Source organism: Ictidomys tridecemlineatus, chromosome 3 (assembly GCF_052094955.1).
Source record: "Ictidomys tridecemlineatus isolate mIctTri1 chromosome 3, mIctTri1.hap1, whole genome shotgun sequence".
In the NCBI taxonomy this organism is placed as follows: domain Eukaryota; kingdom Metazoa; phylum Chordata; class Mammalia; order Rodentia; family Sciuridae; genus Ictidomys; species Ictidomys tridecemlineatus.
This window is the reverse complement of record NC_135479.1, coordinates 122182086-122326264: the sequence shown is the minus strand read 5'-3', so window position 1 is coordinate 122326264 and position 144179 is coordinate 122182086. Positions and strand designations below refer to the sequence as shown.

The window sequence follows — 144179 nt, the reverse complement described above, 5'->3', positions numbered from 1 at the left end:
TCAGCTCTTACATGAATCTCAAATGTTCTGATTAGTTACCATGTTGTGACCCAGAAGATTATTATGGAATACCAAAATATTTAAAATTTTCTTGCTGATTGTAGTGAGATGAATTTAACATTCATGTTTGTTTTAGGTTAGCCAAAGCTTTATGCCCAATGTCACAGGGCACAAACATGTTTTTCTTTCAAATTCTATTCTTAAATGTCTGGTGATTGCCTGTGGAGTAAGTGACTGTGAGATGGTGCATATTCCCACTCCTGATGGATTTTTGAAGCAAAACTCTTTCTCAAAGATCTTCAAATCAGCACTGAAATGTAAAAACTAAATTGGATGTTATTCTGGTTACATCCTACCAAGTAAGTTGACAAGTTATGATTGTCAAATCTTTATTACTGGCAGTACTGAAAGAACCTAATTTAATTTTTCAGGTACCCTGATATAGTTCAGGAAAAGTCTAAGAAACACTATAACAATGGGATCCGGAGAATATTAATCTTAAAATACCTGAGTGTTACGTCATTCCCCAAGTGCTACTGGGTATTTAAACAAAATCTTGTCTTCACAAAACTTACTATGCAGTTTGTGAAATTATAAAATATGTGTAAGTATGTGTGTATGTGTGTGTATGTATGTATGTTTGTGTGTGTGTCAGAGAGAGACAGAGGAGAGAGAGAGAGAGAGAGAGAGAGAGAGAGAGAGAGAGAGAGAGAGAGAATAAGATCAATTGTGAATAGCTAATATTGTCTGGAATACTCTATACTTTAATAACAAAGAAGCAAAAGCCTACCTAGTTTCTGGAGGCAAAAAAAGTGAATTTCTTAAGGGGTATGTATTTTGTGCTAAGTCCTACAAGATGTAATGGGAAAAGATTGTTCAAAGAATATAATTTAAAATATAATTTTGTACATGAACTAGTACAAATGAACACATTTTGTCAATTTAAAATGACTGAATTTATTATCTGGGGGAATAATCATGAAAAGGAAATATCAAAAAAGAGAGAACTACTCCAGGGTGAGTCAGTTTGCCCTTCTCATGTTTCAATCCAGGTTCAAGTCATGTCTGACCAGCGATGTGTTGGGAAATTTGCAGCAACCAACTCTGGAGAAACAAGCCCCAATTTGTGGTGTTACCATTCCCTTGATATAAACACAACCACAGAACTCACATCAAGCTACTAGCTGACACAGAATTGAGGAGAGAAGTGCAGGGGCACATACACAGGTAGAATTGCCACCTTGTGAATTCCCACCTGTCAAGTACAATGGAAGTAAATAGTATCAAGAACAAAAAGTGAAATATAAAAATCATTAGGAAGTTTTGAGTTTTGACTCTTCCTTACCTGTTTTTTTATGTGATTTACTTAATTGTACAGTGAGGTAATTGAATTGCAATCACGATCATGTTTAACAATCAGCTCACAAAATTTAACAGTTGGCTTTCTGGGGCCTGTGTAAGCCAGCTCCAACATAACACTGCTTTAGGCCACGTAAAGGATTAGGCTTTATCCTAAATACAGTGTGGAAAGCCATTAGAAGGCTTTAAAGAAGGGAGAGAATGTATTATATTTTCATTTTCCAAAGCTCATTTGTGCAGCTGTGAGGAGAATGGGTTGGAAGGGGATGAGAGAGGAAATGCAAAGCCAATTAGAAGATTATTGGGTCTGCTCTCCAGAGGCACTCCGATGTCTGATGGAATATAGGCTTCAAAGGATGGAAAACATATTCCTCTTACTTCAATGAAAGCATAGTTATACATTAACAAGAAAACCATGAGAAAAACACAAAACAAAGCAAAACCAAAAGGAAATTTTAAAAAAATACACCCATGGAAACTAAATGATCATCCAGAGAATTGATATTCTACCTACCTAACCACTAACTTTTAGCCACACACAGGCTTAATTTCTCAGATCAGTTTCCAGAAAAAAAACAAGCCTAATCCTTAAAACAAACAAACAAAACACAAACAAAAAAACTTAATTTTTATTTACTGCTAGATGCATGTTTACTTCCTGCTTCTGAACCTCTAGTCCTGAAGGGACATTTTTTCTCTTGGATACTTAGGTTCTTATGTCTTCCTGGACCTCAGCAGCACATTGCACAGGTCTTAACTCTTCTTCTTGTCTTTCACAAGGCCAATTCTTTCATGTCATGACGTTTTAATGGTGCTGTACAGTTGACACAACACTTTCATCTACTTTACCTCATTTACTCTTAACACTAACAGGTTATGGTGGGACAATCTGGTATGATCTCTAGTATTGGTAGAAGTGTCAAAGTTCAGAATCCCAAATAGTATAACATTTCGATCATAAAATTCATCATACCAAATTTTTTCCAACAAAAGGGTAAAATGAGGGCTACAGACAAAATCATTAAAATATGCCCTGTCGGGGCTGGGGATGTGGCTCAAACGGTATCGCGCTAGCCTGGCATGCATGCGGCCCGGGTTCGATCCTCAGCACCACATACTAACAAAGATGTTGTATCCGCTGAGAACTAAAAAAAATAAATATTAAAAATTCTCTCTCTCTCTCTCTCACTCTCTCTCCTCTCTCACTCTCTCTAAAAAAAAAAAAAAAAAAAAAATATGCCCTGTCATTAACATTTAGCTTACAGTGAATGTCTTCACACTGAAACATAGGGACTTCCCCAGGGCTATGTGGTATTTGGAAAGTTTCAGAAAAGACTTTCTGTAAGATAAAATTTCAAATACTGTATTCCAAAATTGATTTCCCCAAGCATTTATTTCTCAAACAGATCTTCTTTCCAACTCCTTCTTTCATGATTATTCTTTATAAAAGAAGAGCATACTTTTTACCTACTACTGATGTCATCATGACACGTTTTCCTGGGGTTGAAATATCTCTTAGTATCTAAAATTAGGGCAATTACAAATATTGTGATAGGTGTTGGGAAAGTGAATGGTCTAAATTACTGGGCAATAAATCCTTGTGCAAGTCCTGTACTTTCCAATTGCTGAATTTCAGCAGAATTGAAGGAGCTCCTGATTAAGTTGTTGGCTGATATATTATTAAAATAACTTCCATATGATAAATCACCAGAATATATAGATTGGAAAGTGTTCCAAGAGTCTTGGAGTCTTGTGTCATTGATATAATAAAACTACTTTCATTTCCATTTATATCTGTATGTAGACAACACTTTTTAGCACTCTCATCTATAAAAACAAAAATAGAGAGAGGATCAAAGCTGAATCTTGGCTCATCTAGCACCAAGTCACATTCATCCACGGAAATAAGCTTGATGTATCTTATTAAGTGATACATTTGCAGTCATTTTTTCCCTTTATGTTAATAATAATTTATCAAAATTTATAATATGGTTATGTGGTTGCTATTGCATCCTATCATAAATTATAATGACAATTCAACTCAAAAAGTTTTCTAAACAGAACTTATGGTTACAGGAAATTTACAAAAAAAATTAAATTACAGAGAACATGATAGGGTGATCAATAATGGTAGGCTTTAAAACATAGAATATAAATACATGTTATTAAGATAAAAATTCTGTGGGGTAAGTGGAATGGAAATATGAGTTTAAGGAGGCAAAATTGATGTAAGTTTCTCTTAAAAAGAGCTTGTTCATGTATTTTTGTAATGGATAATAGTGGTTATCAAGTCACTATGATAAATGGAGCCTTTGGAACCAATTTAAGAATGATGTAATAATTTTATTTAAAATTGCCAATATTCATAGCATGCTAGGAATTGCATCATTTGAAAGTATTTAAAATTATGACAGATGATTTTTAGATGCCATACTTAAAATGTGTGAGGGAGCACATACTTTTTCAAAGTTCTTTTAGTGCATCCATGGTAAAAAAAAATATTGAAGACTTCTGCTTTTTGCTATAAAACATTAGATTGGACATATTCATGATATTTTTGTTGTTGTTTTCTTCTCAATCTCCTTGACATAAGCAACTTTGTTTTTCTCCACACTTCTTTTTTAATTGCTCCAGGAGGGTTATTGTACATACGGGTCAAGCAGAAAGCAACAAACCATGTGGCTACTTGCCTGCTGAGTAGTTAACAAGGCTCATGCCCTTGCTAACTGGCTCATTTCTGTCCAACAGGCCCCTAGGACATGAACCTCAATTTCATGCCTGAGTAAAATTACAAATCACCACATGTCATGGTCCTTCATGGTCACTTGCACAGGGTTGACACCATGAACGTTAAATTTGTAAATAGTATGGATCTACTGAAATTACCCATTTACAGATGAAGAAACTGATATTCCAAGGGACTAGGTGATTTGTTTAAATTTACAGTGCTTATAGAAGGCAGATCCAGGTCTTAAATCTATAACACTCAATTTATATCATATAAAAAGTATGTCTGTATATACATATTTTGTATATATACAAATTGGCATATACAGATACATGTGTGTGTGTATATATATCTATATATATGTGTGTGTGTGTGTGTGTGTGTGTGTGTGTATCTTATAAGTAGTTATTGGTGTGATTGTGGGTGTGCATAACATAAGCCCAATTTCATATTACACTATTGGGACTACTGTGCTTCAACATGTTCTCACGTCAGAGACTATATTGCAGGCCTCATGAACAGAAGAGGGTCCCCTGGAATTGGGCTTTTTGTACTGCAGGAAGAGAAAGATGGGGAACTGGAGAGCAACATGCTTTGTGACCTCCATTAATCCATGAAGTTTTTCTAATGAAGAAGAGGCTGTGTAGGCAGAGACTAAGGAGCTGTTTTTCATGAGGGACTTTATCAGGGCACAGAGAAGTTCATTAGGACTTCCACATTTGGGCCAGGGGAGAAGAAGGTCACTCTCCCCACCACAACACAGAACCCATCACTACTTTGGCTCTTTCAACCATGGCTGCTGGGGGAACATCAGAGAGGGCATCTTGGCCTATACAACTGTTATTCTAATGATGCACAGGACCTAGTAAGGTTATTCTCAGAGGAGTTCATAAGTGGAAGAGTAACAATGGGGAGCTAAGAGAAAAACAGAAGAACACAGCACATAAACACATTAAGTGCTGGACTGGCTCAAGACAATGGGAAAAACTCCACAATGCTTCCAAAAGTTTTTCGGGGGCCTAACATTTTATTCCAGGAGGTAGTTAGTGACCAAACAGAAACAAAAACAAAACACTGGATTATTAGAGGTGTTTCGTTCCCATTTGTATCCACAGGCTAGTAAGGCCTAGATATTTTCTGGTTAAATATGCACGTGTGCCTGTGCCTCCAAACATAAATTCTCATAGACACATACGTTGTAATGAATGTATATTATATGCAAAAATGAACTGTAATAAATCAGTGAATGCCTCTCACTTTCTTCTTTTGGCCTTATCTTCATCACCAGATGTTCCTTCACTAAACAAATATTTATTGAATATTGACCAGACTGTGAATAACATGATGAAGGAAACAGAAACACATCAAATGCTTGCTACGATCGAGCTGATATTTCAATGGGAAAGAGGGACAAAAGAACAGGTTGAAAAGTGGTAAGATCTCTAAATAATGATGATATGAAAGGTGGGCACATAAGAAAGGTCTGTGTGGGAAGCTATCTCAGAAGGGACCTGAACCCATCACTTGAAGATCTAATGCAGTATTCCCTCACTCTGACTGTAAATTAGCATTAACCCGGAGGCTTTTAAAAACTGACATCTAGGCCCTGTTAAAAATCATTTAGATTGAAATGTCTAGTGATGGGGCTTACACATTTGTGCTTTTAATAATTCCCAGGTGATTCTAACATTCAGACATACTAGCAGACTTTTTACTTTGATAAAGAATGGGGCAAGCAAAGAAAATAGTAACCTTATACTTCTGTGTCCAAATACCTATGTTAGGCGTATATATATACCAGGCACACCACAGAAGGAAAGGGAAAAATGGAGGCAAGGTTAGAAAGAGAAGATCATGTGGCTCTGTGAGATCATGGTCACGGGTTTACATTTTAAGTACAGTGGGAAGCCATTATGTTATGCCTGTTAAGTCATGTGATAAAAGCAGGAAAGCAGAATAGACACGGAAAAGATTCTCACTCCTCCAATCTTCTCAATGTAAAAAAACCAAAGATATACTCTCTGTGTTTTTAATAACAAAGTCATACAAATGAGTAGGTTGTTCCCATCAATTAAATCAGAGAGAAATGAAATATTAATCTACTGGTGAAGATGAGTCAAAAATCACTCTGAAAAAAAAAAAAACAAGTGGAATGATACTGTACCACTGAGTGCTGTCACACACACATACACAGAATTTTTAAAAAGGCATAGTACAGGCTGGGCTCGGATGGGGGAGGGGAACCATGGGAAGAATAGATGAACTCTAGATAGGGCAGAGGGGTGGGAGGGGAAGGGAGGGGGCAGGGATTAGAAATGATGGTGGAATAATAAGATGGACATTATTATCCAAAGTACATGTATAAAGACACAAATTGGTGTGAATATACTTTGTATACAACCAGAGATGTGAAAGATTGTGCTCTATATGTATAATAAGAATTATAATGCATTCCGCTGTCATATATAAATAATTTTTTTAAAGGCATTGTACATGCATGCACACACACAGATTTAAAAGAAGTATGTGTGCATATGTCTATGAGCCTTTTAAAAATTTCATTTCTTTGCTAAAATGTAAAGAAATGCCACCTCAGCTAATAACTGCTTAAAATCATTATTACTTGACGTATATTTTTTAAAATACCTGATTTTTCCATCTCAGTGCATATCCTTTTCCTGGTGTGGTATTCTGATTAGTCCTGTCTGTTGGACAGAAAAAAATGTAAAGAATTATTTATTCTCAAGATGAAATATTTACACAATTGAGGCTAACATTTTTGAAAATACAGAAACTGAAATTTATGTCTTTTTGGAACACTTAAGAAAAAATAGCATGCTAATCTACCACATATATAAATGCACAGATAAAGTTAGCCATAATTTCTTATTTTATTTTATCGTAGTGATTGCAAATGTTACGAAGAAGGATTTTGTTTCCTCTGGTATAAAAATAAAAGTCCAGTCATCCCATTGAGCTCCATGCAGCCTATGGGAAGATCCAATAGAATTCCCACTACTATTTGAGTGCATGGTTATATTTTTCTTTGGAAAGGGAAAAATATTTAGCCTCTCCCCATAACAAGTGATTCTGAGATTTTTGTGATATATGAAGCTGTTGGGAAGCATATTCCTTTGGTCATATTTTATGCAACTGATGTTCAGTGACCACCAACTAAGGCATTGAAACCCTGTCTTGCAAGTGATGCTCATGGCATTATTGTTTCACTTTATTGTTTCAGCTTCTTCATAGGCAAAATTAATCCATGACATAGAATCTGATATTTGTAGTAAGATAAAATCTGAGTTTGAGTCTTGGTTCTGCTACTTGCCAGTTAACTGACAATGGATGGATGTGCTACTGACACTTCTGACCCTGTAGGTTCCCTCCACGGCACAGTATGATTAATAGCACTTGCCCTAATGGATTTTTTTGTGGTGATTAAAGGGGAAAAGCCACTTTGTTTTAAACCTCACATCTAGTATATATCATATTTTTTTATTAATTTAGCACAGTATGCTGTCATTTGACATATATTTGTAAAAACACTATGGAAAGTATAAGTGTTGATCACTTAAAATCTCAACAATGACTTCCTCTTTCAAAGCTATGTTAATGAGTTTATCTAAGGAGAATAAATTAGATTTATTTATCTTTTCAATCTTTTCTCTCCTATGTAAAATTATAAAAATAGATTTTGATTGAGGTTTCAGAGAATCTTTGGTGCCACAGTAGCTCATGAAGAGCCTTTTATTTTTTTAAAATAAATTTGTAATTAGATTTATTCTCCTTAGACAAACTCATTAACACAGGCTGGAAAGATCTCTACCATCAAGTCTTAATGTATTCTACCACAACAAAATTTCCTACTACACATTCCACCATTTATTCTGATACATGTAAATAGAGCTATTCTACTACTTACATTTTTGGCCCAAATACACCTGTCTTACTTTTTTGTTGTTGTTGTTGCTATAACAAAATACCTGAGACAGGGAGGTTATAAAGAAGAGAGGTTTATTTAATGCATGGTCTGGAGACTGGAGAGTCCAGACCGTGATGCCAGCATCAGCATCTTCTTCTCTGCATCTTCTGAGGGCCTTTTGGGGGGCTTTACCTAGCATATCAGAGGGCATCATATTCTGAGACAGGGCAAGCTAGCCACAGAGAGCCACTCCTGTAATAACCTATTAATCTATTTATGTAAGCAGAGTCCTACTGACCCAATCATATCCTAAAGACCATCTCGCAACCTGCAGAAGTGAGAAACCAACTTTCCAACAAAGGCACTTTTGAGGGACACATTCAAACCAGAGTAATGCCAATGATATTTGTGTCCGTGTCTTTGATTATATTGTTTCTTCACACCTAGATTTCTTCCACAGATTATTCAAATCTATGAAAATTCAACTCATCTTTCAAAATCTAAAGCAAATGACTACTCAATGAAGTCATCTTTAATTTCTGAAATGAGAATTAATAGCTGTTTTCTATTCCTCCATTATAGAATGCAATGAGGCCACATAACTACAGCTATTTGTATAACATGGCTTTGAGCATCTCCCTGCGAATTTCCTGGGGAAATAAATTTGTCATGGGTCATCTTTGTATCAATACTTTTTATTGGGTTGAATTCATATAAAAAGTCTTAAATTGTCAGTGTTATTAAATAGATTTACATTTAAACCAGGTTTCACATTCATTGCTAATTCTCTCCTCACTCTATGTTTGCTTAATTAACTCAAGATCAGTAATAATCTATCCACTCCTTTAGCACATTTTTTTCTATTTGGTAATCCAGGTCAAACATTTGGTCTGAAGCCCAGCCGTGGGCAACTTCACTACATACTCCCAACACAGGGATTTACTTATTTTCTTTTGCCTGCGTTCCTGCTCAACTCCCAAGTGTCAGTGGCTCTGTTTTGTTTTGTTTTTTAATTTTTATTGTTGGTTGTTCAAAACATTACATAGTTCTTGATATATCATATTTCACACTTTGATTCAAGTGGGCTCTGTTTTTTCTCACACCCTAAGTTTCTATTTTTCTATCTTTACATTCCATAGAAATGTCTGAGGGTGTAAATTCCAGGCCTCCCACCCTGGACAATATGTGTGAACCCATCTTCAAATCAACTGTGTTAAAAATCATGTTGTCTCTATTAAGGTTCACAAGTTTTTGGAGGAAGGGAAGTTTTATCATAAGGTTGACCCCTTCCTATGCTCCACCTTTGCTAAGGAATCAATGTTAGAAAAAGGAAGATATGTTTTTGATTAAGACTATTTCACCTTTCTTCCTGGCCAAGAAACATCAACAGGGAACATCTAGCTAATGTAGGATGAAAAACACAATCATCAAATTTAAGGAGTTGGATTTACCCATGGAGCTCAGTGGTGTGTTGCCTGAATCAACTTCAGTAACTGGCAATTCCATTTGTGCCCTTTTCAGAAACACCTCTTCAAGATATTTACAGCTCAGATATGCAGGTTGGTTCTGGCATTATATGCTCTATATATTCTTTTCAATCTTTTCTCTCCCATGTAAAAGTATAAAAATAGATTTTTATTGAGGTTTCAGGGCATCTTTGGTGCCACAGTAGCTCAAGAAGAGCCTTTTATTTTTTAAAATAAAATTGTAAATGTCCTAGGACTGTCATGTACAGGGGACTAAGCTCTTATGCTATTTAAAAATTTTATGTGATCATAAATCTGTTCCATAGTCAAGTTACAGTTTTATAATACATTGTAACCTTTTCCTTTCTCACTTCCTCCATTTTTTCCAAGACATACATGTGCATTTATTGGCTTAATTTTGTTTATAAAAAACATGGCATTGTTAGTTTGGAAAAAGACCATTCTATCATTTTGTTCTTTAATGACATTTGCATGAACTAAAAAGAATAACATTTTCTTAATGACCAGTCCTCAGAATTTGAACTGGAATTCAAGAATGCAATTAATAATTGCAGTACTTCCATGTAGTCCTTTCTGGGGAGGTGCCCAGTACTCGTGGTTATCTTACAATGCACACAAGAGGCTATCAACTGATCAGTATTTTTCTCCAGGTTTACCTTTAGTTTAAAATGAACTTTCTCATTCAGTTTCTGCATATTGTTCACTCTTTCAAGCCTAGTGAGTGAGTTTGATCTGACCTGGTGGAAAAAATATTTTTAAGCTAAGAATGCAAAAACAGTTATAGGATAGCTTTTGTGCCACAGAACTATACCATGAGAACGCTTTTCATCTACTTTAGACCATCTTGTTTTTTCAAAGATTTTGGGGTGCTTCAAGTCATTGTTGCCATGAATCTGTTTAGCTTGTCTGGTAGGAAGTGGCCAGGAATAACATACCTTTTTTCTAACTGAGGATGCACATAGGCTGGAGTGGGATGATTTGCTCAAGGACATGCAATATATTTTAAAATAATATGTATGTGTGTGCATCTGTGCTGGAAGATAGGAGAGATTAAGTTTCTTGAACAGTAAGCCTCAGTTGCTTAATTACTATAAAGAGAGATTTTATCATACATATAAATGTACTCTTTGGGCCTGTAATGGTCAATTATCTTTTTTCAATTTAAGTTTCCAAAAAAATCTATTGTTTGATTTTTGTTGCACATTAGCTAAGCCAATGGGAGTAGATATTCCATCCCTGTGAACCAGCTGGGAAAAGAACAAAGAAGGCCGAGAGCCAAACACAGGGTTCCTCCACCGGGAATCTCCCTCAGAGGAGAGCTGCAAGGACTTAGAGGATGTTCATGGTGCTGATGACAGAGAACAAAGAACAACCTTGAAGGTGGTGAAGAGGCTGTATGCTCAATAGTGCATCCTGACTGGGCTTGTCAGGATGGGGAGGGGGGGGTGCCTGTGTTTTGCTTCTCCACTCAGTAGTCCCAGCGAAGACCTGAGTGTGCATTTTTATTCCTCTCAAATATTTGGATCTTTTCAATACATTCTTGTTCTACTTAAATTCAAATTGGTTTCTGTAATTTAAAACTCAGAATCCAGTCTGGAACGTTTTACAGAACAGTATTGGCATCTGGGCCTCAGTAATTACACATATAGAGGAGTTTTCAGGGGCCTAAAGGAAAGGCCTCCAAATAGAAATTAAAGCAACTCAGAAGAAGTTCAGAAGTACTTTTTCATTTTATATATATATATATATCCAAAAGTAAACAAAATTACAAGAAGCCACACTTGGGGCATGTGATATGAGAGAAACCCTGGGCTTCGATCCAAAGAACTTTCCACGACCCACTTAGTTAGCCTGGTGACTTCAGGTGAAGTGCATTCTATCTCTAGAAAATTGTCCCTTCATCAGCTCAAGATGGATAATACTAGCTACAAAGACTATTTTACAAAGTGGTTAAAAGGATAGAAAATAAACATAAGGTTAGCACATGAAAGAATGATTAAAGTAGCCTAATGAGGGCTGGGGATATAGCTCAGTAGTAGAGTGCTTGCCTCGAATGCACAAGGCCCAGGCTTCAATTCCCAGCACCACAAAAAAAAAAAACCAAAAAACTAACAAACAAACAAAAAAACTCATGATTATTTTTAGGTTGATATTGTATAAGAGATAACTAGCAGGCACCTGATCTCATTCCAGTGTTATCATGACTTTCCAGGGTAATTTATAAATGCCATATTCTTGACCAGCTCCCAGAGTGGTCTACCTATATTTTTGAAATAGAGGTAGAAGCTTAGCCTGGTGGGAAAAAGCTAGTCTTTACTGTCAGATGGGCTTGAGTTTGAGTCTTAGATTTACAGTTTATTACTTGTGTAGTTGGTAACAAGGAACTCAAACTCTCTAAGAATAAACATATGAAACAGTATTAAACTATTAATATCAATTTCAGGAATGATAGGATAACAATATGTATATTTTAATATAGTTCATCAATGTATGTTTAAGTAATAATGGATAAGTGAGTTTATGTGAGCTAGTTTTGTCATTTGTTAGCTATTTGACACACAAAACTCATGCCCCTTCTTAATTCAGTTTTCTCATGTGTAAAATGGGATTCATTGGAGCAACTATCTCTTAGATTTGTTTAGAAGATTAAATTACTTAATATTGTAAAAACATTTAGAACATTGCCTGGAACATCGGATTCTGTCAATAACGATTAGCTATTAAGAATATTTTAGGACAAGCATCCTACACAGTATCTGTTATTTATTAGACACTCAATAAGTGATTATGTTCATTACTAGATTTCACTTTTTCAAGTCAATTGATCACAATATCCAATCAATTTATTTCATGAAACCAAGAGGATAAAGTAGAATACGTATACTCCTCATTTATCTTGCCTTCTATCTACTTAAGAAGACAAGGACTTTTAAATTCTTACCCTGCCTAGCATTTACTTGCCTCCACCAAGATTAACCTTAAAATTCAGTGAATGTCACAGGAACCAGATATTTCTAGCTGCTTGACCATCAGCACTGAAATCGTTCCCTCTGTCCCATACTTGCTTCCACACATATCAGCTTTGTGGTCTTAAGTGAATAAAAATAAAAATATTTTATCTTGTTCCATCCATGTGTGGAAACTTGTCTCTAGAGTTTCTACTCCTGCCTGTTTCAGAATTCTCAAGAATTCCTGTGCTAGGAATCAATTGTAGATTTACCCTCAAGATAACCTGCTAGACCACCGTAACTAGCCCCTACTTTTAAGCCATTCATCGAGACAGCACAGCAGACTTTTTTTGCAAAAAAAAAAGTTCAAAGACTATTTGACTGGGTTAATAAAAAGAACAGATGGAAGTTGTCCAAGATGTCAAGCTAACCAAGCTTCTAAAACATCTCTAGAGATGAGATATAGAAAAATGTAGAAGAAATTGCTTCAGAGACTGTTTGTGTTTTGAAGCTACGCTATGGTTAAGAAGCTACAATCAAAATAATTAACAACTATGTCTGGAATATTAACCAATCATAAGTAGACAGAGCAATAAAATGGACACTGATGACTAACAAGGTGTTTAGATGAACCAGCTAAATAATACACTTATTAATGCACTTGTTTTAAGAGGCATCTCCTTCAAGGGACACAGATTATGTTTTAGAGGCAAAAAAAATGGTTACCAAATTACCTTGGAAAAGAGATAATTCTGAATAATTGCAGAGGTTCTATTTGCTTAGTGGAGTCTGCAAACTTTGAGCCATAGCTAAATCACAGCAATATAAAAGAGACTTATTCCTTGGGCATATACAAGAAATAAACTATAGTTTTTCACTAGTGAGAATTTTATACCCACGTTTTTGTTTCAAGTACAGACATAACAAAAATATGGTTAAAAACAGAGCTAAAATGCAAACAAGTGAACAATGAAAAACAATATAGTATGTTTATATGCATAATAGATGTCAAACTGGATGTCAGATTCTGGATTTTCCTGGAAATATACAAGATCATAATTTTCCTGAATATTTAGATGAAAATGGTGTGCATTCCATTCTATATTTATTGGAACACCACATGGGAAGGAAGTTTTCACCTCTCTTTCCCATCTGCAGAGACTCCATTGGGAAGAGACTAGAATCTTGGGTTCTGGTCTTCTTTCTCTACTCAGTCTGCTGTGTCACTTGGGACTTACCTGTGTGGCTGATTTCTTCACTCTGCTCAAAGCTCTCCTAAAAGTGAAACATCAGTTGAAAGCAACTGTTCTATTTTGTGTAATTTTCTTCATTATGGTATTTGAAAAACAGTGTCTTATTTCAATTTTTCCACGTTTATTTTCTATTTATGTTTCTTTTTTTCAATTATCTGATTTTTGCTTAGTTTTCTATAGATATATTTTGCTTTTATAGTATTATGTTCTTTACAATTTTAACATGTTACTAATATTTTGTCAATATGAGTACACAATTTGATTGTTTTTTTGTAGTATTTAGGATTGAATCCAATCCACTGAACTACATTCCCAACACCCACTCCCCCTTTTTTTGAGACAGGATATTGCTAAGTTGATGATTTTAATTTTAATTTTAATGACTTATAAAATGCTTATTTTTTTCAGGAGTTATATTTTTCAATCTTTTAATTTGAGTTATTCCTTTGTTTTGAAAATCTTGCCCTTCTAAAGTCTAGACAAAACATTAAGCAAAGAGACATAAAATGTAATAAACAGAACATAAAAATCATGTAAAGAACTTTTCTCAAAGATAGCCAATGAATTTTATATATATATGTAATATTTTAAAATGAAATTCAAATTGCACCTAACATAATTTTATGTTCTTGGTTTATTTAATGTAGTATCACAATCATTTTCTTTCAGCATATTCTCAGCAAGCTTGAAAATATGGTTTATTTTTATAGAATATATTATTTTTTAGCTACACTTCCCAATGTCTTGGTATAATTACAGATTCTTTTAAATATGACTATTGCTGTTATCTTATATTTAGCTGCTGCACAGTCCTGTCACTATCAGAATCTGTCAATAATCAATACTTTTAATTGAAGCATTAGCTATTGCAATTCATTACATGGTGAGTGTGGGCATTCCTTTGTTAAAAACGTATTGGAGAGCCAATTTGGGGAGGATAAAAATCTCATACTTACATTTTAAAAGGAAGAAAAAATGCATTCTGATTCTATAAAACAAGAAAACACTTAAATATTGCACAATGTATTAATGTTCCAAGAATTTCTGCATAATATAAATCATATATAATACAAATAGTGAAATTATTTAATAGTGAATATTGAACAGGAAGCATTCCTGTGTAGTACACGGTATCAGTTTCACATTTTCTCTTCTATAATGTAGCAAATATAACTGGGCTGCAAATATGGTAAAATAATAAAAATGCAAATCAATCCAAATTAGCTTAGCACAATAAAATAAACCATTAGGCAATTAAAAAATAATTACCATTGAAGAGTTTCCTGAGTGAAGTGTGGTGGTAATAGAAAGGAGATAGAAGAGGCAGTCAGTCACTGTGGCTCTCCATGGGTTAGCAAGGGGTTACCAGTGAGGTAGAAAAGGAGTGAGTGTCCAAATACAAGGGACAGATGGAGTTGGTCTCTTTTTAGAAGTAGAAAATCAGAAATTGTATGTTAAAAATCCATCCCTTTGAAGCTACAGGTGAGACCATGGGGAAGAAAAGGTCTCAAAATAGGGAACTTCTGCTTCTGGTCCTAATGGAACAAGGAAGACCAGATTTACTCTCCCACCTTTAAAATATGGAAAACTAATACAATGTATAAAACAGCAGGAATCAGACTTTAGAAAATAGCAGGCACAAAACTCTGATTCCTGAGAGAGTAGAACAAATGATGTGACTCCTAGAATTGCACAGACTTTTTGACTGCCACCAGTAATTAAGGCCACTGTGGAGAACAGGAGAAAATAAAAAGCCTTGCCAACAAACCCGAGACGGAGAATAGTGTGAGGAGCCCAAGCTGCTGAAGTTCATCCTGTTATAAATTTCAAGAGTATTTAATCTGTACTCTTAAAGACTGATACATGAATTAATGAGATTGATTCATTTTCAGCTATTTCAATATTCAAAAGTGAGACTACTGTAAAGAGAAGCATAACACAATTAACTCAATTTTTAAACGCAGGTAGTTTTTATGGCAGAAATAATCAGAACTTCCAATACAGTTCTATTCTTTATCAGATATTTTCCATGAATTATAGCATCTAAATTTGAAGCTCCAAAGTTTTTTTTTGAACAGTTTAGTCAAATTATATAATTCACAAACCGTAAAATTAACTCATTTAAGGTGCATATTCTGGTGTTTTACAGTATATTCACAAAATTGTGTAATCAACAATACAATCTTATTTTCATCATCTCTAAAATTAATCTTGTACCCATTGACAGTCATTACTAATTCCTGCTCTGCTTACTTTTCATTTCCATAGATTTGTCTACTTTGGACATGTCATATGAATGGAATCACGCCATACATGACATTTTATGTCGGAATTCTACCAAGTTTTTAAGGTTCATCTATTTGTAACTTCTGTTAGTACTTCCTTCTTTTTATTGCTGAATATTATATAGATATTTATTATATTTCTCCATCAAATGGTATTAAATCATGTCATATTTATTGATCAATTCCTTAGTTCATGAAGTTACATTGTTTTTATGAATGTATGTTGTTCATGTGGTAAAAATAGGCATTGTTTTAAAGATATGTGTGTAAGATGTTAACCTTATAGAAGTTATTTTCTCAACTATTTTTATATGGTAAGCTAGGTAAGTTAACTCCAACTGAAAGAGTAGCATTATAGTTAATAATCAATTGATAAGGTTTGCGAGGTGGTACCAGGGATTGAACTCAGGGGCATTCCACCACTAAGTCACTCTCACAGCCCTATTCTGTATTTTATTTAGAAACAGGGTCTTACTGAGTTGTTTAGCACTTCGCTCTTGCTGAGACTGGCTTTGAACTTGCTATCTTCCTGCCTCAGCCTCCTGAGCCACTGGGATTACAGGCCTTTGATAAGTCTTTATAAAGTGTATTTGTTGTTTCTAGATATTAAGAAAGTGAACCACTCTACTGAGTGGGGAACAAATGTCTCTACAAGTCAGGCAATTTCTGTATTTCATTTCCAACCAAATTGAAAAAGGATTTAACTTAATTTTCAACATATAGATCTATATTAAATATAGTTCTGATATGGACCACTTCACATTTATCGACATATAATTCAGAGTAAGTTCAAGCAAGTAACTAATATTGCATAATAAAATTCTTTTCCATCCTTACTTATTTGTCTACTTAACACGGACAAATTTTTCAGTAGCATTTATTAAAAAAAGAAGAAACATATGATTAGAATTTATTCTGAAAGTGGCCTCATTCATTGATTAATAAGTAATAATCATGCATAATAAGATATGTATATATTTCATCTAAATGTGCATTTCTAATAACTATATTTTATATTTTTATTAATAATCACATTTGATGTTTTTTGGATTTTTTGGTCATTGTATACTAATAACTCTGATAAATTAATTTAGAAGTAAAAGCAATTCTAATATTTAAAGCTTATGTTTGTGGCAAATTAAAACATTTCAGAATCAAAATTTACAATTATTTTGTTTGTTGTTGCAGAGATTATGAAAGAGAAACTGATAAAAACTTTAAAAAATAAAATATTATAAAAACCTTACATGTGAAAAATAAAATGGACATATAAGCTTGAGGAGAAGGAAGAATGATGCAAAATTTCTGCCTCAGAAAGCAGAGCAGCTTCTGTTTTTAAATGGATAATGGTCTAAGGATTTGGATTTGATTTATTCTATTCTATTTGAATATGTAGGTATGATTTTAAGAGTGATGCAACAATTTTATTTTAAAATGTCATTTCCAAATCACTGGAAATTATATTTCCTTCAACTTACTACTAGTGATAAAACATTTTTAAATTCATTAAAAATGAGTTAGTGGGTAGTTTCCATCATTCTTTCAGAGATTATTTGAGCAAAAAGTTTTAATGATGATGTTGTGTATAGCATATACTTACTGTGTTTAGTCTATATTTTTTCCAATAATATCCTCCATAATTAAAGTATATTCACACAACTTTTTTCATGTAATGTGGTAATAAAAAATTAGGCACTTTTTTCTAAATTATTTAAAATTCTGTAAATTTAGGCATTACAAATCAATTTAACTTCCTCAATTTGAAAATTAATTTTTCTGATTATAAAAGAAATATATAACCATTGAAGAAAATGTTTAAATATTCAAAAGAAAGAAATAATAAAAATAATTCTTCATTCCTACCTAAAGTTCCTTCATTCCTCCCATGCTCCCTAACCCCAACCATCGCTATTATGAGTCCGCATCCTCATAATAAAGAAAACATTTGGCCTTTGTTTTTTTGGGATTGGCTTACTTCACTTAGCATTATATTCTCCAACTTCATCTATTTACCTGCAAATGCCATGATTTTGTTCTCTTTTAAGTCTGAATAATACTCCACTGTAGATATATATACCACATTTTCTTTTTTTTTTCTTTTTTTTAAAGAGAGAGTGAGAGGAGAGAGAGAGAATTTCCAACATTTATTTAATTTTTTTTTTAGTTCTCAGTGGACACAACATCTTTGTTGGTATGTGGTGCTGAGGATCGAACCCGGGCCGTACGCATGCCAGGCAAGCGCGCTACCGCTTGAGCCACATCCCCAGCCCACATTTTCTTTATCTATTCAGCTACTGAAGAGCAGCTGTGTTGGTTCAACAATTTAGCTATTGTGAATTGTGCTGCTGTAAACATTGATATGACTTCGTCCCTGTTATATGTTGTTTTTAAGTCCTTTGGGTATAAACTGAGGAATGGGATAGCTGAGTCAAATGGTATTTCCATTCCAAATTTTCCAAGGAATCTCCATACTGATTTCCAGGTTGGCTGCACCAATTTGCAGTCCCACCAGCAATGTATGAGTGTGCCTTTTCCTCCACATCCTTCTCAACAATTATTGTTGTTTGTGTTCTTAATAGCTGCCATTCTGAATGGAGTGAAATGAAATCTTAGAGTAGTTTTGATTTGCATTTTTCTAATTGCTAGAGATATTGAACATTACCCTAACTACATGTATGAAGACACAAATGGTATGAAAATACTTTGTGTACAATTAGTGACTTGAAAAAGTGTGCTTTATATGTGTAATATGAAATGAATTACATTCTGTCATCGTGTATAACAAATTAGAATAAATAAATAAATAAATAATTTAATTTTAAAAATCCTTGACCTTATGATGAACACATAGACATTTAAATGCATGTTTGTGTGTGGGTGGTTGGATATTTACAACCATATTTTTAATAGGATATAACCTATCTTAAATATGACTGTTTGTCATATTTATTGTCTCATTTTGTCCTTAACACCATATCAGGAGCTTTTTAAAATCGTTAAAGGACTGGGGTTGCAGCTCAATGGTAGAGCACTTGCCTTGCATGTGTGAGGCACTACATTCAATCTTCACCACCATGTAAAAATAAACAAATAAAAATATTGTGTCCATCCACAACTAAAAAAATATATTTTAAAAATGTATATCATTAAATATTCTACAAATTGTAACACCTTTAAATTTATGTTCAGATTTAAGTTTATTATAAGAAAATTCAAATTATAAGAATTCTCTGAACAGGTTGCTTCTATCTGCAGTGAAAATAGAATAACACTGCCATCAAAATGCCTAAAGAAGAATGTTTAAATTTAAAATGATATAATATCTGAATACTAATCCATTTATGGTTATCTCCAAGTTTTACAAAAGCCATATTTAAACATTACTTATTTTTATAGTTCAGAATGAAATTATCCTTTGGCTTCACTGCAAACAAGTGATCTAAAATGTTTTTTTATTAACCTCCTCTAAGTTTTTCAATAAAGTCATTGTGTTGTGTTGATCATTTTTTCTCTTGCCTTGACCATAAAGATCAAATTGCCTTACAATAAAATGCTTAAGTGTGACCTTTATCAAAAAAAAGTTGATTTTTCTGAACAGTTTCTCCATAATAATATTTAGACACACAGTTGCAAAGAAAAATATCTAGTCCAGGTAAATAAGTTTTAATTAGTGTAATAGTGACTTTTCCTATTTGTTCTATATGAATATTATAGAATTCTATCTGTAACTTAATCACAAAAATTTGATAAGGAGCATTGAGATTTGGATCTCTTGTCATTAAAATTGCCTGCAAAATTGAATATGTGTCATCTTATCACCACAGTCCTCCTCCATCCTCTGTTCTCACACACTGGCCTGTCTGCCTTCTCTGCCTTCCTCCATCCCTTCCTTCCTTTCTTCTTTCCTTCCTTAATTCCTTCCTACTTTCTTTCCTTCTTCCCTCCCCTTCCTTCCTTCTTCTTTCTAATAATTATTAATTTTAGCTAAAGAAAGGTTTTTTAAATTCATATGTTTATAATTGGGTTTTGCTTAATTTTATCTAGACTACTAGATAAAATATAATATAATAATGAGGAATACTTATAATTTTTGACTTCAAATCTTTTCTATTTCTTCAATTTTCTGTTATTATTTTTATCTTTTTCTTCTTTTCATTACTTCAGGACTTCATGATTTCCACATAACTGATTTTTTTTCTATTATTGTACCTATAATTTTATGCAGAATTTTATTCTTCTGCTGAAATTTTGGTTCTAATGACCCTTAGCCTTCCTCTTTCTCTTTTTCTCTTTTTTAATTTTTTAATCTCTATTTATTTGCTTTGCACTTCTTACTGTTTTTTCTCAATCTGATCTTTCTCCATTCACTTAACCATGTCTTTGTTCATCATGTTATGAATATCCAGGTTTTCTTCATGTTTTTCAGCTGAGCAACCTCAGAGATCTGTTTTTCTCTGAATCATCAGGATAATGTTTTTTCCCCCATAATGTTTGCATTATTTTTTGCAAACCTCATTGGTGCTACATCTTTTCTCTCATCTTCAAAACAGAGAAAAAACTTGCAAAAATGATGTTTACCAGCAGACATATAGTATGGATCTTCATGAGCTCCATTTATTAAACACTTGACCCTAGGAAGTATTTAGCATGGTACAGGGGAGGGGACAAATGCATTGTGTCTACCCTGCTTTTCTCTGCTCTCCCCAACTTCATTGCTGGCTTCCTAAATGCTCTGAAATTAGAAAATAAATTTAAAAACTAAACACAATACAAAGAATGGCCAGCAGAAAACAGATCTCAGTGTTTATTATATATTTATTTATATATATATATCATATAATATTTTGTTGGCATTTGGATAGAGGATCCTATCACCAATTCTGTCACTCTTTCACATTGTATCACACACACACACACACACACACACAGATAATTATTCAATATATTAATATCCAAAAAGCAACTTCTGCTCTATATGAATATTATAGAATGGAAATAATGTCAACGAGTTATAAGGTTGATTTAGAAGGCCATTTAAGTGATATTATCTTTGCAGATAAACAATGTTTTAATGAATTTAGGTGTCATAATTCTTAATCTAAGAACTCACATTTCCAAATATTTTGCCATTTAAGTTATTTCCAGCATTTCTTCTGTTTAGATCACCATTCATGCTAGTCTTATAATAAAGCTCTTCATAACATAATTGTGGATCCTGTTTGATTTTCTGGAGAAACTCTCACTAGAGTAAAAGGACAAGTGTTCACAGGGAACCTGTTCCTGTGGCCCCATTGCTTCCAAAAGGACTCTCTTGGGTCTCAGAGACACGGGCAGGAAATGAGCTGTCCTGTCTTATTTCAAAGTTACTACACTCAACAACACAATTTCAAACAGCTTGTCTTCTCTTTCCCCATGAAAATCTATGAACCTATCATTGCTGTCTAGCACTTTTAGGAGAACTATTGCTAGGACAAACAAACAAATGTGTTCACCAATTCTAGTAAAATCCTTTCTTACTATTGGTTTCCTATAATTTAGACAAATTTCACAGAATTTTCTATGAGGCAGTGAAAATGGCTATCTTGGTGAAAATAGCATAATGCACAATAGGCTTTAAACAGAGAATACCATTTAGGAAAAAAAAAATGTTATTTGTGCTTTGAGTCTAGGAAAATTAAAAGCAAACACACATCTTATTGTCCAAAGGGGAAAGGTCTGCCATCCTGTTCCCTCAGTAACCTCATCAATACCATTCTGCTGATTCCTGGTACCACATCTTCCCGAGGTATGCTTATTTCCTTTATCTGGTGGTCAGTAAATCCACAGTAAGTTGTTAATTGGTATGTCCTTGATCCAAAAATAATATTGCAACAAAACACATTAAAGCCATTTGCTTCTCAGCACCACCTTCCAGCTCTCCCCACGCATCTCCTGGTGCTTGGAATTTAGGACTTTATAACTATTGCAGTAATGTATTTCAGTTGGGAAATCCAAATGAATCCATCCATACTACTTTTTGGATTATATTGTTAAGGAAATCATCTTTCTCTGTTCTCACTCTGTCTGAACAGCTTCAAAAATTAAGTGGAATCTTCCTTGAAAGAAACAAAGAAATTCTCTAACACAGGCAAAAATAAAAATTGATTCATTTTATATATGAAACCCTGAATTTCCTTCATTTACATTGCTTGTAATGTAGGAAGGCAAATTAAAAAATCTAACTCTGTCGAATCGAACTTCTTTTTTTTTCAGTGTGTATCTTCTAGGTAACTGTCACAGCCTCCTAAGTGACCCATACATCATTTCAAACACCAGAGTTAAACAACATAAGCTAAATAAAGATTCATGTACTATGTTCTTAAATAAAAATTCAGGTGACAGTAGCGTGTTTGGTTTCTGTCTCTGGACAAGACACCTAAATTGAGATGTTCCCTTGCTCAACGCCCACATTTGATTCTTTTTATGGATCCTGGCATGATGTAAAGATCTGGGCCTTTGCTTTCTTGGGGAAAAGACAATATGCCTTTGTCATGTCAACAACTGCTGTTTGGGCAATTTCAAATATAGGAGGTAATTTTGTTCCAAGCACAGTATTTGGTCCAGGTTGTCTGGAACGGAAAGTAACAAATTCCTTAATATGAAGAGTGGACCCCCAATCCAACTCAGTGCTTATGTAAATTCAAGCAGCTGGTAGGGCAGAGATCTTCCAGGTACATGGTTTTTTTCCTAAATTTGTCCTCTAATTCTGAACCTAATGGAAAATTACTTTATGTTGGACGTAAATGAGTGACCACCTGAGATATTTTTTTTTTCTTTAACGAACACTTTCAATTCAGGTTATGAAGAAAGGTTATAACGAAAAAATACTTTGATATAGTAAGAGAATTTCTCATTTGTAAATGGTGTCTGTGGAGTCTAATGTGGTAATAACATAACTAACAAGGGTGTTGTGTTTTAAGTTTTCGCTCTGAGTTCAAATGTCTTCAGAGCTAGTACATCATGCACAATAAATAAATAAGTAAACAAAAGAGATTCTTTTGATCATTAACTTGCCTTTTTCTTAAGGATCCCTATAGCTGTCACTGTATTCTACTGCTTAAAATCCTTTACAAGTTCTCAATTTCTATGAAAAACTCGAAACTACTTAACACCACATGTGTAGGCCTTCATAATTTGTCATTTTCCAAGCAACACAGTTTCTTTTTTTATAATTTTTATTTCTTCTACTTAGTTGTACATGACAGCAGAATGCATTTCAATTCACTGTACACAAATGGAGTGCAATATTTCAATACTCTGGTTGTACATGATGTAGAGAGGCACCTTTTGTGTAATCATACATGTATCTGGGGTAATGATGTCCATCTCATTCCACTATCTTTCCTATCCTCATAATCCCTCCACACCATCCCCTTTGCCCAATCCAAAGTTCCTCCATTCTTCCCATGTCCTCCCCACATAATATACCAGCATACACTAATCAGAGAAAACATTCAGGGTTCAGTTTTTTGGAATTGACTTACTTCATTTAGTATAATATTCTCCAACTCAATCTGTTTACCTGCAAATGCCATAATTTTATTCTCTTTTAATGCTGAGTAATATTCCATTGTGTACATATACCACAGTTTCTTTATCTATTCATGTATTGATGGGCATCTAGATTGGTTCCACGGTTTAGCTATTGTGAATTCATCTATTATAAACATTAATGTGGCTATGTCACGGTAGTATGCTGATTTTAAGTCCTTTTTATATAGACTGAGGAGTGGACAGCTAGGTCAAATGGTGGTTCCATTTCAAGTTTTCTAAGGAATCTCTATAGTGTTTTCCAAAGTGGCTGCACTGATTTGCAGTCCCACTAGCAATGTATGACTGTACCTTTTCCCCTACATCCTCTCCAACACTTATTAATGCTTGTATTCTTGATAATTGCCATTCTAACTAGGGTAGGATGAAGTCTTAGGTAGTTTTGATTTGCATTTCTCTAATTACTAAAGATGTTGAACACTTTTTCATATGTTTGTATATCTTCTTCTGAGAAGTGTCTCTTCAGTTCCATAGCCCACTTAGTGAATGGGTGTTTTGGTTTTTGTGGTATTTAGTTTTTAGAGTTCTTTATATATCCTGTAGATTAATGCTCTATCTGATGTATGTGTGGTAAAAATTTGCTCCCATACTTTAGGCTCTCTCTTCACCTCAACGATTGTCTCTTTTGCTAAGAAGAAGCTTTTTAGTTTTTATCCATCCTGTTCATTGATTCTTAATTTTATTTTTGCACTTCGTGACTCTTATTAAGGAAGTCGGGGGCTAATCTGACATGATGAAGATTTGGGTCTATTTTTTCTTCTATTAGGTGCAGGGTCTCTGGTCTAATTTCTAGGTCCTTGATCCACTTTGATTTGAATTTTGTGCCTGGTGAGAGATAAAGGTTAATTTCATTTTGTTAAATATGTATTTCCAATTTTCCCAGCACATTTGTTGAAGAGGCTATCCTTTCTCCAATGTATGTTTTTGACACCTTTCTCTAGTATGAGAAAACTGTATTTATGTGGGTTAGTCTCTGTGTCTTCTATTCTGTACCATTGGTCTAATGTCTATTTTGGTGCCAATACTGTGCTGTTTTTGTTATTATTGCTCTGTAGTTTAGTTTAATGTGCGGTATTGTGATGCTTCCTGTTTCACTCTTCTTGCTAAAGATTGCTTTGGCTATCCTGAGTCTTTTATTTTTACAAATAAATTTCTTGATCCCTTTTTTCAAGTTCTATGAAGAATGACATTAAGTTTTAATAGGAATTGCATTAAATCTGTATAACAGTTTTGGTAGTATAGTCATTTTGACAATGTTAACTCTACCTATCCAAGATTGTAAAAGCTATTTATGCTAAGCTCAAGACCAATATCATCCTAAATGGAGAAAAATTGAAAGCATTCCCTCTAAAAATTGGAACAAGACAGCAATATCCTCTTTCACCACTTCTATTAAACATAGTCCTTGAAATTCTAGCCAGAGAAGTCAGAGGGACAAAAGAAATTAAAGGAATATGCATAGGAAAAGCAGAACTCAAAATATCTCTATTTGCCAATGACATGATTCTATATTTAGAAGATCCAAAAATTCCCACCAGAAAACTTCTAGAACTAATAAATGAATTCAGCAAAGTAGCAGGATATAAAATCAATACCCATAAATCAATTGCATTTCTAAACATAAGTGAAAAAGAAATTAGGAAAACTACTCCATTCAAAATAGCCTCAAAAAATATAAAATACTTGGGAATCAATCTAACAAAAGAGATGAAAGTCCTCTACAGCAAAAACTACAGAATACCAAAGAAGGAAATTGAAGAAGACAGCTTCTTATTTACCACTTCCTCACATAGCAAAATGGAAAGATGACTTCCAGAACCTCTGGGCTTCCTGTCCATCTCTGCCCTCCTCTTTGCTCAATACTCACATGTAGAGAGTCAAGCTACAGAAGCTCACAAAGCTTACAAGCAGTATGTAAACTATCAATAATGTAACATACCTCACTCACTTGGCTATGAAAAATTACACTGAGACCAAGTCTGCTCAACTAGCCACTGTCACTCCCAGTATCCAGGACTGGTTATGAGCCATTCATTACTATTACTTCACATTACTGTTACTTCACTGTTGATGGGGTGAAAATTATATTTACATATATATATATATATATATATATATATATATATATATATATACACACACACACACACACACACACACACACACACACTTTCACACACACATATATACACACATTTACACACACGCACACATAATATACAGGTTTAATTGAAGAAATGAAGGGTAAAGCAAATAGCAAATATCACTAGTTGCTCCCTCAAATTTTATGATCTTCTTGATAATTAACAGCATCCCATTCTATTTAGGATAACCACAGATTTATCCTTCAATCTTTTCTCATTTTTTTTTTCCTGATTAGAATGCAGACATGACCCCAAGGCACAGCAGCCAATTTGCAACCATCAGGAGACCAGCATGAGGTGGAAGCTGAGAGGAAGGAGGTAAAAGCCTGATTCCCAGAGGCCATCCCTGCACTGTCACCAACTGGGTTTATCCACACTGGTATCTGTGATTGTGGAGATGAATTAAATCTGTTTGAGAATTCCAGTCATTGCAGGTGAATACATTGCTCACTGATATAAATAGCTAAACAGGAATTTAGATATTCAAATTCTATACAACCGTCAACAACCTTCCTTTATCACTTGTGACCTACCATAACAAAAAAGGACAAAAGTTGGGGTATCTATTGTACTGCCCTCACACCCAGGGAGGCATAGGGAAAAGGTCAGTGGACCAATAGCAAATTTTCTCTATTTTTTTCCCTCTGTTTTTACACTTTATGCCCCTCTACCTCTCAAATATCAGCATGCAACATCAAAAGAACTTCAAATGGGTAAGTTTTTTTTTATCTACTGTTCCAGACCATCAGAATAATCCAAACTAATCAAAGCAAGACTCCATAAACTGAGTGAATGACCAATATGGATATTCTTGAGTTTTCTACAGACCACTGCTCTTTCTTTGTCTGTTACCCTACCCCTTATTCTCCAACTTCCTCCTTACATAGCTTCTTGTCTGCCCAGGGTCACTCATTGTCAATACTGTGTCCCTGCCTCAGCTCTAGTCCTTCACTTAATCCCAACTGAGACTTTTCCTACTTCTTTTGACTCCTACCAGCTCCAGGAAACAACCTCCTGAACACCCTTATCAGTTCCCTACCTCATTTCTCTTCCTTTTGTAAAAAGAACCTGGCCCCTCTTTTGACATAGGGGCCCTTTGATCACTTCACCTCTCTTGATCTTGTTGTCAGAAAAGGAGATCAATCAGATTGAGGGACAAAAACAATTTCTAATCTTGCTTTCAACACAACTGACATTTAATGGTCAAAATAACCTGTATTTACAATAGAGTAATTAATCTTCAGCTTGAAACGCTTGGAATCTAGGTCATAACAGTTGTCCTCTAGCTTATGGAAGAAAAAAAAATGATTCCTTATATTTTTTAGATGATTCTGCCTTCATTTTAAGATGAAAAGCTATTTCAGGAACTGATTTGGTGACAAAAGTGATCTTTTGCCAATTTCAAAGATAAATGGTGTCAAGGAGTTAAAATGATTTCATACATTTTTATTCAAAGCTATTAACTCTGACTCAAGCCCTTCAATAGTGATGGCTCCAGTGATTGCATTAACCCATCTAGAAGCAAATGGACAGTATTTAAAATATTTCTGAAGTACTAGCAGCTATACAAAATGAGAGAGTGTAGTAATTTATGATTCTTTATAATCTGCAGATTGCTTCAAATATCTAGCCACTGACATAGGCACACATTAGGTTGCCTCCAGTTCTCTGATGGAGCTACTGCTTCCCAAATGTACAAATGATGATAGACATCTCTGGACAAGCAGGGAGCCTTGGTGCACGCTCATGTGCATTTTTGAGAAGTACTTCCTCCAAGAAAAATCTAATAATATGACTCTGCTCTCTAGTCAAAGATGACAACTTAAAGATGGTCGGTTGTCTACACCAGGTACTTTAGAGTCCTTTCCTGGGAATGTGAATTTATAACTTAGAGATTTTAAGTTGCATGCAATTGCATAATAGATAATCCTTAATAGGAAAAGTGAAAATTCTAAAGTTGTTATAGCCAAGGTGCATAATATAGGTTGAAGACCAAAAGGATCAGCTGAGAGAGAGAGAAATCAAGGCTATCAGACACCCATAACAATGATATATGCAAAATGGAGAAAAGTGACTTTTCAGTCTTCCCACAGTGAACCAAATTTTTTGTCCATCCCCTCAGCCCTGCTAATTTCCAGCTCTTACAGTACTTGAAACGTCTCAATACCGCTCTAATAAATTAATACTTTTCTCCAAATTTAGTTCCACTAGGTTTCTTTTCTTTGTCTTTTTTTTTTGCAATAATAAATTTGTGTTTTCTGAAACAAATATTCTTTCAGCAAAGTTCACAGAAAGAATGTTACAATAAGACAACTATTTTTTTTCATTCGCACATTGAAGAATCTGTTTTCTACAAACCATTGTGTTATTTTTCTCTTCAGTAATTCACAGTTGTATCACATAGAATTCCTGCAATCCAGGAATCTATGGGCAGAAAAATTCATGCATCAGAGGGCACAGAGGAAAGGCACTGCTGATGGCCAGGCAAGATAGTGAGTCAAGATGCTTTAGAAAGAGATTAGATGCTGACATTCCAACAGAGGGAAACACAGAAGCAACAGTGCAGTTTGACTAAAATGAAGGTTTGCAAGTAGATATAGTGATTACGACTGGAAAGATAGATTTGGGTCAGATTAATAGAGCCCATGAAAGCCCCTGAAATAAGTTTGGGCTTTATCATGTTAGTCAGAAGAAATGAATAAGGAACTTTTAGCCAGACAATAATATCAGGAGTTCCTCGGGAAATTGAATCAGCTGGAGGACTCCAGAGAGCAAGCTGATTCAGTGGTCCACTCATGGTAACGAGGGCTGGCGAAGAAACAATCTTCCTCAGCCACATCTTGAAGGGTTCAATGTTATTATGAAAGAGCAAAGTTTCCTTCCAAGTGAGGCAGCTAAGGTGCTCCAAAGAAGGAGAGTTTGCTCTCAGTGATGATCCTACCTGGGATCTGGGGACCTAGAAGACAAGAGCATGGATGTGTAAGACTGGACTGGAGAGGGAATAAATGAAAACCTGGAGGATGCAACAGAGGAAGGATTTTCATCTAAAAGAGAAATTGTAAACGATAGAGTTAAGGAAGTAGAGGCAGGAGTTAGACTGAAGACACGGGGTGCAAATCAATATAATTGACATTGGTTGGTGGCCTGTAAGGGTTCCAGGTATCTTTCCAAATGGAAACACATTTGAATATTACCTGCATTTTATGGATCTAGAAAGGTTGAGAAACTTGCTTTAAATAAGTACACTTTAAGAGATACAACAGATGCAACAGATTCCTGGTGTTTTAATTCTTTCCAATGGATTACAATACCTTTAATCATGTTTAGTGACGATAAAGGGAAATAAACATACAGTCAGACTGTTTTAATAGGAATGTTGGTTTCCCTGAATATTCAGTCCCCTTAAACCGGCTTCCTCAAGAGTGCTAAACCCAGATCAAAGTAATTTCCAGTCAGGCCACTGGCTGTCAATAAATAATTCATTACATGAAATTACTAAGTAAATGCCAGAGGTAAGAAATTATATATTTTGATGTTGTGACAAAATCAATAAAATGCAGCTATCAGATTTCTTTCCTTAGTTATATAGCTTGTTAATTTTGTGACTATTCATTTGAGTAACTATATCAGAAATATAAGAGTAAAAGGCTAGTGGCCATTTATTCATGTTTTATAAATGCCAATGCTGGGAGAGTGTGACATCTACATGAATATAAAGCAAATTTATTGTAATTAATGTTATTACCATGAATAGGAAATAAATTCATAACATCCAATATGTAAATACTAAGCAAAGCATGCAATTTGTCTCTTTTTGAAATTAATCTCACATTCACATTAATATGATTTATGTTATTGTAATACATCCTATGCCTCTGGAATCAGAGAGGGAATGATTCACTCTCTATGTGACCTTACTAACAAATAATGTGCTAATAGCACCATAAATATCAACTAAAACTAATTGATATTTTTGATATTCTTAAGATTAGCTTCCTGAATCTGAAGTTTGAATAGTAACAGAATGAGTGAGTATCAGCACAAGTGCTGTGTCATATTAAAATGTCAAAATGGATGACACCTATGGTCATAGATAGAGGAATAGAGCTAGCTCTCCTCTGAATGTTAGATGCAGAAAGGACCTTAGAGGTCATTCAGTTCAATCACTCCTTTAAGCAGATGAGGGAGGGGGAAGGCCAGAGGTGCTGGGGACTTCAGGGTTCAATGCACAGTTACACAGTACAGAGCTGTTCAGGCCATCATTCTTTTTGCTACATCATGCTGCCTGAAGAATCATTTTTCATCATCTTAAAATGTTACCTTATTATTGCATGAGCAAGTGAAAAATTAATGGCTGTGTATTCTTTCGCTTTTTAAATGAGAAGAAAGCACTTCCATTTACCACAGCAAAATAGTATTTACCATAAAGTGAGCTCAGAGGAAAGTGTTATTTCCCACACATTTTACAGCAAATCAACTTTCTAGATTATGGTCACATTGATGTGTTTTTTTTTTTAAAATGAGCTGCATTTGTACAAAAATGAACTATTAGACTTATGATTATGAATTTTCATGATATAAAAGAGAAAATAATGATAGAATTGGTGTTGTAACAAATTTGGGAATTAAACTAACACCTTTTTTCCCATTCAGGTGTAATTCACATAAAAAAGACCATTCTCTGGGCTCTGACACCAATGTAGCCGACACCTAGATGGATAAACAGGACATTTTTAACCCCAGAAAATTCCTAGTGCTCCTTCCCAGTAAATAAGTGTGCCATCTTTCCTAAAGGCAACCATGAATATGCTGTTATTTTTAATTTTTAATTGTTTTAGTTTTGAAATGTTTTGATAGACACCCTAACTATTTTTAATTCATCAAGTGTTTCATATTCTATTTATAAGGGTTCTTCATCTTTTAAAGTAGTAAACCAAGAACAGAGAGTACTGTACTTGCTGCTCATATTTTGACATGAGTAGTTTCTGTGTGTTTGAGTTATAGGAGTTTTGTAGGTTTGGGATATAAGTCATTTGTCAGATACAAGCATTACAAGCATTTTCTGTCAGTTTCTTGCTTATCTATTTCTTTGCTGAACAGGGTCTTTTGAATAGCATGAGTTGTTTAATTTTGATGATGTAACAATTTTCTTATGGTTATTGCTTTCTATATCCTAAAAAATACTTGTGTATCTCAAGGGATATGAAGATATTATTTATTGTTTTCTTCTGAAAACTATGTCATTTTAGTGCCCAAATGCATTTCTAGCTAAATTTTATATATGGGGTGAGATATAAGAAAAGGTTGTTTCTCCTCGATTTTATTGTTGTCTTAGCATGATGTGTTGAAAGATGCTCCTGTTCTCTCTTGGACTGAATTGGAGTCTAAGCTGAAACTTACTTAATGATGAAAGTATGGGTTTATTTCTGAATTCTCTATTCTCCATTGATCAGTCTAATTTATATTTCAATAGCATACTACTTTGAATATAGTAGCTCTATGATGTCTTCAAATCACTTAGAAGTACCCAAATTTTGTTGTTGTTGTTGCTGTTTGCTTTTGCAAGACTAAAAACAATTTAGTCCTTTTGTTCACACATAAATTATAGAGTTGGTTTATTGACTTCCATTTTAAAAAACAGATAGGATTTTGATTGGGATTGCATTGTTACTATGGTTCAATTCAAGTAGATTTGACATATTTACAATTCTAAATTTTCCGAAGCATAATATGCATGCTATATTTTTCCATTTATTTATGTGTTCTTTAATTACTCTTAACTGTGTTTTATAGTTTTCAGTGTAAACACTTTTTACTTGAGTATTCCAAGTTTTCTGAACATGAATGTAAATAGTATCTATTTTTAATTTTTGATTTTTAGTTTTTTCGGTGCCATGCTATGGAAATAAACTCATCTTGTATTTTATAATTTTGTTAAACCTAATAATTAGTTGTCATAGCTGCTTTGTGGATTGCTTAAGGATTTTCTCTAGATACTGTTTACTGCCATTTTTCTATAATTAAAACAGCTTCGCTTCTTTGTTTAACCTGTATGATTTTCATTTATTTTTCTAGCCTTGTTGCACAGCCCACACCTCCAATTATGAAGCAGGGTAGTGGGGGCAGAAGCAGGCATCCTGGCATTATTCGCTGTCATAGAGGACAAGTGTTCAATCATTCACCACTGGTATGATGCTCCTGCTAGTTTTCTTGAGATTCTCTTTATCATTGGGAAGATGTCCTTTTCTTTTTCAAGTTTAGAAAGAGTTTTGATTCAAAATGAGTTTGGGATTTTTCTGAGATTGTTTTATGTATTTTTTGAGGTGTTTAGATAATTTTTCTTTGAATTATTCTGTTAAAGCTCTGAATTACATTAACTTTGGAAAGTTGAATTACATCAACAAAAGAAACTCCACTGGTGTCTGCGCTGTTATTATTTTTTATAAAGGTTTTTGTTTATGAAGAAATAAAATCAGCCAGGCATTGTGGCGCACACCTATATTCCCAGCAGCTCCAGAGGCTGAACAGGAGGATCACGAGTTCAAAGCCAGCCTCAGCAAAAGCAAGGCATTAAGCAATTCAGTGAGACCCTGTCTCTAAATAAAATAAAAAATAGGGCTGAGTATGTGGCTCCGTGGTTGAGTGCCCCTTAGTTCAATCCCCGGTGCCCCAACATATCACCCCCAAAAGAAATAAAATTTCTGGCTTTTTTTTTTTTATCATAATGCCTTTTTCCATTAAGGTGTTTAGACATCAGGGTCATGCTGACTTTATTAAATGAGCTGTTAGTATTCCCTTCTATTTTGTGAATGAGTTAAAAAATTATGGATATTATTTCTTATTGAAATTGTTAGTAGAATCTATGTGAATCCATCTGACCCCGGGATTTTGTTTTTAAGAATTTTTTAAATTCTTAAAATTACTTTTAAGAATTAAAAGTATAAGACTATATAATTAGCTTTTTAATTACTAATTATATAGTTGGTAGTAGATATTAGATGATTCAAATTTTCTACCTTTATTCAGTTCAGTATTGGAATTTGTTCATTTCATCAAATTGTTGAACTTATTGACCCAAATTATTCTTAATATTTCTTTTTATCCTTTTAATACCTACAATAACTATTCTTGCTTCTTCTACTTTATTCTTGGTATTGGTAATTTGTGCCTTCTTTTTTTCCTGGTCAATAATAGTAAATAGTAAAGGAACTTATCAATTTTAACAATCTTTTCAAAGAATCACATTTGGTTTCTTCCATTTTCTCTGTTTATCTGTTTTTTATTTCATTATTTTCTGCCCCACTATTATTTTCATTGTTCTACCTTTTTTTTTTTTTCTGGGAATTGAACCCAAGGGAAATTTATCACTGATCTACATCCCCAGCCCTTTTTTAAATTTTATTTTTTTTATTTTGAGACAGGCTCTTACTAACTTTGCTCCAGGCTTCTCTAAGTTGTGGAGATTGGCCTTGAACTTATGATCCTCCTGCCTCAGAACCCCTGAGGTCCTGAGATTACAGTCATGTTCCACCAAACCTGCCTATTTTAATTTAGTTTGATTTTTGATTCTCTTCTTTCAGTTTCATATTTTGGAAATTTAACTATTAATTTTAAAACACACCTGCTTTCTAATATAAACATGTATAAATTTCCCTCTGAGCAGTATTTAACTACATCCCACAAACTATAATCTTTTGTCATTTCATTTACCTTAAATTATTTTGTAATTTTCTTAGGGATTTCTTTTTAAGTGCATGGATGGCTTAGGCATGGGTAAATTAATTTCTAAGTATTTGAGGCTTTTCTTTGTATTTTTTGTTGGTTTCTACGTCAATACTACAGTGGCTCATAAATATGTTCAATATGACGGAAATCTTTGAAAACAAGGCTTTTTAAATGACCCAGGACAAGTCTTGCTTTTGCAAATGTTTGGTGTACATTTGAAAGAATTAGTATGTTGCAGACTTTTAGATGTAGCATTGTATAAATATTTAATGAAATCAGTCAAATTGTCTGATACTTTTTCAAATTGTATTCTTTCTGATATTTTCCCAATTGTGTCCCTCTTACTTAGAAAGAAGTTTTGAAATTTTCTGCCATAACTATAGGTTCATGAGTTTCTCCTTTGATTTCTGCTAATATTTGCTCCAATTATTTTGAAACTCTACTATTAGGCATATACATATATGTTATTGTTGGGACTTCTTGATGATCTGTTCTTTTTATTATTATAAAATATACTTCTTTATCTCTGGTAACACTACTTTTTTTTTCTACTTTCTCTGAAATATTAATGTAATTACTCTACCTTTCTTATAATTAGTATCTGAATGAAATTATTTTTTTCTCTCTACTTTCATTTATTTTTATTTTTTAAGAATGAGAGACTTATTTATATTGGCAAATAATAACATTTATTTATGGGATACAATATAATATTTGACATATGTATAATTTATGGAATGATTTAATCAAGATAATTAATATATATCCCTTATCTTACATATTTATCATTTTTTATGGTGATAAGATTTAAAATCTATTTCTCAACAGTTTGCAAATATCTAACACATGTCTACAGTAACCATGTTGTACAAGAGACCACAAGAATTTATTCTACCTCTCTAATTAAGACCTATATCCTTTGGGATTTGGAGATTATTATGCTAAATGAAATAAGCCAATCACAAAAAAAAATCCAAAGGTGGGATGTTTTCTCTGATATATGGAAGCTAATCCAAAATAAGTGGGGGGGGAGAATGAAAGTTCAGTGGATTAGATAAGGGGGCATGAAAGGAAGGGAATAGGAAAAGGAAAGACAGTGAAATGAATGGGACATAACTTTCCTATGTACTTAGATGAATATTGAACAGTGTATCTCCTCATTATGTACATCCACAGGAAATTAATTTTTTAGAAAATAACTACAGGTAAATGGCAGATAGTTCAATAGACAGAAGAGAGCAAGGGGTGAGAGAAGAAAGGGGAGGAGATGTACTGGGGTCAGAATTGAACATGATACATTCCTAGCTTACAGATTATGTCAAAATGGATTCTAACTAAAAAGAACCAAGGGGGATGGGGAAGACTCTGTCCTTTGACGAATGCCTCCTAATTACATGGCTCTTTTAAAAAATCTGTATTTATATTTAATGTGTTACTCTTATAGACAGAAAAATTCATGCTTCGCTTCTTTATTCTTTGGATAATCTGTCTTATATATGGGTATTTAGCTTACTTATATTTTTGGAAAGTAGTGTTAACTTATTGGCTTTTCATTTATACTTCTTTTCTTTAATTCTTATGAGTGTTCTAAGAGTTTCAATACATATCATTTACGTAGAGTAAATATTGTACTAAGTCTTGAGAAATGTATAAACTTGCAAATTATAGACCCATTTACTTCTTCCGATTCCACTACACTATAGTTGCCATATGCTTTATATCCGAATCTATTATATACAACATAATGGTATAATTTTTGCTTTAAAAAGTCCTGAGCATTTTTAAAAATGAAAATGAAAGGATAGAGTCTTTTTGTATCTACCCAGATTTTTATCATTTTTAGCAATATCAATTCTTTTCTGAAGATCTGAGTGTTCATTTAGTATTATTTTACTTCATCATGAAAACACTTCCTTAGCATTTCTCATAGTACAGATGTCCTGATGATAAATTCTTTCTTTTCCCTATGCAAATATATAGTTTTTCCATTTCATTCTTGAGAAGCATTTTGTTTAATATACAATTTGAGGTTGAAAGTTTTCTTTTTGTGTCCTCCGCTCCTTCCCCCCGCACCCCCGCTCCACCCTTCAACACTTTAAGGATGTTTCCCTATTCCCTCTGGTCTTCATTTTTTTTCAATTATTACAGAAAATTTTTTTTAATTATGACATTTTAGGCTGTGAATACAGCTCAGAGACAGAGCACTTGCCTAGCATGCACACAGCTCTGGGTTCAATCTACTGCAATAAAAAAAGTGTATTATAAATAAATAAATATGTGTATGTATTTAAAATGTGTATTGTTTAGTTCTACAACCTATATTTGGCTGTTTTTCACATTTTTTCTCTCTATATTAAGATGTGTTATCTCTTCTTAAACTCTGACCAAGTATTTATTTATATCTCTGGTGTTAATTAATATAATAGTGGGTTGAAATTGGGTAAGCTGAATCACCTCTGGGTTGGCCTCCTATGAGTGCTATTTTATCTTGCTAATGAATATATTTCCTGCAACTTTGTAAATTGAATAATGTGTATCTTGGGCATTTGAATATTATATTGTGGACACTTTGGTTTCTGGAAATTTCTATTTGGTCTGAAATTGCAAACTCTCTTTCTTGGTAGCAGCTCAACTCTTAGACAATTTTTTTTTTCTTAACATGATGCAGTGGAAAACATTTCTAATCCCAGCTACTCAGGAGGCTGAGGCAAGAGAATCACCAGCTAGAGACCAACCTTAGCAATTTAGCAAGACTTTGTCTCAAAATAAAATTCAAAAAAAGGCTGTAAATGTAGCTCAGTGGTAGAGCACCCCTGGCTTCAATCTCCAGTATGGAAGTTGTTTTTTCCTTAGATGAAATCTGTTTTACCCACACATGCTCTCAGAGATTAATTTTATTTGGGCAGAATTTACACAAAAGAAGTCAGAGATCCCACTCTCTCTGTTTGTATCAGGACACACTATAATTTTTCCAAATTCTGGTCTGATTAGAGAGGTTGTGAATTTTTCAGTTAAAAAGCCAGTCATCTCACACAGTGCTACGTTTCATCTGCCTCAGAATAAAAGGTCTAAAACCAGTAACATGATATGTGCTGTTGCCTTTTTTTTCCAAATGTCTATGTCTTTTCAGATTCTGGTTCCTTAAAAAAAAAAAAAAAAAAAAATCATTGTATTAGTCAGCTTTTCATCACTATGACAACATACCTGAGAAAATCAATTTAAAATGAGAAAAGATTTAGTTTGGCCCACAATTTCCATTAGGTTTTGCTTGGCCCAGTTGCTTTGGGTTCATGGTGGGGAACTCCTGGTGGAGCAAAGCTGCTCATCTCATGGCAGCCAGGAAGCAAAGAGAGAGAGGAGAGGATCAGGGTCCCAACACATGCTTCAAGGAGAAGCGCTAATGACTACTTCCTTCTACAGCCCCACCTCCTGACATTTTTACCACTCCCATTGGCCACATCAGATAGGCAGCAACCTGCAGCATGAGTTCTAGGGGAACACTGAAGATCTAAACCATAACATTAGCTCTTTATTGCTGTCAATCACTGTTTAAAATTTCACATAGAACTTCTAGTTGCAATCCATGAAAGGGTAAGAACTACTCACTGATTTCAGAAGAGCCACTAATCTATTTACATTTAAATGCAATTGTTGATCTGATTAGTCTAAGCCTACAATTTTCCTGTTTGTTTTCTATTTGTACATCTGTTCTTTGCTATGTCCTTCTTTTATAGCTTTTATTTTTCTGCATTAACAGTATTTTTCAATATTCCATTTTATTCCTACACTAATTTTATTCCTTAATTAGTGTATTACTTGTGCCTTTTTATTTGTTTTGACTATTGTGTGTGTTTTCTCTATTATTTATAACACACATCTATTATATTGCATCTTCATATAATATTCATATAATAATACCTATATAAATTCCATCTGCATGTAATACCCCTTCAAATGTAACAAATAAACTCTACAACAACCCTACCCTACTTTTATTTGTGCTTTTTTTGCACAGGCTTTCTTTTGTGTATATTTAAAGCTGCAATGCATAGCTATTTTTTAAGATGTTAGTTCTCTTTTTAAAAAAATAAAAATAGTTTTAAAATCTATATAATTTTTACTCACATGTACACCATTTCCAACACTTCTTGGTGCAGATCCTAATTGCCATCTTCTGTACTTTTACTTCCACTGGACACATTTTTTTAACACTTCTTTTTAACATTCACATTCTATCCACAGAACCTTTCAGCTTTTATTTATCTGCAAATGAATTGACTTTGCCTTTGGAGCTAGGGAATACTTTTACTGGATATAGCATTCCAGGTTGACAAGCTCTCTTTTTATTCAGCACTTTAACTATGTTATTCCATGATCTATCTTGGTCTCTGGCGTCCGGCCCGCAGGGGCAGCTGAACTTAAGGTCGCTCTTGTGAATTTCCAGGGACTCCAAATAAAACACAGACACACATTTTACCTTTAAACAAGCTTCAGGACGGCTCCTCCACTCTAGGCCTCAAGCTCCTCAAATGGGAGAGCGAGGAATAATCAAGAGAGGCTGGAGAGAGAGAGAGAGAAAGAGAGGAGACAGACAGGAGGGGGGTGGTCTTTTATTGGGAGGACCCTAATTCTTAGAGAATTCCATCCAAAAAAAAGGTAAGAAGGGGTGGAGTTACTAGGGCCATGTGAGTGTAATTCAACCCAAGGGCTGTAGGGAGAGCCTACATCTGAAGATGCATCCTCAAACTTCCAGAACTCTGGCAGTGTCCAAGTCACTAGGAGATGTAGTGACAGTCAAAGCCTCTCTGCTCCAGGATAGAAGAGGCAGATCATTCAGAGTGGCTCCCCACAGGTCTCCAATGGTTTCACATAAAAGTCAACCCCTCCCTTGAATTATCGTCCCCTTATAAGTAATGTATCTTTTTCTTTCTTCTTGCTATTTTTTAGTTCCTCTTATATATTAGAATTTCAGAAATTTGATTGCATTGCATGCTTTATTTTGAATTAACTCAAATTGGTTTTTGTTTAGTTTTTTTTTTCTTTTTTTATTGATTTTATTTTACACGAAAATGGAATGCATTACAATTCTTATTACACATTTGGAGCACAATTTTTCATATCTTTGTATATAAAGCATGTTCACTCCAATTCATGTCTTTATACATGTACGTCTTTTTTTGCATTATAATTCTTATTACACATGTATACCACAATTTTTCATATCTCTGTTTGAATATAAAGTAGGTTGACACCCCATTCATGTCTTCATACATGTACTTTGGAAAATGATGTCCATCACATTCCACCATCCTTACTAATCTCCTGCCTCTACTCTTTCCCTCCCTCCCCTTTTCCTTACCTAGAATTCACCTATTCCTCCCATATTCCCCCTCCATACCCCACTATGCATCAGCCTCCTTATATCAGAGAAAACATTTGGCATTTTTTTGGGGGGGATTGGCTAATTTCACTTAGCATTATCTTCTCCAACACCATCCATTTACCTGCAAATGCCATGATTTTATTCTCTTTTATTGCTGAGTAAAATTCCATTGTGTGTGTGTATGTGTATATATATATATATATATATATATATATATATATATATATATATTACATTTTTTTTATCCATTCATCCACTGAAGGGCATCTAGGTTGGCTCCACAGTTTAGCTATTGTGAATTGTACTGCTACAAACATTGATATGGCTGTGTCCCTATAGTATGCTCTTTTTAAGTCCTTTGGGTATAGTTCCTTAAATTCACTTTTTAACATTTTTCATCAAATTTGAAAAAATATGTGTATAAAAGCGAAATCAATGGCCAAAATTCAAAATATAGAATGCCTATAAAACTGACTTATAATTTTAGCAGAAAAGAAGATTAATGATTGCCTCCAGTTTCTAACTGAGGTGGTTCTGTCTGAAGAGTATACCAAGGTTTAACTGACCATGCATTTGTTAGTGTGGAAGAAAAAATATAACTAGATATAACTAGCCAGACCTACCTCAAAAATCCACGTCCTGCTTAAGTTCATGTTTATTGTTTGGGATAAATGAACACAAAAGAGTGTGCTTCCCATAAATACCAACCTTTAGAATACAATAGCCATGCTCCTAATAAGGTGTCTTCAACAAGACCTAAGCTCTGAACAATCACATTAGCAATTTCTCCCTCAAGTGCTGAGAAAAATAATTAGAAGTGGTGGGCAGAGAGATGGAGCAGAAAAAGTAGAAGTTTCCATGCTAAGTAACATAGGCTGGGAGTAACTGAGTCATAAAGAGACTGCCACCAACAGAACTCACAGGGTCATACTGCATTGAACAAGAGAAAGGTGAGGGGCAGAGTACAAGGAAGTGTGAGAGGGCTTGGGTAGAGATCTAGTCTTGTTGGGGAATCAACCTGATTCCAAAATTTCCTTAACAATTGGAGAGAACAATGGTCCTACTTTTTTACAAAATAGAAAATGTATTATGAAGGCTATTCTAAACTGAAAGGATGGCAGGGGGGGGAAAGTTTGATTAAATTTGTTCAGGCATATGTTCACTTTCTTAAAAAGAATAGGTGGCAATGACCTGAACTGAGCTGATAAAATCCTCAAATTAACCAATAAAACCAGGGGGAAAATTCCATATTGGAGAAAAGGAAATTTGTTTATCTCTGGGCATAATTATTTTAGAAACAAGCAAAGCAACCTTATAGAAGAATCCAAAAAGTTGTTGGCTATTTGTATTCAGAATGGATTGAGATAATGGCCTGAAATACAGTGTTAGTTGAGACTCTGTGAGCCAGTGAATGATTAAGTGAATACTCAATGAAATAATAGGTCAAAGTTTGCTTTAGAGTTAGGTAAACTGAACTTATTGATGGACATTCACTTAACATTTCTATACGATTCGTCTTCTAATTCAAAACAGTAATGGTGAAAAGAGAAATTATACAAAATTGCAGCCAAAAATATATATCAATTTGTCTATAAAGTTTCCTTCCCTTTGGCAGCATAAGGTAAGAAATCTACTTCTCTGATGGCAAGCAATATCACAGTTCAATTTTTAAGATTTTATCCTGAGGACTGATTGATGTATGGCTACATTTTCTATACTGTGGTAGTGAACATTTTGCCACTGTGACCAAAATACCTGACATAAATCACTTGGAGGAGGAAAGGTTTATTTTGGCTCAAGGTTTCAGAAGTTCAGTCCTTGTTTAGGGCCTAAGATGAGCCCGAACATCATAGTGGAAGGGCATGGTGGAGGAAAGCTGCTTAACTCTTGGTAACTGGGAAAGAGGGGGTGGGGAATGGTCTGGGACAAGATACACCCATCCAGAGCAGACCCCCATTGACCTACTTCCTCTAGATATGTGCCATGTTCTAATAATCCACCCAAACGATTATTCCACCAAATGGGTTAATCCACTGAAGAGATCAGAACCCTCATGATCCAACTATTTCCTAAAAGCCCCATCTCTGGATATCGCTGCTTTTGGAACCAAGTCTTTTAATACATGAGCCTCACGGGAATATTCCAGATTCAAATTGTAACACATACTGTGTTTGCATTTTAGGAACCTGCAAATACTAAGAGACCAAGGTTTTAGAGATGTATGTGCACTGATACACTATTCAACCATATGGAGAAGAAATTCTGGACAACATGGAAAACAAATTGTATTATCTTTCTGGCTTTGTGATTTGGGGAAAATTATCACTCTGGGTCTTAATTACTCTCATGTAATCTGAAGATTTTAGATTTGCAGAATGTGAATGTCTCTTTCAGCTTAACACCATCTTCTATGCAAAATTAAGAATCTGGAAGCATTTTTTACAGTAATGCATCCACGTGATTCAGTTCGCCAGGTATTTGTTGTCTGCAATGTGTAATTTTGGAATGATAATAGCAAGCAAGGAGACCATCTTTTCTTAAGAATCCCACAGTCTAATGATGAAGACATGTCAATAAATACAAAGCAATAGGATAATTAGGTGTTTAGTGGGCAGTATTGAGGCAGAGAAAAAGGACAAACCTAAATACACCCAGAGTATCTAAATGGTTTCTTAGAAGAAGGGATGCAAGACATAAGTCCAAAATGACAATGCACCAGTAGAAATGTGGGAGGAGTAAAATCATAGCACATCAAAGGCATTTAAGAATATTGTATTCAGACAACCACAAACACATCTAAAAGACAATGATCAGTCCATGTGTGGTGTCATGGAGACACATAATACCAAGGAGTAATGTAAATGTGGAATGATGAAGGGTCGTGGCACTAAGGAATTTAGACTTCATTGAAGGCAACAGTAGTCTCTGAATTTTTTGGATTTGAAACCAGTAAGTAATATTCTTGAAAATACCATTAATTTTCTTTTTTAAACTTTTTAAGCAAAAAGTTTTTTAAAAACTTTTGTTACATATGTTTATAAATAACACTTTGTAGTAGTCGGGGTTCTGCAGAGAAGAGGAACCAATGGGATGGATTTATTTCACAGAGAGAAAGATGGGAAAGATTTTAAGGAATTAGCTCACATGACTGTGGGGCTAGCAGTCTAAAGTTTATAGGGCAAGTTGACAGGCTGAAGACTCAGGACAAGTTGATGTTGCAGCTCAAATCAGAGGGCAGTTTTCTGGAAGAATACCCACTCTTTATGGGAGGTCAGCCTTTTTTCTCAAGGAATTTAACTGAACGGATGAGGTCCAACCATGTTATTGAGGGCAATCTACTTGACCCAAAATCTACTAATTTGTATGTTAATCTATCTCATCTTAAAAGTACCTTCAGAGTATCCAGCTGAATGTGACCAAATGTCTGGGTACTATAGCCTAGGTCAAGTTGACACACAAAATTAACTATCACACATATGTGCTACTTTACTATTATATCACATATATTACAAAGTGTAAGCATTATTAGCATACACCAAAATATTTTTAGAAATAATAAAATTATTTTTTGGAAAGATGGCAATGAACTTTAAGTTCTAATACTTGCTTCTAGAGCTTCCAGTGATTTTTTTTTTTTTGTGGTACATGACACAAAATGTGTACAATCCAAAAAAGACTCTACAATATAAAACAGAGAAAAGATAAAAGGAGTGGTAGAATTAAATAAGTACAATTATTCTCTGTCTTGTCTTGTAGCAGAGTTGTTTTCTTTAAAAAAAAAAAAAGGAGAAGTGAAGATAGAGGCAGGAACATCAGTCAGCAGAAACCAATAAAGAACAAAGAAGTCTGTTTGAAAATTTTAATTACTGGCATATCCAATAGCCATCAAGTCCAACAGAATATAGAGCAGGCGTAGGTAGGCCTACACCTCATTTGTGCTCCTTTTGTATCTTTTCCACTATGAAAAACTGACTCTTTTCTTGATGAGGAAAATAAAAAAAGACTCAGCTAACCTAAGACAGTACCTTCATCCCATCTCTAATATTCAATGTGTACTTGAAATGGGAGAAAATTATTCCTTAAATCCACTCTTGGGGAAAATGAGCCTCCTAGAACTTTCAGTAGCACAGTTCCAGATCCTTCTAGACTTTCACATAAAATTCCTTTTAAATGATGCCTTCTTGAAGTTGTGCAATGCAAATGTCTCTGAATTGGCCCCCCTGGGTCTTGGAAGGACAGGAAAGATCACTGAAGTGTATCTGTGTTTTATCTCTATGAGTCTGTGCTTATATAAAAACCCACTCATCCACAGGATAAAGAACCAACTATAGGTCCATACCTGCAAGAATATAATATATGAAGAAGGGGGTAGTTATGGGCTGCTTAGATGTATATAATGAGCCTCAGTCTTTTCCATTTCTCTTGCTTTATGCAGAAAGCCACTTCCCTCTCCGAGTAACTGCATTTAGTGACTTCTTAATGCAATGCTCAAGCAATGAAGAGGAGCCACACAGGGCCAGAAAGACAAGGCAAGCCCAGCTGACTCCACTTCTTTCTTTTGGTAACACATTTGTTAAAGAAGCAACATTCAAATTATATAATATTAGCAAAACTGGCTACAGTGCAGTCAGAGCTTATCACCTTGAAGGCATCCTGCTGAATGCTTTGTATATACTATCTTAACTCTTATGTAGAATTAAAATCATCTTACTACAGTAATACGTGCATACCATGTTGATAGAAGCACAATTCTCAATAACCAAACTAGATGTCCAATAACGGGTGAATAGGTAAAGAAAATGTAGCATATCGTCAAAATAGAGCTTCATTCAGACAAAGAAAAATGAAATTATATCATTTGCAGGAAAATCGATGGAACTAAAGACCATCAAATTAAGTGGAAATAAGTCAAACTCAGGTTAAAGATTGTTTTTTTTTTTTTCATATGCAGAAACTAGAGAGGAAAAAGGAAAAAAAAAGTTGGGAGTGGACTTCCTAAAACTCAAAGAAAGATCAAGAGAAGAAAGGAACCAAGGAGTGAGAGGTAGAGGAGTAGAGAATGGTGGGGAGTGATATTGGACAAATTATATTGTGTGCATGTATGAATATATAACAGCAAATCCCATCAATATGAATAACTATAATGCACCAGTAAAAATATATGAGTGGGAGGGAAAGAGAGCCTAAAAAAAGAAAGAAAAAACTACTTATTTAAGAATCATCATACCCTTTTTTATAGACTAAGACACAGATGCATACAAGAATTTAGTAATTTTCTCTAGATCACAGCCTGTGAGAGAAAGAGCTGGAATTAACACTGAGGTTTAGAGAAACCCCAAGCACCACAATCTTAATTACTATATAGTTATCACCCATTTAAGAAGCAAATTGAAAAAGAAAACAAAAGTGCTGTACTTGCCACCCGGCGTGGAGAGAGCTCATGGAGGAAGAGATGGAGTAGTTTGGTCATTTAGAAGGATATTTCTTTGTATAAAAACCTCATGGAGTAAATTGCTTAAAAGCCCAGGTTTGGGAGTCATGCAGATTTCAGTTCAAAGATTTCTTTGAAATTTATTTCTTGACATGTGAAGTTGGGATAAAAAGCAGCATCATATACTTCTTATCATAATTAAATTAGGTAGTTTATATATAGTGTCAGCGCAATATGTTGTACTAATTCTTTTATATTTCTCCACTTTGTCTGATTGTGAGAAAAGAATGTCCTTCAGAATATAGCAGAGGACTACAGTCAGTGGATATTGTGACACCTCAAAGAGATTATTCTAAGAAGTTCTATATATACATTAAAAACCTATTTAAAGGTGCTTCTTTTGTGGTTTTCAACAATATATGCATTGGCAGTGAATAGCTGACGAGTCTCTTTAAGGCTGAATAAATTCTAAATCAGATTTCTCCCTAACCAAACTAATAGAAAAAAATTCAGAAAAATCACAAACACTAGCAAATGGGACTTGAAAAATCACAAAGTATTTCAACAGGCTCTCAGCAGGCTCTTGAGACCTCTGAGAAACATTAAATGTACCTCCAAAAGGAATCACAGTAGTCTGATTGCTTGAGATTGCTGTTCATGTAAATGTGGAATGACAGGATGAGTGACAAGGATCTCTCATTTCTAGTCTGCTGCTCTGACCCCAGAAATGCCCAGTTGGGAAACTAGTATATCTGTTGGGCTGTCTGGAAGAACCAGCTGAGTGACATCAACATCCTGGGCATAGAGGGAAAGATTGTCTCCCTTCCTCTCTTTCTACCCAGTGTCTGTTAGTGAGATACAGAGGACTGACTGCAGAACCCATTCCCCTGGAGTAGGAGGGACACTGAGTTCCATAATATATTACCCAACCCAAATAGACAAAAAGCAATTGAACAAAAATACATAAAATCATAATAGCCACCACAGCATCTTTATTCCAGGACTATTCTGATGGAATACAGACCAGCCCATTAGATGTTTACTGAGCAAACTTCTACTTGTGTTACTTAACAAAATCTTTAACTACAAGAATTTGATGGTAGTCCAATGTATGATTTTCTATTTAGTAGTGAATTGTCTTTTCTTAACGACCCTGAAATTAATGTGCTTTTTACCATTTGTAAATCTGTATCTGTTTGTTTGTTTGTTTATTTGTTTGTTTAAATACAATGAAGCAATCCAGGAAGGTGTTACAAGATTTCTAGTGTGGATAAAAGTGAACTGCTCTCTAGAAAGCAAGGCTTAAAATTTCAGGAAGCTATGTTTACCATCCATCCAAAATTGGTTAGAATGGGGAGCATAATCTTCTCTCACTAACATGTTTTCCTTAATGAAGTCTGAGGAACTCACCATAAAGATGCAAGGTAGAAAAAGCAAAGAAAAGAGAACTTTTGCACTTTTCGCTTGACTATAATTATTAAATTGCAAAATTATAGAATGCAATGTTTAGTGTCATCTTTTATTGGAACATGTCAGCTCCCCCAAGGAAGATGCATCACTACAAGTAATCATTTGAGACAAATCTTTCTATAACATCTGAAGGTCCTCCTCTGTGAGGTTGTCTTCAGGGCTCCAAGACGGCAATCTCCCACTGCTAACTTCATCCAGCCGAGCAAACAGAACAAATTAAAGAAGTGCTCCTCCAAATTGTGTTTGACCTGTAATTCATTTTCTGTCATTGCAATTCTAAAATGAAAAAGGGCTTGAGAGAAAAATTCCACCTCAAATTTTGTATTAAATGTTCATTGCTGAGCTAACCTTAGCTAGCTATTCGTTGGGAACCACAATGCAGTCCTAAAATCATTTAGTGTTCTTAATTTAGCAGTTGTACAGTGATGGAACTTCCAGATTGCTTATTTATAGATCTCTGAAGACTGAAAGCATGCAGATGTCATGGCTTTGCTTCCTCAGTTTGCAATATAATGCTCTTATTTCCATGAGGGACAATATTCCACAGCAAAATTATTGATAGTCAAATGAACAGCCAGTGTTTGGGCTTTGTGTATCGGCCTCTGTATGTTCACCCCCAAGAACCAAACATAAATTTGTTACAGACTTGCAAAGGCAGATGTGGTTAAATTCTCCCACTAAACGAAAATGAGTTTGAACATTTAGTGAGCCATAATTGTTCTTAGTCCTGTTAATGCACTTCCAAAATAATGTGGTCTTGAATTGTTGTAAATACCTCTACCCTTGGTTTCAATACAGCAGCTAACAGTAAAAGTGGAGCCAAAGAATCCATTTCATTGGTCCACTGCATCCTGAATTCATTTCAGGACATTATTTTTATTATTAGAAAATGAGTGAGCCATTTTACCTTGTTAGGACAATCAACAATTACAAAAAGTTCAAATGCCATGGGGATTTCTGTGAATTGAGTTTTGCTCAAGGAAGTCGTGGTGGCGAGGAATGAAAGAGAAGATAAAACAAATTGGCCTTCCTCACTTAAATTCTCTACTGAGTAAATACTACCACATTACCAGCTCTGAATAATTAACTTTCATCCACTGTGCCAAAAATGAGGCACAGTATTTGAAATGCATCTTTCCAATAAATACCCCTTAAGAGAAACTACCACAGAAATCATGACAGCTGTCATTGCACTAAACTTTTACTTACTCAAATCATTTTCTGAAAACCATCATTAGATCCAAATTAAAATAAAGCTGAGGTTTTCTAAATAAAACTGTCAAAGAAGATAAAAGTTTTTACATTGACAGTAAAGCAAATGATTTTTTCCACTCTGTTGAGGTTGCATAATAGTGCAGTATATCTGAATGACTTATGGTCCATTAATGACAGATTAACAGCTGGAGGAGGGGAGGTCTTTCCAAGAATAGTTTTCAAATGAATGAAACTTCAGGCCCAGAGGCAATGGGAAATGCAAAGTGAGGGGAGCCAGTGGAAGAAGTGGGTGGAGGAGACTTATAAGATCAGACTTTCATAATTCATTAAAATCACTGAGAATGATAGACTACAATCTGAAATGAATTTTCCATATTCACAGGGGAAAGAGGTCATAGTAAATACTAAATCCTTGAAGATGACTGCAGGAGACAGACAGCCTTGAGAATGTAATTGTGCAGCATTCCTGAACGAAGCAGCTTTGCTAAGGCAGAATTTGATGAGGGATTCCACGTACATGATTTTTCTCATCAATTTACTTTTGATGCAATAAAATGTCAAACACTTTATACTATTAGATGCAATAGGGGTTTTGATACTAACAAAGTATTTTACATATAAAATTGACTTGTTTAGAAAGACGAGTCTGACACTCCTGATTGAGAAATATATTTTTGATTTCCTTCAGGGACTGGAGATATAGCTTAGTGGTAGAGGGCTTGCCTGGCTTGAGTTTGTCCCTGACATCTCAAAAAACAGCAAAGAATCATATAAAATAAGTTCTACAAAAGAGGACTAATACCAACTCCATTTTCTTTTCTAAATTTACTAAATGCATAGCCAAATTTTAATATTTTTCCACAAAAAACAATTCACGCTTTTCTAGATATTACAAAATATTGGTATACTATATGAAGAAGAAAGTTAAAATTCCTTTGCAGTAACATTTAAATATTAGTATATTTTCATCAATCATATACTACATTTATTCTTAATTTTTCTAAATAAAAGTGGCATTACGTTGACTGTGCATAACATTTTGTCCCGAACGTCATGAACACAGGAGCCACTTAGACTTCTTTTGAAGTCAGTAATTTATTTTGAGGTATATCCAGGAGTCTTAACAATCTGTTATGGTTATTATACCAAGACACATTTATCTTTGTCTCTTGCCAACACTGGATTTGTGTGTTCAGTACCATTAAGAATATCATCAATTATAGTTATAGTAACATATATTTAGTGCATAGGAATATGATTCCAGTTAAATTCATTATTTGTATAACCAAAGTTCAATATTTTATCCCAAAACTTTTTATCACTAAAGTAGCATAGAAATCTTGTAGATCTCAGAATCAAAAGACCTGGGAACTATTCTTCATCTGATTTTCTGATGCCTTTGGGACCTCAGTTTATATCATTTTATTCTGAAATAAAGAACAGTCTGATATGGTGAGATGTAGCACCACCATCAACAACTAATACTCATACTTAAAAAGCATTAGGCCACTTTGCAAGGAAAAATTTTCATGGATTGGACTAATTACAATGAATTGGTAGCAGAAATACCACAAAAATGATTAAAATTGTTTCCACATAATATAATCATTTTCTTTAAACACAGTTGATTTTATAATAAAATCTTCTGTACTTATATTTCTCTAATTCAGAAAAAATGACAAAAATCATGTAAGTCTCTTATAAGAAAAAAAGTTGGAAACAATTTCTTATGAGGTTATAAACTTTATAAAATATTGCTTAAATATGCATCCTCAGATATAAATCTGTCTCATTTAAATCAATTCCTTAGGAAATAAAGAAGTCCTTCTTTATCTTTTTAATCTTTGTGCATTAAACTTAAATACCTAGTAGAATTTATTGTTATAATAAATATTATTAGAATCTTTAATTCTACAGCCCTAATAAGACAATGTTTTGTTTTGTTGCCTTGCACTTTCTTGCCTATTTAAAAAGCAAAATTTATACAGAGTTGTGTTTCTATGGAAACAAGTCTCTGGATTCCATTTTTTTTTTAAGTTTTATACTATACTATGTGGTACATATTTTACCCTGTTTTAACCTAATCTTCAAAATAGTAATTTTAGTGGATACATTGCATGAAACAGAAGCATGATAATTAACAACTGTTCTCCTGTTTTGTGCTGCTTAAATTGTTTAAAGTGTTTTAATTTGTCTATATTTTATTGATTTATTTTAATCCTGTCTTGGATATTTAGCTTTCATTTTTCTTGGTTCATTAATGTATGACTCTAATAAGCTATGTGTTTTTTAATAATTTCCTTTGATATATGAGGAGCCACTTTTTCCAAAGTCTTCATTTTTTTATGTTTAAAAAAACTACTTGAAAGCCAGGTGTAGTGGCTCACACCTATAATCCCAGCAGCTTCGGAGGCTGAGGCAGGAGGATCCCGAGTTCAAAGCTAGCCTCAGCAAAAGTAAGGCGCTAAGCAACACAGTGAGACCCTGTCTCTAAGTATACAATACAAAATGGGCTGAACATGTGGCTTAGTGGTGGAGAGCCCCTGAGTTCAACCTCCAGTACCCCTAAATAATACTTTAGTTATAGTTCTTCTCTTGAGTAGCACGCTAATCAATCACACCATTGGAGCTCCTATATTTCTTCTTGGTGGTTGACTTTATGTATCAACTTGACTAGGCCACAGGATTCCCCAATATTTGGGTAACTATTTCTGGACATATTTAGGAGGGTGGTTCCAGAAAAGATTAGCATTTGAATTCCTGGACCAAACAAAGCAAATGGTCCTCCTCAATGGGGGTCCATCTCACTCAATTCATGAGGGCCTGCACAGAAGGAAAGGGTGGGCCCAGATTGACTATCTGCTCATGTTCAAGTACATTGGTGTTGGTGTTCCTCTACCTTTGGACTGTGAATTACATGGCATCAGGTTGAGGCTCAGATTTAGGAAACAGACTCAGGATCCAGCATGTGGAAGAAGACAGAAGATGCAAGACATGGTTGGGATGTAGACATGCTTTATTCAGAAGTGGCAATAGGACCTAGCCAGCCCCCACCTCTATCTTCAGCTCCCAGTCAGTATCATTTTGTTCCCAAGACTTTTCCATAGGCCTTTTTCATACCCAGACCAGACAAAGAAGGCACATTGCCAAGTTTACATCAGTGGGTGCATACTCACAAGCAAATGTTCATGACCTTGAGTACATATTGTGAATCAGAGTGTTTATGACCTTGACTACACACCAAAAATGTAGCCGGCTGGAAGCCTCGGTGAGGGAGCCTAACTACAGTCATTTGGGGCCTGCCTACATGTGGACATGGGTTTCAGGCCTTTGGACTTGGACAGAAAATTATGTTACCAGCTTTCCCAAATCTCTATCTTGCAAGTGGAAGTCTGTGGGACCTCAAAATCATGTAAAAATTTCCCTTATAATGAGTTTAATCCTAGACATTAATATATATGTACATATATATTTATGTAATATGGGTCATATACAATACATCTGATATTAATTCTGTTTCTCTAGAGAACTCCAACTAATACAACCTATTTTGTTTTTTTCCAGTAATTTTTTTTGCCTTTCCACAAATTATGCTTCTGTGTTTTATCTTCCATATTTTTTCAGCTTGCTTTTTATTGTGTTCCACTGTGTTTCTTGAGATTCTGTACCATATTTCTAACAACTATTGAATCCAACAGTGATCTCAGATGTTCAGTTTTCATAGTTGTTTTGATCTGGTTAAACGTTGATCACTTAGGTTAGACTAGGCTATGCTGAAGTGGAAAACACCAAAATCTCAATTGATTTAAATAACCAAATGTATTTCTTGCCCACTTTTACGTGCCCATCTTGGTTTGGCAATGAGGCCCTGCTCAGTGTAGCTTCACAGACTCAGAATGATGAATCTGCAAGGATTGCAAAAGTTAGTCCTTTGCTAGAGTAAAATGTGAGCTTTTCAAGTTCTGTCACTGTCAGTTAAATTCTCTAGCCCCAAAGTCGCCCATCACTGCTGAGCAGAATTCATCAGCCCAATCTAGCTCTACCAGCTACATTCATTTTATTACTTAAAATTACAGCCCTACCACATACATAGGAGGGTGAACAACTGAAAATACCTGACAAACAGAGCTAGTGGCTGCTGCATCTGTAGACAAAAATAGCTTCTACCTTTCCATGTTCTCCATTTTACCATAAAACAGTATTTTAGGGCATGGAGTTGCCTATAGTCACCTTCATTCTTTCGGGTTTCATTTTGTGTTGAAAGTCGTTTTCACATGTCTGTTTGTTTTTCTTTGGATCGCTTTGTACTTTCCACGTGATAAATTTGCTAATCTTTCAAAAGCAGACCAGATGGAGAATGACTTTAAAGCAGAGTCCTAGCAGCCTGGACTATATTCTGACTGGGTGAGCCTCTTTGATCTTAGGGCTGGAAATCAGGCTTTAAAAAAAAAAATATTTTTGAGGCTATTTTCTTCATATCCCAATACTTTATTCAATAGTTCAGTGTCGGAATTGGTCTTGATGAAGAGTTATGGTGTAGAAGAGAGTTTTCTTCAATTCAAGGACTTCATTTTATAGTCTCATGTTTTTTGTTTTTTTGTTGTTTTTTTTTTTTTCTGTATCTGGAGTTAAGAAGCACACCACATTCATTTCAATCTTAACCAGTGTGAGGGCAAAGATATTGACACACAGAAGTATTAACTCAGGGACTTGAGGACTTGGGAGTTGGAAGCCGATTTCATTAATAGTCTCAGATGATAGCAGAGAGAATTACTTGAATTCTATACCAAAAACTATTACACATTGTACCCATCACTGAGGCAGTCTATAGGAATTCCTTTTCGTATCTACACAATGTCTATGAAAAGTCACCATATTACTTCCAGGAATGACTTATTTGGGCAATTCAAAGCACTTTATTTTATTGTATTTATTTATTTTTTGCCTTCTTAAAAAAATTAGGTCTACTAGGATAATAAGTTTTCTCATTCCCATTAATTATATGATATTTAAGAATAAAATAAATAGTTTGAATTTTACCTGACTTAAAGAAGTTTGTCTAAAATGCCAATTGAAGGAAAAAAAACATAAAATATACATCTATTGTTAACATGGAATCAGTAGTCCCTTTATTGGATGGCTTAAAAACTATTCAGTCTTCTGTACATTTAAAATTTTTTTAAAAAAAATCTATGTTATTTAACTGATACATAAAAACCATTAAATTTCTACATATTAATAGAGCACAATGTGATGTTTTGATACAGGTATACATTGTATAATGCCTACATCAAGTTATGTATATCTTATCAAACATCATTTCTTTATGGCAAATGCTTTCAAAATATTTCCTTCTAGTGTGAAATGTACAGTTCATTATTGTCATCTGTGGTCAACCTACTGTGTAGTAGCACACCAGAACTTCTTGCTCCTATCTCACTGTATCTTAGAAGCCATATCAACCTTTTCCTATCTTTCTCTCCTTCCTATACTCTCCAGCCTCAGGTCACCTCCATTCTACTCTCAACTTCTATGAGATCAACTTTTTAAGATTCTACATATGAATGAGACAACATAGTACCTGTCTTTGGTGTGTGCCTTATTTCATTTAACCTATTTATCTCCAGTTCTATCCAAATTATCACCCATAACAGAATATCATGTTTTATAGCTGAATAGTCCTCCATTGTGTATATGGAGCATACTTTCTTTATCCATTTATCAGTTGATGAACACAAACTTCTTCTATTTTTTAGCTATTATTGAATAGTGCAGCAAAGAACACAGGAGTGCAGATGTCTTTTCAACATACTGATTTCATTTCTATGGAATATACACCAAGATGTGGAATTACTCATATATATCTGACAAGGGCTTGATAGCCAGAATGTATAAAGGACTCCAAAAACTTCAGAGGAAACAAAGAAAAAAATTTAAAATAGGCAAGAGATCTAAATAGACTTGTCTCAAAAGAAGATCTACAAATGGCCAATCCTACTACTCATCAGAGAAATGCAAATCAAAACAACAATGAGATATCATCCCACCCCAGGAAGAATGACTATTATCAAAAAGACTGAAAATAACAAGTGTTGGAAAGGTTGCAGAGAAAAGGGAACCCTTGTATATTTTTGGTGGGAAAGCAAATAAATTACTATAGTCACTATGGAAAACCGTATGCTGACTTCTCCATTTATTCAAATATATAACTGAAATCTTAATTATTTTCCTTTAAATATCTTGAATGTTAATCATACTTTATTAAAACAAAGTATCTAGAATATAGTGTTAAAAATTTGAATCCTGAGCTGTATGAATATGAATTCGTATCTTGATTCTATTATTCTGTGTGACCTTGAGTAAGTAACTTGAATAGTTCTCAATATTTAATTTTTCTCATTTGGAAGAAATAGACCATAATAATGCCTAACTCACAGGATGATCATAGGATATATCAATAGGCAATCAGTAGTTTCTCAAGTCATGATTGGGTTTGGCTTTAAAATACCCAGTTTTGAGAAAAGAGAGGAAAGGTATGCACATACATGACAAGATTTAAGAACACAGAACACATCCTAGATTGATTGACACTTTAGGACTGTGGCATATAGTTGTGCATAAAGACATCATACCAAAGGAGCGAATAGAGCCAAAGCCCATATTCTCCTTGCACAGAACATGCTCCCTGACATAGATTCAATTGCCTTTGGAAGCAGGTGACCCTAAGTAAGTCAGAATCATAAGAAACTTGAAAAATGCTTCTGTGGGCATAACCCTAACCAGGAAAAAGAATTCCTGAGGGCTTTCTCCATTATATATAGTGGAACATCCCTTTTGCTTAATTAGAGAGTCTCTTTAGTCATTTTCATTTGTTGATATTCAAAACTCAAAGCAAAAATACCCATACATTTCAACCATTTTTCCTTCCCTCCCAATCTTTCTTCTGACCCACTTGACAATAGTTTGCAGGATATATGGGACCTCTGACTCTTTACTTTTCTGTAAATAATGAAGCATTTGCTTTTCTTGTCAGAACTGCCTCAAAGATTGAAAAGAGTTTTCCATAGTTTGATCTTGATGGTTTGGCTGAGACTCATTGCAAGACCAATTGCCTTGAATCACAGCCTTTCACACCAAGTTCATCTGGAAGGAGGAGTAGAAGAAAGGCAGGAAGGGCCACAAGGAGAAGTGTGCACAGTGTGCCTTGGGGTGTTGGAATCTGCCCCTAGGAAGCTTCCCAGGTTATCTAATGTTCATATGCATCCTTTTATCACTTCTTCCACCTGCTGTCCTATGAGACTACAGGGCTCTCAGGAGCAGATTCCCTTGGAGTTTTTACATGCTCTATAATATGCAGAACAAGCAAAGTGCTAATAGAGAAGCTTTGTAGCTACAGGAAGAAGGGACAACATCTGTTCTGCATTGCCTCTTTCAATCTTCTTTCTGGTTTCCAGTTCCTGCATTTCCTTTTAACTGGGGAGATGGGAAGAGGACAAAAGTTTGTGTCAGGTAATAAAGTATTCTAATAAGAATCCATTTCATTGATCCATAAAATAAAAGCAAGATTATATTCTCTATCTTCTTTATATAATTATTACAATTTATTAAATTTTAATATGTTCCAGGTGCTTTACATACATTATCTTTAATCCTTATGAAAACACGGTAAGGTACCTATTTTTTATCTCTGTTCCATAGATAAGAAAACTTTGGCGAGAAAAGTTAATTAACTTATTCAAATATACAGAGCTAATAAGTTGCAGGGTTAGTATAAATCCCAGCTATATCTGACTATATAGCTCTCTTTCCCTCCTTCCTTCCCTTCCTCTCTCCCTCTCTTCCTTCCTTTCCTTTCTTTCTCTTAAAACATTTTTAAATAGCATAGTGTAAACATGCATATATTTTCATTATATATAATTAATACAATACAAAGTATATACAGAAAATGTAATCCCTCTTACATAACTTCACTCACCTAAATATATCTATCTAGTCCAAATAATTCCTCTAGTGGGGGCAAAGTTCTAGAACTTTATCAATGCTTTTTCAAACACACACATACACACTCCCCACTGTATTTATAAAAACATACATAGCTGGCAGTGCATCATTCTAGAAGTTGTTCTTTTAGTGTAATAATACATTTTAGAATTATCTTCCAATGAAAGTACTTTGAGACTTACTCTTTTATAATGGTCGTTTAATACTTAAAGTTAAATTTGTCTGCCATTTCATTCTATATTTTCTTTTTGCCAAGATTCTTGAAATATATACAATTTTCTGAATATCTTGATTTGCATAAGTAAACAGAGGCTAAAAGGAGAATTTAGAGGATGACATTTTTCCTCAAAGAACTCTGACTTTTTTTCAGCTGAGTTTATCCTTATTTAATGGATAAATATCAGATTATTGCAAAAAAAAATCCTTCTATTTGCTGCATTAATATGATTACTTGGGGATCAGGTTTTCCTTTTGGTTGAATATGATGATTTTTTTTTTCTCAGGTTCCTGCTCTTCTTGGCTGATAATTGGACGTTTTAAGCAACCCTCAGTCTACCTCTATAACATTACACTGAGGTTCATCTTATTATACAATAAATACTGCAGTCTATCTCACAGCTGAGGAAACCAAAAAGCAGAGAGAATAAATGACAGCCAAAGACATCACACTATGTAGTGTTAGAACTGGTCATAAATCCCATTTAGTTGCTGACTTCTGGCTCACTACTTTTTCTAAAATACAGCATGTTATTAGCAGGAAGTCTTAGGGCTGTGTGTTGGCTTACTGGTAAATCTGTTCTTTTTCTCTCTTCACGTTTCCTGTCCTATTTGTGGGTACACTTGTTTAACCGAAAGAGTTTGACATACTTATGTGTCCTTGGCAGAGGACTCTGGAAAAGACCACTTAATCTTGTATTTTATCTGGAATTATTTCTGGAAGAATCTAGTACTGGACATGCTCAACAAATACAATGTTAGAATATTAGGGATGCTAGAGAAAATAAAACCCAGCCCCTTATTTTATGAATTCATTTAACAAATCTGTATTTTGTGTTCACTTAGTAGATGCCCATAAATGCTAAAATAAGTGAAAGTACATTTTAATATAAACTGGGAAATAAAAACTAATACACTTGAAAATTTTCATGTGCTAACTCAACAGCAACACCAGGGGATGGCTCATATCTCCTGGTTCAAAATCCAGTGCTAACCTCCCAAGCAACTTACAAGTGCTATGTACAGCCAATAAAATACAGACTGGTTCAGTATATGTTAAAATGTATTCATCATTTATTTTTATGGTTCATGGGAAAACATAGTAATAGTCATGCAATATATAGAGTACTTATACCTTTTAAAGCTAAAGACTTTAGTTTGCTTTCACATTTGCAATCACACATAAATAGCAATGTTTTGAGGTGATGAGCTAGCTCTAGTGGCCTCCATTGATTCTTAAGGTCACCTCAAGTATTCCTGAAACTAGCATTTGTATTCAAATTTAGTAAATCATACTGTCAACATCTTGTGACGATTCCTGTTGAATCCTATTGAATACTTTGTACAAGCAAATTCTAACTGGGCTGTTCAAGAATAGTATATTGAAAAGGATAGAATATTTTTAGTGCATTATCAGATACTTCAATCTCAGGTTCAGGAGCAGCATTTACTACTCATGCAGCTTTATTAGAATAGAGAAGAGTCGGTGTTATGGAAGGGGCATTGGATTTGTTATCAGATACCCTGAGTTTCAATGAACTATTATTCTTTGCCTTCTCAGAGTCTTGGCTAATGTTATCTTAAAGGTGGAGTAATAATATCCATTTTCTTTGAGTTGTTTCAAGATTTAATTGAACTAACACACAGTCACTGTGCCCATACAAGGCGTATAATAAAACCTAACTTCCTTTCTGGTTTGCTTAATGTTTGCTATGTTCATACCATTGTTTCTCAATAATGTGAAAACTGGCTCTGACTGTGGTAACAGAGCCTCACCCAGCTCACACATGCTCTTTTCCTGAAGACCAGGTTTCTCCATTAGTATATAAGCCTGGTGAATCAAAATCCTTCCTAAAATCTTCTAAGTGACTTTGCAATCCCTGTGTGCATTAGTCTGGATCACTTGAGTGTATCTTGCACACTTAATTAAACCTGTTATTTCTGGAAACAAAAACAAAACATTTGAGAAAGAACGGCTGAGAGGAAGCACTGCTTTTTCAGTATGCAACACGTGAATAATTTTAGCAATCTCTTAAAGCCGTGCTTTATTTTAATTGGTTTGTGAATCCATTCATTTTCAGGCTGTGCTTTTATTTTCTTCATGTACCATTGCTTTGTGCCACTTCTCTTTGAGGATATCTGTTAGCCTTAAAAAAGGAACTGGATGGGAATTAACTTGCTTCTGACTATATCCATTTATCCACTTGAAGATCACCATGGCAAACTATGAAAAATGTGCTAGTTTTGAAAAATGACAAAGCTCCCAGGATCGAAAAGGTGCTTATCCTCTCACAGGAATCTATTTGTTCTGTTATTCTCCCTTCCTTGGCAGCTGGGGCTGGATTCTTCAAAGGGAGATGCAGATTCTATTTTTCTTTATCTACCCTGAAAATTATGTCTTGCTTCTGCAATGGAAAGGTTTTGGATCCAAAGTCCTCTCCTATTTGCACTGCAAATAAAAAACACAACCCCATTGTAAATTGCTTTAACACCTTTTCAACAATCTAAACCTTTCGAGGAAAGATATGCTGGCTATTATGTGTACATTACCGGTGCTGCACACAGGTGTGTTTGTCAGGAGGTTTTTGTGTTCACTGTCCTCTTCTTTAATCCTTCTCTAGGCAACCTCATCAAGATGGGGAAGTGGAATCTGTCTAATCTGTCCAGACATTGAGTATACAAACATATTTCACTTTTAATTTAAATTGTACCGAACATTTGTCTTCGTAATAGAAAGGTAATCTGTCTTTTTGGTCCATCCTCTTGTGTTACTTCCAAACCATCCAGGATGATGCTTTTATTTCACTTTGGACAAGTGCATGTCAAATACTGCTGCTCTTGAAGCCCCTGGCTTGCTAAACACCACCAGAACCAGGCCAGTTTTCCATCCTATGATGACATAAGTCCCGTGAAAACCCTCCTACTTGCTTTGAGATAAGGAAGAGTGAGGATTGGGGAGGGTAATGCTAAAACATTCACATTAGACAATCAGTTTCATCACAAAAATAGCCTCTTTTTATTTGAGCAGTCTCTTGTACCTAGACTGTAGGTCAATGATGGGGCAATGGTCATAATATTGGGTGTTGACCACCTCTTGGCAAGTCCTGTATAGATGACCGAGCATGTTTCATTAGAATGTGGGGCTTTTATCATCCCTCCCTACCAACATTTGGATCTCAAATGAGACTTAAAAATGCCTGTTTAACATTTTTTTACTCATGTATAACTTTGATAAAATAAAAACTAAACTGCAAGAGCTCTGTAGAGTATAAAATGAAGAATGATTGTAGACATTGGTAGAAATTTCCATTGTGGCACAACTATGAGACTGACTCTAAAGTATTTTTCCCTTTTGCTTTGATTAAAAGTGCAATTTCACATGAAAAAAAAAATAGTGTGCTATTTCATCTCCAGTTTCCAGGGAGGCTCTGTGGAGCCTGTCGTTAACCAGTGTGGTCAGGGAGGCAGCAGCTTCACTGATTAGTTCCTCCTGCTGTGCACTAGAGACAAAACCTCAATCACAGGACATTCCAGAGAGCTGGAGTGTCCATACTCCAGCTGTGCTACCTAGAGAACTGTCAAGTGTCTGTAAATATTTTGCAGTTCCTTAGGAAAAAGTGTTAGCCTTCTGAAATAGTGCAGAGGGAGAGAGTTCTTGCATCTGGCCCTGGCTCTGGGCAGATTTGGTTTGCTTTCTGTGACTCTGATTAATCTTATATCTATGTTGCCATCTTATCTCTTTATGTGATTTGTGCTAAAGAGTATTATTCTTCTGACACATCTTCTTCCTCCCAGAGTGTGCATAAAATCACTAATTGTCCTTGATTGATTCATGCATGACCTGAGAAGATAGGTGACTGCATTGGACAAACAACCCTGAGTTTGCAGTAGGGACCGGGGGAGGTAATACCATCTACATCATAGTTTTCAGAGTTGTTCATCTTAATTTTACATTCCCTCTCTCCCCCATTCCCATTGCTAAAATTAAATAAGAAACTTAGTCATTGTTACATTAACTCCAAGTGTTTTTCTGATCATCTTGCCATTTTAACATGCTTTGTCCCATTTTCTTTCCCCAGATGGTGGATTTGCGTCTTATGAGAGGAGTAACTAGGCGACTTTAGAGCCTGAAAATGTGCATCCACCACACAAAGCTATCCGTAAATACATTGTTTGTTTTGAACAAACCTCCTGTTCTTGTTCTATTTGATTAACAAGAATAATCAAACATCTAAATAAAAATCATTGTCTGTTACCACTGGAGAGTGTCCAACCTACTCATAGACAGCTTGGAAGGCTGGCAAAAGGCAAGATGCATTGTGCTGGGGGACATCCAGGCTGGCATGGAGGGACCTGTGTGCCATCTGCCCTCACCCCTTCTGCTAGGATCTCTGTCCAATCATTTCAATCTCATTACAGTGAGATTCTTGTCAAGCCAAGAGAGGAGATTTAGCTGCAGCTCCCAATTTTACAAGCTAAAGGAAGCCTGGCAGTGAGAAGGCCAGCTTCTTCAATCACCTTGAATGACCTCCAAACTTGGAACCTCCCCATACCAAATATGTATTCCATAAAGGGTTGAGCACCCTTTCTGTGAGTTTCACTTTTCTACACCATGAGACTTGGGTGGAGAATAACCTTTCCAGTGAGAACTGTATATAATGGTGTATGTTCCCCGGGCACGATGCTGAAAGTGCTGGAAGATATTATGTGCTAATTGTTTGTTGCTTTAGAGCAAAGTCAGCCCACTGAGAAGCTGTCCCATTTTATATTTGTAGAGCTACATTTACCAGGAAGCAAAGTTCAGGAAGAAAAACAATCTGAAAGCTTTTCTTCACAAAATAAGAAACATTACTGACACCCTATTTAATGACAACATTCAACTGTTTCTTTTCCATCTTTATTTCCCCTCTAAGGTTCAGCTTATTGGCTCATTATGTGCCTGGAACATGAAGGATGACAAGGAGATGGAATTCTGGCTCAGCAGTTTCAGAGCCCAGCCCCCCCTGGCTCAGCCTGCTCCCCTCCTCCCTCTGGCTCTCCTCTCCTCCCCCAGCTCTCCCGCCTCCTGCTGCAGATCTCTTTCTGCTGCCTGGCAACCGCACCACAGGCAATGTCACACAGGATTGCTTATTGCAGCTTCAGAGAAATAAACAGGAGGGGGAAAATTCTTGCTGTTACATTAGAACTGTTTTGTACAAATGTACCAAAGCCACATAATTCCAGGAGTGATACCGTAGCAGAATTTTGCACCTTGGTGCCTAGGTCTTCCCTCATCCAGATGGAGAGGGGGTGGGGGGAATGGAAAAGGGAATTTGTGGATGGCTTCTGGCCAGCCATGTATTAAATATAACCATTCTGCTGGCATAGACCTCAAAAATAACTATTTCTGAGCTTTAAAGATTTTAGCAAAAAAAAAATGTTATTGCTGAATGTCATTTGAAAAGTGCAATGTGTGTGTGTGCAAAGCAAGGTTCTATTGCTGAGCATTGGACTCTTATAATTAGCATGTAGCTGGTTTTATCAGGACATAAGAACATCTCATCTAAAATCTATAAGGAGGTCAGGACCTCTCTTTTCTTCAATATCATTTATTTGCTAATATGAGAGTCTTTTGTTCTTTCAGACATTGACTCAATCTCTTGCTTCCAGCACCTGACAATGATGGAACACATTCTTTGTGTCCCCTGCTGGATCCATGACAAGCAGGAAAGAAGGGGTAGCCCTCCTAAGGATCACATTATCCCAGGAAAGACCGACCATTAAATAAATCCTTAAAACAAATTCTTCCAAAGAATAAAATGGAAAAAGCCTTGTTCTGTTTCCACTCAGGGTTTTCCACCTCTTATAAAACAGGAAGGTTTTATATCAGGATTTCCTTTTGGGTCCCATCTGTTTAGTCAGGTGATGATGGAAGGAAGCAGACTTCTTCCCAACTCCTTTTCCTGAGTAAGATATCCAGAGAGCATAAACACTGTTTGAAGTGTGTCTCCCCAGACATTTGCACTCACCTTTAACCTGATTATAAAAGCCTTTCATGGTTCCAGGACCCAACCCTGTGGGCCTCAGTAATCAACGTGAGTAAGATCAGCCCTGTTTCCTAGGCCAAGCTAACTATAAAACCCGAAGACTCCATTTTCTGCCCTCTTGCCTTCATACAGTCTTGAAGACATGGGTGACCCCAGGGCAAATCACAGTACTTGACAAAATGTAGGGGATCTTATACAGAGCCAGATGGGACATGTGCTCTGATCATATAAGACAGGGATGATATGAAACTTTCTAAAGGAGCTTGTTAGTGACAACAAGTCACGTCCAAGGTATGAGTGAGGGAAATGAGTACAGAGCAATTTGATATAATATTGGAATCAGTGACTGTCACCTTCTAATTACGATCAAGAACTAAGCAAGATTATCAGGTAACCAGGATTCCCACCTAGAGTTGTGAAGTAGGCTCAGTTTCCAGAGAGAAAACAAATCGGATGGAAAAGGACAAAGCAATCAGATGTCCAGGTAGAGAGAATGACCAAATACTGATGGACTAGAGACGGGGGGCCTCCGCCTTCTGCCCATTTCACCAACCAGGCTAGAATATTGACCTTGAGTAGAGTCTCAGCACCTCTGATGGATGAGACCCCTCCTCACTCCTAGAATTCAGTGGTTCAGGGACTCACAGGACCTCTCCTGCAGGGCAGGATTTCTGTACTCCCAGCTTGTGGCACAGGGTATAGCTGGCAGATGGTGGGGAACGGAAGCCAGGCTGGATGGCTGGCACTGAGCTCAGGAAGCCTGTCCAAGGCACTGACCTTGATCAGACAGGCCTAGGTTTGAATCCCAGTTCTGAAATTATATATGATCTCATTGGAAAAAATCATTCAAATTCTCAGAACTTCAGTTTCCTCATCTGTAAGCGTTCAATGAACATCACTGGAATCACTATTACACTTCAAAGGGCCAAAAACAGATATGCAGGAAATCTGCCATAATATGAAAGTAAAATTAAGAAGCAATTAAAGTGTTCCATCTGAATTTATGGCGTTGGAAAATCTATGGTAAGTGATATTAATGACATTAAAATAATATACCTTCAAGAATTAAAATCCTAAAATACATGTCAAATTCAAAAGATTCTCTTTCTCTATCTCTCCCTACCTGCCAGTCTATCACATGACAGCATCTGCACAGGCTGCAGGTATCAATGACCAAGTCTGTTCAATTCTCACACTATGTGATGTGGGAATTGATTTAGGTGGGGAGGGCTTGTTGGCTATAACAGAAGTTGCCCTACATGGTATTGAGAGGCACCGCAAAACTGAATTTTCCCTGTGTTACCAATGAGGCCAGTTTAACCTGTCCCTAAACGTCAAATGAGGCTGCACCAGGTAGTTTCTGAGAAATTTCAATTTCCTTTAGGAAAATCTCTGGTCACATTCTATGCTTCCCTTTCCCCCCTCATTTTCTTCCTGGGCTGCTGGCCTATTTGACTGTGTCTCTGCTTACCTGCCTGTGTTTTCCATTTGGAATTGACAGTAGAATATGTCAAGAAGGTTTCACTTCTGATTTAAATTCATCTCCTGCCTTCCCAGTGGTTGACAGATATCTCTCATGACTGAACTATGGTCCCTGGAACTCAGCATCATGCACCTAAGTGACAAATTCTAGTTCTCTGCTGGAAGTAAATCAGTTGGACATGTGTCTATTTTCCCCAACATTATGAAAAGAATTACAGAACCCATGGCCTAGTATTTCTCCAAGCAGTTAAAGGAGCAGCTGTGTCAAGGCCACCTGGGGGCTTATTAACAAATCAGGATTTAGAATCTAATCCCAGATTTACCAGCCAACTCCCCTAGGTAGTTGTTATAAACACTAAAATCTGAAGCTTGCTGCCTTTTCAGGTGAATACATGACAATATAAATTCAATTTTTTTTCCACCAAAGTTTTCTTTTTTTTTTTTATTCATCCAATCTATTCATACATTCAGGAAGGGTTTCTCTGTTCCAGTATAGATTTATTCTTTTTAAAGTTAGCAGACCATTGGGATAAAAACAAACAAATGAAAAATGATTCACAAAGGGCAAGAAAACAGGTTGCATAATGCTTAAGCTATCCTGTTTGTCCAGGACTCCAGCTGACCACCCAGGTGTTATTCTAGGTGCTGGCGACACAGGACCTGTGTCTGAACAAGACAAAGTCACTGTCCCTGCTGAGCTTCCATTCTAGTGTAGGAGGCAGGAACGGAAACCATAGCAATACCTGTTTCTAGATGGAAAGAAATGTCACGAAAAAATAAAAAAAATAAAGCATCTTGGAGTTTGAGATCAACTGGGGATGGGAGAGGGAGGCTGCTTGAAAGGCGGGGGGCAGGCAAGAAAAATGCTCTGAGATGATATTTAAGTAGAACTATGGGTGATGTGAAAGAGGTGATCATTCTGGGGAGAGACTAGGGAGTGATAAGGCAGGAGGCTGGAAAAACATAGGTGCATTGGAGGAGAACAAAGCAAACTAGCTGTAGCAGTGTGACAGCAGGGCCAGGGCAGGAAAGACAGGGACATATGCAGGGCTTCCTGGACTATGGTGAGCAGGTTGCTTTTTACTGGACTTGTAATGGGAAGCTTTTATAAAGCTTTGAATAAAGAAGCTGCATCATCATCATCATCATATATCATTTTAATCACTCTTGTATAGAGCAGAGATCCCAGAAGGGAAAGATTGAAGACTAGAGATCAGCTTGTAGGCTATTTCAATAGCCATCGGGAAGAGACGATGGAAACTTGGGTGACAGACAGTCATCTCCATGAAGACAGAAGATGATAACATGGGGCTATACTCTGGAAGAAGAGCTGGTAGGACTTGTATTTGGAAAAATGAAGGAAACAATAATCAAGGATGTCTTGTACGATTTTAGCTTGGCCAAGTGATTGGTGGTGCATTTTACTAAAATGGGAAATCTAGAGAAAAGCACTTTGGGACACAATATTGAGTCCTCTGGTGGTGATAAGTTTGCAAAACATGATTATAAGAGTCATGATGTGGGCATAATAATCTGGAGCTTAGAGCTCCAAACTGAAAATACAAACTTGAGAAGCATCAGTGTCTAAATGTAATGTCATAGAAATGAAGATCTCACAGGCAGTGAGTAAGTATCTAAGGAAAAGAGAAGATCTAGAATTAAGCCCTAAATTACCCTAACATTTAGAGCGGAGAGGAGGAGGAGCCTGTGAAGGAGGCCAAAAGCCAATGAGATAGAAGTAAAATAAGTATGACTACGCCTGGGGATATGGCTCAGTTGGTAGAGTGTTTGCCTTGCATCTACAAAGCCCTGGGTTCAATCCCTAGCACATAAAATATAAAAAAATAAGTCAGTGTGGCAATCCTGAAACCAAGTGGAAGTTTTGGGCCTAGGACACCATATCATGATGTGCACTAACACAGATGGCTGTTTGGTAGCATGAAATAAGCTGAGGAGCCAAGAGCAATAACTACTAGGATGTTAATAGCTCTCATTTATTTTATATTTTAATAAATAAAAGACATGAGAAGACGTATAAGTAGACTCTTCCAAAGAACCTCCAAAACGGAGAAAAACAACTATTGAACACACTCTAACCATGAAATTAAATGCAATTTTTTTTCCTGAGGGACACAGAGACATGTTCAAAAGCTGGTGGATCTTTTTAAAATTTCCTCTGGCAGTAAATCAACATCAAACAGCCTATTGAAAAGGGCAAAGTAAAATATGCTGATTAGACCTGCTATAACTTTTTGGCATTTGGGAGAAGAAAGGTTAAGGTTTAATAAGTGGTGAGTGAGGACTAATATTCTTAGGTTTCCAGTAGATTACACAGCTGTTTAAGTCACATGGGGAAGAGGAGGGAGGAAAGCTTAAGATATATTTCAAATTTTGGTGAATTATGTTTTTTATGTATTCACTAGCTCAGAGGCTTTACAGAAATAATGACATTCTGACTAGACAGGAAAGGAAATTGCTGCCCCTGGTTAGTGTTTACTGAGTACCCAGAATGAGAGGCATTTGGAGCATTTACAAATTGGGTGACTAGAAAGTCATGGGACAGATTCCACATTTCATTACTTTGTGGTCAAACCTGGTATGATTTCTGCTGCAGAAGGCTGGTTTATAAGCATCTAGAAACACAGGTCTCATTCCCAGCGTTGGGACATGCATACAATTAAGTCCTTCTCTCTCATTCTCACTATTTTTTTTTAATATTTTTTTATTTTTAGTTGTAGATGGACATAATATCTTTATTTATTTCTTTTTATGTGTTGCTGAGGATTGAACCCAGGGCTTCACAAGGGCAAGGCAGGCACTCTACCACTGAGCTACAGCCCCAGCCCCTCATTCTCACTATTGATCACTTTCATGATTAATTTTGACTTTCTGTTGACATTTAATTTAGTTCAGTCATGGCTTTAAAAAAAATTCCACTAAAGAGACCAACTGCTGGCCATCTTTTAGGGGTGATTTGTATTTGAAATCAGTTAACTCAAAATTTCAGAAAGGATTTTCTCTGTAAGAATATGGACATATCTATTTTTAGCTAACAAACCACTAATTTACAGAATCCATAATTTTTTAAAAAAAGAAACTCAATTCATGAGATATTATATCATAAAAATAAGAAATAATCTGTACTGGCAGATTGAAAGAACAGACCCAACTAAATGCTAAAGCTATGATGAGACTCATATTTAGTTAAGTTAATAGCTTCCCTTTCCTGATTTATCTTCTGTATAATCAGGGTAACTAACAATGATATGACTGTGCTGGATTAATCTACATCCTCTGCAGTATAAGAAGTAGAAGAAATAAGCAATTATCTTCACTAATGGAAGGGAATAAAAGTATATGCAATCCACTATGGTGGCAAACTCCCGAATCATTCCCAGTTGGCTTTGGGATGTGTTTTGTACTTAAGTTTACTATGGGTGTGTCTAATTTTCTGGGAATTTATTTCAAAGAGAAAAATGAACCGACACAGTGAAAACTTGGCTCCCTTTGAGCTGGGAAATGCTCCAGTTTTCCTATCCTAATCCTGTCCATTCAGGAAACAGACATGACCTTGCTCAAAGTTTTCTGTGAGTGGGGAGGGGGGTGGGGAAGAAAAAAATCTGTGTACTAATTCTTTATTTAGTAAAGAATTAGTATTTCAAAGGGCTACTTCACAAAGATTCCAGTTCCCTTAAGGCCAGAGCAATAATTAAGCTGAATGTTGCAAAATACTTCAGCTGAGAAGGTTGAGCTGACAAACACTGACATGTCTGTTGGGTGGATCTAAGAAAGAATTGCAAGAGAGTAAGTGAACTCCCTTTGAGTATCCAGCTTTGTCTCGCAAAGCATTGTAGTGCACGTGACAAACCCTCAAGTTCAAGTTTATGTACAGGTTATTTCTTGTGATAACTGAAAACTTTAGCAAAATGCTTACTTCTCTTAATCTATAAAATGATCCCCCATGGGCTTGTTTTGAAGATTAAGTGAGCTAATACTCAGTGCTTAGCTTCACACAAGATGCCTAGGAAATGATGAGAATCACATTAACTGTTAATAGAGTCTCTGGACTGAACTTCAAAATACCTCATAAAGAAAGTTTGTATTGTTTTTTTTTAAATATGTTCAGCTATGATTGTGCTTAGTGAAATGCAATGTTACTTAAAAACATCACTAAATTTATGTATTCTACAAAGAAATGTTAGACTACAGTGTGCTAGTGTTCTTATTCACTCATATATTTATTCATTTCATTTTGGATTATCTCAATCAAGTGATCCTAAATAAAAAAAAAACCTACCATAATATGAAAGCATATGCAATTTATGACACTACAAGTTGCCTTGAATCAAAGCTACTTGTAATGTAAGAACCATGACTGGGTCTCCGGTGGGGGTGGGTCAAGAGGAAACTAGAAAATTCAATTTGAAGAAAAATGAGTGCACTTGAATATGTTTCAGATAAGAGAAAGTATTAAGCAATTATTGTTACTTTTATGTGTGTGTAGTACTGATTGAACCTAGGGTTTCTCTGCCACTTAGCTTCTTACCCCAATTTTTTTTTTTTTTTTTTTTTTTTTGTATTTTGAAACAGGTCTGGCCAATTTGCCCAAACTGACCTTGAACGTAGTATCCTCCTGCTTCAGCCTTCAAATAGCTGGGATTATAGATGTGCACCACTATGCCTAACTCTTATTATTACTTTTTAAAGTTGTATTAAAGTAGTCCAGTTATGTCAGATAACATCCTTATTCTTGTGGTGTGTCTGCACTTTTCTTTCAAATAGTTCATAAAAAAAAAAAGATGTGGAAAAATATTAAGAAGTTTTTCTACATACGAAGATTTTTCTTGGTAAAATTATGGGGGAAGACAAAAGCATGGGTCTCATGCATGTTTAAGAAATTTGTATGAACACAGAATACTCTATCCCAAGTAAACTCAGTTGAGAGGAAAGTGGAAGCCTAATAATAACCCATTGAAGTAACAGACGATACCAGAGCCTGGTTACTTTCTGTCTTAGAACATGGCAACACTCACCTACCTAATCTGCTCTTTTACCTGGTTAATGCTTCAGAAATGGAACCTCAGTCATAGGGAGACAGACCAATAAAAGCCTGAAAATGGATGAATGCAAATCCATTCACCCCTAACGGAGAAAGAAGTAAGTGTCCCCTGTGACGGGAAGGCAATAGTGTCCTCTTCTGCTAATATGAAGGCCAGAAGACTTGTCTTCACTGTAGAGAAAAAGAGACAGCAGGCATTGAGTTCTAAAGGTAAGCAAATTTCCCAGAGAAGTCTCTTCAAATATTCCAACCCTGTCAACATGAAACTTAATGAAATATATTCATTCTATGCGCTCAGGCAGCTGAATACCTAACTATAATCGTTAGTAAATGTCACAGGGCAAGAAATAAGTTCGTATAGCTGAAATATAAATGGTTATTTTAATTACAATTGGTGATATTTTTTTTTCTGTACCATGTTTAAGAAACTTCAAAATGGTATTGGTTGATGTTGACAGCATTTTATAAGTATAATTACAGAAGATCACTGATTCCCTGTATCTCAGCCAGAATGAACCATACTAGAATCATGGACAAATGCAGTCTTTGAGGTAGGACTGCAAGGAAGCCACTGTGCACTTTATGTTATCTCTTAAACTTTAAGTCTAGAGATCAGTATTTTTCAGCTACCCAGACAGCTTTACAACATCGCATATGCTTTCTTATTTTACCTTTTCAGAAGTGGCCCTGGTGGCCAGGCCATTTCCCCATTTTCTGTCTCACTTCTATGGCCTTTAGGGTAGTTTGGAAAGAGACACTTGGAATTAGGCTACTGGACAAAGTCATTACTGTGAGGAAATTTAAGTTCCCAAATCTTTCACGGTACAGATATAATCTTATATTGCATACCATAAGGTAACAGAAAAAAACAATATGTTGTGCTTCACCATGTACAAAGAAAGGGATGTACATCTCCATGCTGAGTCACGCACGGTCTGTAGCTTTTTGCTCACTGAAAGAGCAATAAAGTTCTCACCAATAACCTGGTTACTTGTTCAACCAAAACACACCTTCCCTTTTCTGAAGACTCCAGGTAATTGAGGCCCTAAGGAATCTTAGGCAGAGAGACCTTAATGTATCTTCAGTCAATCTCTCCATATCCACAAGTTTCCCTGCTACCAATCAAAAAATGTTTTTTTTTTTAAATATGTTAGTGCCCAACATGTAAAGTACACACTTATTTTCTTGTCATTATTTTCTAAATGATACAGTATAATAATTGTTTGCAATATATTTACATTATATTATGTATTATAAATAATCAAGAGATGAATTAAATTATACAGGAGGGTTGTGCAGGTTCTAAGCAAATACTATTTTATTTTGTATGAGAGACTTGAGCATCTGCAGATTTTGATCGCCGCAAGGGATCCTGGAACAAATCCCCCACAGATAATGAAGAATGACTCTATATGTGTAGATATATTTTTTCTTTCTCATATTTCCAGAATTTCAAAATGCACATATATTTTGTCTCTGTGTGGTAATGAGAAAGAAATGCCTTATCTGCTTTCTGTAGTCAGCCTTGGTCCATCCTGCCACAACACTCAGGCCAATAACCTCCTGTTGTGGAGGTACGGAGGTACGTCTCCTGGGTTTGTGTTATAGTGAATATGAATGCACCATAAAATAATCACATATCCAGAATCTCGCTTATTTGCTTGCTCTTGTCTTCTGACAAAATAGAAGATAATTCTTTGACTCCATTCTTAATTAGTGAAATTTTATAAGTGTTTTTCTTCCAGGAGGACTTTCATTTTATATCATGCAAATTTGTGTCCCAAACAATCCACATAATAATATGAAAGCACCCTCTTTTTTTTTTGGTGGTCTCAATTTTTCTATTTCAGGATATTTTACACTAAAGAAATAAATAAAAAGCCAGCTTCTAAACATGATTCATGAAAAGTGTGCCTAGGGAGGATATTATCAAAACTAAATACATCATATACCATTTCCCATTCTACTGAACAACGCATGAAAGGCTTCCATTTTAATCACCCACTATAGAATACCTATTATACAAAAATATGGGGGCAATGGCATGCTTTCTGCAAAGAGCTCTGAGCTGAATGCAGATATTTTGGCTAGCAGCACAATTCTGCATAATACAGCATTCTGCAATGTGTCAGCAGTTCAAAGCAATACTCTATTCTTTGGATCACTTATCCATTATTACTTCAGACAATGAGTATCTGATACAAAATAAAAGTGATGGATGCCGAGTGCACTGGTGAGGGTGTTCTGAGTAAGAACAAACGGGAAAGACATCGTGGTTCATCGCCTGATGAAATTACTTTTGGGTATTTAAATACATCTTACATTATGTTATGCATGAGCTGTTGAATGTGAACTCTGGAAATCAGCCTTGAAAAATTAACTGCTTCCACTCCACAAAACGTATTATTTAAATTTCCTAAAGTGTAAATTGGAAGTAATTGTTAAATAAAGTTTCTTATATTCATACTTGGAGCATTTACATTTTAGACTCATTATTTTGAAATCCATCTGGCAATCATTGTTATCATTTCTCCCAGCTCCCACCCCACCCCCGCTCTGTCTCAAAATGAAAGAAAAAGTGTACCTTTAAAATCAGTAATAAATATTCCTATTTGAATTTGAAATAGTGAAGGTACGATTAAAAAAAACATGGCTCATCATTTTTTGGAAAAGCAACCTTTTTTGAATTTTATTTATTAATTTTATACACCTATGCTCTTCTCAGCACGTGGTTACACAGACCTGTATCTCACAGTTAGAATCATGCAGCTGATTGAGTTGGCATAGCATTCCTGTCCCCCCCATCCATGCCCCTATCATAGCAAGTTTGTAAATTGTCTCCCAAAATGAACTTTGATGATTTCACTTCTCTACTCAAAATGTCTCCATGTCAATCTCCCACAGTTCCTACAGGATGAAGACTCCTTCATTTAGAGTCAAGGTCAGTCATTAGGAAGCTCTGGGTGAGGACATCCTCTGAGGAAAAAAAAAAAACTTGCATTTATCTCAACTTAATGTAGAATTAATTCTTCATCAGGCCATTATTCTGGCGTAGTTTTGAATTCATTATAAATAGCAAAACAAAAGTAGAAGTTTAGGGAAACATTTGTGGTATAGAAGTTGAATTTTGGAGACTATTCGGTAGTTTACCTACAGGTTAAGCAAATGACCTGTTCCTGTATTCTTAGAGTAATGGGAATAGCAGTAGAATTCCTCTAAAATATGCCCTGACCTATTAAAGGCAGAGTAGACCGCCTTCAAACTATACTCAGTTGTTAGGACTGACTCTTTCACAAATATATCAATCAATTGCCTTTGAAATTCACTTTAAGGTAGGATATCACCTGTAAAATTTACAGGCATACACATAATTCAATAAACCTGCTATGTTTGGGGTACAATCACTTGAAACTTACTAAAAAAAATTCTTAAAGCTTATATTTTTTCAAAACTAAATAGGCAAAATGCATCTTCCATTCATTCAATGACTAGCATAAGGGAAGAAATCTACTAAATTTTTCAACAAAAATATTAATAACAATGATCATAATGACCCACTTCTGAAATGACTAATTAGAACACTAAGAGGTAACTTAAATTTGGGGATTAATCTGACAAGGGAATCAATATGTGATGAATGTATTTCTACTTGCCAGTTCAAAATAAGTTTCCTCAAACAGATTGAAATTCTCAAGTGTTAGCTTTGCTAAGTATATTCATCTCAAGAGATAAATTATAATTAAAATATTATTAACTGTCCAATTTGCCAAGTTAGCTATTTATAATGAAATATTTTGTCTCTATTAAGGAAAGGCTAGAAAAGTTTTGATACATTCACATTTCAAGGTTTTAAATGTGTTGCAGATGAATCTCATAAACTTTAAGACCCTAAGTTTCATACTTCTGGATTATGGAAAATGAAGTCTTGGGTAGAAAAGCAGACAACATTTTTTAGTCTGAGTCTATTACCAAGGGGATCTTGGAGGAAAGAGCCAGAAACCCCCAGGGTTGGGACCATGTAGAGCAAGACAAAAGAAGAAGGAATTCTCCAGGCTATGATTTTCTCAGAGGAAAGATTTGGGGCTCAAATGTTGGGTACACAGTCATCTTCCCCTGACATTTAAAACCCTTAGTAAAATTTTAAAGTTTGGTGTGATTACATTAGTGGAAGATTGTGGGAATGACATGTGCACATTCAGTTGAGAAGAATGACCTAGCATAATATTGTTGTTTTTTTAAAATTTTATTCTTATTTGTTATATATGACAGCAGAATGCATTACAATTTATATTACACATATAGAGCACAATTTTTCATATCTCTGGTTGTATACAAAGAATATTCACACCATTTGTGTCTTCATACATGTACTTAGGGTAATGATGTCCTTCTCATTCTACCATCTTTTTTACTCCCTTGGCTCTTCCCTTCCCCGCCCTCCCCTTTGCCCTATCTAGAGTTTGTCTCATCTTCCCATGCTCCCCCTTCCAACCCCACTATGAATCAGCCTCCTTATATCAGAGAAAACATTTGACATTTGGTTTTTTGGGATTATACCCAAAGAACTTAAAAACAGCATACTACAGGGACACAGCCACCTCAATGTTTATAGCAGCACAATTCACAATAGCTAAACTGTGAAACTAACCTAAATGACCTTCAGTAGATGAATGGATAAAGAAAATGTCGTATATATACACAATGGAATATTACTCAGCAATAAAAAAATAAAATCATAGCATTTGTAGGTATATGGATGGAGTTGGAGAATATAATGCTGAGTGAAGTAAGTGTAACTTTCTTCATTGTCCATCTCTTCTGTTCCACCAGGGGCTATTTGTATTAGGAGCTACATGTTTTGTGTCTGCATCTGTGGTCCCTTCCATTGTGCCAAGCAGCTCAACAAATATTAGTTGGATTGAACTAAATCTATTAGTTGATAGGTAAGAGTACCACCCTTTAGTCTGTTTTCATTTTCTGTTTTGCTGAATGGAAGGTTCCTACTAACAGCCATCAAGGAACGCCCTTAGGTAGCAAATTTGAATGGTGTCAGCTAAAATATGCAGTGAATACATCTTTCCCAGCTCCAATTTCCTGCCAGCTTTTCAAAACACACAGGCTGTCTTTCTCATTCAGGAGGAGAAGTTGGGGGAGGTGGAGGAACAGACTCCACCCTGTCTGAGCTGTTCACCTTGTTGGATATCTGAGAACCCCTGGGTAGCTTGAGAGATGCCACAAGAGAGAGTGTCGATTCTGTCTAGTGTTGTAAAAGAAAAAAGAAAAAAAAAGTGTTTTTTTCTGAGCCCTCTTGCCAAGTGTAAGGTCTAACATTTGGCGCCAGCTAACCTGCAAAAAGATAATAGAATGTGTTTGGGGACTTGTAGGCCCAGAGATGAGGATAATTTGTAGACCCAATTTCTAATAGTACAGGGGGAAACACTTTCATCTGAATCACTGATGTGATCAAATAAATATGAGTGAGTACCCGCCAATGGCTAAAGCAATTTATCTCTCCAAATGTATTCGAAATGTTAATTTTGTCAGGGTGCAAGCTGCTAAAATGCAGCTAGTAGATCATTAAATTTCAATAGGGAATAGACTTCATATTTAACATAAACAGTCAAGGCATTTTGGCTGCCTGCATCTTGTGCCACATTTAGAAAGCCTTCTGTGTAACCATGGGAACGGTTTTGCTTAAGCACTGCTGCTTGTGTAAATCCGATTCATTCTGAATTAGCTGAGAAAAAGGGGGAGGTTTGCATGATTTGTTTCTGTCCATTGCTTCCCAAGTTGCCTCTTAAAAGATGTGAAAAAAAAATTTAAATCATGGGTTTGTTTTCCTCTCTTTGTTGGGGGTTGAGGTATAGATAAGATTGAGAGGCAGAATCCCCATCTCCTGACAATATCAGCATAATGAAGAATACAAAATAATGAATCGGTCTTCAAGAGTTTAGACCCTTGGCTGCTTAGTTGGGCATTTTTGCCATTTAAAGATATTTGCTATTCTTATCATTTTCTGTTCCAAGGAAAGCTCCCTTACACAAATGACTTTGGAACAAACTCTTCTTGCACATAATTTTACACGTGGCATTAAGTCCCATTAGAAATATACTAATGTTAAGAAAGTCTTCTTTTTAGTCCCAGGGTATGAGCTATCAGCTACACATGTCATATAGTGAACTTGATTAATCATATCGTCAACTTTCCAGTACCGAGTTTAAAGCAGCTAATTTTTTTTCCACATGGAGACTAACCATGGAGCAGGTTTGAATGGGCTGCACACACAGGAGAAGTGTTTGGGATGTCCAGAGGGAGGTGGGAAGATACTGGATTTCTTGAGAAGTAAGAGCAAGCTTCCCTCTGTGCCTTTCTCTTCTCTGGACATGTCTTTTAATGTCATTAAACCATTGACATTCTTTTTATCTTCAAGGTTCAGCTTAAATTTCATTGGGTTGAACATACTTTCACTAGCTCCTACCTCCCCAATATAATTACTAATATTTTTATTAACCCCCTGTGCATTATAGATGTGTCTATGAAAGTCATATACTATTCTTCTTTGCATTACAAGGGACTTATTTTGATTTATTTATTTATTTATTTATTTATTTATTTATTTATTTATTTGTGTGTGTGTGTGTGTGTGTGTGTGTGTGTGTGTGTGTGTGTGTAGTGCTGGAGATTGAACCCAAGGCCTCATTCATGCTAGGCAAGCATTCTACCACTGAACTATATCTCTGGCTCTATGAAGGACTCTTTATCCATCTCTCATACCAGAAGGAAAGCTACCTGTAGACAGAGATTTTTCTTCTTCTTCTTCTTCTTTTCCAAATTGCCCAGAGCCTAGGACATTGCACCTGGTAAGCCATACATGTTGTTGACCAGTAAATGCAAGGAAAAACAGGGAATGCAGGAAAATGCAGGGAAAACCAGGAAAATGCAGGGAAATGCCAAGGGCAAGCATAAGCTGTTTCATAATTATATCTACTTGGGATAAGACATGGTGCTATGGAAGAGCATTACAGAGACTTGGAGGGAAACAATAGGAAAGGAAAAGGAAAGATAAAGTTATCAATTGTATAAAATAGACCCGGCATTGTGCTATGGATTCTAAGGGAACATCTGTGACAGCCTAAAAGCTAGTTCCCTAGAACATATTCATATCTTGATTCCTGGATTCTATAAGTGTTCCTTATTTGAAAAAGGCGTATTTGCAAACATGACTTCACATTAAAAGAGTGACTTCACAGACAGAAGAAAAATAATGTAAATATAGAGACAGACGTTAGAGTGAGGTACCCACAAGCCAGGAAAAACCAGTAGTCACAGAGGCTAAAAAAGTCAGGAAATGATTCTGTCCTAGAGTATCTAGAGGGTGAGTAGTCTTGGTGACATTTTGATTATAGCCTAGGGATACCCACTTTGGACCTTTGGTCTGTAGAACTGTGACAGAAGAAATTTGGGGATTTTAAGCCACCAACTTTGTAGTAGTTTGTTACAGTGGTCATAGGAAACGAATACAAAACCTATAGTATCTGCATTTATTAAGGAAAAGAAAATTGGAATTGAGGAGAGGTTGGTAACAGCTGAGTTCACATAGATGATTACTGGCAGAGATGAGAATCAGACCCAAGTCTGAACAACATTGGAGCTGTTTATTTTTTCTCATCCAGCATGTGTGGGGCAAATTTCACTCCAAGCCAAATTCTGTTTGATTGACTCCAAGTTGGCTCTGTTCTGAGGGCTGAGATTCTATAGCTGGATTGTTCCCTGCAGCAAAATCAAAAGAGATTTCAATTAGTTGACTGACTAACTTAGGTAGACCTGTAAGCCTCTTTTAACATTACATCCCAAAGTAGCAAACTGTGTAAATGACCTTTTAGAAAAATTTAACTGCAGATATCAGACCAGTGCCCTTGACAGTTCTGTTTTGCCTAGACCTTTGTTTTTTCCTAATAAATGTCAAGTGAGAAACGGAAGGGATTTTTTTTTTGTTGTTGTTGTTATTTTGTTTTGTTTTCCCAGCATCTTTGAAAGTTGACTTGTCCACCTCTTAAGCAATCATTAACAACTCAAGACCAAACTGTGTGCCGGGGGCCTGCTCTGCATGCTTGAAATACATTCTTTTATGAAAAAGCTGAAAATTCCTTCACTGATTGGATTTACATTTTAGTAGAGAACAGGAAAGACAAAACAAAATAAGTATTCAAACAAAGAGCAAGATAAGTATGTCAAATATTTAGATTTTGAAAAAGGGTTAAGGAGAAAAATCAACCCAAAGGAGATGAGAGAGGACAGGCATCCGGGTGGACAGCAGATACAGGAAAGGCCAAGGAAGGCCTCCTGAGAAAGAGCTGACTAGGTTCCTGAGGGATGGCGGAGCAAGCCATGGCTATGGAGTGGGGGAAGGTGGTCTACGTAGACAGACGAGAGAATCTAAAGATGCTAAAGAGAGAAAAGGGAAGCAGAAAGCCATGAGATCAGAGAGGAAAATGGCGGCAAAATGTAAAGGACCTTGTAAGACCTTGGAAAGAACTCTGGATTTTTTTTTTTTCCCTGCGTAAAATCATTCAGAGGTTTTGAGCAGAGGATATCTGTTTTGCCTTGCAAAAAGCTCACTCAGTGGACTCTTCAAAGAATAGACTTAAACAACATAAGCACTCAAGCAAGGAGGCTACAGTATTTGGAAGATCATAATTGTACGTGGTTATAGAGAAAAAGGCAAACTCTCCGATTTCTCTATATCTTGAAGTTGTTTCCACCACTGAGTCTCTTGGAGACACTTATTATTCCATGTATTCTATTTTACTTTTGCCCTTTTTGATTTTCATAATGAAACTCAAAACACAAATGACCTACACAGTCAAATGTCTAGCTGCAATACTGTCTATTTCTATCTGAAGAGATACAAAATAGAGAAAATTAATTTTTTTTGAAAGCTGGCCTTTTCTTAATGCCCCAAATTTCATATCGCCAAAACCAAGAACAGCTTTGACTTTGCTTTCTTTAATATTCTTGGAATCTTTTTTTAAAAAAATATATAAGATAAAGCGTTCACTCCACCTTCCTGCTCCACCAAATGGATCTGTAGCTTAGAGTTTCCCTTACGTACAAGTATAGATAAAGGGAGAGTTTATTTAAACATTATATTAAATATTACCATTGTTTTAGCACATAGTGTGAATTTTCCACACATGCTATGTGAGACAAACAACAAAAAAGTGGAAAAACCAAGAGTCTTGGAGTGAGGGGGACAGGAAAAAGAGGGACCAGAAGTAAAATCATCCATAGGGCACTTGTTCTCAGACAGCAAAGGGCATCAAACTTTGCTAGTGCTCAGGTTCCTCATAAAATGATGAAGTATTTAACCCACACAAACCCTCCTGTATAATTTAAATCATCTCTAGATTTCTTATATTGCCTAATACAATTTAAATACTACATAATAGCCCTTTATAATGTATTGTTAAAATAATTAAAATTTTTAAAATCAGGACTTGTTTAGTACAGATGTGATTTTTTTAAAAAAATTTAGTTGTAGATGGTCACAATATCTCTATTTTATTTATTTATATTTATGTGGTGCTGAGGATCAAACCCAGTTCCTCATGCATGCAAGGCAAGCGCTCGACCACTGAGCTACAACCCCAGCCCAAGACACAATTTGAAAAAAAAAAAAAAATTTTCTTTCCATAGTTGAATTTGCAAGTGGTTTGACTATACTCAAGATTTCCAAGCTGTGCTTTAAGTTACTCAGCTATAACTTAATAGTAACCTAAGTGTGTCATATAGTCCATAAACTTTATCACCTCAGCTTAGTGGCTCCTTTCTTGGTTGTGAAGTAGCATCCAGTTTTTCGGCCAACCTCTTCCATGCAACTATGTTCATAATCTATCCAGTGTTAGTGATAGAAATATCTCAGAGGGTTTGAAACTTTAATTTGGAGACATGTGAAAATCAGGATGAGAACTTAAAAATATTGTGGGAATCCTTGATCATGCCAAGAAGTTTTCATATTAGCATTTCAAGCAGCCAAATAGCCCATTTTCTTATTCTCAATCAGGAAAAACACCACAAGACCATTCTTAGGATGGTCTCTCTCACTTAAGAGGAGAGCATGACAATTTATCTCATGGATGAACAGGACACATGAGGGATTCTTCAAACTCAGCAGAGCTGCTCTCTTCTAACCCAAGTCAGTCTGATTTTATATTTGATTTGAGAATGAACTTCTGGCTCTTTTATCTTTCATCTGTGTCAGATTTCACAACGTCAGAAATGCTTTTGTAAATAAAGATTCCAAAATGTCCTTACAGTAAAACAAGGATTTTTTTTTTTTGCTTTTTGATTTCTACTGAGAGTAGAAAAATTTTTGAAATTTATTGTTGTTTAGATCTTTAAGTCCTACTTTTCTTCCCGTGTACAAAACAAAATATTTACCATGTTGGAAATTTTGATTGACATTTTCTTTCATTTTTCTCTTACAGCATTGCTAGCATAGTTTCCTTCTATGTTGCCTTCATTTTTCACAATATACTTGCTGTGCTTGTTCTAAGCCAGGAAACAAACTGAAAAGAACAAATGTAAAAAAAAAAATAGGAGTTGATTTTAGTAAACATTTCCAAACTATGTTAGCAGCTAATAGCAATAATACTGGAATTTCTGAGTGGGTTTGTGTATATTTTAGATGCTGTGAAAAGGATTGAGTTTGCCATGAACACAAAGGTGGTCAAAATGTCAATGCTGAGGGCTACAGCTTGTGACACACACTGCAAATTTGGAAAATAATTTGATGTTTTTTGACTCTTAAGTTGTGTTTTCATGAACATGAAGGTTTTGATATGAATAAAACATCAAATCCATTATACCTTAAGAAGAGGGATGTGGGAAGAAAGTCTTTAATTGCCATACTAGTTGAAATACAGTGAGAAAAAGAGCAGAATGCTCAATACTTTGCTCAGCATCTGGCACACTATAAATAATGTGATCCTCACCAGGATTAATGGCGTAATCTCTAGGGACGCTGTGTTTAAACCCTGTCTTCTGACTTACTAGGTCTGTGACTTTAAGCAAATCATTTAACCAGTGATATTTCAGTTTCTTTATCTGTGAAATGAAAATAGTAATACCTACCTTAAGGAGTTATTAAGGTAATGAAATGAGTAATAAGTTATTGAGCCAATTAAGCAGGTAAAGATATATAAAGAGCTGAGGGTGGAATAATAATAATAATAGACACAGAATTAGCACTCTTCAAGCATAAAGTAGTGCTTTTCTTAGGCATAGGGAAATAGAACTCAATATACATGTTTGCTGTTGAAAAACCAGCCTCTACCTCAGAGCAAAGCCTGTCCAAGGAAGGGACATCACCTTTGTCCTTGGAAAACGCACAGAGCACTCCTAGGCACATTCCCACCCTGCTGAGTTGTTTATCTACAAATAACATGAGAGATCTGCTGCACAAGGTGTCCCTGACTCAGTCAGGCTAGCAACCCCCTAGCAACCCCCTAGCAACCACCAATCAGACAGGGAAATACCAGGGATGCCAGATAAACCTCCCAGTAGTTTATGGTGGTTGATAACATGTTGGGAAACCATGTAGTTCAGCACGTACACCCCTCATGGCTTAAACCAATCAGTTCAAATGAATACCCCTTTTGTACTGACTAATCACCCTTACCCAACTTGTTTCCGCCAGTGAATGTGCTAATCATGTTTTAGAGTTGTTATTTGATTTTCCTTCGGTGTGTGATGATTTGCTAAGAGATGCTATGATGTATGTGAAGTCCCTGCCTTCTCCAAAGTATAAAACTGCTGCAAACCCTGGGCTCGGGGCCTCTCAGCGTCACCAGTTGCTGTGTGTGTGCGCGGAGGACCAAGTTAGCTCACAATAAATACCTCTTTGCTGCTTACATCGATCTTGGGTCTCTGGTGGTCTTTGGGGGTCCCGAATTCGAGCATAACACTGTTAAGAGTTATGAGCCTACAAAATTACAAAAGTAACTCAATGTAAGAATGATAGGGTTTTTCAATAAAGGGTACTGAGATAATTGGACATTCATTTGCAAAAAACTCACATTTTAGATAAAATAAATTATAGACTAATTTTTTAAGAAAAAAATTAGAGAAAAATTCCAGCCTCTAGGGCTAGACTTGAACCATAAAAGGAAAAATTGATAATTTGAATCTCAACAAAATTTATAACCATTTAAACTCCAAAAAAAAAACCCTTAAGAGGATGAAAAGAGAAGCTACCTACTGAGAGGTAATATTTTCAAATTAAATACCTGACATAGGGTTAGTAACTATATAACTCAAAATTCAACAGTAAAAACATAATAATAACCTAATATAAAAGAGGGCAAAGGCATAAATAAACATTTAGCAGAAGAGGATAAACATGACATTCACATAGCTGAGAGTATGCTCAACTTCATTAACATTAGAGACAGGCAAAATAAAATCTCAATGAAATAGCAATATGCACCAATAAGAATGACAAAAATGAAAATACTGACAGCAGCAAATGCTGGTTTATACAGATGCGAAGAGACAGCATCACTCCAACATGGTTGGTTGGAATATGAAAGGATACAGCCATCCTGGAAAACAGTTTGGTAGTTTCCTTCAAACTAAATGTGCAGCTACCATATTACTCAAACCTTTAGTTCTTATCCCACGGAACTAAAAACTTGTTTTTGCATGAAAACCGTACATGGGCCGTTATAATTGTTTTTGTCATAGTAGCTAAGAACTGGAAACAACGTGATGTCGTTTAAGGAGTGAAGGTTTATCAAACTGCAGTCCATCTATCCTACAGAATCCCACTCAGCAACCCAAAGTGAATAAACAATTGATATACATATTGTTTTAGTCAGCTGTTTTGCTGCTGCGGCTAAAAGACCTGACCAGAACAATTATAGAAGAGAAAGAGTTTATTTGGGGCTCATGGTTCCAGAGATCTCTGTCCATGGACAGCAGGCTCAATTCCTCAGGACTTAAGATGAGGCAGAACATCATGGCAGAAGAGTGTGGTGGAGGGAAGCACTTTACATGATGATCAGGAAACAGATTCCACTCACAGGATACTAAATATATACCCCAAGGGCATGTCCCCAGTGACCCAGATCCTCCAGCCACAATCTATTTCCCTTCAGCCACAACTCAGTTAATCCCATCAAGGTATTAATTCACAGATTAGGTTAAGACTCTCCTATCCTAATTATTTCATCTCTAAACCTTCTTACATTGTCTTTATACACAAGCTTTTGGCGGACACCTCACATCCAAACCATAACACATGTCGAGTTGTAAATATCCCGGGAATATGCTGAGGGGAAAATGTTATATCTCAAAAGGTCATGCACTGTATGATTCTGTTTACATAACATTTTGAAGTCAGAACATTTTAGAAACCTAGAAGAAATCTGTTGTTACCAGGGGTCAGGCACAGGGAAGGAAGAGGAAGCTTAGTATGGTTCTGGAGGGCAACAGATGCTTTTGTGATGATGAAACGGATTGGTATCTTCCCTGTATCAGAATAAAGATTCTGGTTGTGAAATTGTACCATAATTTTGCAAGATCGTACCACAGAGGGACGCTGGGTAAAGGGTGGCACCACACTGCATTATTTCTGACAGTTGAATGAAAGTACCAGGATCTCAAAATCAAAAGTTTAATTTTAAAAAGAGCTATGAGTCTAAACGGTTCTTACCAAAAAAAAAAGTCTTTTTCAATTCTACCTCATCAGAACTGCCACTAAATCCATTCCAGAAGGAAATACAGCCTATTTTTCAAGACACTGAGCGAAATTTCCCCCCAATCATCTGGCATTCTTTCCTTAAAAGCCTTCCTTACCCACATCTAAATCATTTGTGCTCTCTCAGCTTATTTCTCTGAGTCTAATGGGAAAAAAAAAAGTCACCATCATCAGAATTTTATTCCTCATAAAGGAATTATGTTTTAAAAGAGAAATAATTTAATTTTTACTTTTCAACTGACAATTCACAAACTGAATGTTTGATACCTAACTTGTTCAACTGGTAGGTAGGTAGTATCTCATAGTCTCTGGTTTTCTGGGTCTTAGGGAAAAGAGACCAATCAAAAACTCTGGATAGTCCCTTTTGGTGATGACTCTTTTAATGAAGGGGGATGGACCATGTTTAATTTGTCAATATTTCTACTTCATTACTAGGATTTGGGTGGTGGGGAACATTTTGATTCTAATTATATGGATGGGATTTTCCCATTGAAGAAAATATTCACTGTTAATGCAAACATATGCCTCAACTTTCTGGTTTTTTTTTTTTTCCAAAATCTTTTTCTCCAAGTCTTGGTGAGTCAATTACCATTTTAAAAGGGAAATGACTGTTCCTGGAGCCTTGTTGAATCCTAAGACATCATCAATATTAGGAGAAATATGGTTTCCTGACATGGTGTCATAAGGGTGTATGAAACTCATGGTTCAAGTGGTTGGGAATTTATCTTTAGTGTCTGTGCCTAGTGAGTCACCTCTTGCTCCCTTCTCAGAAGAGGCTAGTACAGCCAGTCCCGAGAAGGCAGACATTAATCTCCTGTCACTCCTCTGGGCCTTAATAAAATTTGCTTAACGGATTCTTGAAGCCATAAGCCATTCTCTCAAACACAATCAACTTTTATCCTAGAAGAAAACCAATTTGGATACTTTTTTTTTTGATAGGAAAAAAAATGCCTGCAAACATGCCATTTATATGCACAAGATTTTCCTCTCTCTATCAAAGTTATTTACCTTCTACTTTCTTAAAAACAAAAAACAAATAAGCACCACAGAAATTTGCTGCCCTGCTTTCTCAGTTTTATTGATGACAGTTGGTTACGGTTCGGTTCAGGAATGGCCTGAGGTGCAGCCTCTCAATGGAAAACAGCATCACAATGAGAAGCTGAGATCTAGCTTGAAAGAATTTTGTGGTTGCAAGGTCCCTGTTTTTTAAAGTAGGAGATAGTTTATTTTTCCCTTAGGCTAAGAGCTAAAAATGGAATTGGGGTCTGATTTACAACAATATAGAAGGCTTCTTAGGAGATGCTTCTTTTAATGGCTATAACTAAGGAGCAGCCTTTTCTTCAGGCCATCAGCTGATCTTAAATTAGAATGACCTTCCATTGGTTGCTTCTAATTTCTACTAACTGAATGCAAGAAATAACAAAGTGTTTTTGGCCTTCAATATTAGCAGGATGCTGGTTGGGGACGTATCTCGAAAGCAAAATGAAGCAATAAAAGACTGGTAAAGTGCTCTGGAAACTGTCAAGAGGTATGCACTCAAAAATTACCTTTGTGATAAGTCAATCAAAATAAATGCTGAATATGGGTTGGAACAAAATTCTGCATGTTTTCACTAAAAGAAAATGAAACCTTTGAAAACAGAGACTTGCTATTACATTTATCTTTGTAATTTCCTTTTCCTGAAAACCACCTCAGTCTTCTGATCCCTATCCAATATGGTGGTATCCAATATACAAATGATGCTCACTGAAGGGTTGCTTGGATTGATTCTGGCAAATGAGAAGGATGACGTATTGACCCACTATTAGCAGCACAATTTGGGCTCTGTGGTACCTCTCTGTCCTATTGTGATACCTTTGAAAAGAAACAGGCAGTACTGTCACCCTGGAAACCATGAAACAAATAACTCACCTGCATATACCACTGCCCAAGGCTCAAGTGACTTGGCTTTTGTTCTTTCATTTCCTAGGAATTTAAAACAGCAAATAAAAATATTTAAATACTTGAAATAGAAGCTGCATGTTCTAAATGAGATTGAATTCAATTCCACAATCTCTTCTCAGCCTATCACTGGATTTTGATAAGGCCATGAATAAGATACAGAATTTTTCCTCTGAAAAATCTGCAGAGGCCAAGCACAGTGGCACATCCCTATAATCCCAGAGGTTCAAAAGGCTGAGGCAAAAGGATTGTGCGTTCAAAGCCAGCCTCAGCAAAAGTGCTAAGCAACTCAGTGAAACCCTATCCCTAAATAAAATACAAAATAGGGCTGGGGATGTGGCTCATTGGTCGAGTGACCCTGTGTTCATTCCCTGCCACAGTCCGGCTGCAGCAAAATAAATAACGGGGGGGGGGGGTGGGGGGGGGGGACACGAACAACTTGTGTACCTTGATACAGCAGGAGTAGGAGCTGTTTATTGTAGGACAACAGAGGTATTTATACATTCCACACAGCTTATCTTAATTAACATAAACTAGATACAGCAGTCAACCAATAAGGAATCTCCACACTTAATGGCTCGCTGGCTACTTCACAAACCACTCCCTCTGGCAAAATGCCAGGCGCCATCCTGACTTGTTTACAGACTCTAACAATTCCCAGGTACTCCTGACACACACACACACACACACACACAATCGCAGATAGGCATAGCAAAGGAAGTAAGTATAAACTGTAGTAGAGATGTCAGGAGAGGAGTACTTAATACTGACTTTGTAAGCAGTATAGTTCATGTAAAAGTTTACTTAGGGAAGATGGTAATTGAATTGAGCCTGGAAAGGCAGGTCAAATGATGAGAGGCAAAGACCACAATCATTTACCCTTGAAGAAATTCATTCACCCAGCCTCTTCCCTTTCATGTGGGAACAGAAGCCACTCTACAAGATGGGTCTTAGCTTCACTGAATCCTAGAAGTGGCATGCAACATTTATACAAGATGTTAAAGTACAATCCAGAGAGAACCCAGCAACAGATTTTCCAACTCTTGCATCATTACATTTTGAAGAAAAAGAAGTATACTATGATCAAAAACATGGGGTTAGCATCAGGCAAGATATGAGTTCAAATCACAAATCAGTTACTTGATCAAGTTAGTTGACCTTTATGAAGTTTCTTTTACATTAATTTTTTAAAAAAAGTTTTAATATGAGGATTATAATGGTATTTAACTCATTAGAATTTTGTTAGGATTAAATGGCATCATGCATGAATAGGGCTTAAGGTAAGTAAGTAATGCCTTTCTCTCAGAAAGCACCTAATAAACCTAAGCTATTGTCATTACAAGGAATTTCACCCTTGACTATTGTATTTCTCATCCATGCATCCTCCATTGTGCAAGCAAACACAAATGATCCACACTAAGGTAAATATTTACTTTTAAAACATAGGCTTGATTTAAGAATGCTAATAAAAGAAAAAGGTGATTGAAATGTATCTAACTCCTTCATGAGTGGAATCAATGCTGCAAGCTAAACTGTGTGTACAGTGGTTCCCTCAGTCACTGAGAAAGCCCAGTGTGACTATTTCTTCTTGTTCCCAGCACTGGGTTGCAGCTTGGGCTGATTCATTGGGCTCCAGCTTAGCACAGGCCATCTGGAATTGCTGAGGAAATCATCAGGCCTGGGCGGGTCACTGTTTAGACTTGAACAATCTGTGTGAGCTTGGACTCCACACCAGAAATGTGGCTTATTATGCTGCTGGGCTATTAGCTATCAACTTTCATTTCAAAATATAAATTCTGCTCTCTTGGCTGCCCCACTGATCTGGTTATAATGTGCTGTGTGTAATGGAAAAGTACAAAGGGAAAAGATGGAAATGTAGACTTGCAAACACTACAACAATAGCAGATGACGACGCTGATTTCTGCATACAAATGAATTCCTTTGCCAAGTACTAATGTTCCAATTTAACCCATTGCTCCAATTTTAAATATCATGTTTAATTAGGTATGTAATGCTCCTTTTATTATTTATTTCACTTTTCTCCCCTTTGTCCAGAAACTTATTCTCATTGCGTTTTTTTTTCTCATCTTTCTATTTGCTTCTCCAATTTATTTTCCCTGTTCTTTAATTTATATTTTCCCATTTTAGTTATGTGTATGGGGTGGGGAGAAAACAAAAAGCATTTGGAAGGATTTTATGTTAAAATTTCAGATTAGCATTGAGAAGAAATCATTACGCCAACCCATTTCATGGCACACACACCTATAAACCATTCCCCCAAACAAAGGAACAAACAATAATTACAGTGTCATGCTTATGGCACCCAGGGTAGAAAGATACAATGGCCTCCTATCTTGATAGGACAGTCCTCATTGACTACCCCTATGCTTCCCAGTCTCTTTGTATGAAATCATGCTGGGAATTTGCATTGTTCCTTACTTGAAATGGGTGGTATCTACCATTTTTCCAATAGTCAGGGCTTTCTGAGGACTAATGTGATAATGTGTTAACCATTTATTGCTGAAAACTAGCAATTTAATTAGGTGAATAATATTAGATTTAAAGAAAGATATGCAACATTTCTATATTGCATTAATTCCATGGATTTAATAGCATTTGCATATTCTAATAGAGCTCTGTGGCCTTACAATGCAGCTTATTTTGTAACTGCTTTTTCATTTTCAATTTCTTAGTAAGCCATGGACCTTCTATAGCTTGCATTGTTTATATGGGTCTTAGCTTAGCTTCTCTTTTCTCTCTCAAAAGTATTTAATCCCTCTCACCTGTAGGTTCCATCCTATAGTTTGAACCACGAGTCATCCTGGCATGTCTCTGTCTTAACACATCCCTATAACATGCTGATTCCTGGTTACATCTGTATTTTCCAAAGCCATTTAAACTTTTCTTTTAAGTAAACATTCCTATTTCCCAGAGCTCCCTTTACCATCACATGCCAGAACCATCCTCTCTCTCTACATTCAAAAAATTCTGACTCTGATTTTAGAAGAATGTAAAGAATTGTTAGAAAATTCATAGTTTTCTAAAGCTACTCAATTTTGGGGATGGAGGATACCGGGGAGTATACTCAGGAGCACTCAACCACATCCCCAGCCCTATTTTGTATTTTGTTTAAGGACAGGGTCTCACTGAGTTGTTCAGTGCCTCACTGATGCTGAGTCTGGCTTTGAACTCCTGATTCTCCTGCCTCAGCCTCTGAGCTGCTGCGATCACAGGCGTGAACCACGCTCGCTGCCTGGCTCCGAAGCTACTTTTTATATACAGTTAGGGAAGTATCCTCCATTTATCTATGAATCTCTATTTCAGTATTCCATTTCTTTTTGAATACTACCCACTTATTTTACTTCTATTTTTAAAGTACCTGGTAGACCACTCCAACTCTAAGAACCTTCTGAACAAACTTGATCTTATTAAAAAGTTAACTTTAAATTATTTTGTACATTTAGGAATACATCTTGCCTAAATGTTTAAAAACTTTCTCTTTTGCACTGTCCTAGTAGAAGTTCATATCTGTGACTGGTGTGCCACTGGAGACCTTCCATCCTCACACTTTGAATGAAGCCATTCAGGAAAGCTCTAGGCCTGTTAGTCCTCTCTGATAACCAGTTTGCCAGAGAATCCATGAGGGCCTGAAACAACTCACTGTTATTAATTTTATTGCCAATGTCACTGGAACCCTAAGGAGTTGCTTCAAAGATGTAAATCATAATTTCTTAAAAATTCAGTTAGTTCTTTATGGAACTATCTGTGGGCAAGGAAAAACATGTGCCTTGGAAAATAAAAAGATAAAACACTGTCTCACTAGTCAGAGAGTAAAGAGTACTCTCTTAAATCTGGTCCAAAATTTTTTACAAGTTTTACACTTAAGGAAACATCAAGCTCATCACTTCCCCAGGACTTGGTGTTTTTTACCAATCACATTACTAAGATTGGGGAAAACAGCTGCAGTTCTTTAGATGTACTACTAGTAATCTCTCTTTTTTTTAAGGTATTTATTTATTTATTTATTTATTTATTTATTTTTAGTTGTAGATGATCACACAGTATCTTTGTTTTTATGTGGTGCTGAGGATCTAACCCAGTGCCTCACACATGCAGGGCAAATGCTTTACCCCTAAGCCCCAGTCCTGTTATGCTAGAATTCGGGACCCCCGAAGACCACCAGAGACCCAAGATCGATGTAAGCAGCAAAGAATTGTTTATTGCGAGTTAGCTTGGTCCTCCGCGCACACACACAGCAACTAGTGACGCTGAGAGGCCCCGAGCCCAGGGTTTGCAGCAGTTTTATACATTTTTTGGAGAAGGCAGGGACTTCGCATACATCATAGCATCCCTTAGCAAATTATCACACACCGCGGGAAAATCAAATAACAACTCTAAAACATAATTACACATTCACTGGCGGGAACAAGTTGGGTAGGGATGATTGGTCAGTACAAAAGGGGTATTCATTTGAACTGATTGGTTTAAGCCATGAGGGGTGTATGTGCTGAACTACATGGTTTCCCAACATGTTATCAACTACCATAAACTACTGGGAGGGTTATCTGGCATCCCTGGTGTTTCCCTGTCTCATGCTGATTGGTGGCTGCTAGGGGGCTGCTATGGGTCCCCACCTAGCCTGACTGAGTCAGGGATACCTTGTGCAGCAGATCTCTCCTGTTATTTGTAGATAAACAACTCAGCAGGGTGGGAATGTGCTTAGGAGTGCTCTGTGGGTTTTTCCAAGGACAAAGGCCATGTCCTTTCCTTAGACAGGCTTTGCTCTGAGATAGAGGCTCGTTTTTCAGTCCCAACCCCAAGTAGTTGTCTCCCTTTTTATAATTATATCTTTATAGAAGAAGTAATCAAGACAGATCATAAAATCAGAAAAAAAAATATTTTTACCTGCTTTTAATGAACAATTAATGAAGAGCAACCCTTTCTCGGGTTCCTAGTTTCCTTCTAGATCTTTTCTTACAGGATCCATCTATTTCTTCCTGAGCCCCAGCTTTTTTGACTCTGCCCTACACCACTTCTGGTGTTATCATACTGTCATCATTTGCTACCACATGACCTATAAAATATCTTCCAGAAATGCTTCCATAGAATCTTATGAATCAAATGAGACTGATGTGGAGAAGGGACCTTGGTGGTACCTTCAATTTCTTCTTACCGGTAGGTAGAAAAGTAGGTAGATACAGATCCTCAAAAGTTATTCTTATTTTCACAACTTCTATTGATCAAGTGATGCTTAAGAGGATCCTATTATCTCAGGGGCATCTCTCATAGCTCAAGTCAAATCTCCACTATCTTCCCCCAGCTGGTAATGTCAACATGGTTCAATGTTCAATATCACCACTGGCCAAGCCCTCTCACTGGATGGATCTCCACTGCATGAAAAAGGCTCTTGTGTAAGTATCAAAACTAACCTTTGCATGTCAGATGTGCCACACCTATATTATTATTGCACGATTTCCATCTTCAAGAAACAGCCATTCTTAACTATATTGAATCTTTCTAAAGGAGGCTTTATGTTTGGGGATGATTATTCAGGACCTGTTTCTCAAGCAAAATGGAAAGACTATCTTCTAGCTTTAAATTTGTAGATTGTACTTGTCGTAAGGTGTTTTCTACTTTGTTCATCAACTTCTGAAAGTCTTCTCATGTGTTTTACCTGATACTTCAATTCTGGTGGGGGGGTGGGGAGCAAAATTTTATGGCTGTTAATTAACTCTACAAGATAGTATATGCTTCTAAGTAAGACTTAATTTAAAAGTTTCCTCAAAACATCATGATACATCTGATTTTTGTACTCCCCACCCCGCCTCACACTTACAACAGGAGTTTTAAATACAGTTTTATAATGAATATTGGTGGTCTTTGCAGTACTTTTTGCTTAAAAAGGAAATAAATGATGAAAATTTCTCTCCTTCATTAATAAGGAATGCAATATTTTTTTTTGGCTACCTCAATGAGGCACGCATTTTTTTTTCCCCCTGAGAGCAGAGTTACAACATCAAACAGAGAAAATCAGAGAAACATCAGAGACCAGGAAGCATTCCAAAAATGCTGGCTTTGTGCTTGTTGCCTGGACTTGCTGCATACCTAGTGTATACCTCCATAGTGACCAGAAACTCCCATAGTAATTAAAGGAATAAGAAAGAGAGAAAAACTTTTTTAATGTTATAGAATAATAACATTTTTTATAAACTACAGTGCATGAACTACTTACATTAAAAACAACAACAACAACAACAAAAAAACACCTCAGATTCTTTGACATCATTTCAGATCTAATGAATCTGAGTCTCTGCAAGGAGTCTTCTGGAATCTTTATTTTGGCAAGCTTCCGCAGTTAAGTTATAAGCATAGCAAAGTTTACAATGGGTGTGGTTACTGTGTGACACTATGCTTCCTGAAGAAGGCTGGGCTTGACACTTGTTAATAATGTTAATAGGTAATAATAGGCAATAACATTTTCAAGTAGTGTCAATTATGGGTTATTAAAAGATCATTGGAAGCAGAGAAATAAAAATGATTATGCAAACTTCACTGTGCATACAAATCAGCTAAGGATCTTATTAAAATGAAAATTTTGATTTAGTTCTTTTGTGTGATATGAGATTCTGCTCTTCTTTTTATTTTCTCTTTTTAATTTCATGTTTTTGATTGAGACCTAATAGTTGTACATATGTATGAGGTGCAATGTATTGAAGTAGTTTATTTGATTCATATATTGGTTTGCAAGCAACTTGAAGTAGTTAACATCCATCCCCTTAAATTTTTATCATTTCTTTTTCGTGAGTACATTGAAATTCCTGTCTTTTACCTATTTTGAAATATATGATGCATTATTGCTAATTTTATTCCCAATGATGTGCCATGGAACACCAGAACTTATTCTCCCAATGAAACAACAACATTATACCCATTGACTGACCTCTTAACCTCCATATCCCCCATTTCTGGAAACCACCATTCTACTCTCAGTTTCCATAAGACCAACCAACTTTTTTAGATGAATGAGATTATGGGCTACTTATCTTTCTGTGCTTGACTTATGTTACTTAACAAATATCTTTCAGGTCCATCCATGAGATTACAAAGGACAGGTTTCATACTTTCTATGGCTAAATAGTATTTCATTGTGTTTTATATATATATATATATATATATATATATATATATATATATATATATATATATCACATTTCCTTTATCCATTCGTGTGTTGATGGACAATTAAGTGGTCCCATATCCTAACAGTTGTGAATAGAGCTGCAATAAACATAAAAGTGCAGGTGTCTTTTTGACATGTTAATTCTTTTCCTTTGCAAGTAGAACCAGCAGTAGGGTTGCTGGATAGTATGGTAGTACTCTTTTTAGTTTTCTGAGAAACCTCCATACTGTTCTCCATAATGGCTATGCTAATGAGACTCTGTGCTTCTAATAAGCTCCCAGAGGATGCTGGAGCGGCTGGTCTGTGAATCAAAGTTTGAGTAGCAAGAATTAAGAAGGCTTACAAAACAAACTCCTAAGAATCTCTGGTGAATAGTTACTTCAAACATACATTTTACTGTGAAGAATCCAAATTTTCTAGCAGAAACTCAAAAAAGTTAATGCTCAATTTTAGACCCAAGAAATATAAATATCTTTGGAACTGTTCCTTTAATCTGTGGAGTGTGTATTCTGTTTAACTTCCTACCTGAAGTGATCCAGGTTCAGTGAACTATAAATATAAGCTGTTTTCCCTTCCAGAGAGAAAATGAACCTGGTTGAAGAATGCGGTTATTAAGTTGCATTCATTTATGGAGATGAAAATAGGAGACAGTGTTCGAATTAATAGAGGAAGAATGCAATTCCAAGAAGATAGAGGTAACTGGCATCCAGAAATGATGGCTTGACCAATATAACTTAAAATAACTGCCAGGGAATTAAACTTCAATAAGAACTACTGTGATAAGAATTACATAGGGGTTTAAAATTTAATCCTCAAATAGCAGTATGAACAAAGTATACTTTCTGACATTGTATTTCTTATGAATAAGGCCCAGAGATGATTTCCAAGATCACTGATATTGGCAAAACCAGGACACCCATATTTCTGATTTCCAGATCTCTTTCTATTAAATCAGTATGACTCTCCTATTATGGAGCTGGGGTCTTCTGAGAAACTGAGGCAGTGAGACCTCCCTCTTCAAACCCCAATTCTTGCGACCAAGTCAGAAGGATTTCAGATATGTCGCTCTCAGAGAGGAGAGGAACACGTGCCTGTCCGGCACTCCAGTTTTATTGGGGGTCTCAGAGAAGTTTCCAGAGAGCCACACTTAGGTTCACCTCTTAACTTTTGACTGACAGCAGGGTGACATCAGACTTTCAAGTCCCCACTGTCATGGCAACTTTGGTCACCGTGGCCCATGGTAACCAGTTCTAATTGGATTTTTAAATTATTATTATTATTATTAGTTGTAGATGGACACAATGCCTTTATTTATTTTTATTTGGTGCTGAGGATTAAACCTAGTGCCTCACATATGCTAGGCAAGTGCTCTACCACTGAGCTACAACCCCAGCCCCTCTAATTGGATTTTTAACTTTACATTCTTACAGACTTTATGGTTAGGAGAAACTACCCTTATCTCTCAGAGTTTCAGTATCTGGTCACAAAAATCTCCTGGATTCCTCCCGTTGACATTACCTTGGGCCTATATTTCTCCTGCAGTGAACAGGTAGTTTGCAGAGGAATGTGACATATCCTATCCACTGAGGCTAGGCAGGGCTGCAGGTAAATTGTTTCTTGAGGGGTCAGCACAGTGGGCCCAATTTATAGGATTATTCTCTTAATATGGTGTTCCCACCATCCTCATCTGTCTATTCCTTAAAACCATGCAAAACTCGAAAAAAAGGAAGAAGAAAGAATCTCATTATAATTGGTCCAGACTTTCTTTTCATGGAGTGAGCATTCTCTATGGGGATTGTTATAAAAGTCTCCAAGGGTAAGACTAGTCTTTTATTGGAAGTGGGGTTGTGAAAAAAAAAAAAAAAGATCTTATGTATTACAGAGGTCAGTGAACCATGGTTCATAAACAGATACATAGCATATTCATGCTATTAAAATTTCACAGAGCAGGAGGGAGGTGACTAGGGAAGGAAAAAAAATAACTAAAAAGTTTTCTGGGGGAGGTGAGTGGGCAAGAAGGGGAACAAGGTAATGAAAGGAAGATTGGAACATCACAGAGGGTGAAGTCAATCTCAGAGCAAACACTGATTTCTTTCAGCATCTGCACAGACAATAGTGATAGCCACAGATTCTAGCATATGGAAGTTATCCATCACCAACCAAGGAAACAGCAACTCACAGGGTGGTAGATGACTCCATATTGAGGCAAGTGTGTTAACCATTCATATGGCTGACAGGGCTAATGGGCAATTCTGCTGCCTTGAACACACTACTTATTCAGAGAAGAAAAATATAGGATGGAGGGAAGGGAGAGAAGGGAGGAAGAGAGGGAGGGAGAAAATCAATAGCATCCTTTCATTTACCCAGTATAACCTGCATGTTGTCTGCAGTTCTCATTTAGAGTTCATCTGAATCAAGTATGTACCCAAACACCATGAATCACCCTCAGTACTGTACACAAAAACAAAAGAGATTAACTAATTGGTAGTAAATGATCCCACATGGTAGAATGCACATCACATGCAGCTTTTTAAAGTTTAGCTAAATATGAGCTGGTGTGGTTGACCGTGACAGGAGGAGAGTGGAAAAGCCCTTGGATGGCTGAGGTGCTTTCTGGCAAAGAATCCTTCTGAAGAAGGAGGGACCACACCATATGCCCACAGTCCATCCCATAGTGCCCCCATGCTAGAAAAAGATTGCTGAGTACAGGAGATAATCCATCCTTCAGCTTATTCTCCTAATGAGGACTCTTAAAACAAAACATGATTAATCACAGATTCTGAGCAAAAGGGTTTTGTCTGGGGAGAGAAACTTGCGAGTCAAACAGAAAGAGTTGTTCTACAGCCAGGCACAGTGGCTCAAGCATAGAATCCCAGAGACTCCAGAGGCTGAAAGAGGAGTATCATGAGTTAGAGACCAGCCTCTGCGACTCAGCGAAATTCTGTCTCAAAACAAAAATCAAAAGGACTGGGGATATAACTTAGTTCTCAAGCACCCCTGGGTTCAGTCCATAGTCCTGAAAAATCAGCTGCTCTCTCAAAAATTGGTAGTTCAGGACAAGTGTTTTAGGATCCATCTGCAGGAGTATATGACACAGGGTAGGAAGAGGAGTTTAGCAGAACCCTCAGGCTGATCCTGCCTCTTCAGGAGAACTGATGCATCTGGCATACAGCAAAGCAAAAGGGCTTCAAAACAACAAGGTGTTAGCACAGCATTGTTCTGGCAGCTGCTGTGGAAAATGGTGTGAATAGTGACGTTTGCAGCGGTGGCCAGGCCCTTTTGAATTGATTCAGAAGCAACAGACATCACCTGGGGAAGGCGGAGGTAGCACAACAGAAGAGAAGATCATTTGCCATGAGAGCGGGGCTTGTGGTGCGCAGGATGAATGAACCACCTCCCGGGACTTCCACAGGACAAATGGGAGACGAGTGGGGAAGCTGGAGCTGTGGTCATAAAAGAGGCTGAACACATTATCCACAATAGAGATGTGACTACTCATCACCCCTCAGGTGGGGCTGCCCTGACCATGGGCAATGTGAATTATAGATAAAAATAAGACACGAAAAATAATCTAGAATCTGTTTCAGGGGTGTATTTCCCATCTCTCCTGGGGTTATCGGTCATGAGCTGGAGTACGTGTCTGGCTGATCCTGGTCTACACCTTCCATCATCCAGTGTTACAGCATCCACTCACAGTCCTGGGTTTCTAAGAGGTACTCCTCCTGCAATGGACCAGCAATCTCTAGTGCAAAAGAGGCACAAGAAAAACACCAGCAAAAGCATGGGTAATTCTTCCTTCCTCCCATCTGACCCTCTCACCTTTCAAAAGAGGGGACGTCTTTCTCTGGCTTTGCCATTATTTATCTTTGCTGTGCTGACGCAGATTCAAGAAAAGAAACCAGGTAGAAACTGAGAGCAGACAAAGCACCACACCGTTCATGCGAACAGATGATGGAGAAAGAGAGCAGAGAAATAAGGAAAAGGAGCAAGAGGAACCAGAGAACGGAAGAGAGATGATGAGAGACGTTAGGGGCTGCTGCTAGGAGTGGGTCTTTGGAGAGTAGGATGTTTCAAAAGAAATTCGAGGAAGTCTTATTATGTGGAATGAAATGTTCTCTCTGCTCTCATTTTAAGAAAGCTTATTTTGTTTCCTTGATATTTTGGTTTCCTTTGCATTCATCACCAGGCTCAGTCTGTTTGCAAGGCATCCTTTTGATGCTAGAGGAAAAAAAAAAAAAAGATGAACAAAGCAGATGAAGTCTGAGCTCTCATGTCACTTGAATTTTCATGGAAAATGCAGATAATACAGAGGTAAAAATATACAAAGTAACAATACAGTATGAGCTGGCATATAGACAGATACATCAATGAAACAGAATTGACTGCTCAGAATAAGACTCACAGCCATAATATAATAGCTTCTGGTAAAGGTGACAATGACCTTAATAGAGGAAGGAATGAGTTTTTTTTTCAAAAATAGAGCTGGAAACATTGGATGTTCATATGGGGAAACATGGACGTGGTGTGTCTGGGATGATAGAAGTGCTTCACCTCTTGCTTGAGGGTGGAGCTGTTCGGATGTGTGTGTCTGTCCAAGTTCATCAAACTCTATACATCAAGTATGTGTAATATATTTTATGTCAATTACATTTCGGTCAAGTTCACATAAAAAACACAGCTAGCTAATTTTAGATTAGGCTGTGAAGGAATTTTTAAAAGCCATAGAACCGAGAATGAGAATGGAAGTGGAAAAGTTGACTTCAGAAGATTTGGTCAGGGAAGGCTTGGAGTCAAAAGCTAGTGACAGTTATCAGCCAGTGAGGCTCAGAGCTGTGAGATGAAGGAGATGAGGACTCTAGGCATGCACAAATGTCCTGAGGCCCAAACAAGTTTTTGTGCTTCAGAAACAGACTGAGGGCTGGTAGTGAGGTTGCGACCTAGTATAAGAGGGAAAGAAGATGAAGTCAGAGAAGCAGGTAACATCAAAAGGGGTATCACAGACTTTCTAAATAATATGAGTGGCCACTGGAGGATGTTAACCAGGCAAATGATGGAAGTCGATATACTGTTTTATCTGACTGTGACTTATTTGTAGGAATTTTGCATTAGGTAAATGTTTGGAGATCAAGAGAGAAACAGCATGTAGAATTTGGTCAGAGAGGCGGCAAGGGACACAGTGAATTAAGTGAGTTGGGCCTATGCTAGAGTAGCTTTGATGATTGGAGTTGAGGATAAATAAAATAGAGACCAGACATGACCAGCACATGCAGTCCTTGATCCATTGGGAGTACAATGGTATCATTGGGAGAAATAATAAAAGACTTGGGGGGATGGTTGGGGAAAGTGTAAATTAAGTGAGTATTAAAATGTGTGGGTTGACATCTCAGAGAAGCCAGGGCTGAGTGTATTCATGTGGGTGTCACCGTCGCACAGATGGCATTTGAAGATGTGGGACTCAAAGAATCTCTTGCACAGAGAGAAGTGAAGAGGACTCAGACATGATAATTACCAAGAACTCTTTTGATGTGTCTTTCTTGTGCAGATGGGTGGAGAAACGGAGCCAATATTTCTGAGACCCACAGATAGATGGTAAACTTGGGATAGAAGAAGCACCAGGTATCAGGGAGAGATGACGAGTCCAGCTGTGGACATACTGCATTAAAGGTATCTGAAGATGGAGATGGCCGACTTGGAATTCACTATGTACCCAGAGAGATGGATTTTGGAATCACAGACATAAATTTTGGGTTGAGCCCTGTTTAATGGAATAAGGTCCATCAGAGAGATTTCATAGTAAAGAGAAGGGGAAACAGCATCATAAACACATTATTATCCTGGATGGAAAGTTACAACATGGAGAATTGAAGCAAAGGATTTTGGTGAAATATATAATCCCATTGGGCCTGATCTAATCACGTGAGTCTGTGTTTTGATGTTGTTTTAGAAGCAGACTTCAGAGGGATGAGATAAAAGTAAATGATCAATAAATCACAAAACTGGTGCTGAGGCAAGGTGAAGTAGCTCCAACTATCAATACAACTGCTGGAGGCTTTATTCTGCCAGAGGAAGAGCCAGGAAAAGTTCCTGACAGGCCCTGCTGATAATTTCATTGCTCAAAAGGCAAAGGATGATAAAAGAAGCAGTGAGAGAAAAGGCTATTGGCACCTAATTCCGTTGAACAATGAGAACTGATGGATGCAGAAGAAATGAGGAGGACCTGCAGAGAAAATGATTATGTCATCTTTGAGTTTGTAACAATGTAGAAAGAGATAATATCATGGACTTATTAAAAATATGCCTCTGGAGTCCAACTGCCTAGGTTGAAATCATATTCCCGACACTAGCTGAATTGCCTTTGGCATGTTAGTTGATCAGTCTGTGTCTCAGTTTCTTCTTAAAATAGGAATGTCAATAGCAAGTAGTTCATTGGGTTACTCTGAGAAATGAATGAAACACTGCTTATAAAATATTGAAGAGAGTGGTTAGCATAATCAAAATATTCAATAAATGCAAATGATAAAAAGTAATATTATCATTATATTATTTGAAATATACCTTAGATTTCAAGAAAGTTATTTTTGAAAAGTGATATAAAAATTACATTCTCTAATGTACAGAGAGAATCGATGAATGAAGCTTTCAGAAGTGATTCCCTTTCACTGGATGTTAGTATATTTATTTATGACACCATCCAGGTCATTTGGCACTGAAATCAGGATTGGCATAGTCACCTGCAGTAGTCAAGAAAAGCAAGCACCAGAAGGTGATTTAAAATCATGTCCTGTACTCCTGTAATCCCATCGGCTCTTGGGGCTGAAGCAGGAGAATCACAAGCTTAAAGCCAGTCTCAACAACTTTGCAAGGCCCTAAGCAACTTAAGGAGAGCCTGTCTCAAAATAAAAAATAAAAAGGGCTGGGGATGTGACTCAGTGATCCAGCTCCCCTGGGTTCAATCACCATCACAAAAATAAAATAAAATAATCATGTGCTTAGGAAGGACTAAAAGAGAGAACAAATTCATTTACAAATTTCAAGCTCAAGGTCAGGGAGGCAACATAAGACAAAATTAAACAACAACGACATATACTCTGGAGCAGAAGAGAAAGTGCAAACGAGTTGGGAAGGGAAGCTAAGGAGTCCACAATGACCATGAATACCTGACGCTTTGGTTTTCCAAACCTAATTTATGTCCTTAGCCAAGTGGTGTGACTGAGGATGAGGTAGATTTTGATGCTCAATAAAAGTAAATTCTACTATATGATCACAAAAATCCTCAGCCAGAGCAGAGGACACTGTCAGGGAAACAAGAAAAATTGTGAGTGTGTGTGTGTGTGTGTGTGTGTGTGTGTGTGTATAAATGTACTTATACATATATATCTACATCTATATGTGTGTGTTTGCTTTGCTTCATGCACGTATGTCAACACACACACATAGATGCACTGTGTCTACTGGTGACAACAAGGGGTTGTAGATCTTAGAGCTGGGGAAGATATTTTTAAAGGAAATTGAAATTCAAATATCAACTCTAAGAGAGGATAGAGCAGGAAAATAAAAATGGTAGGTATAAATGAAAGAGTAAAAACAGGCCAGGTGCAATGGTGCATACCTGTAATCCCAGTGACTCAGGAGGCTAAGGCAGGAGGATCACAAAGTCAAGGCCAGCCTGGGAAAACATATTAAACCTTAAGTGACTTAGTGAGACCCTGTCTCAGAGTAAAAATTGAAAGGAGCTGTTGGTGTGACTTAATGGTAAAGCCCCCTGGCTTTAATCCCCAGTTTCAAAAATAAAATAAAAACAAAATTGGAGGTCTAAGACTGAATTCATCTTTCAAATTTGATTTTTGTTATTGATTTTATTATTTGATATTTGTTAAATTTATGTGGAATAAATTGTTTTTATTAACTTATAGCCAAGTGTGGTGGCACAGGCCTATAATCCTAGGGAGGCGGAGGCAGGAGGATCGTGAATTCAAAGTTAGCCTCAGCGACTTAGGGAGGACTTAAGCAACTCCAGGACACCCTGTCCCTAAATAAAATATTAAAAAGGGCTGGGGATGTGGCTTAGTGGTTAAGCACCCCTGGGTTCAATCCTCAGTACCAAAAAGAATTTTTAAAGAATCTATTAACAAATATTAAAATTTCCAAACAATCTCTTTTTCTTTTTTCCTTTCTCTCTTCCTCCATTTCTCTTTCTTCTCTCACTAATAGACACACACAAACACACACACACACACACACACACACACACACACACACTCAGTATTTTGGGCATCTTTTTAAAAATCAGAGGATTTTTAACCACAACGGCCTCTCCATTCTGCATGGCTTCCTCCTGGAGATGGGTAATTGAGTGGACAGCTGCCCTGTCTGTAGAAGGACTCTGGAATTTCCAGTTCTCCACTTTGTCCCAGATAAGCCATTGCAAGTATTTGAAATTTTTGAACCATAGTCAAGCAACAGAGTTTGGGAAAGGAACACAAGACACAAAAATGACTGGCCCAATAGGAGATTAAAAGAGAGAAACGCAGTTTGGCCACTTGACATGAGTGTGTGAACCAAAAGGGTGCATGATGGATAAAGAGCAGGCCTGGCTTAAAGGGCTACAGAAGGGAAATCTCCTGTGACTGGAAAGGACACTCGATGGGCTCAGACATTCAAGGAACACAGGAAGGAGAGTCATGGAGCAAGAAAGGACATAAAACTAAATATTAAATCAGAAGATTGGTTGGGATTTCTAAGAAGGGTCAGTCCTCAAAAGCAAGTTCAAGTTTGCAAAACTTTCCGAAGACAAAACAGTGGACCTTTCTTTCCTTTTAGCTAAGTTCTGAGCAGGGAGATGAAGGAAGGCCGTCTGCTGGTACCAGATGGCACAAAGCTAACAGATGACAAAAAGAAAACAAGACTAATCAACTCCTATTTAGTTTCCGTCTTCTCCAACCAGGGGAAGGATCTTCAAAGTGGCAAAAACAAAGCAAACATAGTTAGGAGGAAATTGAAAACCAAGACAGGTGAGGAGAGAGTGTGAAAATATAAAGCCTTTTTAATCCTCCAGTCTCAGAAAAATTACATCTCAGGGGAGTGAAGGAGCTAGAGATTCAATTACAAAAAGACCACAATCTCAGACAATGCTGAAAGAATGGAAGAAATTGGGAGCATAAAAGTGAATATTTTCTTGCTTCTCAATTATTTATATTCGGTTCTCCATTCATTAAAATATACGTTAGAGACAGGTAATTTAGAACTTGTAGAAAGGTATTAAGAAGCAGAAATCACTGATAATTTGACATTTCAGAATCACCTGCATCCACCACTTTGGCATATTTTTTTTCCTGAGATTTAGTATGTATTTTTCCATAGTTGTGATAGCATAGACTACAGTATTACTCGTCAGCTTTTACTGACTTTAGCCTTAAATCATAATCGTTTTCCAATGCAATGATAACTTTACATACATCTCTTTAATAACTACATATCATCATATCTCATGTATAGAAGTTAATTTCTTTTGTTCTTCTCTTCTTTGGTGATATTTCTCATCAATTTTACATTCATACAAATGAAGTATGATGAACAAGCTTATATGTAAATATTTGTTGCTTTATAGATCTCGCCTTAGCCTTCATTTCTTCATTATGGCTTGGAGTAAAGTGACTATGCACGCTCTCCAACTGCTTTTCAGAGTTTGAATCAATGTACATATATGAGAATTCCCTCTAGTAGAATCCTCAAATGAGTCAAGTATCACAATCACTTAAGATTCTGCAATTTCAGGGTGAAGATAATATATTGCTATTTTCATTTGTGTTCTTTTGAATTTCAGTGAGGTAAGATTTTTATATGCTTATTAGCATTTATATTTCCTCTTATTATCCTTTTGTATAAATCAATAGGGTTTTCTTGGTAAATGTCTCATATAATGCTTTAAATTTTTATTTTCTATTTTAAGATAGAAAGAGTCATCAGTGTAAAATAACCCTCCAATATTGATTAATGACTTTTGGCTTAGATAATTTATGTAATATCAACAATTAATTTTGTACTCAATTGAATAGTCATACTGTGGTATTGCTACCCAATTGTATTTCATTCAGTTAGTTTGCTTTAAATATCACAATTAGCTCTTTTCTATTAAAAGATGACTGTTCTTAGGTTGTTAAAGCAACTGTACTTTTTTTAAAAGAAAAGATAAGTCTTAAGTTTAATGGAGTTTTTTCAAACCTAAGAAATCTTCTGTTTTCTTCATTTTGAAATGACCTCTTAGATGAGCATGTGAATCTTGAGTTCCTACCACTTAACTTCAAAATCATTCAATATGAGATTCTTTTTTCTATCTTGAGTTATTCTCTTATTTTCAATTGCAAGGAAAAGGAAATAAATAGGATATTTGTAGAGCCCCTAAACACATAGCTGTTTCTTTGCTTACAAACTAGATTGACCATTCTGTTGCAATACACTTTTTGGATTGCAATTTTTCTTCTAAAATTTCTGTAGGCATTGTTATTTACAATTTTGTACCATATAATAAAAGTCTGCAGCTATAGTGATTTTGTTCCTTTGATGTTATTTTTTATTCCCCTATCTAAATATGTATAAGATTTAACTGTAAAGGGGTGAGTCTCCATTTATTTCTCATGGAACATATGGGGTCACTTAGAATCTCAACACTCATGCCCATTTTATCTCATGGAAATTTTCCTTTTTTATTTATATTTTTTTAAGTGAATAAATCTTTAGTTTGTGAATAGAAACTCTTTATTCTCTTAAATTATCTAAAAAATTTATTTGACAGATAAAAGTTGTGTATATTCAAGGTATACAACTGGATAATTAGATACATGAAGACAGCATGTAATGATTACCACAGTCAAATTCCCACATCCATTACCACCAAGAGTTACAATTTGTGTGTGTGTGTGTGTGTGTGTATATGTGTGTGTGTATGTTTGTACATGCAATCAGGATGATAGAAATTTAAATCTGTTCTCCTCAAATTTCAAGTAAATTATACAATATTATTAATTATAGCCACTGAAGCCATATATTAGATCCCTACAACTTATTTGTCTTATAGCTGAAGGCTGGAACCCTTGATCAACATATCTCCAATCTCCCTCACTCCCAATCCCTGGAAACCACCATTCTACTCCTGCTTCTATGATTTTGACTCTTAGATTACACATGCAAGTGAGATCTCACACATACAGTATTCATTTTCTGCCTGGTATACTGCACTTTCTAGTGGTTCCCAGGCTTATCTGAGTTATCATGAATAGCACAGTCTCCTTTTTTTATGGCTAAATAATACTTCCTTGTGTTCTTATACAACATTTTTTAAAAATTCATTTTCTTCAGCCGTTTGATGAATGCATAGGTTGTTTCCATAGATGAGCTGTTAGAAATAATGCTGCCATGAACACAGGAGTGCAAATATCTCTCTTAAATACTGATCTTGCATCCTTTGGGACAGCTGGATGGTACGATAGCTCTACTTTTCATTTTTTGAGGATTCTTTATACTGTTTCCCCACCCACAGCGTACTAGGATTCCTTGTTCTCCACATACTCATACCTGTTTTCTCCTGTCATTTCTTATAACAGTCATCCAAACAGGTATGAGATGATATCCCATGCGATTTGGTTTGGGTTTCTCTGAGAATCAGTAATGTTGAGCAGCATTGTCGTCTTCAGAAAAATGTCTTTTCAGATCTTTTGCTCATTCTTAATTAGGTTATCTATTCGTTGACCATTAAATTGTGTGATTACCTTATGTATTGGATATTGCCCCCTTATCTGATACACAATTTGCCATATTTTCTCCCATTCCCTGGATCGCCTTTTCATTTTGTTGGTGGTTCTGAGTCTCACGTAGGCTCAGTAGTTTATTTTTGCTTTTGCTGCCTGTGCTTTTGGTGCCACTTCCAAAATAATTACTTTCAAGACTAATGTTAAAGAAATGTTCCTTGTTAAGCCTTTTATTAGCTTTTCATCCATTTTTTTTTCTTGCTTAATCTTAATAAGTGCAATGTTAGTCTTTATCCTCTGCCTTCAGTACCTTTACTTTGTAACTTTCTGAAACATCTTTGCTTTTCTATTCAGTACACTGAGGTTAATATGTCCAATTTAGTATTTTCAATTTCTTTACTGTTTCAAGAGTGGATTTCTATTTTTTTATATATATTTTAGGGCTATCACTCCTGTCCTTTTTTCCCCCCCTCTCTTCTTATGTCCCTATGATGTTTATCATACACACATCGCTCTCCCCCACCTCCAGGTAATTTTCTAAGCCAGTCATAGCTGTTTTGTTTCCCACTTCAGGAACTGCATGAGGAAAATTCCTATGATCCAATTCAGGTCAATGAGAAAAGTTGACTGGGAGATTCTACACAATGCTCCTCTCCTGGGAAAGAGACCTGGGAGGAGAAATCGCTTTTCATCATGTGTACATTCATATGTATGGATGTGACCTGAGGATCTACTGCAGCCATCTTGAGAGCATGAAAACAAAGAATCATCATGAGGACACTGAAAAACACAAAGAGTACTGGGGCTTACTCCACATTTATCAGGAGCCTGCAGAGCATCTGCACTGCCTCTGTCCTTCTGATTGGGAGAAAATCATGTACTTACTGTGTCAATTAACCCAGATCAGAATTATTCCTTGCAGCTAAAACTATGGTGAGTCCCTGTTTCTTCTTTATATTGGCCATGTTATTGGACTTTTCTTAGAAAAATCAGGGAAATATTCTAAATCATTTTGTTGTTATAGATAAATTAGTCTCAGAAGGATGCTTTTTCCTCCAAACCTTCAAGGCAATTCTTTGCCTTTATGCTCAGTCACCTTTCTATGAACTCCTTGTCCTGTAGCTGAAGGCTCCCTGGTTTAGCCATTCTGAGACCTTTATACTGGTGCTTTATTTTACAGAAGACAGTCCTCACCTCCCCCTTATCCAGACATATAGCTATGGTGTACTAGTGAATGCTTGCTTTTGTATCTAGACCTGCCCGAGTAATATATTTAGTATGGGGTAATGTTTTTAGCCTTTGGTGCAGATGATAGATAGACACACAACCGTGTCATATTTTCTAATTAGGAGACTGATTTTTCTCTACTTAGCTGATTTAAATATGGTGAAGAGTCAGACTGTACTGTAATTCTTTTCACACAAGGAAAGCATGTTAGAAACGGTATTTAGCTGAACATGGGGGCACATGCCTATGATTCCAGCTACTTGAGAGGCTGAAGCAGGAGGATCACAAGTTCCAGGTCAGCCTTGGAAACTTACTAAAACCCTAATTTAAGATAAAAATTTAAAAAAAGTTAAGAATGTCCCTTGGTAGTAGAACATCCTGCGTTCAGCCCCAGTACCACAAAAAATGAATTCATAAATAAATAACAATAAAAACTATTTATCAGTACATACAGATTAAATAAACTTTCTTTTTCCAGGAGGGCAGGTACCAAGGATTGAACTCAGAGGCACTCGACCACTGAGCCACATCCCCAGCCCTATATTTTTTGTATTTTATTTAAAAACAGAGTCTCACTGAGTTGCTTAGAACCTCACTTTCGCTGAGGCTAGCTTTCAACTCTGGATCCTCCTGCCTCAGCCTCCTAAACCACTGGGATTACACACATGTGCCATGGTGCCTGGCAAAATGACTTTTCTTATTGTTCACCCAGCATCAGCTTTCCTGAAGTAACCACATAATACAGGAAATAATGCAAAACATGCTCCTTTCTCTATTCTTTGTCCTATTACAAACTGGAAATTTGGAAGAGAAGATTGCTGAGAAATTGGAGGTAGGTGCATGGCCCTACCACATTAGCAGATCATTCCCTTGGAACAACAAGGACTTGACCTTCTCCAAACTAATGTCATTTCCAATTTTAAGTAAATGCCAAAAGAATAAGATTATGAAGAACTTGTCCTGGCATATAAACATGGGAAATCAGATCTAAAATCTGGTAAGAAATAAATTCAAAAGCATGTGTCGTAGAAAGCTTGTTTTAATGAAAAAGATCATCTAAGTCAACTGAAGATTAAATTGCAGTTATCTTCTCTCTAGGTTTACATGAAAAATGGGGAAAAAACAACAAACTTATCTAGTTAATATACACTGAGCTTCTATGTGTCAAAACAGACTGTTCACTTGGACTCTTCCTATATCTTACCATCATCACAATCCCTAATCTTCCTTCGGTTATTAATTATGTGGTTTACATGTAGATTTTTTTTAAAAAAGAGAATTTTATAAGATTTGCAATTTTTATATTTTCTGGTGTTAGGGTCCTGGGTGAATTATCTTCAGCTACTTACTGTTCTTAGGCATTAGGATTTGGTTGGCTGCCAGATTTTCTGATCAACATAATCTTTAAGTCACAAAATTAGGAGCAGACACTGGCGATGCAGCTGTCCAAGCAATTGTGGTGCTGTGGGTGGCGGGGTCTCCAACTGGAATTTGAACAGAAAGCCCTAGGAAATTCCCCTCACGCCATAGCATATGGTCTGTCTTTATTTTTAGTTGCTGATGCCATTGCAATTTTCTTCTCTTAATAAATCCAAGTATTTTAATGAAAGTTATAATAAGATGCGACAGACACAATTATTTAACTTCTGCATAAACTGTAAGGTGGCACACGCCTGTAATCCCAGAGGCTCGGGAGGCTGAGACAATAGAATCAAGAGTTCAAAGCCAGCCTCATTAATGGCAAGGCACTAAGCAACTCAGTGAGACCCTGTCTCCAAATAAAATATAAAATAGGGCTGGGGATGTGGCTCAGTGGTCAAGTACTCCTGAGTTCAATCCCTGGTACCCAAATAATGACAACAATAATAATAATTTCCCTACTATGAAAGAAGAGTATATATACCAGTAAGTATTTCTTAAATATTCTATGGTCTAATAAAAGTATTAAAAAGATTTTTAAGGCATACTTCCAGCAAAACAGTGTACCCCACAACATGGGCATGCGTTCTCTGTGTATGCACCTTTCCTAACTGGTTTCACTTCCTTTAGGATAGAGCTAACTCTACTGACCAAGATGATGGGAAGCTGAAAATCAGTGTCAAGGTCTTCCTATGAGCCCTGGGTTTGGAGCTGCCATGACTTAGGAAGGGTTGAGAGGAATAGGGTACAGAGAGTGGAGCACCAGTCCTGTCTTTCTATTAACTTCCCTCTATAAATTGTGATTCCATGTAAGACTCTACAAAAAAAAAAAAAGAAAATTATATTGTTTTTATTTTTTAAAATTTTTTATTTGTTTTAATTAGTTATCCATGACAGTAGAATGCACTTATATATACTTTGATATATTTACATAGATAGGATATAATTTCTCATTTTTCTGAGTGTACATATTGTAGAATCACATTGGTCATACAGTCACATACCTACATAAAGTCATAATGTCTGTTTCATTCTACTGTCTTTCTTATCCCCACATCCCCTGTCTTCCTCTCCTTTCACTTCCCTCTACCTAAATGTGGCTTATATATACAATGGAATTTTACTAAGCATTAAAAACGAACAAAACCATAGCATTTGCAGGTAAATGGTTGGTGTTAGAGAAGATAATGCTAAGTGAAGTCAGCCAATCCCCCCAAAAAACAAATACCAAATGTTTTCTCTGATATAAGGAGGTTGATCTATAGTGGGATTGGGAGGGGGAGCATGGGAGGAATAGATGAATTCTAGATAGGGAAGAGGGGTGGGAGGGAAAGGGAGGGGGCAGGGGATTAGCAAGGATGGTGGAATGTGATGGACATCATTAAACAAAGTACACATATGAAGACTTGAATTGGGTGTCAACATACTTTATATACAAACAGAGATAACAAAAATTGTGGTATATATGTGTATTAAGAATTATAATACAAAAAAAGAATATTGTATTTAGGAAAATAGCAATCATCTGAAAGCCTTCCTATTGATGAAGACTTTTATCTGCAGAAAGAGATATAACAAAGTCTCATAATATTGTTGAGACTGTAATACCGTGCTGTCTGGATGAGAATACTGTTCTCTGGGTTGTAGCTAGTTAAACAGCCAGACCGATCAACTCCACCTGGTCCTCTCTAGGGATCTGGCAATGAAATCTTGACCAATTCAATATTTTGGCTTATCAACTTCAAAGAAGCTAAAAATGACATTCTAATTAAATTTGCAGCTAATTGACTGAGTGAACCAGGTAATGCATTGAATGGTGATCAATATTTGAAATTTTTTCAACAAACTAAAAGCTAATAAGGTTGAATTAGAGACACATTTCAGATTCACCCTTGAGCTTTCAAAATAATTTTCTCAATTAGAGAACAGATGAAGTATAGCTCAGTAGTTCAAAAGCTATTCTAAAAGAGTAAACGTCATTCAGACCTACAATCTGTGTAGAACTTACAACACCCCAGGTGGCCTCTCAGTGGCAGGTCTACATCTGGAGATCTATATTTGAGTTGGGCACAATCTGTTCATCATAAAGGTAAGGAAGACGGGGAGAGATCAGCTACCCTACCTAAGAAGAGGTCCTGGGGTTTTAGGGTGTCGGGACTAGAGGACATAGGACAGGACACAGGGCATACCAAACTGGCTTCAGACACCGAAGTCCCGCCCTAGGGAGCAGCACTCTTTTTGTATTTCAGAAGAACAAAACCAAGATCAGTGGGCAAAATTCAAAGGTGAAAATTTGTTTCCGTCTCAGGAAGAACATTATTATTAGGACCATTCCAAAAGGAAAGATCAGGCTCACAAAGCACATGTAAAGATCTTTATGAATCTTTGAGCAAAGGTATTAATTAGGTCAAGGATTGAATTACACCATCCCTCTGCACGTCTTTTGGACCTTAGGCTGCTATGATCCCCTACACAACAGAAGTCTGAGAATCTTAACCTCTCTGATGTGCACTTTACCCAGGAACACGGAAGGCTGCCGTGATTTATGCTTGTGACATGAGATAGCTCCAAGGAAAATAAGCTGGTGGTGAATATTGATCACTTTACATCTTATAAATGAAAATAAGACATTCTAAACTACATTACTTTGAAAGAAAAATAAGTTTATGATTAATGTTTCCGAAGTGTCTAAATTATTTATAACTGTACTTGCCTATTTTTTTTACTTTTATTTTGTCGAAAGGTGATAAACTAACTCTATTATATAAGAGTAAGAATTATTGTCTTTAATTCAAAATATTTTTTACATCACTTGACTTTCTTCATCATTATATATTCCTGTTTCTACATTTGCCATTATACAGTATGACATTTTTGCTTCTACGTACACCATTAAAATAAATGCCACTTTCCATTATTGTATAATATTTACAATATATCTAAAAATAACTGATCAATAGTCTCTTTTCATGATGTTTTATATAAATGAATAATCTATCTTTAGGAATTCTAACACTATTATACATAACAGAATTATACATATTATACTATTATAATTATAGTATCATACATAATAATGTTAAATGGGTTAAATAGTGTTAAATAGGTAGAACAACTTTAAATTTTTTTGACTACTATAAGTATTTACAGTTCCAAAATTAAAAAAAAATATTCTTTAAAGCTCAAAAAGATTCCATTGTAATTTTGACTTAAATTTCATTGCAAATAAAAGGCAATTCAGAATAAATGATATTTTTAGAATACTGACTTTCTGTTTAGGTGCAAGGGACAAGATATTATCTTCAGTTAATTAAAATCTTTCTTTAATGTCTTTTTCTTATAACTTGATAACTGTTTGCATAGGTCACAAATATTTCTCAAGTTTATAGATATACTTTTGATACTATTAAGATATACATAATTTTTGTGGAATATCCTAGTGGTTTCTTTGCAGAAAGGCAAACATAAATGTCTTCTTGATTCAAAAAGATAACATAAATCATTTTGTCCTCCTTTAATCTATTAATGTAGTAAATTTTATTAATGATTTCCTACAGTTGAGCTGACCTTGCATTCTTGAAATAAAAATCATAATTACATTCTTCTATTAATGTTAATTCACTTAGTAGTAATTTTGAATATTTTATTTAAATTTTACTCCTACATTCATAAGCCACATTGTTCTGTGTTTTGTCTGCCTTACATTGACATTAAGGTAATTCTATATTCTATTCTTTTTTTTTTTTAGCCAAACTTTTGTTTGATCAAATTTTCTTTGACCTTGTTATTTTCTTCAAGGGATAGTTATCTCTTATTTTTATACTATTGTATTGATAGTTTTTGTTAAATTTATTAAAAAATATTTAAAATGTTTCTTCTTAATTGCAAAAAACATATACATACAGTTTTCCCATCTTTTTATTTTTATACTGCAGTCTGGCTGGGTACAAATAACCGAGCCGCCACGAAGCACTTGTAGGTTCAAAACAGCAACTGTTTATTGCCGATCGGCTGTGGCTCTCAACATTTTTATTCATTTTTTTATTATATATAACATTAGGATACATTTTGACATTATCACAAAAGTATGGACTATAATTTGCTCTAGTTTAGTCTCCTCACTTCACTCCCCTACTCTACTAAATTTTTCTGTAATTTATTTCATTTCTTTAAATTAGTATCTTCTGAATATACTTTATGTTGGGATTCACTCTGCTTTATTTCTTTATATGCATAATAAAGTTGAGTCAGATTTGCTCCACTGTTCTTCCCTTTTCCTGACCCTCCTAACTCCCCTCAATCCTCTTTGTCTACTCTATGGATCTTTCTTCTATTTAGATGAAATTCCCTTTCCCCTTTTTCTCCTTTTTCTCTCTTTCTCCACCTCTCCATTTTGAATTAGCTTCTGCATATTAGTGAGAACATTCAATCTTTCACTTTTGGGGACTGGCTTATTTCCACTTAGCAAGATAATCTCCAGTGCAATGTATTTACTAGCAAATAGCACAATGTCATTCTTCTTTATGGCTGTGTAATACTCCATTGTGTATAGATACATACATATACATTCTCTTTATACATTCATCCATTGAAAGGCACCTAGGTTGGTTTCATAGTTTGGGTTTTTTGAGTTGTGCTGCTATAAATATAGATGTGACTGTGTCACTGTAGTATGCTGATTTTAAATCTTTTGGATATATACTGAGGAGTGGGCTAACTGGGTCATACTGTGGATTCATTACTAGATTTTTGAGAAATCTCCATATTGCTCTCTACAGTGGTTGCACTAATTTACAGTTCCGTCAATAATATATGACTGTATCATTTCCTTCACATCCTTGCCAACATTTATTATTATTTGTGTTCTTGATTGTTGCTATTCTGACTGGAGTGAGATGGAACCTCAATGTAGTTTTAATTTGCATTTGTCTATTTGCTAGAGATGGTGAAACTTTTTTATGTATTTGTTGACCATTTACATTTTTCATTTTGAGAAATTTGGTTATTTTGCCCATTTATTGTTTTTTGGTGTTAATTTTTTTTTTAATTCTTTGTATGTTCTGGACATTAATGCCCCATCTGAGGAGCTGGTAGCAAAGATTTTCTCCCATTCTGTAGGATCTCTCTTTACACTCTTGATTGTTTCCTTTGATGTCATCCCACTTACTGATTTTTCATTTTGCTCCTTGCCTCTTATGTGTCTCATTAGGAAAGTCAATTCCTCTGCTAATATGCTGCAGTGTTGGGCCTATATTCTCCTCAAGCAGTTGCAGACTTACTGGTATAATTCCTAGGACTCTGATCCACCTTTAGTTGACTTTTGTGCAGAGTGAGAAATAGGGGTCGAATTTCATTCTTCTACATACAGAGTTTCAGTTTTCCCCATCCCTGTTTGTTAAAAAGGATACTTTTCTCCAATATATGTTTTTGGCACCTTTGTCTAATATCAAATTACTGTATTTCAGTGAGTTTGTCTCTGTGTCTTCTATTCATTCCATTGGTCTTCTTGCCTGTTTTGGTGCCAGTATCATGCTGTTTTTGTTACTATAGCTCTGAATATATTTTGAGGTCTGATGTTGTGGTGCTCCAGTTTTATTCTTCTTGTTAAAGGTTGCTTTGGCTCTTCTGGGTCTCTTATTTTTCCCATGAATCTCACTACTATTTTTTATCATTCTGTGAACAATGTCATTGGACTTTTGTTGGGGATTGCATTGAATCTTTATAGTGCTTTTAGTAGTGTGGCCATTATGACAATATTAATTCGTCCTATTCAATAACATGGGAGGTCTTTTTACCTTCTAAGATCTTCTTCAATTTCTTTCCTTAGTGTTCTGTAGTTTTCATTGTAGAGGTCTTTCACCTCTTTTCTTCAATTGATTACCAAATATTTTATTTTATTTTTTTTAGGTTATTGTGAATGGGATACTTTTCCTAATTTTATTTTCAACAGCTTCATCATTGGAATACAGGAACACAAGAAATTTATGAATGTTGATCTTGTATCCTGCTGCTTTGCTGAATTCACTTATCAGTTCTAGAAGTCTTCTGATGAAAGTTTTTGAGTCTTCTAAGCATAGAATAATGTTTTCAGCAAACAGAGATAATCTGAGCTCTTATTTTTCTATTTACATCCTTTTAATTAACTTCTCTTGTCTAATTGCTCTGGATAGAGTTTCAAAGACTATGTTGAATAAAAGTAGTGAAAGTGAGCCTCCTTGTCTGGTTCTTGTTTTTAGAGGAAATTTTAAAAATTATTTTAGATGTATGGACCTTTATTTTATTCATGTACTTATATGTGTTGCTGAGAATTGAACTCAGTGCATCACACTAGGCAAGCACTCAACACTGAGCCACAGCCTCAGTTTTTCTCCATTCAGTATAATATTGACTATGGGTTTGTCATACATAGTCTTTATGATGTTGAGGTAAGTTCTTCCTCTCTTTAGATTTTCTACTGTTAATACATATCAAGGAAAGAAAACTTCAGACCAATATTATTGATGAATATATATGCAAAAATTCTTCATGAAATATTGTCAAACCACATGCAAAACCACATTAAAAAGATAGTGCACCATGACCAAGTGAGTTCATCCTAGGGATGCAAATTTGGTTTACCATACAGACATCAATAAATATTATTCACCACATGATAAGAATCACATGATTATCTCGATAGATGCAGAAAAAGCATTCCACAAAGTATAGCATCCATCATGGTGAAAACAATAGAACACTAGGGCTAGCTTTTCCCATCTTGCAAAATAAGAGTTCCTGCAAAGTCATGGTCTCTACTTAGACCCCATAGTTTGTTCAAACCATGTAGAACTCTAACCTCACTTCCATGTGTGTTAAGTTTACTGTCCACTTTACCTTATATATTTCAGGCATTCCATCTTAGTAATCATTTTAACCTCCATAGTCCCATTATCAGCAGTTCTAAATTTAATTAGAAGTTTCACTAAGTTTTACTCTCCTCAGTAGTTCTTTCATCCAAGGTCACTCCTTGGGATTCACGTTTGCTTTGCCTTTGTTTTATTGCAGCATTATTTTGAATATTTTTTCCCATTAAGTGCCTGGAAAGCACGTTGATATTTAGTCATATTTTGGTATAGCATTCTAAGATCAAAATTCTTTTATAAAATAGTAGGTGTTTTGCCATTAAGCATCCAGTTGAACAGTTAAAAATTCATTTGCAAGGATTCTCTTTATTCTCTTAGATTTTCTTTGCAATTTGGAATTCTTGCATTTTATGAAGATTTATCAAATTTGAGTCCTTTTCTCTCTTCCACAATATTATCTTAAAGTATTTGAAAGGTTCTTTGAATTTCTGGAAGTCTTGAGCTTTTTTTCAGCTTAGAAACATTTTCCTCTAATACATTGTGTTTTTTTCTCACTTATTATATTTTATAATTTCTGTTAATATCAGATATTATTATTGTATGAGTAAATAAAGAGCAGATAGATGTTTATCTGTCCTTTATTTACTCATACAATAATAATGCTGTATTATTGAACTCATACTCAATATATTAGCTTCTAGAGTAATTAGCTTAGCTCTCAGCCATTTCCCTCTTGCTCTTGAAACTTTCCACTGACTTCTTTAAAAGATAATAGCTTTTGTTTCATGCAATGACTGTAAAGGCATTTGTCCTTTTGTTTGTTCATATGACTGCCTTTTCCTTCAAGTGATGTTTTTTGGCTAGCTCTTCATATATACTTGTCAGCATCCAGAAATTATCAGTATAGTAACTCATGTTTCCTTAGCACTTGTGAAAACTCTTCTCTCAGGGACAATGACTCAAATCTGCATAAGTTCTATGGTGGGAGAGAGAAGGATGCATACAGATGGAGGAGCTTCCTCTCATGCCCATAAAACATTGTTGGCATGAATGTTAGAAGCTAGGAGTTACCAGTCCTGTTTTTTCTCTAGCCCTGATGTCCAAGTTGGGAGCCCCCTGCAGTAGAGTCTAATTTATTTAGAAATCTATATTTGCTAGCTATAATTTGAAAGCAAAAACCTCATCCAGATATTCTGCAAAGAACTGGTGCTATGTTAGAACTATTTCAGTGATTTAGTGGCCAGTGGTGGTCTCAGTTGCTCAGTGTTCCTTCAGGAAAATCAGCCCTCATTTTTTCAGTGCTATCTTGCCACTTCTACAACTCTCCAATCTTATCTGTTTTTCTTTTCTATTATTTTCCAGAATTTCTGATCTATTAATGACATTTTTCCCAGTTCCTTAGGATTGCTAAGAGTTTCTATGTCACTTCCATGGAATTATCCAACAGAGTAGAGTTATGGGTATATGTTCAGACCCCCATCTTAAACCAGAAGTTCCCAAGGAGTTTCATCTTTGCTCTGAGGACTTTGCCTATGATCCCAGGAACAATTACTTGCTGTCACTATTTTCTATTACCTCTATTCTTACTCTATCACATTACATTGTAACTGTGTGTGGTTTACAAATTGACTATGAAATTTTTAAAGGGCATGATAATCTTATGGATGCTTGCAAAAAGTTTCTGGTGTAACATAGGTGCATAATTGCTACTGTTTTTTTCATCACTGTGACTAAAAGACTTGGTAAGAACAATTAGAGGAGGAAATGCTACTTGGAGGCTCATGGTTTCAGAGGTCTCAGTCCATTGATGGTCAACTCCATTACTCTAGGCTAGATGGGAGGCAGAACATCATGTGGAAGAGTGTGGGTGGAAGAGAATGGCTCAGGACATAACGTGAAGAAGGAGAGAGAGGGAGAGGGAAAGGAAGAGGGAGAGGGGGAGGGAGGGAGGGAGGGAGAGAGAGAGAGAGAGAGAGAGAGAGAGAGAGAGAGAGAGAGAGAGAGAGAGAGAGAGTTGTGCTCAATGAGAACAAAATATAAACCGAAAGGCACACCCCTAGTGATCCAACTCCTTCAGCCACACCTTACCAGCCTACAGTTACCACCAAGTTAATCCCTTGAGGGGATTAATGCTCTGATGAGGTTAAATCTCTTGTAACCCAATCATTTCATCTCTAAACTTTCTTGTATTGTCTCACTCAAGAGCTTCGAGGGACACCCTAATCTAAATTATAACATTCCACCCCTCACCCCCCAAAGCTCTTGCTCATTTCACAATACAAAATACATGTAGTCCATTTCCAAAACTCCCAAATCCAAACTCTCCTTTTAAACTCAAGGCAAAATCTCAGTGTGAGTTCCTATAACATTCAAAAGCAAGTTTATACATCCAATATGGAACATAGTAAACTTTTCTATGAGAAGTTACAGTAGCATAGGAAAAAGGGATGGGATCAAAGCAAAACTGAAATCCAGCAAGGCAAACAAGTCCTGTAGCTCCGAGTCCAGAATCTGTGGTACATAGCATCACGATGTTCTCTCCAGAGGGCTTGTGTAGCTCATGAATTTTCTGGTTATAGCTCACACCCACATGCCCTCTCTCTTGCCTTGTTTCTGCCTGATTCCTGCAACTTTCCTCAGTACATGTTCCATGTTCCTGGCATTTCTTAATCTCTGGGGTCTCCACAGCAACTTCAGCCACCTCCTCACGTCTCCACACATTGCCTTTTCAGGGGTTGCCTGCAGGGACTCCATCCCAGTAGCACTTTGCCTGGCTTCTCAGGCTTTCCTTTGAAATGTTGGTGGAAGGTTCTATGACCCCTCTAATTCCAGATTCTTATAATCCTGCAGAATCAACACCATGTGCTTCACGCCATGGTCTGCCACCATCTGGAGCAGTATCCAAGCCTTCAGGCACCAAGGCTGCAGCAGCCTCTGAGTGCAGGGGCAGCTAAGCATGGTGAAATAGCTTTGTTGGCCCACCAGTGAAAGCAATGTGCCTTACAGACCTCTCAAAAAGAATTTTTACTTTTTCACCCTTGAGTCTGAGATGGGTATAGTCTTGCTAATTTCTGGGATGCCTTGGAGCCATGTTTCTTATTGTTACTAAGCAAAGTCTTTAGCATTTCTTTAGTGGCTGTAGTCCTAGGTTTACTCACAATTTTTTGGCCAAACTGGAAGCTTTTCAAATCTTTCAGCTCTGTTTTTTTCTTCCTGATTATCTCAATAAACTTGGCTAAAAGTCGCCAGCATTGCCCATGTCAAACCTGAAGGCTGTGCTGTCTTGAAATTTCCTCTGCCAGAGAAGTTAGTCCAATGTCTTTAATTTGAGCCTCACACAAACTCTCAGGACAATGGTAAAATTTAGACAACTTATTAGCCAAAATGTAATATGAAGGACCTTTTGTCCAATTTCCAATATAGTCCTCCTTCTCTGAAACCTCACTATCCCCCCTTGACTGACAACAATGGTATTGCCATTCTGGATTTCTAAACTCCCACCAGAATAGCCCATTAAACTCTGTTTACAAAAATCTAAAACTTTTCCAGCTTGCATTCCTAAACTTTCCAAATTTCCTACCACAAATTCCAAAAATCTCCAAAATGGAGAGGGTTCCCTGTTCCTTAAAGATATACTTATGAATTATATTATTTTAAATGTAGAAATTACTCAGGCAGCTAATTAAAATTTGTTTCCAAAAAATTAGAATGTTTGCCTGGAACACAACCTTTAAGAATCAATTATTTACAAACCAAAGTTTGATTCTAATCAATACAGTACATTACATGATACAAGAAGAAATACTAAAACAATTCATACATAAGAAAAGTAGCTATTAGATATTCATTTTAATCTTTGTGTCAGCTAACCCATCTGTATATACTATGAATTCAAATAATTACAAAGAAAAAAACAATATAAAAGATATCACATGTCTTTTGTTGATAATGATGATAACTGTGATGCCAACTCACAGAGGACAATCAAAGGAGCCGTTTTACTTCTTCAGAACATATACTTATTATTAACATTTTTCTACCTGAAAGTAAAATAACTTACTAATCACTATAAAACAAAATGTCTTTCAAAGATCTTCAACTTAATGCAACATTTACATATGACACTTATGATAAAAAATGTCATTGTACTTATTTCAATTTAAAAAAGAAAAAAATTAATAAAGATCAACTTCTTTATGTTTTCTACAAAGAAAACTACACTTGTATATGATCTGTAATAAATATTTTCTATATTTGTTTACAATAAATCCTAGTGTAAAAAAAGAAAATTTGCTCTCTGAAAATGGATCATTTCTATCTCTACAAAATGGTCTGTGATTTCAATGAAGCATGCATGTTCAGCTGTCCTGTGCTCAAAGGTCTTAAATTTTTCCATTAAGCCACAATTTCCAACTTGGTAAGCACCTCCAGAAAATTCTAGGACCCATTGAAAGACCCATAGTAAGGCTTCCAGTACTGTTGTCCCTCTTATACTATCTTTGACTTTGAGATCTTCTTTGCAATTCATAAACCCAGTTTAGCTGGTATGTCTAAGAACCATTGTATAGTTTTTAGCTTTATGTGCATAGTAATAAAATTTTATTCTAATATCACTGCCTAAAGGGAGCTAAATTGGTATTTGACCATATTGTATTTAATTCATTAGATTTTTTGTGTGTAATTTTCAAGCACATTTTTCTTAAATAATCAACTAATTAATTAACATTCAATTGTTTGAGGTGTAATTTATTATTCAAGACATTTTATAAAATTTTGAGCTATTTCTCCTAATAAAGTTTATAAGTAAATTCATTCCAACTATTTTTCACTCAGTAGTTTATTCTTCAGATGACAAATTAAATTCTAGGGCTTAAAAAATAAAACAATTTTTACTGCAATCTTCATTCAGCTACATTTGCAGCAAATTATACCAGGTAAGGAGAAAATAAATCTTTTTATATTCATCTTACAACAACATAAATATGTACACTTTTTCTACAAACAGGCAAGTAGACAATTAGTGGGCTAGATAGGAGGGAGTGGAGGGATTTATTTAGTCAGCTATTATGAAGAGGCAATTAAAATGCAGAACTTTGCTCTATAATATCCACAAAATTAAGTATGAAACTGGAATACAAATCCCTTTTATGAGAACAAACAGAATTTTGTTATGACAAAGATGTATCAAGTATAACTAGCTTTTCTAAAAAGATTATGCTATAAAACTTCAGGGATCTCTCTAGTAACCGAAAAAAAAAAATTCCAATCTATCTTCTCAACAGAGGTATAAAAATAGATTATATAATCTACTATTTAACTCCAATATTTCTTTGTTGATTTCCTTTCTTTTGAAGTTCCCTATTGTTATTGTATCAGAGGCTATCTCTTCCTTTATATTTAATAATATCTGCCTTACATATTTAGGTGCTCTGGCATTGGGTTCAAATATATTTATAATTGTCATATCTTCTTGATGAATTGATTCATTTATTATTACACCATGTTCTTCTTTGTGTCCCTGTACACTTTTTGATTTAAAGTCCCTTTTTTCATTTCTAAAGTAAAACTGTAGCTCGTCCTGTTTGCCTATCTATTATTAATATCATCAAGGGAATGTAAAAGCCATATAATTATGGGGCTATATAAAAAACACTTCGTACTAAAAGTTGTATGTCCATTTCATAAAATGCTATTTTTAATTAGTTTTGTGTGAGAATGGCACACCTCCTAAGTCTCCCGCACATATGCAATATGGTTTATACCATGCATAGGAATGCTTGTAGGATCCCAATGCCAGAAAACAATAGTAGCAATAATAAATTGTAAGTCTTTGATTGCCATTGATACTAATTGGATTCTTTCATTTTGTTTTCTGGACATCTAGGCCACTGCTCCAAAAAAGACTATGTTTTTTGTTTGTTTGTGTTTGTTTGTTGTTGTTGTTGTTGTTATTGTTTGTTTTGTTTTGTTTTGGGTACATCCCCAGCTCTTTTAATGTTTTATTTAGAGAAAGGGTCTTTCCACTAAGTTGCTTAGGGCCTTGCCAAGTTGCTGAGACTGGCTTTGAACTCATAATCCTCCTCCCTCAGCCTCCTGAGCTGCTGGGATTACAGGCTTGCCCAGACTGTACAGCTTTGAGTAGAAAAATGAAAATAAATGACAATGAAAATTTCTGTAAGGTTATATAATTGTGGAAAATAAAAGCAATTGTGCTAACAGAACTGTGTTTTAAAAAATTGAATGTGACCAAGTTACAAACCCTCACTAAAGTCTCTTTATAGGTATATACCAATATTTGATTAAATTCATGTTAAATTAAGAGAAAAAAGACAGACCTGCCACAGAACAACCAGTGTGTCAATTAAGCACTCAGTGTAGAAAATATCCCTGACTTCCAGAAATGGAGCTCTTTGGGGGGGGGCTCTTTTGCCCAAATTAGAAGAGTCAGTTATGTTTTAGCCTTTTGCATTCTGAAAGCATAGAGTTTGAGAAGGAGCATGCTAGTGCATATCAAAACAACATTCTTACTGGGCATGGTGGCACATGCTTGTAATCCCAGCAGGTCAGGAAGCTGAGGCAGAAGGATTGTGAGTTCAAAGCCAGCCTCAGCAAAATGATTCAATGAGACCCTGTCTCTTAATAAAATACAAAATATGGCTGGGTATGTGACTCAGTGGTTGAGTGTGCCTAAGTTCAATCCCTAGTCACACACACACACACACACACACACACACACACACACACACAAATTCTTTTCTCAAAGTATCTGAGTTTACCTTTGCAGCCCCTTGACATATACTTCCATTCCAGGCCCACTGAGAGTCAGCAACATATTCTTTAAAGTCATCCAAAGGAACTGTACTCATTTGTCTCATTTGTCTTTGTAAAATCCAATTTTACTTGCTTTCACCAATAGCCCCATCCAAATCCTATTTGACAGTGTAGCACTTCCTTAAGTGATAAGATGGTGCTGTGGTTTGGATATGGTGTTAGTGTGTTCCCAAAGGATTTACCTGTTGAAATTTACTCTTTCTGGTAAGGTACTGAAAGAACAGAATTCAATCTAACCATGATGTTTACAAGTGATGTCTTTGCAGGGTGATTAGGATGAGATAAGGTCATCCTAATGATTGGATTGCAGTAGCCAAAGTAAATCCTTTTTCTTTATAAGTGATCTAACATAAGTGTGAAAGGACTTAGAGGCTGCTTTTACTAAAAAGCACTGACTCTTCACTCAGGCCTACAGACATCCAATAGGTAACTAAAAGCAGGACAAAAGCCTGGCATCTATGTCTTTATTTTATATCTGTCTCCTTTGCTACTTTGAGTCAGATTCCAGCTCAACTCTGGACATAGACATGATCATCAATTAACAAATATCTGTCTAAAAATGAGTAATGCAAGCTGGTTAGTCCAAAGTTTACCTAACCTCTCTTATCACCCTTGAAGACTGAAGACACAAAGATAAGAGTAACTAAGTATATTTTCAAGATTCCAAGAATAGTAAGCCTTGCAGGTGAATCATCACCTCAAGATGGGAGGGCTTCCCTAAGCAAGTGGGATCACTCCATGTAGGGGAGCAAGATACCCCTCGGCAGAGGCTATCATATCCTGTGGGAACTGAATAGCCCCATCAAACAATAACAATTTCCCTGGAGCCAGCAGCAGAACCACATCTGAGAAAACCATCAACCAGACCAGTTTGTCTAAGACTGCTTAATTATGCATACTTCTTGCCTCCCTTTTGTTCTTTCCTTACATGATCCTGAAGCTCTTGTTGGTATCCCCAAAGACAGGGTTTAGGACACTACTCCCTATACTTCCAGGTATGGCCACACTGAGAAGAAAATTACTTTCTCATGTCACCACCACTCATCTTTTACTCTCTGATGAGGCTCTCAAAATGGCAGGTGGCAGGACCTGGTCTGTTGGTTGGGATCCCCAGAGTCTCAACACCTCCCAGCCTAGTACTCTGGTAATAAAAAGGAATTTTTGCTATAGTAATAGAAAATGGACTAATACAAGTGGACAAATCACAAACTAATACATTGGTTGAATGCTACTCTCATCATCTCCACTGTAGAGTTAGAAATCACCAAGGCAGCATCATTTATCATAGAGTAAATCTATTATGGGATAATTGGAGGAGGAGTTTAGCTAGCAAAGAATTTGTGAAAGAGTGAATTCTGACATACTTGTAAAGTTGCTTAGTGAGACCTACTTGAGAGGTGGAATGGGGATCAGGAAGCCTTATCATTGAATATTTGCATTTACACAGTGGAATGTATCAAACAAATTTTATCTAATGAGGCAGAAAGTCCAACTTAGGATGAAATATTTGTGTTACCCCCTTGTAATGACAGCATATGTAGGATAGAATAATGAGACAAAAATGTATGCAAATAGGATAAACCAGGAATTCGGGGGCAATGAGATAATCTAATAAACTTCATAAAAGGTCTAGGGAAAAGTATTGGATAAATTTGTACCATAAGGAATGACATCACAAAGGTTAAGAATCTGATGTATATAATAGTAGTCTTAATATAAGTGCCCAGTTCTGGGTACTATTCACTTCTGTCTCCTTCCACTGACTATAGCCAAGTCATACAGGAAATAAACAGTTGTTAATTTACCAAATCTGCTCTATTCTACTCTTCTTCTTGACTATCCAGGAATTCAGAATTGGGGTATGTGGAAGCTCCCTTCCTCCTCTTCTGCCCTGGGTATGTTACACTAGAAACATGGCAGTCCTTAATATTGTTCTCAGTTTTGCTCAAAAAGGTTGAGCCCATCCAATCAAACACAGCCACAGAAGATGATTCTGAAATTTATGTTCTTAAATCTATTCAACAGTTGAATCTTAGCTTAAATTATGAAATTTGATTTGCTTATTACCTGGGTTTGCCCAGCTCTGATCATGGAGCCATGAACAGTATATGGCCCTACAAGACACTCAATCAGGCGTCCTACATAAATGTCATTATATTCTTCAGACCATCCTTGGATGCCTATGGCTTACTAAATAGAGTTGATGTTCTTTGTCCAAGAGAACTAAATTCAATGTAAGTTACCTTTCCAACATTGTATTTCTCACCTTTGGTCTTGACATTTTCGGTCACAGATATCCTTAAAGAATGTTGAAAAGCCATATATTCCCTCATGCATTTTGAAGTTGGTATTGAAATTTTTTATTATAAGTTTGAGGAGTTATTAGAATATAATTCTAAATATTTATGTATTTAATAAACATGATGGTAATTTGATTATATTATGACATATGCATCCAATGAAATCCAAATAGCAGTAACTGAAAAACCCACTATAGCCTACTTAAAATGCTCTTGGATATTATCATCTGTAGCAGAATTTTTATATTACTCCCTTTTTTACTCAAACTCACATTTCTATTCCTATTTTCCCTCAGAATTTTATCCTAATGTAGTTTTACTTTCACATCATTTATTGATCATCTCATCATGTCTTTGCAATGTCTGTCTAGATAGGTAATTTTCCCCTTGACCACAAGGGACTAGGCATTAAAGTATCCAATGAACTGATAAGTTTTGGCAAATGAGGCAATACTCTTCTGTGAGTCTCAATAACTTCTCAATGAAATAAAAATGTTAATTTGCCTTCCATATTTATTTTTTTATTCAAGTATGATAATCTGTTGGAAGTAAAGTTTCTACTTTTCCTCCCTTTTCTTGAAATCATCCCAAATATACCCCTGAGACACAGGTGCATGAAAGTGCTCATTCCACTTTCAAGACTGAGGTTGTCAAAAATGCAAAGAAGGCATTTTAAAGAATTGGTATTTATCCACATGATTTTTACACATCTTGATTATTCTGACTCAAAGATGAAGAGATATTTGGGCATGGTCATGAGCTTGTTTACCTGATGCAACTATAATACCTAATTTCTTACCACCAGAATTGATCCTCAGGAGAAATTTAGCCTTTAACAAGATGCAGAGGATGAAGGACACTTGTTTCTTAACCCAAATGTGCCACCATCAATTCTCTTAGCCAATGTCACAATATTTCTGAATTTCTCTTATCATGATCCAGGCTCTAGTATAATGTTTCTAATTCTAAGAGATATAAGGTAGAAAAAGATCTGAAGCCCAATCACAGACTGACAATACCTAGAGACAGGAGCATTTCAAACACTTTTTTTTCTTTTGTTTTCTGATTGGCATCTAGGAGGATTTTCAGCCCAGGGCAGTATACTGGAGTAAGATTCAGAATGAGTCAGATGTGACCTTTCTTTGTTAAGATGGTGGGAGGGTGATTATAAGAGAGGAGCAAGGGAGAAGAACCAGCACACTTTTAGATAAATCAGTTTCAGAAAAGACACAAGATTTGGGGATCTGGGAAATGATTCTATTAAAACTGTCTGTGGTGTGACCCCCAGACAACCTTTGTTTACTCCAGGAGCACATGTATTTCAGTTTGAAGGCCTTGATACAATCTATATCTGAGAATATTGGTTTCTGTTGCTGGGTAACAGTTTAATACAGGTTCTGTGGGACCGGAGCCTGGACAAGGTCTGTTCAAGTCTCACAGGCTGCAACTGGGGTGTAGCCAGAGGTGCAGCTCATCTGAGACCTGGGGTCCTCTTCCAAGCTCAGGTGCATGCTAGCAGAATTTATTTCTCTGCTGTCGAAGAACTCAAGGACTTGCTTCTCTAAGGAAGATAGGGGAACTGCCATGCAGCTTTGACTTTCTGACTCTAGACTTGGGCTTTCTTGAAGAGCTCACCTGAATAGGTCAGATCTATCCAGCATTCTTTCTCTTTTTAATTAACTCAAAGTTAACCAATTGGTGACCTTCTCCATAAAATGTAATCTAATCACAGAATGTCACTATCCCATTTACAGGCTCCATGCATACTCACGAAGGGATCATATAGGGCATATTTCCCAGGGAAGAAGAATCTCAGTGGCCATTCCAAGTTCTGCCTACTACACGCAACCAGGAAGCACTTCTTACATTTCAAAATTCAATTCTCCAGTGGTATTCCTTGGCTTCACACAGGTCCTCTTTAACTAATTTTTTTTTGGGGGGGGGCTTAGCTTTCATACTTTCTTCAAAGTTACAAAGCATTACAAGCTCTCCCTCCAAAACAGGTAGGTAGAAGTCACTTCTCCTGGTTTTAAAACTTTCATAGCCCTTGATCTGTATCTCCCCCATTATAATTTTATCAGTTTATTATTTTTCCAGTAATGCCTTCCATCACATCTGACTTTGCATTGACCACAGGATGCATGCAGTGTCCTGATATAGAATATACTAAAAGATTTGAATGGATAAATGGGTAAACATTTCTCATTGTCTAAACTAGATGCTTACTAGTTTTTGTGATTGGCTCCCTCCCCTTATTTTTCTAAGCACCTGTAGATATATATGAAAAAGTGAATAAATTTGACATAAAAAAAAACCTTACACTGAAATCCTTTAACTTAAGTAGGCCACCCTCTACATTAGAGCAAGTTGCATAACAAGTCAAACTCCTTGAGAATAAAAAAAAGAAGCGTGCATGCAGGATTTAATTGCCAGAGTCTAATTAGTTTTAGACTAGTGCTATAAAACTTAGAGAGGAGCAAAGATAAATATTTCAGCTAATTTCCCTATGTACTGTGAATAAAAGAGTGGAAATGATTCTCAAAATTGAATGTTATGAAGTCATTTGCAAAGTATATTAAGTCAGTTCTTCTATGTAATGAAGTGTCCTTTACAGTTTAAGAGACTTTCCAGGGGCTGACATTTCTCTCGTAAAGAACATGGCTCTTGTGGCTTCATTATGACTTCTTGAAACAACCTGAACTTTAGACCTTTCCGTCTGCCAGCCAAGGACACATCTACAAACTAGCTGACGTCTAATAGCTGTGTGGAACACCAAGGCTCAAATTTATTTCAACTGTCATGACCTAAATCTCTGGGCAGGCAACCACGTGTTGAAAAGCCTCCTTGATAACACCCGACTTCTTTTTCCTCCCCAGACTTGCCAAGAGAGTTGTGCATTGTGCTGGATTTTTTTTTTTATCAGATGGCGTGGCAGAAGGTCACTGAGAAATATGAATGTCATTATGAAGCCATTCAATGCATTACTTCCTCCCCTTTGACAGGCCTGATTCTCTTTGCTGGCATAATGCTGCCCAAATGATTGTGTGTGCATGATTACCTTGACACATGTGAATGATGTTACATTAAGGATACGAGACACAGCAAATATCAAAACCAAAATTACTACATATATGCTTGCAAATGAGTTCATAATGTTTTCTTTGCCACCCTTATTAAGAAGGGAAATGTGCTAATTTTATTTGGAATTATAAAGTGTCTGTTTGCTCTTATCTTTAGTAAGCTGGCTGGTAGATGATCCAACATAGGATTTCCCATTGTATAATAGCTATTTTTACTTTTTTGGTAGTATTGGGGTTTGAACCCAGGGCATCAGGCACACCAGGCGTGTGCTTTACCTCTGAGATTCATCCCCAGCCCTTGGATAGTAGTTATTTTTAATGAAACTTTATAGCTCTTATATTGGTTTTAGATTTATCCCTAAATGTATACAACAGAGGATGTTTATTCCTCTAATTCAAAAGGCATCCATGGTGTCTTTATCCTGGAATATGTTTGTTTTATAATGAAAGAATTTTCTTTCATTATGTATGCGTACATTTATAATTCTTTGACATCATCTTTTTCTCAATGCATAATTTGTACTGAAGATTGTATATATGAATATAGACACAATTTTCACAAAGGTGAATTCACTGTTTTGAGTGAATTTTGTTTTAATTTCAGAAACTAAATACTAATAGCAATTGAGCAAAGATTAGGCCCTTATGTATTTGGAAATATGAAATACAATCCAGGGATAATCAAATGCTATTTCAAAATTAAGAAAATAGAGAAAAACTTAAAGAAAATATGGTATACCTTCCAATAATGGAAGTGTATGTCCTGCCATGTTCTTCCTAATGTGGTAACAATTTCACTTTTATAATTGCACATTTGTTTGTGACTGTGGTAGTCTAGTATAAAAATTACCATCGATACTAGGATAATTTAATTTTAAAAATGTGTTACCATCATCCATTCATTCATTCAATGTATTAATTAAATCTTATTGAAACAAGTTATATTAAACTGCCTTTCAGTTTTGAGCATCCATGATTCCAGGGTTCTGTGATGTTTTTCCCCAATCACAGATTTTTTTTCTTTCAATAATAAATGTCTTAAGACTTAGTAACACACATCACTCATTCTTATACACCATCTTACTCCTGAATTTTTATGAAAATAAAATGGTGCAATATTTATTAATTTTGAGAATCAATGAAAGTAACGCTATTTTTCCTATATAAACATGTAATTAGAAAAATTATTTCATGATTTGTAAATAATATATGAATATCTGTATATTCATATATTATTACTTCTTTAGTTTACCTAGAGAAGCATGAGGATTATGACTGTTGGTGTTTAATTGCTTACGGAAAGAATTCTCTAGAATGTACTTTTTTGGTCAATGGAAAGAGATCCAGCATGGGGGACTAGAGATCTGCCATTTGCTCAGAGTTTGAACACTGTCATGGTTTGAAAGTGTAATGTTTCCCAGAGGCTCATGTGTTGAAGGCTTGATTGCCAATGCAGCAATGTTCAGAGGAGGAGCTTTGGGGAAGTGATTGGTTCATGAGGGCTCTAACCTCATCAGTAGATTAATTTATTAACTGATTCATCATTTGATGGCATTATTAAGGAGAGGTGGAACTTTGGGAGGTGGGCCCTGGTGGTAGAAGGTGGGTCACTGAGGGCATGTTCCTGAAGGGGAAGTTCCTGTTCCTGGCCCCGTCTGTTAGGTCTCTCACTGCTTCCTGGCCACCATGATTTGAGCAGCTCTGTTCTACTTGTCACAATATTGTGCCTTATCATAGACCCACAGGTGACTATTGACCACAACCTTAAGCCACAATAAATGTGTTTTAGTTTAGATATGAGGTGTCTCCCAAAAGCTTATGTGTGAGACAATGCAAGAAGGTTTAGAGGTGAAATGATTGGGTTATGAGATCTTTACCTCAATCAGTGAATTAATCCCCTAATAAGGATTAATTGGGTGGTAACTATAGGCAGGTATGGTGTATCTGGGCAAGGTAGGTCATGGAGTTATTCCTCTGGGGTATATATTTTCTAGCTGGTGAGTGGAGTTCTGTCACTCTGCTTCCTGGTGGCATGTCCCTTTCCTCCACCATACTCTTTCACCATGATGTTCTACCATACCTGGAGTCCTATGAAATGGATCTGGCCTTCTACGGACTGAGACCTCTGAAACCAGGAATCCCCAAATCAACTTTATCTCCTCTGACTGTTCATGTCAGGCCTTTTGAAAATGAAAAAAGCTGACTAAAACAGAATCTTTCCCCTTTTAAGTTGTTTCTTTCACATATTTTCTCACAGTGATGAAAATCTGATTAACACAAATGATACTTGTGTGAATCTACTTAACTCTTTAAGCCTCTGTTTCCCTGAGTGGCAATTGATGGATTGAACCAGATCCATCCAATTTAAAATCACAGTACACTTTGTTTAAACAAAATCTTTTTGGAACTTATGCATAAGCAAAGGAGGTAATGGCTGAGATACTGCTATTGAATTGAGGTGAGAGTTCTAAAGCCCTCTGGATTCATTCCACCTTTATTTATCTACCTCTTTGGATCTTAAGAAACCACTGAATCACTGAAATCCATTCTATTCTTAAAGTTTTATTTTTAAGAATCAGTATTAATGTCAGCATAGGTTATATCTTCTACATCTATATAAAACATGATGTAGAATATAGGCAATTATACAACATGATGATTTTCTCTCCTGATATTTAAAAAAAAACTGTTTAGCTGTATATACACTATATCTTGACTATTATTAGTGGACTAATGAAAAAGTATATAAGAATAGAAGCAAGTTATAAGATTCTGATCTCTCTGTTTTAGTTTTAATGACTTGTTGATAATGACTGTATATTTCCTCACTTTTATCATTTGAAGAATAATTAAAACTGGCCAAGCCGGGCCACCATTCTGGGATGCTCTGTGTTATTTACAAGTAGAATCTGAAATTCTCACCAAGAAACAGACACTTAAAACTTAAGAAATTAATATGTAAAACTGCAAATGTGCTAAGGTTCAAGATGATGAGAGAAGATCAGAAAGATCATTTGCCTTTGTAAGACCAGAGCCTGAAATCAAAGGAAATTATGAAGCAAAACTTCAGGGTAATAAGGTACAAGAACAGAAAGAAAATCAGAAATGAAAGAATCAGGAGTTCTTGAGCTATTGAAAAGTCATGAGCTAGTCCTAGTGAGTTATCAGTGGGCTGGGCACAGATGAATGGACTGGAGGGAACAGCCTGAGTTTTTGTATGTGACTGAAATGATTATCATGGTATTCTAAGTGTCTTAATATTCCCATTGCCCTATCATCAATGATAATTAATAATGGGTACTTATTAAATAGACCTATAGAAAATGCTCTGAAAACCAAATAACTATTTAAACAGTGTTTACCCATGGAGAAGGGGACCAGGGAATGTACCTTCATTGTTCTATCAAGATTCTTACAAAGGAAAATTACACATAGTTTTCTTGAATGTCTGTCTCTTGAATTTGGAGATTAGAATAGGACAATCCTGACCCTTGGTTATAAAATCCCATGTATGACTAGCCTAGAGTTTTACACTGGGTTAAAATCTAATCATTTGGGCTGGGACTATGGCTCAGCCGTAGAGCGCTCATTTAGCATGGGCGGGACCCAGGTTCCTTTCTCAGCACCACATAAAAATAAAGGCATTGTGTTGCGTCCATCTACAAAAAAGATTTTCTCTCTCTCTCTCTCTCTCTCTCTCTCTCTCTCTCTCTCTCTCTCTCTCTCTCTCTCTCCTTTAAAAAAAATCAAAACCTAAAAAAAAAAAAAAATCTAATCATTCCCTTGGCTACTAACTTCTCTACAAAGTTCACATTGAACATTGCCACCTCTCAAAATATCATTTAGCCTCACAGAAATTTAACCAGCTCAGTTAAAAATGCAAAAATGAATATTTCAGACAAGAAGACATATTTCAACCTTCAAATTAAAATGATGTAGTAGAAATTCAAAAGAAATAAAAGAAAATTGCACAAAATATAGCTCATTTTCTCAGAAGGCAAATGTTAAAGGCTGATTTTTTTAAAACAGGTGAAGTAACTCCTTTCATCACATATATGTGCTTTTGCAAGTCTTTAATCTCCTCTAGCCCTGATTTTCCTGGTTGAAAAATGGAAAATCAAAATTGAAATAGTAAAATCTCATCTTTGATAAGGAGTAGAGTTCTCTGGCTCAACTGGGTCATGGACTAGCCTGATGACTGCCTCTGCTAGACTTGTCTAGCCACAGGGCCACATACAGAGAGTTTGTGACGGTGTTATGGTTTATATAGGAGGTGTCCCCCAAAAGCTCATGTGTGAGACAATACAAGAACATTCAGAAGTAAAATGATTGGATTATGAGAGCCTTATCCCAACCAGTGAATTAATCCCCTGATAGGGATTAACAGTAGTAACTGAAGGCAGGTAGGGTGTGGCTGGAGGACATGGGCACTGGGGGCGTTCTATTGGAGTTTATACTTTGTATCTGGTGAATGGACTCACTCTCTGCTTCCTGATCAGTTGTCACATCATGAACCATTTCCCTCCCCCACACTTTCCCACCATGATGTTCTGTCTCACCTCAAGCGCTGAGGAATGGAACCAGCTATTTTAGGACTAAGACTTCTGAAACCATGAGCCCCAACTTTTCTTTTTTTAATATTCCTCTTGTTGGGTTCTTTTGTCACAGTAGTGAAAAAGCTGACTAAAACAGTGTCCAAATGCATCACCTGCAAACAACTTGCAGAGACATTCTAACACAAATATGGCAAGTATCAATTGAAGGAAAAATATTAATAGCCTCTTTTCTGGGTTTTAATATGGTTTGTGCCATAGAACTCATGTAGGATTTTAATGCCCAAAGTCTTATGCTAATATTAAGAGGGTGGAAACTTAACCTGACTATGGATTTTAGAGTTGGGGTCTTTGGAAAATAATTAGGTTTAGAGAAGGTTATTAGGGCAGAGCTCCCATCTTGGTTGTTTTATAAAAAGAGAGACAGAGATCAGACACAGATATAAACATGTACACTCCCTGTCTCTTGCCAGGTTATGTCATGTGCCACCTTAGAGTTCTGCCAGCAAGAAGGCTATCAGAACTGAGACTAACCTGTCACGCTCTTGGAACGTCTAGAATTGTGAGCTGATTGAACTTTTATTTATAAAGCAGCCTACCTCAAGTATTGTGTTATGATGACAAAAAGTTAAGTAACTTTCTTTTTTTTCCTTTTTCTTTACCTCCAAAGCAGAACATAACCAACGTTATGGAAAGAAGGTAGAACAACACCCGTTCCTCTTTTCCTATATCAAAAGGGTCTTTACCCTCAATCTTGTTACACATTAGAAGTCCCTGAAAATGGCCTGAGTTAGGTAGAATTCTAGAGATTCCCCTTCTGCCCACAACATTGCCATGTCTTGTTATTTGATTAAACACGAATCCATTGTTTTGAAAGGATTTTATAGGTGGCATTAAGGCTAGTTACTAATTCACTCATGTCAAAATAGGGGAGTTCTCCTGGACTATCTAAGTATGCCAATATAATTTCATGGGCCCAAAGAAGCAGAAGAATTAGAAATAACATGGTAGAAGGGTAGGCAGGAGAAATGAGGCAGAAGTGGAAGTCAGAGAGATCTAAAGCATTAGAAGGACTCAATCCACTACTGCTATTTTGGGACACAAAGAGGACGTGATCTAAGGAGGCCCCCAGAGGCTGAGTATGTTCCTTGGTCACAGCCAGCAAATATGTAGGTACCTCAGTAGTACAGTTGCATGGAAATGAATTCCATCAACAACCTGAATGAATCTGGAAACAGATTCTCCCGAGAGCCTCCAAAGGGAGCATTGCCCCTGTCCCTGATTTCATATAGAACTTGTAAACTTGAAGCAGAAAAACCAACCAATTCTACCGGATTTCTGATCTACAGAACTATGAAATAAAGAATGAGTACTGTTTTCAGAAATAAAGAATGAATACTGTCCTCAGTAAGTTTTGTTTTAATTTTTTTTTAAGGCAGCAACCCAATACTAATGCTAAGCTTCACCCTAAAAGAACTTTATGAGTATCTCTAGAGATAAAACCAAGGTGTCAATAGTTTTCAAAAGCTTCCTTGGTCAGTGCTTATAACATTAATAGGCATAGAAATCCCAAACAACTTGTAAAAGAGTAGATCCAGGGTGAGGCCTGAGGATTTAAACAGCTACAGGTGAATGCTGAAGTACCCTCATCTTTCTACATTTATTTCAAGACTGCAAGTTGGCAGAGTAGAGCTGGAAGCTAGATGACACAGAAAATGCTGGTGGAAAGGGACAGAATATACTCTGATGCTCTTGAATCCAACAAGCAAACCTCAGCAGGTTGGATTTTCAAAACTGAACTTTTTGGCATGGTGTAAGCTGAAAAATCCTCTTTTTCAAGTCTTAATTGGTATCTAACATCACAGAAAATGCAGAGGAAATAGCAAAAAAATAATCTCACCACTCTAGGACAGAGAGATAGTAAATGAAGAATTATTAGCTGATTATTGGATAATCAGCTAAAGACCTGATCAACAAGCAGGTAGCCTTTAATATTAAGAGCTACGGAATATCCAGATAACCTATCTCAGAAAACTGTTTGAATTTCCTCATTTTCTAAAAAAAGTGCAAAAACTATGATAAAACACCCCTGGAAGAGGAAAAGGAAATGTAATAAACGTAGCTAAAGAGCATATCTCTGAAGATAAACTAGTGCAGGACCCTGGAGAAATTTTAGAATATTATTTTGCAAATTGCCTGAAATATAAGAAGACATAACATTCGTAAAGAAGGAGGAAGAGGAAAAGGAAAAAGAAAAGAAAGAGAAAAAGAAAAAGAGGAGGAGAGGAGGAAGACTAGATATATATAGTAGGACAATAGGGTGACGTTTGAGGTGAGTGGTGACTGGAAAGGAACATAAAGAGAGTTTCTAGAAACTGGCAACGTTCAGGATCTGGTTTTGGGACTGGTTATGCAGGTGTATGTAGAATGCGACGTGTTTACTTTCTATTACTTCTATCATCTTTCCTCTGAAATTTTTTATGAAATTTTTTATTCATGCTTGCACTCTGAAAAAAACTCTAAATACTATTTTACATAACTCATTGGATTTCTGGGTGTCAATTTTACTATCCAATATTTCATTTTTAGGTTTTATTTCTACTGGTGTAATTTTGTTTCAATGTGAATTTTTATTTCTACATTGAACTCTCTTTATAACTTGCAAAATATTATTCTAAAACTTTCTCCAGGGTCCTGCACTAGTTTATCTTCAGAGATATGCTCTTAGCTAAGTTTATATTACATTTCCTTTTCTTCTTCCATGTTTTTTTTTTTCGTAGTTCTTCTATATTTTTTAGGAAATGTATTCTGATAGGCACACTCTTCTATACATACATTTTGTTCACTATCTAAGTTAAAAGTTACAAAAATGAGTGATGATTCAAGAGAGAAAAAATGATGGGAAGAAATGTAGATGAGGGTTCAATGTAGAAATAAAAATTCACAATGAAACAAAATTACACCAGTAGAAATAAAACCTAAAAGTGAAACATTGGATAGTAAAATTGATACCCAGAAATCCAATGAGTTATGTAAACTAGTGTTTAAAGCTTTCTTAGAATGCAAGCATAAATAAAAAAATTATTTAAAAAAATCAGAGAGATGATAATATAAATACTAGAGAGTAAAGATGCAACCAAAAATTCTAGGTTCTACTGGGACAAACTTTGAAAAATTGAATCATAAGTAGAACAGTCTGAAACAAAAAGGATTTTGCTTTTGGCATTTGAAGAAGACTGCCTCAACTTCATTCTAAGCAAATAGGAAAATAAAGTTCAAACAAGAAAATAATAAGTATAAAAATAAATTTTAAGATCATGAAAACATTTCAGAGCAAAAAAAAAAAATGTAATCCCATGAGGACATGAATGTTTGTCTATTTTATTTCCCACCATGTCCCCAGAGACAAGATTAGAACCTGACCTACAGTAATCACTCAAATATTTACTCAAGAAGGGAATTTAAAATCAAAAAAGCATAAGACTTTATAATTTTACAAAGAAAAAACTTCAAATTTCTCCTCATCAAATGAATACAAAAGAAGATGAAATTACATGTACTCACATCTGTAAGGGGTGGGAGACTCTTACCCAAAAATTTCACAGTCAATTAAGTTTCTCCGAATAGATAAAGCCACTATAGACACTTTCAGATATACACAGACTTAGGAAATAGATGACTCATCACTTGTTGGAGGAAAACTGTCTTGACTCTGTGCTCCAATGTGTTGAAAGATGAGCAAGGTAAAGTTGAAGGTTACAGTTCTGCTTAAAGTGACAGTGCTGAGCACTCCAACATGTAAAACGCAGGGCTCAGCATGAATACGTTTTCAAAACGTGATAATAAAATAATATGAAAGAAAATTTTTTAAATAAAATCTACAAAATATGATTGCAGTCTTACCAGTAATTACATGAGCCTTAATTACATAAACAAATACTACAAAGTGAAACAAGAATCATGGGGAGAGGAGTGGGACAGTAAGAAGGAATTAAAGTGAAATAAGTGCTTAATTTTAATTGTGAAATATTTTAACATGTATTATTTAGTTCTTGATTTGATGATTATACTATATAGAAAATAATTATAATACCCAAAGGCGACATCTGTCTGAATTATAAAGCAGAGATTCCAAACCAAAGGAGAAAATAAAAGTATGTAAATATGATGCATATATAAGAAAAAATAAAAAATATAAATTATGTAGTATTAAAAATATGAACAAATAGACCAAAATGTCAAAGAAATTAATAATCATGAGTAGGCTGAAAGTCCTATAAGACAGGACTTTCCACACTGAGTAAAAAGCAAAATCAAATCAGCAAAAATGAAAGCCTTGTACAACATAATACATAAGAATTAAAGTGAGAAAAGAGAAAGAAAGATAAAATATCAGTATACCAATAATATATATTATCAATGAAATATATACTGAAGGAAAATGAAAGGGGAACATTAATTCATAGAATATATTTCAAGGCCAAAACAATAATTAAATTAGAAAACAGTTGTAGGTAAAGAAAGAATGTAGAAAACTGTAAGGAGCTGATTAGGGCACTGGATGCACACTAGTGAATCATCAAAAGAAAGAATAAATAGCGACTGTTTGGCTAGAATCTTCAAGGGAGAGAACTGGAATGCAGTGTGGATAAAATAGAAAAACTATGGAACATGGAAATTTTAGATGGCCTGGTGAGGAAGGGAACAAGGTACCTTACAACAACTATCCCACTGCCCCAGTCCAGACTAGTTTGAATCTGGAAAACTTTTATGATGGAAAAGAAGTAAACAAAAGACTTCCAACAGACTTCATTGTTACCATAAACAGCTGAAGTTTCTCTGAGCTTAGTTAAGGATGATGTTGAGGAATGAGCACCATTTTACAGCAGTAGAGGGGAACTCAGGCCTTCTGTACCTTCTCCCATTCAGGCTGGTGCTGCATGGCACCATTTGGATAGCAAACTCAATCACACCCCACCCTTGTACCCAGGCCCATTGCACCTAACCAAATGGCTTCACCTCAGTGTAGCCCATGGAGACTGGAAGTTGCATACTGTGCCACACAGGCATCTTGCTTTCACTGTTATATGAACTTAAACACAATGCCCAGGCCATTGGAGTGAAGCCACTAGTGTACAACATTTGCCTAAGCTGCTAGAATGACCCCACCCTCTGCAACCCCTAGAAACTGACAGGTAGATGTGTGCCATGCTGCAAAGGTGCCCTGGCCCAGCTCTGCACAATCAATAACATACCTGCCTTGGAATGTGGCCCTTTTCTGAATGACCTCTTGTGGTTTACAACTCACTACCAATGAAGCATGTGCTATATTACACCCAGCCAGACAACGGTTGCAGAATACACATTTCTCTCATCAGCACATGAAATATTCTTCAAGATACAGCATGAGTTAGGCCATAAAACAAGTTTTAACAATTAAAAAATAAAGAAATCATACCATGTATTTTCCCTGAAAACAATTATTAAATAAAATAAAATTTAAAAAAAGGATCTTCAGAAATTGCACAAATACAAGGAAACTAAACTACATGATTCTGAAGAGACAATAGGCCACTGAAGAAATCAAGAGGAAAATTTAAGATTTTCTTGAAACAAATAAAAATGGAAACAGAACATATTAAAATCTTGGATATGCAAAAAGCAGTACTAAGAGGAAAGTTTATAACAATAAGTGTCTAAATTTTTTTTTAAATCCAAATAAACAACCAAATGATGCAACTCAAGGAATTTAACCAAGAAACAAGAACAAACCAAACCCTAAAATTACAAAAGAAAATAAATAAAAAAGATCAGAGCAGAAATTAATAAAATAGAGACAGAAAGCAAATTAAAAATAACAAAAAAAAGAGTTGTTTTGTGAAAAGATAAACAAAATTGACCCTTAGCTACGTTAACTGACAAAAAATAAATAAAATCACATTGACACCGAGAAGTACAAAAGTTCATTAAGGATCTATTATGAACACTTATGTGCAAGTAAATTAGAAAATCTTAAACAATTGGATTAATTTCTGGACACATTACAACCTACAACCTACCATGAAGAGGTAGAAAACCTGAAACTATCACAAATAAGTTACAAAATTGAAGAAATTATAAAAGAACATTTCAACAAAGAAAAACCCAAGTCTGGATGCATTGACCACTGAATTTCAATCAAAATTTTAAAGAACTAACACAAATTCTTCTCAAACCATTCCAGATAAATTAAGGGGAGGCAGTTCTTCCAAACTTATCATAAGAAGCTAACATTACTCTGATAATAAAACTAGACAGGATATAACAAAAATGAAAACTGTAGACCTATAACCCTGATGAACATAAATGTAAAATTTCTGACCAAAATGCCAAGAAACCAAATCCAATCACACATCAAAAAGATCATACACCATGACCAAGTGTAATTTTATCACAGGGATAAAAAGATGGCTTAACAGGCAAATCAATAAATGTTAAAAAACCACATCAACTGAATGAATGACTAAATTTATACCATCATTGCAATAGGTGCAGAAAAAGCAATTGATAAAATTTAACAGCTCATGACAAAATATTAGAATAAATTAGGATAGAAGGAATATATTTCAACATAGTAAAGGGAATATATGTCAATGCCACAAACAATATTATCCTAAATGGGGAAAGGCTGAAAGTGATTCCTCTAAGATCTGTAATAAGAAAAGGATGCTCATATTCATATCTTTTATTCAACATAGTACCAGAAGACTTAGTAAGAACAATTAGGAAATAGAAATAAAAGACCTACAAATAAGAAGGGAGGAAGTCAAATTATCTTTCTTTACAAATGGTATGACTATATAGAATCCACCAAAAGACTAATAGAACTGATACACAAATTCAGTAAAATTTTGAGACAAAATCAGTATACAAAAATCAGCATTTTGAAATGCAAGAACAGACCTGCTGAGAAAGAAAACATGAAAGTAATTCCATTTACAACAGCTAGAAAAATATAAAATACCTAGGAATAAATTTAATCAAGGAAGTGAATTAACATCTACAGTGAAAATTCTAAAACACTGCTGAAAGAAATTGAAAAAGGGAAAAAATTTTTGAAAGAATCCCAATGTTCATGGGTTGAAAGAATCAATATTGTTATATATACTGTTAAAATGTCCATACTACTCAAATCAATGTACAGATTTCATGTGATCCCCACAAAATGCAATGGCATTCTTCACAGTCATAAATAATAATCCTCAAATTTATGTGGAAGCACAAGGGACCCCAAATAGTCTTGAGACAAAAGAATAAACCCAGAGAAATGTTCCAAGGCTACAGTAACCAAGCAACATGGCACTGACATAAAAAGGATCACATATAACATGGAACAAAATAGAGGTCCCAGAAATGAACTTATGAATCTATAGCCAACTGATGCTCCATATAGCACCAGAAACACATTAGAGAAAGGAAAACAGCCTTGTTCATAAATGGTGTTGGGAAAACTGCACACACACACACACACACACACACACACACACACACACACCTACCTCTTGGGGAGGCAGTGGGCTTTGGGCATACTGGGGCCATGGAACCAGGAGCTACAGGGGTTTCCGAAGGCAATGTAACATTCAAAGAGGATACCTACTTAAGGTGGATTGGAAAGAAGGAGAAGGCACAGCAGTTTCTTCCTAACACCCTAAGATCAGTACAGGGAAAAGTTTTTTTATGAAGATCCTCAATACCACAGGCAACAAATGCAAATATAGAAAAAGAGGAGTATGTCAAATTAAGGGGCTTCCTTCCAGCAAAAAGAATGATCAACACAGATCTGGTATGGGAAAAATATTTGCAAACTATTCATCTGACAAGAGATTAATATCAGTAATACACAAGGAACTCAAAACAAACAAACAAACAAAAACCTCAACAACAAACAATAAATAATTCAATTATAAATGGGCAAATAATCTCAGTAGACATTTCTCAAAAGAGATATGCAAATGATCAACGAGAATTTGAAAAAAAAATGTTTCATCACTAGCCATCAGGAAAACGCAAACCAAAGCCTCAACAAAATAGAATTTCAACCCAGTAAGAATGGTTATCATCTAGAGTTCAAGATGGTGGACCAGAGGGAGGCAGCATTCTGTGGGGCTCTGTGATCCAGATCTCATCTAGTCGGAATGCTCCATCTCTGAAAGCGTTAGAGGACCCCTATGCAGCTGCTCTCTGCAGAAATCACCAGCACTGTGACCCTGCACAGGGCTCTGGGACTCTGTGTTCTAGCAAGACCCAAAGCCTGAAGTTCCAGTCCATGCAAGACTCAGCGAGTGTCTTAGCAGAATCACCTATCAAAACATCTACAGATTGCCAAGACTTCTCTCTGCTCCCATGCAGGTCACTCAGCTGCTACCTACCCACAGCACAACGCCATCACCCGGCTCCCCCAACCTCACTAGACACCCAGTGCTGAAAGCAGATCACTGCCATCTTGGCTTAACATTCTCACCATATTAGGTGGGGGCAGTTCCCAGATCGGATCTCCAGGGGCCAGTGGATTTTTGCAGAAATCACCAATGCTGAGGACCACCGACGCAGAAATCGAGCCTCTGGGCTTGAGTAAGTCTCCAGACTCCAGACCCAAAGCCCACAGTTCTAGCTCACCCACAGCTCACAAGTGGCTTAGCAGAAACATCTATCAGCCTCTCTGCAGGACTCCAGACTGCACTTTGCTCCCACGCAGGTCACTTGGCTGCTATCTATCCACAGCACAAGGCTGTCACCCAGCTCCCCCCACCTCACCAGAAATCCCGGTGCTGGAAGCAGACCAACTCCATCTTGCAAAAACTTTCTCGCCATTTTGTGGTGGGCGTGGCTATCAGATCAGATTGCCATTTGAGCAGACACTCCACACAAGGTCCCGTCTTCACACCCTGGTTACCTACTCCATCATGAGGGCAGAGACACCTACTGGATTGGACAACCCCACCTACTGGATGAAAGAGAAAGAAACGGATCTTTAAGAGTATTTTCTTTTTTCTCTCTCTCTTCTTCTTTCTCTTCTACCCTTCTATCCCCTGGTCCTCACTTACCAAACATACTTAAAACCAAGAACTTTGCATGAAATAGGACTTTGAGGACTGAGTCACCTGAATAATATAATTTAGAGAAATTGCATAAGCCCTTTTTTCTTTTTCTTTTTCTTCTCTTTTTTCTTTCTTTCTTTCCTTTTTTTCCTCTTTCTTCTTCCTTTCCCCTCCAAATTATACTATTTTAACATCCTGTATTATTCTGAAAACCTATATATGTTTGTTTTAGGTACTCTACTATTTTCCCACGTGATTATCTACCCCAAATTACCTCCTATCTATTCTCCTACTACTAACCCTCTTCACTAGATTTCTCCTTTACATTTACTAAGATATATTAACTCTATACTCTCACATCTTCTCCCTTCAACATATCGTCTTATGCCTGACCCCCAGTTCATTGTCCACCATCAGAAACTGTAAACTTTTTTTATGAAACTACTGATTATATTTTAAATAATAATTGAATCCAACATTTCTGGACATTGAGAATAAACTGTAAATGTCTTAATAACAACCATTTGTTCATAGGTGATGTATTGTTGATATTAGGATCTGTTAACATTGTCCTTTCGCACACAGGACAGATCTTGGAAGCCTACAAAAGCACTATAAACCTACAGGGTAAAAACAATAACACATCTGATTCACAGAGCTCAAAAGGAAGACACATGAGCAACACGAAAAGACAAGGGAAGAAAGTACTACAAACAAATCAAAACAACACATCATTAGAAGCATAGGCAGCAACAGCAGAAAAAATTACAGAGAAAGTTTTCAGGATATACATGGTTAAAATGTTTTGAGATCTCAAAGAAGACATAAGAAAACAAATACAGGCAGTGAAAGATCACTTTGACAATGAGCTACATAAACAAATCCAAGAATCAAAAGATCACCTCAACAGGGAGATAGAGGTTCTACAAAAAATCCAAACAGAAATCCTTGAAATAAAAGAAATAATAAACCAAATTAAAAACTCAAATGAAATCATCACCAACAGAGTAGACAACTTAGAAGATAAAACATCAGACAATGAAGATCAAATAAATCATCTTGAAACGAACATAGACCACACAGCAAAAATGATAAGAAATCACAAGCAGAATATTCAAGAAATATGGAGTAGCATAAAAAGACCAAATTTAAGAGTTATTGGGATAGAGGAAGGCATAGAGATCCAAACCAAAGGAATGAACAATCTAATCAATGAAATAATATCAGAAAACTTTCCAAACGTGAAGAATGAATTGGAAATCCAAATTCAAGAAGCCTACAGGACACCAAATGTACAGATTCACAACAGCCCCACACTAAGGCACATTATAATGAAAAAGCTCAACATACGGAGTAAGGAGAGAATTTTAAAAGCCACAGGAGAAGGGGAACCAGACTACATACAAAGGAAAACCAATTAGGATAATGAAAGATTTTTCAACACAGACCCTGAAAGCTATAAGATCCCGGAACAACATATCTCAAGCTCTGAAAGATAATGGGCACCAACCAAGAATCTTATATCCAGCAAAATTAACCTTAGATTTGAAGATGAAATAAAAAATTTCCATGATAAACAAAAGTTAAAAGAATTCATAGCTAGAAAACCGGCACTACAAAACATCCTTGGCAAAGTATTTCATGAAGAGGAAATGAAAAACAACGATGAAAATCAGCAGAGGTAGTATACTAAAGGAAAAATTAATGAAAGAGGAAAACCAATTCAAATAAAATAACAAAAATAAACAAATATGGCTGGAAATACAAACCATATCTCAATAGTAACCCTAAATGTTAATGGCTTAAACTCACCAATCAAAAGACATAGGCTAGCAGATTGGATTAAAAGACCCAAGAATATGCTGCTGCCTCCAGGAGATTCATCTGATAGGAAAAGACATACACAGACTGAAGATGAAAGGTTGGGAAAAATCATACCACCTACATGGATTGCGGAAGTAAGCAGGGGTTTCCATACTCATATTAAATAAAGTAGACTTCTAGCCAAGGTTAATCACAAGAGAATTAACATGGACATTACATACTGCTCAAGGGAACCATACACAAACAAGGCATAAAAATTATAAATATATATGCCCCAAACAATGGTGCAGCTATGTTCATAAAACAAACTCTTCTCAAGTTCAAGAGTCAAATTGACCACCACACAATAATCTTGGATGACTTTAACACATCTCTCTCACCAATGGGTAGATCTTCCAAACAAAAGTTGAATAAAGAAACTATAGAACTCAATAACTCAATCAAAAACTTAGACTTAACTGACACATACAGAATATTTCAACCTGCATCAAGCAGATACACTTTCTTCTCAGCAGCACATAAATCCTTCTCTATAATAGACCATATACTATACCACAAAGCAACTTTTAGCAAATACAAAAAAGTAGAGATATACTACCATGCATTTTATCAGATTATAATGGGATAAAATTGGAAATCAATGAGAAAATAAAAAATAAATATGAACAAGGGTCACAGAAGACATTAAGAAGGAGATTAAAAAATTCCTAGAGGTTAAACAAGAACATAGAAACAACATATCACAATCTCTAGTATTGGAATAACTTTCGGTCTCAGCTAGCAGCTACTAGCAGCTCGGAAGTGCCTGAAATATCCACTTTCCTTCAGGCCTGACAGGAGCGCATGCAGGATATAGTGAAACCATATCCTTAGCACTTGTGGTTAGCATTGCCAAACTGCCCGGCCAGGAACCTGAGAGTCAGGGGCTTCAGGGAATGAAACCCCTGACTCAGTAAGGGCTAAAGACCCTTCCAGATTGCTTTCCACCACGACAGCAATATTTAGAGTTTCCTCATAGTGAGGTTACATTAGGCAGAAGATGATTGGCTTATGGATATTGTCTTGCTTATGTATGATTGACAGGCAAGCCCCACTCAAATCCTATAACTGTTGTGTGCATTCTAAAAATAAACTGAGCTACTGTACAATGACCTGAGGCAGGTCTCCAGCCAGTTCTCTCACCAGTTCCCAGAGTCTGTGTGTTGATTCCGCGTCTCTACCCCCTGTGACAAGGTAGCTGAGTGACTATGGATCACAAAGGGACTAGGAACACATTCACTCTGGGACACTATGAAAGCAGTACTAAGAGGAAAATTCATTGCATGGAGTTCATTCCTTAAAAGAAGAAAACGTCAACAAATGAATGACTTCACACTACACCTGAAAGTCCTAGAAAAAAGAAAAACAAATCAGCAGGAAAAGCAGTAGAAGGCAAGAAATAATTAAAATTAGAGCTGAAATCAATAAAATCAAAACAAAAGAAACAATTGAAAAAATTGACAAAACAAAAAGTTGGTTCTTTGAAAAAATAAATAAAATTGACAGACCCTTAGCCACACTAATGAAGAGGAGAGAGAGAGAGAACTCAAATTACCAGCACACATGATGAAAAAGGTAATATCACAACAGACACTATAGAAATACAGAGGATAATTAGAAATTATTTTGAAATCTTTTACTCCAATAAAATAGAAGACATTGAAGGCATCGACAAATTTCTTAAGTCATATGATTTTCCCAGATTGAGTCTGGAAGATATACACAGTTTAAACAGTCCAATAGAAATAGAAGAAGCCATCAAAAGTTTACCAACCAAGAAAAGCCCAGGGCCGGATGGATACACAGCCAAGTTCTACAAGACCTTTAAAGAAGAACTAATACCAATACTCTCAAATTTATTTCAGGAAATAGAAAAAGAGGCAGCAATTCTAAACTCATGCCATGAGGTCAATATTACCCTGATTCCAAAACCAAAGACACATCAAAGAAAAAAACTTCAGACCAATATCATTAATGAACATAGATGCAACAGTTCTCAATAAAATTCTGGCAAATCAAATATAAAAACATGTCAAAAAACTTGTGCACCATGATCAAGTGGGACTCATCCCAAGGATGCAAGGTTGGTTCAACATAGGGAAATCAATAAATGTAATTCATCACATCAATAGACTTAAAGATAAGAACCATATGATCATCTCAATAGACACAGAAAAAGCATTTGACAAAATACAGCACCCCTTTATGTTCAAAACACTAGAAAAACTAGAGATAACAGGAACATATCTCAACATTGTAAAGCCTATCTACACTAAGCCTCAGGCCAAGATAATTCTAAACAGAGAAAAATTGAAAGTATTTCCTATAAAAACTGGAACAAGAAAGGGATGCCCTCTTTCACCATTTCTGTTCAACATGGTTCTTGAAATACTGGCCAGAGCAATTAGACAAATGAAAGAAATCAAAGGGATATGTATAGGAAAAAAAGAACTTAAATTAGTACTATTTGCTGATGATATGATTCTATACCTAGAAGACCCAAAAAGCTCCACCAGAAAACTTCTGGAACTAGTAAATGAATTCAGTAAAGTACCAGGATATAAAATCAACACCCATAAATCAAAGGCATTTCTGTATATTAATGACAAAGCCTCTGAGAAGGAAATGAGGAAAACTTACCCCATTCACAATAACCTCAAAAAAAAAAGATACTGGGGAATCAACTTAATGTAAGATTTGAAAGATATATACAATGAAACTACAGAACCTCAAAGAGAGAAATCAAAGAAGACCTTAGAAGATGGAAAGATCTACCTTGCTCTTGGATAGGCAGAATTAATATTATCAAAATGACCATACTACCAAAAGCACTATACAGATTTAATGCAATTCCAATCAAAATCCCAATGGCATTCCTCATAGAAACAGAAAGCAATTGTGAAATTCATCTGGAAAAATAAGAGACCCAGAATAGCTAAAGCAATCCTTAGCAGGAAGAGCAAAGCAGGTGGCATCACTATACCAGACCTTAAACTATACCACAGAGCAATAGTAATGAAAAAAGCATGGTATTGGCACCAAAACAGGCTGGTAGACCAACGGTACAGAATAGAGGACACAGAGACTAACCCACAAAATTACAATTATCTTATATTAGACAAAGATACTAAAAATATACACTGGAGAAAGATAGCCTCTTCAACAAATGGTGCTGGGAAAACTGGAAATCCATATGCAACAAAATGAAATTAAACCCCTATCTCTCATCATGCACATAACTTATCTCAAAATGGATCAAGGACCTATGAATTAAACCAGAGAATCTGCGTCTAATAGAAGAGGCCCTAATCTTCATCATGTGGGATTAGGCCCCAACTTCCTTAATAAGACTCTTATAGCACAAGAATTAAAACCAAGAGTCAATAAATGGCATGGATTCATACTAAAAAGTTTTTTTTCTCAGCAAAAGAAACAATCTGTGAGGTGAACAGAGAGCCTACATCCTGGGAGCAAATCTTTACCCCTCACACATCAGATAGAGCTGTAATCTCTACGGTACATAAAGAACTCAAAAAGCTAAGCACTGAAAAAACAAATAACCCGATCAACAAATGGGCCAAGGACCTCAATAGACACTTCTCAGAAGAGGGTATACAATCAATCAACAAACATATGAAAAAATGCTCATCATATCTAGCAATCAGAGAAATGCAAATCAATACTACTCTAAGATAGAATAGCAGCTATTATGAAGACAAACAACAAGTGTTGGAGAGGATGTGGGGAAAAACGTACACTCACACATTGCTAGTGGGACTGCAAATTGGTGCATTCAATATGGAAAGCAGTATGGAGATTCCTTGGAAATCTGGGAATGGAACCACCATTTGACCCAACTATCCCTCTCCTCAGACCATACCCAAAGAACATAAAAACAGAATACTTCAGGGACATAGTCACATCAATGTTTATAGCAGCACAATTCACAATAGCTAAACTGTGGAGCCAACCTAGATGCTCTTCAGTGGATGAATGGATAAAAAAATGTGGTATATATACACAATGGAATTTTACTCAGCAATAAAAGAGAATAAAATCATGGCATTTGCAGGTAAATAGATGACATTGGAGAAGATAATGCTAAGTGAAGTTAGCCAATCCCCAAAAAACAAATGCCAAATGTTTTCTCTGATATAAGAAGGCTGGCTCATAGTAGGGTAAGGAGGGAAAACATGGGAGGAATAGATGAATTCTACATAGGGAAGAGGGAGGAGGCAGGGGATTGGCAAGGATGGTGGAATGTGATGGACATCATTATCCAAAGTACATGTACAAAGACATGAATTGGGTGTTAACCTACTTTATATACAAACAGAGAAATGAAAAATTGTGGTATATATGTGTAATAAGATTTGTAATGCAAAAAAAAATAAAGTACATGTATAAAGACATGAATTGGCATGAACATACTTTATATACAAAGATATGAAAAATTGTGCTCTATATGAGTAATAAGAATTATAATGCATTCCACTGTGTCTATTTTAAAAAATAAAATCAATAAAAAAATTTTAAAAAATGGTTATTATCTAACAAGCAAAAAAATATCAAATTCTGGTGAGAATACAGAGAAAAGGGAACTCTTATACACTACTGGTAGGAATATAAATTTGTA

The 144179-nt window shown here is 35.9% G+C and overlaps 1 long non-coding RNA gene across 1 annotated transcript; it reads right to left on the bottom strand.

Annotated features, from left to right (window-relative positions):
• Positions 1 to 75254: 75254 nt before the first annotated feature.
• Positions 75255 to 137309, bottom strand: LOC144375866 (uncharacterized). The gene is made up of 5 exons (XR_013435718.1): positions 137104 to 137309; positions 83398 to 83451; positions 79626 to 79710; positions 78168 to 78295; positions 75255 to 75497 (listed from the first exon to the last, which is right to left on the bottom strand). It is a non-coding gene; the product is annotated as an uncharacterized LOC144375866 (long non-coding RNA).
• Positions 137310 to 144179: the final 6870 nt, after the last annotated feature.